Source organism: Bidens hawaiensis, unplaced genomic scaffold, assembly GCF_021521415.1.
Source record: "Bidens hawaiensis isolate Kalapana, Puna unplaced genomic scaffold, B.hawaiensis_p1.1 tig00017943_1, whole genome shotgun sequence".
In the NCBI taxonomy this organism is placed as follows: Eukaryota; Viridiplantae; Streptophyta; class Magnoliopsida; order Asterales; family Asteraceae; genus Bidens; species Bidens hawaiensis.
In genome coordinates this window covers 992-145170 of record NW_027492708.1, presented here as the reverse complement: position 1 = coordinate 145170, position 144179 = coordinate 992, and the positions used below count along the sequence as shown (strand labels likewise).

General features: G+C 34.9%; 9 protein-coding genes and 3 pseudogenes across 11 annotated transcripts; 5 read left to right on the top strand and 7 right to left on the bottom strand.

Annotated features, from left to right (window-relative positions):
• The first annotated feature begins 32411 nt into the window (after window positions 1-32411).
• On the top strand, window positions 32412-32804 carry LOC143555009 (cysteine proteinase inhibitor B-like). The gene has a single exon (XM_077044652.1). It carries the CDS (start codon window positions 32427-32429, stop codon window positions 32796-32798), a length of 372 nt encoding a protein of 123 aa, XP_076900767.1. The 5' UTR covers window positions 32412-32426; the 3' UTR covers window positions 32799-32804.
• Window positions 32805-36809: 4005 nt separating this feature from the next.
• LOC143555019 (protein transport protein SEC23 E-like) lies at window positions 36810-41549 on the top strand. Its single transcript, XM_077044660.1, has 12 exons — window positions 36810-37598; window positions 37684-37857; window positions 37952-38113; window positions 38213-38355; window positions 38451-38526; window positions 38922-39094; window positions 39176-39257; window positions 39339-39416; window positions 39485-39646; window positions 39713-39976; window positions 40057-40161; window positions 41054-41549. The coding sequence occupies exons 1-12, from the start codon at window positions 36810-36812 to the stop codon at window positions 41195-41197; spliced, it is 2352 nt and encodes a 783-aa protein (XP_076900775.1). The 3' UTR covers window positions 41198-41549.
• A 1312-nt stretch (window positions 41550-42861) lies between these two features.
• Window positions 42862-44202, bottom strand: LOC143555030 (hypersensitive-induced response protein 4-like). Its single transcript, XM_077044671.1, has 6 exons — window positions 44125-44202; window positions 43480-43590; window positions 43298-43405; window positions 43122-43218; window positions 43002-43057; window positions 42862-42939 (listed from the first exon to the last, which is right to left on the bottom strand). Exons 1-6 carry the CDS (start codon window positions 44200-44202, stop codon window positions 42862-42864), a joined length of 528 nt encoding a protein of 175 aa, XP_076900786.1.
• Window positions 44203-50032: 5830 nt separating this feature from the next.
• On the bottom strand, window positions 50033-52370 carry LOC143555008 (auxin-induced protein PCNT115-like). Of its 2 annotated transcripts, none has more exons than XM_077044651.1 (5): window positions 52147-52370; window positions 51855-52064; window positions 50641-50813; window positions 50449-50561; window positions 50033-50361 (listed from the first exon to the last, which is right to left on the bottom strand). In XM_077044651.1, exons 1-5 carry the CDS (start codon window positions 52363-52365, stop codon window positions 50033-50035), a joined length of 1044 nt encoding a protein of 347 aa, XP_076900766.1. In that variant the 5' UTR covers window positions 52366-52370. The 2 variants fall into 2 exon arrangements, with proteins under 2 accessions (XP_076900766.1, XP_076900765.1); XM_077044650.1 differs by having other exon boundaries at window positions 50033-50368; window positions 50459-50561.
• A 2636-nt stretch (window positions 52371-55006) lies between these two features.
• Window positions 55007-56156, bottom strand: LOC143555029 (F-box protein CPR1-like). Its single transcript, XM_077044670.1, has 2 exons — window positions 55228-56156; window positions 55007-55073 (listed from the first exon to the last, which is right to left on the bottom strand). Exons 1-2 carry the CDS (start codon window positions 56154-56156, stop codon window positions 55007-55009), a joined length of 996 nt encoding a protein of 331 aa, XP_076900785.1.
• Window positions 56157-57632: 1476 nt separating this feature from the next.
• LOC143555028 (F-box/kelch-repeat protein At3g23880-like) lies at window positions 57633-58487 on the bottom strand (annotated as a pseudogene).
• Window positions 58488-62334: 3847 nt separating this feature from the next.
• Window positions 62335-65426, bottom strand: LOC143555027 (F-box/kelch-repeat protein At3g06240-like). Its single transcript, XM_077044669.1, has 5 exons — window positions 64477-65426; window positions 64310-64364; window positions 64062-64223; window positions 62621-62832; window positions 62335-62461 (listed from the first exon to the last, which is right to left on the bottom strand). The coding sequence occupies exons 1-5, from the start codon at window positions 65424-65426 to the stop codon at window positions 62335-62337; spliced, it is 1506 nt and encodes a 501-aa protein (XP_076900784.1).
• Window positions 65427-67707: 2281 nt separating this feature from the next.
• LOC143555026 (uncharacterized) lies at window positions 67708-71330 on the bottom strand. The gene is made up of 5 exons (XM_077044667.1): window positions 71222-71330; window positions 70893-71087; window positions 70356-70502; window positions 68522-69751; window positions 67708-68159 (listed from the first exon to the last, which is right to left on the bottom strand). The coding sequence occupies exons 1-5, from the start codon at window positions 71250-71252 to the stop codon at window positions 67708-67710; spliced, it is 2055 nt and encodes a 684-aa protein (XP_076900782.1). The 5' UTR covers window positions 71253-71330.
• A 12183-nt stretch (window positions 71331-83513) lies between these two features.
• Window positions 83514-84308, top strand: LOC143555007 (uncharacterized). The gene is made up of 3 exons (XM_077044649.1): window positions 83514-83936; window positions 84010-84108; window positions 84194-84308. The coding sequence occupies exons 1-3, from the start codon at window positions 83541-83543 to the stop codon at window positions 84281-84283; spliced, it is 585 nt and encodes a 194-aa protein (XP_076900764.1). The 5' UTR covers window positions 83514-83540; the 3' UTR covers window positions 84284-84308.
• Window positions 84309-84888: 580 nt separating this feature from the next.
• On the bottom strand, window positions 84889-89329 carry LOC143555018 (selenium-binding protein 1-like; annotated as a pseudogene). Its single transcript, XR_013139130.1, has 7 exons — window positions 89153-89329; window positions 87954-88149; window positions 87622-87848; window positions 86400-86631; window positions 85786-85893; window positions 85436-85708; window positions 84889-85288 (listed from the first exon to the last, which is right to left on the bottom strand). The product of XR_013139130.1 is annotated as a selenium-binding protein 1-like (transcript).
• Window positions 89330-98070: 8741 nt separating this feature from the next.
• On the top strand, window positions 98071-111839 carry LOC143555017 (DNA repair protein RAD50-like). The gene is given in 28 exon segments (XM_077044659.1): window positions 98071-98203; window positions 99030-99116; window positions 99388-99555; window positions 99831-100006; window positions 100222-100336; window positions 101707-101935; window positions 102381-102559; window positions 102643-102813; window positions 103968-104072; window positions 104153-104260; window positions 104344-104527; window positions 104530-104554; window positions 104650-104742; window positions 105212-105339; window positions 105469-105583; window positions 106575-106704; window positions 107207-107416; window positions 107709-107917; window positions 108237-108438; window positions 108966-109135; window positions 109230-109554; window positions 110456-110581; window positions 110679-110731; window positions 110802-110952; window positions 111019-111081; window positions 111158-111291; window positions 111357-111485; window positions 111559-111839. Coding segments are annotated over 28 exon segments (3948 nt in total). The 5' UTR covers window positions 98071-98080; the 3' UTR covers window positions 111599-111839.
• An 11519-nt stretch (window positions 111840-123358) lies between these two features.
• Window positions 123359-125061, top strand: LOC143555016 (UDP-glucuronate 4-epimerase 6 pseudogene; annotated as a pseudogene).
• Window positions 125062-144179: the final 19118 nt, after the last annotated feature.

The following is a 144179-nucleotide window of genomic DNA, read 5'->3' as shown; positions in this document are numbered from 1 at the left end:
TATTATATATTGCCATTTAAATTGTATGATAATGTCTTATGAGTTGTGAACCAATAGTTCGCGCCCCATATTTCCTGTAAGTTGTGGTGTGACAGCTTGATCGTCTTTTTGATTTTGGCTCTAATTCCGATCCAACTTCAAAATTGATATGAACACAAAATGTGAAATTGGGTAACTCCCAAACGCTTTAACCAAGAAAAATTATTCAAAAAACTTATTTACGATGTCTAGCCGTAACTCGCTTTATATATACTAACCCTGTCTTTGTAGCCAATTGCACAACCATGACAATTATAATTTAATTGGGAAAATAAACTAAAGTTTGTCCAACTTGTCATCTTTGGTCCTGAAATCACCGCCAACATTCTAATCCATGAAATACTCAATTGCGCAACTTGTGACAAGATTACCTGTTTAGATTTTCTTTGTTGTTTGATTATTGAATGTACAACTATTTTGGGGGGACACTGGACATTGAACATTTAAGTCCATGTAGTTTTGATTATTGATGTCTACAAACTAGAGGAGTTGGTATTCATTTGAAAACGATTATAAAATGTAAAGTATACATCATTAATGCCTTTTCAGATTTTGATGTTAACTCAAAATATATGGTTTTTGGATCTAACTTACAGTCCAGTCCAGGACTAGAGATTTAAATACTGTAAGGCCCGCATACTTTATTGACTATACATAAAGGTGCACAAATTGGGTTTTTTAAATACCCGATCTCGAGTATGAAACCGGGTTCGGGTATGACCGGGTATTAGAAAATCGGGTATTGGCAATACCCGGGTCAGGTTCGGGTCCGGATATTGCCTTTAAAAGCCATACCCTAGATTGGATATAGAACCGGGTATTCTATTTGACCTAGCCCCGCCGGTTACAAAATAAGAGATAAATCCAGCAATGAGCCATCAACCCAAGCCGCCACCCAAGTACAATTCTTCTTGTAGCTTACATTGATGAATCCGATATACAACTTACAAATATTATATGCAAGCTTTTTATATAAATGTACTAAATGCAAGTGAATTACAATTTGTTAAATATCTATATAAAATACGGTATTGATAGCATTTTGTCTATATGCAATATAATACATGCACATTTGCTCGTATATTGCTTACAATATAAATTCTAGAGGCGAAATAAAAAAAAGAGGAGAAGACGGAAATGTTTTCATTTTTATCATTTTAGTATAAACACCATATACATGCATGGGGCTCTCAACATGATACAACATAAGTTTTAAGTAAGAGTCACGTACAGCGGTGCAAATATAGTCTTAGAAAGAGAAAGCGTGTTGGGAATTTGTTAGGTTCCAACTTATCATTTTGTAAGTGATAAGTTGGAGGAATTGAAGAAATCTAAATGTTAGAGTAGTAGCAGGCTGTCTCGTGGGTAAGCCAAATAAGGCCAAGGCTTTAGGCCTTCGGTTTTATAGGGCCTTAATCTAAAATAGAAGTTTGTATTATGGGTTTTTGAAAGTGGATTTTTTTAGAATTAATAACTCAGTGATAGGCTACAACTTAAGGAGGAATGCCACGTACCCATTATCATTGATTCATTGCATATCATCCATATATGTATGATGAATATGACATGTAGCTTAAACTAGGTTTAAGTACTCGGTCTCAACAATATGAATCCAAATTATAAAACAATCAGTAATTCTTTGTTTTCCAAATCAATTGTTATTTTGAGGTAAGGACTCTGTTTACAATTTTGCAATACCCTGAGATATTGTGTTTCTTCTTGACTGATTTTTATGTTCGGTTTTCTTATATGCAGTATAATTTTTGAATTTCTCATAGAACAATATTTTTCAAGTTTGCTTTTACTTGAATTGTAAATTAAATGAACGATGCCTACGTTTCAATAAATTGTGAAATAAATGATCATAAACATGTACTATTAAGTAAGCTTAGACATTGTACCTAAAAGTTGCTAGCAAATGTAAAGTACATTTCAAGGCAATTTATGGCAATTCATGATGATTGTTAACGAAAACCAAACCAACTATTACAAACCTACCCAATTATCTTCCCATTCAAACACAAAATTTGCTTTGCCATATCTAAATGTTATATTCAAGAACAATGTACAACTTCCATTGCATAACGTATACATCATTAGTGCATTATGGCTTTGGATTTAGTCCTTGGGAAATGTCTTTGGATTTGTTCATTTACTTAGTTTGTAGAGACAAGTTTGAAGTATGGTACAAGGGAATGTAACTGAGGATAAGGGTTCATGCGAATAGTGAAATTGGGGCGGGCCCCTCTTTTGAGTTATCATCCACCAAATTGTGGTTGAGCAAACTTTCTACAACATTGACATTGACTTAACATTATTTTAGAATATAATAATTTGGTTTATAGAGTAAGGATTGCCAAACTTGTCATTAAATTTAAGTCTTTAATCCATTTATTAGCCCAAAATTTTATTTTCTTAAATAGAAAAGGATAGCAAAGTGCAAAATAACATTATGTTTGACACTAATAAGCAATTTTACAAATTAAAAATATATAAGATTATTATTATTATTATTATTATTATTATTATTATTATTATTATTATTATTATTATTATTATTATTATTATAACCAAATGTATAATTTCTCAACCTAAAAAGCAATGCCTAGTTAAAAAGTGGACCTCCCTTTTACCAGAAAGTAAACTAAAGGACTAAACAGTTAATTTGACTTGGCTAAAGGTCAAAGGAAAAGATGAATTATGAAACTTCTATAATCAAATAAAAAACAGAGGAAAACAAATTGTTACTTATTAAAATATGTAGATTAAGTGACATGACATGTCTAAAAACATTAGATGTGGATAATATTATTAATTATTAATAAAAAATAACAAGGGACGGTATTCTATATCGGAAGAGTCTACCTGACATAGATGTAAACAAAATTTGTGTAACCAAATATACGATGATTGTATTAGTAACCGACATTTAGCGTTAGATTAGCGTATATGTAATTTAAACAAGTTCACAAATTTTAAATATCTTAAGATTGTGTCAAGAGATATTTTTTTTAAATAAAAGATATATTACTTTATTTTATGCTATTAACCTTAATAATTTACACAAAAAAAGTTATATAAAAAAACGTGTTGGATCATTGTCACTACTAACCACATAACTTTATCAAATATCATTCAGAATAATTTTTTTAAGTGAATGGTTATTACAATATATAAAATATAATAATATAATTAGTAATGCCTTATACAAGAAATAGTTAAGGGGAGATATTTATTTCTGTGGGGTTCACTTAGCATTTATAATTTGGAAAGATGGACCAATAACTAGCTGTCACCAATTACATATTCATTAACCATACTTTTTGCCTCTCACTTTATGTCTCTCTCTCTCTCCCCTAAAACAAGCTTTTAACTGGGTTGGAATCATGTTTCTATCTAACCATCATTTTGTACCACCATATTCCATCTTCTAATCAATCACACACCGGGGGAAATTTACTTGTTAGTGTGGGGTTCAGTTAGGTCTAAATGGGTCAATGTGGGATGGGTTATCTCAATATTAGCTAAATTTAATTTATATGCACTCCTAAACACGTTTATTCAAATATTCAGATTATTAGTGTAACAAACTAATTAAATTGCTTTTTATGACCCATCAACTCATCAAGTCACCAAGTTCTTACATTGGAGCCTCTCTAAAGCTTTTAGAGCGTAATAATTATTTTACATATAAAAATGAATAAAAAAAAATGTTTGTTGGTCAGCAACCCAACCCGCCAGTCTACCAAGCAAATAATAGTGTTGAAGACAGTTTTTTCACTTGGTAACATGTTATAGAGTTCCTATCCTTTTACAAATATAATAACAAAAGGTAATGGGATTATCTATCTTTATAAGATATGTACGCTTGTATGGCTAGCATTGTTATCTACTTTGTTCTTTACTTCTTTTCTGGCCCAATATACTATTGGTGGTCCCCAGGTAGGATAGAAGAAGACAAGACCAGAAACTACCTGTTTAATGGTCTGAGTGACATGAATTAGACACCACACAACAGGATTCATGGGGGCTACAAAAATGGTACTTGTGACATGAATTAAACTCCCTGTCTATATATACACATATTATTTTAATCTTTTTAAAGGGTGTTTGAAAGAGGGCGTAACATTAGAGAGAAAATTGGTGTTTTCGGAGATGTGTGGGAATCTGATGTGGCAACTGGGGTGACGTATTTGAATGTGTTTGAAAGTTGGAGCACCGGATATGCTCTTAGTGTAGTTCGATAGAGCGCAATACTTAGTAGATCATGTCATTTCTTATTTATATCTACGTACATATTATATATATTATATTGCATATTATTCGTTATTTTAATCTTAATTTTTTTTTTTCAAAATACAAGAAACGGTTGAAACTAAATATGTATAGAGGTCACTACATTTAAGTTATGCAGATAAATAAACATCTTGTTTCAACCATTTTCATATGTTTACAAACTTTTTCATATTTAAAAATGAATGATTAATTTTTTTATGCATGTTCTCACAATACATATATATAGTGTCTTGCATAGATTCCCCCCTACACATATATGTATTATTTGTGTGAGGGGCCCACCACCACTTCATTCCGGTGGAGTTTTGAATTCCGGATGCATCAACATACGAACAAGACTGGACAGGTCCTTCCAATGAAGGCGTCCGAAATCACCACATAAGGTCCGGAATTCACCATTGGAGGTGAAGGCCAACCAAAACAAGAGATCGCAAATTCTGAACTTACATTAATTAGCATTATATACTCAGGGAGTACATAACTACATACCCTATCTATTTTCAAAACCAATTTATAATTATAAATCTGTTTATATATGTAAACAATCAATAAGATTTTTCTATTAGTACAAACAAATCTTGAAACAAAAGTTTGGTACCTAAATATTGCATCTGTCATATCCAGAGAACCATGAAATTGGTTGGTGGTCAACTGAGATGTTTGACTCGGTATCGTATATTGGCATATCATAAACAGGTGTTGAGTTTGATGCCTCAATCTTTTGCCTTTTCTTCAAATTTTCAATCTGTTTGAAACCACTTTTATTGTCTTGTTCAGCTTCTATAGCTCATGCCTGCATATTTTTTAGAATGTATTAGTGTTTCTGAAACAAAATTTGCCAAGGAAAAATCACTAAAAAGATTAAACAAAAAACTCATAAATGATCAAACAAATACAGCAGTGATTTGTAATTAAATGCCCTCTTTCGAAAAACATAATAAAAGCAAGAGTAAATTACACTTTTCGTTTTTTTAGGTATATAGCAATTGTCCTTTATGTTCAAAATTCGTTTACACGGTTCATTTTTTCCACTAACGGCGTTAGATTTTTTCTGTTAACTCCAGTCATGTGCACTGCGCATGAGGATATTTTGATCTTTTTACCTCATTTACGTTAAAATATTTTATTAAACAACAAACATAGTCAAAATCAGTTTACAACAGCAGCCTGAGCAATGCTCATGACTAGCGTTAACAGAAAATCTAACGCCCTTTAGTGGAAAGGTAGAAACGTGTAAACAACTTTGAACAAAAAGGACAATTGTTGTTATTTCCTTAAATTAAGGACGAACCCTCAAAATTGCTATACACCTAACGGAAAAAAAGGTGTAATTTACTCTAGAGGTGTAAACAAGCCAAGCTGGCTCGTGAGATACTCGAGATCGGCTTGTTAAAATGCTCGAATCGGGCTGACTTAGATGAGCTTGAACCCGAGCTTAAGCCTTAAGATAAAGTTTGCTTGACAAACGAGCATGAGCTTCACTTATTGAGCTCAAGCTGGCTCAAGAGCCTAAATGAGCATGTTATTTATATAAATTTTATCTAATGTATTAAATATTTATATAATAATGTTTATTATACATAAAATTATGATAAAATTGACTAAATAATATATTTATGATATATATAATAATTACAATTAAAAAGTATATAAAATGGAATATTAATTAATTAATTAATAAATAATAAATGAGCCACGTTCGAGCTTGAAAAAGCAACTCACTACCCGAGCTTGAGCCTACTCGAGCTAGGGCTCGTCTCATCTTGTTTACACCCTAAATTACTCTAAAGATAAATAACACGAAACTCAGTTGCGCAATAGCAACAACTTCTTCTGCATATTTGAGTCAAGCAACTAACTCACCAGCAGCCTCAACAGCTTCAAAGTATCATTTAACTGTTTTTGAAGACCTTTAACTCCAGCTCTAACAGCTGCTTTCTAATATCTTCAACTGAATCTTGAATCTTGTGTTTACTTGTTAGCATGTTAATATGTTTTTCCTCCAGGTCAGTATACGGTTCAAGCATGCGTGCATACTGCATGTCCTTAAATTAGTCATTTGCATAATTGCATGGCTTCTTTTAACTCTTCTGAAGTCTGAACATTTTCTTTCAGAGGCAAGTTCTTATTTTTAATTTTCAACAAGCAGTTGACTTTCTTCAAGTTTACATTTCAATTCTTCTACAACTGAAATCCGTTTGCTTTCTTCTTAACTAATTTGGATTCTTTATGATTCATGGTTAACTCTAGGCGTGTAAATGAACCCAACGTTCGATGACCAATTCATGAACCAATCAGTGGGAAGTTCATTTTTTCAATAAATGAACAAATATGAACACAAAATTTTGTTCATTTTTTAAACAAACGAACATGAACACATGTCTCATTCGTTCATTTATATCCATTTATGTTTGTTCGTTGACGTTCATTTATTTTCATTAGTTTACGTTTGTTAATTTATTCACTAAAGCTTTTTTTAGCCCATTACAACTTAGTCTAGTTTTAATAACATTTATGCACAACAAATTGTTCTTCACATTATTTTTAACTGGTTTTAGCTCGGTTATGTTCATTCCTCTGTGTTCAATTATGCTCCTTCATTTACGTTTGTGAACTACTTGTTTACACTGTAGCGAACGAACATAAACGAACACGACCGTGTTCATTTTCTTAATCACAAACAAGAAAACCCCATTTGTTTAATTGTTGATGTTCGATCGGTTAAAGTTAAACAGAACATGCTTTGTTCGTGCTCGTTCGGTTCATTTACAAGCATAGGTAACTGAAGTGTTGCAAAACACATACATCTTTTGCATTTGTTTTAATAAGAAATCATGCTAAATTATAGTGTTTATGTGTTGAAATTAGCATGTACTTACATATTTTCATATATCCAGGGTCCCGTTCATGGAAAGAGCGAAAACGAGGCTAAATCATGAAGAAACGAGCACACGGGAGAATGCACGAGAGTGAAAGAAGAAAAGTAGAAAATACAAATGGTTTGGAAATAAAGATATTAGAATAGAATTTGATAGAGGGCTGAAATACGAAGACGTAGGAAAAAACGGGGAAGAAAACTGAGCTAAAACGAAGATTCTACGAGCGAAATAAAGAAAATTATAAAATAATGTGTCAGATTTATCCTCCGCGCGAGCGAAATAAAGAAAATTATAAAATAATGTGTCAGATTTATCCTCCGCGCGAGCGAAATAAAGAAAATTATAAAATAATGTGTCAGATTTATCCTCCGCGCGGCGCGGAGGATGGAGCTTCATGCTACGCGCGGCTCGAGGCGCTCAGAAAGGGAAATCGACTATTTTGTCATTTTGTGACCCCTCGGAGAACAAACATTGGTGCTACGCGCGGCTCAGAGGACCGTATGTCGGCAAAAAGTTTTATAAACCCTATATAAACGATTTCTATAAACCCTAATCGAATTATTCAACCTTTAGCCGTCCCTCAGGGACCCTTGGTGCGATTTTGAAGCAGGAGAGTGTTCGGGATCAAGACATTAAAGGCCGGTGCTCGAGATTGATCATTAAGCGAGTCTTGGTTCGTTTATTCGGTTTTTCTTGTGTTTTCTTCTATTTCCAGAACATGTATGTGCTTAACTCTTATATGTTGCTGCTGTTCTTGATGATTATCAGCTAGATTCCCGTTCTACCTAGGTTTTTGATGATTACTTTGTGATTTACGGATTTTTATCAGTTTTTTGGATCTTATTGTTGGTATAATGCTAAAGTAAAGAACTTGATTACAATTGTTATGATGTGTATGCGTATTTAGGTCTGATTTATTGTCTTTCTTTATTCCACATGTGTCTTGTTGAATGTATTTCGGTTATACATGCATGCTTAGGTCGCTTACTGTGTGTTCGTGATTATTTTATGGTTTTGCTAGACGTAGTAATCCATAGAAACATTGATTGGTGATTGGTTAGAGCTTCATATTCTACCTATCTAGATAGTTGACAGGTGATAGATAGTCGGGTTATCTTTAGGGTTAGGAGTTTAGGTTTAAAAGCTCTGACAGGAGGTTTCCCTAGATTTCCCTAGTTTCGTTGTAATTCTGTGTCTTATTGATTGTTCTTGGGTTACCCCTTGCACTTTAGGGTGTATTGAGATAGTGATACCGATGGGCGATCTGTCTTTTAGGGTACTTTAGTGTTGTTGGAGAGACTGACAGGCAATCCGACCAACCGGTAAGTTTACACGCCCCTTAGAGTTTCCCTTTAGGTCACACTCGGAGAATGATCAAGGATCCACTAGGTTGCTTAAGGGTGTTGTATTTCAAGATCCCGGTTCCATCATAGTTTCCATAGCCGAGAGAGATCCAAGTTTCACAAGTATGATTCTAAACCTAGGTAGTGCTTCTCCCATCTTTGTGTTTGTCTAGATAACCGAGTTTAAGTCTGTTAGTGTCAGTGTCAGTTTTAGTTTAAGTATTATTTAGTTTATAATTAATAAATAAAAAAACACAAAAATCATTTAAATCTATTTAATTAAGTTAATTAGTCAGGGTCTGGTTTAGGTGTCGCTAGTGTCCTTTGGGTTCGATATCCGGACTTCATTAGGCTTTACTGCAGTTGATAGGTACACTTGCCTGTCCAGTGGTCTAGCAGTAGGACAGTCTAGATTTATAAATTTAAAACTAAAGTGTCTAAGTTAGGTTAAGTTTTTATAGACCGCTTTCAGCACATCAGTAACTCACCATTGGTTATTTGCAAAACTAGAGTTTCTTTTGTAGTCAAATTTGGTTTACAATCTGTGTAAGACTGAAGGTGTCTTTTTAACTCGATTTCTTTCCTTCAAATTTGGGATGATCCTCATATTTCTCCTTCAGAATCTGTATTAGATGTAGAAAAAGAAGCATAAAAGATTGACTTATGTATGAGCCAACTTAGATTGAGGTTATCTCAAACGGGTTAATATAAAAAAATCAATAATGATGCAGAATTATCTCCATATTTGAATTTTGATTTTTAATATCTTTTATTATTTACGTTTATCTCGTTTCCTAGTTTATCGTTTCCTTGTTTAGTATAAGTAGGGATCCTGGTTGTTTAGTTCTTTAGTTTTTGATATTGAAGTTTAATATAAAAGAACATTGTTCTTGGAACCTTTGGTTCGATTTTATCGTCTTTATTAATCATGAGTCTCTCGAGCCATTGATCGCTTCCGAAACTTCATCAAATAATCTAAAGCGATTCAAGCGAGTTGAAAGTTACCTGAAGTGTACTTTTACGCATACAACTTTCTAAATCATTGTGTATAAATGTTTCAACTATGTTTATCGTTAGTGTAGATTCCGCATGCATTAATAATTGTTGAAAATGATTGGTATTATGGTATGTTAAAAACATTTCCTTTTGGTTAACTGAAAACACATCAACATATTTCTTATGCGAAAATTCTACCTTAAAAGTACAAAAGATAGCCTCAATGGTTTTATGACACAAGAGTACATAATTAACGAAATTAGAGCAAATAATTGACAAATTCAAATGCATGCCTCATGCTTTGTAGCTAAAGAAGTCAACCCTTCATTTACAAAATCCTCAGTTGACAACACAGCGTCCATCATGTTTTCAAGACAAGTTATTTTATCTTCCTGCAGTTGCCCGATGATCGAATTGCACTCTCTTTCATGTTTGTATTGTTGCATCTATGACGGAATGAAAGTGGTTATAAAGAGTGAATAATACATTTCATTTTTGTGACATTCGTCAATTTTCGATTCATATTCGTATTTGTAAACCCGACTCGTTGGGTCGTTTTGATGTATATTCATTATTATTTATCATTAATAAAGTATTCCCGACATTTACGTTCAACGTTCGTTCATCTATTACTATGTTCAATTTATTTATGAAACCCCGAGCCTTAAACGTTAAGCGAGTTAAAACGCGTAAATAATCCAAAACCGATAACCATTTAATTCGATTATTAAGTTTAGGGTCAAAAGTGTAAAACTTGAAAACTTATTTTAACTTAAAAGAATTTAAATTACATTTAATAAGTTTGTTAAACATAAGGAGTTTAGGGTCAAAAGTGTAAAACTTGAAAACTTATTTTAACTTAAAAGAATTTAAATTACATTTAATAAGTTTGTTAAACATAAGGGGCTGAAACTGTAAATTTTATTTAAATTATAATATTATAACAAAACCCTACCCGCCCCCTTGCATGTTTTCCGGCCGGCCGCCGGTGGCGGCGCCGGCGATGGCCAAACCACCTTAAAACCTATTTTTTTTACAAAATAGTTATATAAAAACGTTTCACCGTCGTCGTAAAACATTAACCAACTCATTAATTTTGTTATAACAACCTGTAGCCGCGTGAATTAAACCCGCAATCCCCGCCGGATTTTTCGTTTATCAAATCCTTGGAATTAACGCGTAGACGCTCCTTTCACTAGTATAAATAGGTGCCTAAACCTTGACACAACTCGCTCACACTTCTCAATCCCCCTCTAATACACTGATTTGTCTGTAATTGGGAGCTCTACTTCTGTTTTTCCGGCAAACTTAATCTCGGCCAAACCAGAACGTATAAAGGTAATTGTTATATGCTTATTATTGTCAATGAACCGATAAACAATAACCTTAAACTAATTTGAACAAACATAGAACAAAAACCTCAATTGATAAAATTAGGGTTTATGTTCTTGATAAAGGAAGAAGATGAATTTTAATTATTATATATATATATATATATATATATATATATATATATATAATATTTTTCAAGTTTAATCTGAATTGTTCTTTAGACCAACTGGTTAACATGATAGGATAACAAACAAGAGACCCGGGTTTGAACCCGGGTCACGCATGCATTTCTTTTTGGTAGCATGTCATTATTATTATTATCTTATTAATCCAAAATCATTAGGAAAATGTAATATATAAACATATTAAAAACCAAACCTAAAATGGATGTCTTCCCCTGGAGCAGTTGGTTAAACACGAAACTTATTACTCCAAGACCCGGGTTCGAAACCCGGGTCAGTCACATTTTTTTTGTATTAATTAAATTCAATTTATTAATATTAATTAACTTTTTTTTAATCAATTAAAAATCAAAATAAATTTATAAAACCCTTTTTAAATTAAATAAAAATTATGTAAATTAGTTATAAAACATATCTCACCATTTCACACTTAAAACCAAGTTTCTCGTTTTCGTAAGCCGTAACCAAAAATCGCGTAATAATCGTAACGTAAACTTTACCTTTCTTAAAAATCGTTTCGTCAAAACAATAAATATATTTGCGACTTATAAATAATAGTTCAAGCATTTCGAATGTTTAAACTTCATTTCCTTACCAATAAAATACTTATGTCCTATTAATAACCGAAGTGCCGTTAAAATATAATTAATAATATAATAATCTAAAAGCTATGGAATTAGTAATAAGTTATAAGAAAATAATAACTAACTTCTAAATTTATTGATACAAATAATCAACCTTAAAATCCCGTTAGCGTAGTCGTTAAATGTCGTGTTTATTCTTATTTATAGTTCGTACGGGTTGTCCACTTCGGTTTCCTTTGATTCAATTTATTAATTAAATTGAATTAATATTAATTAATTAAATTTAATTTTTTTTGTATTAATTAAATTCAATTTATTAATATTAATTAACTTTTTTTTAATCAATTAAAAATTAAAATAAATTTATAAAACCCTTTTTAAATTAAATAAAAATTATGTAAATTAGTTATAAAACATATCTCACCATTTCACACTTAAAACCAAGTTTCTCGTTTTCGTAAGCCGTAACCAAAAATCGCGTAATAATCGTAACGTAAACTTTACCTTTCTTAAAAATCGTTTCGTCAAAACAATAAATATATTTGCGACTTATAAATAATAGTTCAAGCATTTCGACTGTTTAAACTTCATTTCCTTACCAATAAAATACTTATATCCTATTAATAACCGAAGTGCCGTTAAAATATAATTAATAATATAATAATCTAAAAGCTATGGAATTAGTAATAAGTTATAAGAAAATAATAACTAACTTCTAAATTTATTCATACAAATAATCAACCTTAAAATCCCGTTAGCGTAGTCGTTAAATGTCGTGTTTATTCTTATTTATAGTTCGTACGGGTTGTCCACTTCGGTTTCCTTTGATTCAATTTATTAATTAAATTGAATTAATATTAATTAATTAAATTTAATTTTTTTTGTATTAATTAAATTCAATTTATTAATATTAATTAACTTTTTTTTAATCAATTAAAAATCAAAATAAATTTATAAAACCCTTTTTAAATTAAATAAAAATTATGTAAATTAGTTATAAAACATATCTCACCATTTCACACTTAAAACCAAGTTTCTCGTTTTCGTAAGCCGTAACCAAAAATCGCGTAATAATCGTAACGTAAACTTTACCTTTCTTAAAAATCGTTTCGTCAAAACAATAAATATATTTGCGACTTATAATAAATAGTTCAAGCATTTCGAATGTTTAAACTTCATTTCCTTACCAATAAAATACTTATATCCTATTAATAACCGAAGTGCCAATAAAATACTTATATCCTATTAATAACCGAAGTGCCGTTAAAATATAATTAATAATATAATAATCTAAAAGCTATGGAATTAGTAATAAGTTATAAGAAAATAATAACTAACTTCTAAATTTATTCATACAAATAATCAACCTTAAAATCCCGTTAGCGTAGTCGTTAAATGTCGTGTTTATTCTTATTTATAGTTCGTACGGGTTGTCCACTTCGGTTTCCTTTGATTCAATTTATTAATTAAATTGAATTAATATTAATTAATTAAATTTAATTTTTTTTGTATTAATTAAATTCAATTTATTAATATTAATTAACTATTTTTTAATCAATTAAAAATCAAAATAAATTTATAAAACCCTTTTTAAATTAAATAAAAATTATGTAAATTAGTTATAAAACATATCTCACCATTTCACACTTAAAACCAAGTTTCTCGTTTTCGTAAGCCGTAACCAAAAATCGCGTAATAATCGTAACGTAAACTTTACCTTTCTTAAAAATCGTTTCGTCAAAACAATAAATATATTTGCGACTTATAAATAATAGTTCAAGCATTTCGAATGTTTAAACTTCATTTCCTTACCAATAAAATACTTATGTCCTATTAATAACCGAAGTGCCGTTAAAATATAATTAATAATATAATAATCTAAAAGCAATGGAATTAGTAATAAGTTATAAGAAAATAATAACTAACTTCTAAATTTATTGATACAAATAATCAACCTTAAAATCCCGTTAGCGTGGTCGTTAAATGTCGTGTTTATTCTTATTTATAGTTCGTACGGGTTGTCCACTTCGGTTTCCTTTGATTCAATTTATTAATTAAATTGAATTAATATTAATTAATTAAATTTAATTTTTTTTGTATTAATTAAATTCAATTTATTAATATTAATTAACTTTTTTTTAATCAATTAAAAATTAAAATAAATTTATAAAACCCTTTTTAAATTAAATAAAAATTATGTAAATTAGTTATAAAACATATCTCACCATTTCACACTTAAAACCAAGTTTCTCGTTTTCGTAAGCCGTAACCAAAAATCGCGTAATAATCGTAACGTAAACTTTACCTTTCTTAAAAATCGTTTCGTCAAAACAATAAATATATTTGCGACTTATAAATAATAGTTCAAGCATTTCGACTGTTTAAACTTCATTTCCTTACCAATAAAATACTTATATCCTATTAATAACCGAAGTGCCGTTAAAATATAATTAATAATATAATAATCTAAAAGCTATGGAATTAGTAATAAGTTATAAGAAAATAATAACTAACTTCTAAATTTATTCATACAAATAATCAACCTTAAAATCCCGTTAGCGTAGTCGTTAAATGTCGTGTTTATTCTTATTTATAGTTCGTACGGGTTGTCCACTTCGGTTTCCTTTGATTCAATTTATTAATTAAATTGAATTAATATTAATTAATTAAATTTAATTTTTTTTGTATTAATTAAATTCAATTTATTAATATTAATTAACTTTTTTTTAATCAATTAAAAATCAAAATAAATTTATAAAACCCTTTTTAAATTAAATAAAAATTATGTAAATTAGTTATAAAACATATCTCACCATTTCACACTTAAAACCAAGTTTCTCGTTTTCGTAAGCCGTAACCAAAAATCGCGTAATAATCGTAACGTAAACTTTACCTTTCTTAAAAATCGTTTCGTCAAAACAATAAATATATTTGCGACTTATAAATAATAGTTCAAGCATTTCGAATGTTTAAACTTCATTTCCTTACCAATAAAATACTTATATCCTATTAATAACCGAAGTGCCGTTAAAATATAATTAATAATATAATAATCTAAAAGCTATGGAATTAGTAATAAGTTATAAGAAAATAATAACTAACTTCTAAATTTATTCATACAAATAATCAACCTTAAAATCCCGATAGCGTAGTCGTTAAATGTCGTGTTTATTCTTATTTATAGTTCGTACGGGTTGTCCACTTCGGTTTCCTTTGATTCAATTTATTAATTAAATTGAATTAATATTAATTAATTAAATTTAATTTTTTTTGTATTAATTAAATTCAATTTATTAATATTAATTAACTTTTTTTTAATCAATTAAAAATCAAAATAAATTTATAAAACCCTTTTTAAATTAAATAAAAATTATGTAAATTAGTTATAAAACATATCTCACCATTTCACACTTAAAACCAAGTTTCTCGTTTTCGTAAGCCGTAACCAAAAATCGCGTAATAATCGTAACGTAAACTTTACCTTTCTTAAAAATCGTTTCGTCAAAACAATAAATATATCTGCGACTTATAATTAATAGTTCAAGCATTTCGAATGTTTAAACTTCATTTCCTTACCAATAAAATACTTATATCCTATTAATAACCGAAGTGCCGTTAAAATATAATTAATAATATAATAATCTAAAAGCTATGGAATTAGTAATAAGTTATAAGAAAATAATAACTAACTTCTAAATTTATTCATACAAATAATCAACCTTAAAATCCCGTTAGCGTAGTCGTTAAATGTCGTGTTTATTCTTATTTATAGTTCGTACGAGTTGTCCACTTCGGTTTCCTTTGATTCAATTTATTAATTAAATTGAATTAATATTAATTAATTAAATTTAATTTTTTTGTATTAATTAAATTCAATTTATTAATATTAATTAACTTTTTTTTAATCAATTAAAAATCAAAATAAATTTATAAAACCCTTTTTAAATTAAATAAAAATTATGTAAATTAGTTATAAAACATATCTCACCATTTCACACTTAAAACCAAGTTTCTCGTTTTCGTAAGCCGTAACCAAAAATCGCGTAATAATCGTAACGTAAACTTTACCTTTCTTAAAAATCGTTTCGTCAAAACAATAAATATATTTGCGACTTATAATTAATAGTTCAAGCATTTCGAATGTTTAAACTTCATTTCCTTACCAATAAAATACTTATATCCCAAATATAATTAATAATATAATAATCTAAAAGCTATGGAATTAGTAATAAGTTATAAGAAAATAATAACTAACTTCTAAATTTATTCATACAAATAATCAACCTTAAAATCCCGTTAGCGTAGTCGTTAAATGTCGTGTTTATTCTTATTTATAGTTCGTACGGGTTGTCCACTTCGGTTTCCTTTGATTCAATTTATTAATTAAATTGAATTAATATTAATTAATTAAATTTAATTTTTTTTGTATTAATTAAATTCAATTTATTAATATTAATTAACTTTTTTTTAATCAATTAAAAATCAAAATAAATTTATAAAACCCTTTTTAAATTAAATAAAAATTATGTAAATTAGTTATAAAACATATCTCACCATTTCACACTTAAAACCAATTTTCTCGTTTTCGTAAGCCGTAACCAAAAATCGCGTAATAATCGTAACGTAAACTTTACCTTTTCTTAAAAATCGTTTCGTCAAAACAATAAATATATTTGCGACTTATAATTAATAGTTCAAGCATTTCGAATGTTTAAACTTCATTTCCTTACCAATAAAATACTTATATCCTATTAATAACCGAAGTGCCGTTAAAATATAATTAATAATATAATAATCTAAAAGCTATGGAATTAGTAATAAGTTATAAGAAAATAATAACTAACTTCTAAATTTATTCATACAAATAATCAACCTTAAAATCCCGTTAGCGTAGTCGTTAAATGTCGTGTTTATTCTTATTTATAGTTCGTACGGGTTGTCCACTTCGGTTTCCTTTGATTCAATTTATTAATTAAATTGAATTAATATTAATTAATTAAATTTAATTTTTTTTGTATTAATTAAATTCAATTTATTAATATTAATTAACTTTTTTTTAATCAATTAAAAATCAAAATAAATTTATAAAACCCTTTTTAAATTAAATAAAAATTATGTAAATTAGTTATAAAACATATCTCACCATTTCACACTTAAAACCAAGTTTCTCGTTTTCGTAAGCCGTAACCAAAAATCGCGTAATAATCGTAACGTAAACTTTACGTTTCTTAAAAATCGTTTCGTCAAAACAATAAATATATCTGCGACTTATAATTAATAGTTCAAGCATTTCGAATGTTTAAACTTCATTTCCTTACCAATAAAATACTTATATCCTATTAATAACCGAAGTGCCGTTAAAATATAATTAATAATATAATAATCTAAAAGCTATGGAATTAGTAATAAGTTATAAGAAAATAATAACTAACTTCTAAATTTATTCATACAAATAATCAACCTTAAAATCCCGTTAGCGTAGTCGTTAAATGTCGTGTTTATTCTTATTTATAGTTCGTACGAGTTGTCCACTTCGGTTTCCTTTGATTCAATTTATTAATTAAATTGAATTAATATTAATTAATTAAATTTAATTTTTTTGTATTAATTAAATTCAATTTATTAATATTAATTAACTTTTTTTTAATCAATTAAAAATCAAAATAAATTTATAAAACCCTTTTTAAATTAAATAAAAATTATGTAAATTAGTTATAAAACATATCTCACCATTTCACACTTAAAACCAAGTTTCTCGTTTTCGTAAGCCGTAACCAAAAATCGCGTAATAATCGTAACGTAAACTTTACCTTTCTTAAAAATCGTTTCGTCAAAACAATAAATATATTTGCGACTTATAATTAATAGTTCAAGCATTTCGAATGTTTAAACTTCATTTCCTTACCAATAAAATACTTATATCCCAAATATAATTAATAATATAATAATCTAAAAGCTATGGAATTAGTAATAAGTTATAAGAAAATAATAACTAACTTCTAAATTTATTCATACAAATAATCAACCTTAAAATCCCGTTAGCGTAGTCGTTAAATGTCGTGTTTATTCTTATTTATAGTTCGTACGGGTTGTCCACTTCGGTTTCCTTTGATTCAATTTATTAATTAAATTGAATTAATATTAATTAATTAAATTTAATTTTTTTTGTATTAATTAAATTCAATTTATTAATATTAATTAACTTTTTTTTAATCAATTAAAAATCAAAATAAATTTATAAAACCCTTTTTAAATTAAATAAAAATTATGTAAATTAGTTATTAAACATATCTCACCATTTCACACTTAAAACCAAGTTTCTCGTTTTCGTAAGCCGTAACCAAAAATCGCTTAATAATCGTAACGTAAACTTTACCTTTCTTAAAAATCGTTTCGTCAAAACAATAAATATATCTGCGACTTATAATTAATAGTTCAAGCATTTCGAATGTTTAAACTTCATTTCCTTACCAATAAAATACTTATATCCTATTAATAACCGAAGTGCCGTTAAAATATAATTAATAATATAATAATCTAAAAGCTATGGAATTAGTAATAAGTTATAAGAAAATAATAACTAACTTCTAAATTTATTCATACAAATAATCAACCTTAAAATCCCGTTAGCGTAGTCGTTAAATGTCGTGTTTATTCTTATTTATAGTTCGTACGAGTTGTCCACTTCGGTTTCCTTTGATTCAATTTATTAATTAAATTGAATTAATATTAATTAATTAAATTTAATTTTTTTGTATTAATTAAATTCAATTTATTAATATTAATTAACTTTTTTTTAATCAATTAAAAATCAAAATAAATTTATAAAACCCTTTTTAAATTAAATAAAAATTATGTAAATTAGTTATAAAACATATCTCACCATTTCACACTTAAAACCAAGTTTCTCGTTTTCGTAAGCCGTAACCAAAAATCGCGTAATAATCGTAACGTAAACTTTACCTTTCTTAAAAATCGTTTCGTCAAAACAATAAATATCTTTGCGACTTATAATTAATAGTTCAAGCATTTCGAATGTTTAAACTTCATTTCCTTACCAATAAAATACTTATATCCCAAATATAATTAATAATATAATAATCTAAAAGCTATGGAATTAGTAATAAGTTATAAGAAAATAATAACTAACTTCTAAATTTATTCATACAAATAATCAACCTTAAAATCCCGTTAGCGTAGTCGTTAAATGTCGTGTTTATTCTTATTTATAGTTCGTACGGGTTGTCCACTTCGGTTTCCTTTGATTCAATTTATTAATTAAATTGAATTAATATTAATTAATTAAATTTAATTTTTTTTGTATTAATTAAATTCAATTTATTAATATTAATTAACTTTTTTTTAATCAATTAAAAATCAAAATAAATTTATAAAACCCTTTTTAAATTAAATAAAAATTATGTAAATTAGTTATAAAACATATCTCACCATTTCACACTTAAAACCAAGTTTCTCGTTTTCGTAAGCCGTAACCAAAAATCGCGTAATAATCGTAACGTAAACTTTACCTTTCTTAAAAATCGTTTCGTCAAAACAATAAATATATTTGCGACTTATAAATAATAGTTCAAGCATTTCGAATGTTTAAACTTCATTTCCTTACCAATAAAATACTTATATCCTATTAATAACCGAAGTGCCGTTAAAATATAATTAATAATATAATAATCTAAAAGCTATGGAATTAGTAATAAGTTATAAGAAAATAATAACTAACTTCTAAATTTATTCATACAAATAATCAACCTTAAAATCCCGTTAGCGTAGTCGTTAAATGTCGTGTTTATTCTTATTTATAGTTCGTACGGGTTGTCCACTTCGGTTTCCTTTGATTCAATTTATTAATTAAATTGAATTAATATTAATTAATTAAATTTAATTTTTTTTGTATTAATTAAATTCAATTTATTAATATTAATTAACTTTTTTTTAATCAATTAAAAATCAAAATAAATTTATAAAACCCTTTTTAAATCAAATAAAAATTATGTAAATTAGTTATAAAACATATCTCACCATTTCACACTTAAAACCAAGTTTCTCGTTTTCGTAAGCCGTAACCAAAAATCGCGTAATAATCGTAACGTAAACTTTACCTTTCTTAAAAATCGTTTCGTCAAAACAATAAATATATTTGCGACTTATAATTAATAGTTCAAGCATTTCGAATGTTTAAACTTCATTTCCTTACCAATAAAATACTTATATCCTATTAATAACCGAAGTGCCGTTAAAATATAATTAATAATATAATAATCTAAAAGCTATGGAATTAGTAATAAGTTATAAGAAAATAATAACTAACTTCTAAATTTATTCATACAAATAATCAACCTTAAAATCCCGTTAGCGTAGTCGTTAAATGTCGTGTTTATTCTTATTTATAGTTCGTACGGGTTGTCCACTTCGGTTTCCTTTGACGCCTTCGAGTTACACTTATTTCCTTTTACTTCAATTACTAAGGTGAGTTTTCACAACCCCTTTTTAAACGCTTTCATATTTTGGGGTGGCATATGTATTTATTATCAAACTTCAAGATTTACAACTTTGCTTACAAACTACAATTCAATGATGGACTTGTGTGCTTATTTGTTTAATTGTTATATACGTGGAATTCAAGTGGTTGCCTCATTAAGTATGATCATACGCCCCCCTTTGCACTCAGGTCCATTTGTATCGAGTGGAAAAGGGACCTCATTATCCAAGTACGTTGGTAGCCCTAACTGGAAAGGACCTTCGTTTGTTCTTTACACTCAGGTCCATTGCATCGAGTGTAAAGAACCCTTATGTGCTTTTCACAAGTTTTCATGGAATTGTATGGTTTTTACGTAGTATTTAAACTGAGGAAATCTCACAAGCTATATTTATAGCTGACCATACTTTATACATATGTTACAGGTACCGTGATTAGAGGAGGAAGGACTAGAAGACGCTTAGAATACCAAGATTATTTAATAAACGAGACAATTGTTTTGATTATTGTTTATCGTTGAATTAAACTGGTATTGTTTACTTGATTGAGCTTGTGTACTTGGCTATTTAATGAATTAATGTTATTATGGTCACTTAATAGTGCCACGTGTGTTTGAGCAATCTGTACGTCACACTCGGATGTTTCCGCTTCAGCCGGGTGTTACAATTTTGACACTAAGCATTGAGCAATCAAAACTAAAATACCAGACAATTAAGTTGCATGATTTCTGCATTTTGTCTGGTGCAAAACTCTTCCAAAGCCATTTCTCGCCTTATGGCTACTATAAGAACATTTTCTATCGCCAACAAGAATGTGATACCATAATTAAGACCAAACATGAAAGGAAAACGATTAGGCCTGTAAACGAACCTATCGTTCAACGAACCTTACGGCAAGAAGTTCATTTGTTTAATAAACAAATGAACATGAACAAAACTTTTGTTGAGTTAGTTAAACAAACGAGCATGAACGCATGTCTCCTTCGTTCATTTATGTTCATGAATGGTTGTTTACATTCATTTATGTTTGTTAGTTTACATTTGTTTAGGCTTGTCCCTGTATGTATTCATTTAAATTTTAAATTTTTAGGCCCGTCACAATTTAGTCTAGTTAATTTTTTGGGCCCAACCGATTGAGGTAAGCGTTTACTTTTAATTGATGTTTGCTCAATTACACTCGTTTATATTTGTTCATCTATGTCCACTTATATTTGTTCCCTTATGTTCGTGAACTGTTCGTTTATACTATTAATGAACGAACATAAATGAACATGAGCACATTCATTTACTTAACGAACATGCCCCATTCTTGTTCGTTTGGTTCATTTGCATGCCTAAAAACAATATAACCAACTTGAAACTCATACTTTTGGAATAATAGTAACCGACTCAAAAATCATTTGCCTCTTTCACTTCTCCCAAAGGTTTAGGGTATGTTTGGGAAAACTAGCTGGTAGCTGTAGCTGGAAGCTGTTGGCTGGAGGCTTGAAGCTGGTAGCCGGTAGCTGTAGCTAGTAGCTGGTAGCTGTAGCTTTTTAGATATATTTAGATGTTTGGCAGAATAGCTGGAGCTTTTAATAAAATGTATAAAATGACCAAAATGGGCATAACTAAAAAAATAATAATATTAAATATACTTATTTTAGAAGGTTATTTAAGTAATTAAAACACTAAAAGCTTGAAGCTCCTTCTAAACGCTACTAGTTGGAGCTTCAAGCTTTAAGCTTTTTCTCATGACCTAAAAGGTTCAAGCTCCATTCAACCAAACAAGGCTTTTAATTGAGTATGAGCTTTTTCTTAAAAGCTTGAAGCCCCTAAAAGCTCCTAAAAGCTCCTTGCCAAACATACCCTTACACTTGCAACTGTTGCATAAAAATTCTATTTTCCAAAAAAACTGTCTGCACACCGATCTCTTTTTTTAACGAGTGTTGGTACATATGCAACCGTAGGGGTGAGCAGAAAACCGAATTAACCGAATTGAAACCAAATTAACCGCATCGTAAAAACCGAACTGAAGCATTAATCGACGGTTAATTTTTTGTTTTTTTGAAGAACTGAAATTTCGGTTTCGATCCGGATCCATTTTTAAAAAACCGAAAAAACCGAACCGAACCGATTGATGATGATAAAGATTATCAAGATGATGAGGAATGAACTAAACTTTTAAGATAAATAAATAAGATGATTAATGAAAACCGGGCATTATAATCTACTTAACAATGCGCAATTACCCAAAAACAGCATACGATAGGAACCCACGGGCTCTTCCTCTCACCATCCTAAATTAGCGAGTACCAGTGATGGATTTAGAAGAAAAGTGTGAGCTAAATTATTATTATTATTATTATTATTATTATTATTATTATTATTATTATTATTATTTTGTGGGGTCTACCAAGATCTTCTTTTCGGTTTTAAACCAGTGTCGGGGTTCTTTCCTTGCATATACATTCCTTAGCACACAAAACCCATGATTCATTATCAACTGATTTCAATTTCAAAGTGAGTAAAACATCAAGTGTCGTGTCATCATCACGTGGGATTTTTAACAGCTTCGACGACTCTTTGACAATGTAACGGTATCTGTTACAGCTAAGGTTCTTATGAGGTCTAAGGAAACTGTGGCTTGTGATTAAAGAACGCCATGACTTAATTCGCTGATGAGTTTTGAGGTATGGGTTTAAACTTTAAACTTTTAATGTGCTGCGTCTCTGGGCTTATGACACTTACGTTTATGGGCTTCGGTCCAAAAGGTTTTTACACTTGGGTTGCGGAGAATTAGGACGTAAAGGAATTGAATGTTCGCTTAGAGAACACTTCAGTGACAGATTAAATGAATGAACATGAACAGATGTCACTAGGGGTGGTAAATATGACTCATTAGGTTGAATGAGTTATAATAAAATGTATATAATAGGTCGGAATGGGTCAAACTAAAAAAGAAAATGATTGAAACGAGTCAATACGGGTTAACATTTCTCGAGTTCTTTTTTTGTTTTTTTTTTTGAAACGAGAAAATCTGAGGAAACTTTTTAATTTTTTTTTACTTTTTTAGGTTTTTATTTATATTTCGAGTTATGATTTTTTTTAATATTTTTTTTGAATTTTTTAATGAGGGACTTTTGAAATGGGTCAAAATGGGTTGAGATTTTAGAAACCCCTCATTAAAAAATAAAAAAAATAATTAAAAAATCATAACTCAAAATATAAATCAAAAACTAAAAAAGTAAAAAGTTTCCTCTGTTTTTCTCGTTCCATTAAAAAACCCTCAAGAAATGTCAACTCATTTTGATCCGTTTCAATCATTTTCTTTTTTTAATTTGACCTACTATATACATTTTATTACAACCCATTCAACCCAATGGGTCACATTTGCTAGAGTTAAATAATGGGTTTTATATAATAGAAAGTTCAAAACAATATGATTCATAAATCAGTGTTTCCTATAAAAACGATATAATTCATATTACTAGAGTTAAATAATGAATTTTATTTTTACAAACTTATAGAAATGTTTTATGAATCTTTGAGACCATATGAGTTAACGTATATATGTACGTTGTATCTTATTAACTTAGACTTTTATCTTGCTAGGTCACACTCACGGAAGAAAGGTGATTAAAACCATCTCGGAGCATGTCCCCAAGTATGATTCATCTCCCGCCATCTACTATAACTATATACACACCGATCTTAGAGCATCCACAATGCCAAACATATACAAACCGCCACATCATATTTTATACTTTTCTAAAAGAAAACCCTCACATTCTTCCACAACACCAAACCTTTACAAACCTCATTAAAAAAATTACTAGTGTCATTCTCAAATTAGACTTGTACCACACATGCTCATTAAAAAATTACTAGTGTCATTCTCAAATTAGACTTGTACCACACATGCTCTTGACTTTCCCAGCCCAATAATGCTCTTACCAACCTTTAGCCACTCCAAATTTAAAACTGGCCCAAGAACTTAAACCAATCCAATACACCATCATTGGCGATGAAATGAATCGATGTTGAGTTGTAGTTACTGCTCGATCCTTCTCGGCTAAATGTCTAGATTGGTGAAGCCCATTTTCAAGTTTTCTTTCATTTTAATCATGTTGAACTGGTCAAAATAAAGTTTTTGTTTCCTTTTACCATAAACCAATTGGCAAATATAGATATTTGACTTAAGTTTTCAGACTGTTATGTATAACATATATCTTAAGTTGGGCAAACGAGTAACACAGTTCCATCCAAATACAAACCAACCATACCATATCACTTTAAAAGAAACAATATTGATCAATCTTTTGCATATAAATACATAGATATGAAATCAGCAAATTACTATTCAATAGTGTTATTTCACGTGCATTATGTTCTAGTTATAACCTCATACGAAAGGAACCTACGAGCTCTACTTCTCGAACTTAGACGTTCCGAAGCATGCCAAAACCATGATTCATCACCATGATCATCCTGTGTCATATTGCAAACTCAAAAGTGTGTAAAATATAAGATTTCTTTTTCCTCTTACCATCAGGCGGGATTTTTACCTTTTTCCACAACTCTTTTACATCGTAACGATTTTCGTTACAACTAAGGTTCATATGACGTCTAAGGAAACGATGGCTTGAGATTAAAGAAAGCCACGACTTACACACGCACTTGTAACGATTCAGATCCTTAGCATCCAATAGTATCAGAATCTCCTCAAGTAAATCGCCATGAACGACCTCCTCCATTGAAAAATCAAATCGTAACACTAGCTAATTCGCTCATGATTTTTGAGGTCAGGGTTTAAATATCCAAAAGGTTTCTGGGCTTGATTATAAAACTTACGTTTCTGGGCTTCGGTCCAAAAGGTTTTAACATTCGTTTAGTGGACCAAGTTAAATGAACGAACATCAACGGATGTCACGTGTGTCTACACCTGTTCATCAACATTTGTTTATATATTTACTTAGCTAGGTTATAGACCCGTATATTACATGGGTTAGATAAATGTATAAAGTTCAAACGCCACAGCATTGCATAACGTGTCAATCGAACAACATTGCGTGAGGCAATGATGGCGCAACTTGTGAGTCGATCAAACAACATGGCATGAGGGCGATTTTCATCAATCGACATTTGCTGTTAATTGTTACGATTATCTTCAATATTTAGGGACCACCTTTTAGCACTCGATTGGGGCACCCAAAATCTCAAAGATAGGCCTGAATTTGAAACAAAGTTCCAAAACCATCAAAAGCACAATAAAAATAAGATATCTATCTTTGTATCCTTACAACATCGTTATCAAAATGGTAGATGGTATCTTTATTTCACACATCATGTAACAAGGCTAATGACGACGTTCATTCACATCCAAGTGTTTCCCAAATAGATTAGGATACCCATAGGAAGGTTGTATCTACACTTACGATTTAGTATTCCTTTTCTAATTTAAATATGATTTATTTAATTTAGGATATAAAAAGTACGTTTTGGTTTGGTTTTTTACGTGTGTTTCACATGTATACTTTTTAACGTTATGTGTTTGCTATGTGTTGTGGTGGGATGAAATGTGAAAAAACAAAAATATGTCACGTGTTAAGTAGATGGTTTCACATTTCACACCTAAAAACATGTGTTGTGGTAATTAATGTGAAATGTCAGTATGTTTTTATTATTAGTTAATCATTGTTATTAACTATAAGTTATTTATTTTATATTTTATTTTCTTGTTAAATACTAAAAAAAAATAAAAAGTAACAAAAAAGACAAATACTCATTTGATTATCAGAAGCATTAATAAACATAGCAAACAGATACCTAAAAATATTGCGCTCGATATTTTCGACAAATAACTTTTTGTTTTCTCGAATATTTCACGCTCGTCGTATTATTGGTTTTAGTAGAAAGCACGTTCATATCCAAATTTATTATAACTCGACGACTTCTGACATCTTCGCCATTATTTTGCTACACTTTCTTTGTGTTTGGATGATGTTCGTTTCCCTTTGTTCTTCCTATTGGGCACGCAAATCGGGTGTTGGCCGGTCAGCTTCAAATACGTCATCGATATTGATGTATTGTTGAGATTGATTCGTGTACGTGCATCCAAGCTACCTTGGTACATATTATATTTTGTCAGACAATGTTTTGGTCCGTTTTGATGATTGCCTCATCAACGAGATGGTCACCAACTTTGTTGGGTTTCTCAAAACCTCCCGAGCAAGGCCAAGAGAAAACGTAATGTTCATTTTGATTTGATAATGAACAGTAAGGTCATCACTTGAACCACTTTCTAATTAAAAAAGGGGTAGCAGCGCAACTTGTTGCCTACTTGCCTTCTGTTTCGATGTAATAAAAAACTTGAATGTAATCGAAAAGAAAATATAATGATCATGTGAAATTGTGAATCCTGATAAAACAGTAAGGTCACTTGAACCATTTTGTAAGTTGCTCCACTATTTGTTGTAGACTTTACGTAACTTTCCAACCTTTTGATGAATGTTCGTCCATTTTCCCGATATCATGTCATCATAACGGTGTTTTTTCGGTTTTAACCATCCCAATACCGGAATGAGGCTTCTAGAGACGGGTTGTCAACCATGTATGTTGACTTTGATGTGGACCCAACTCACTTAAGAACACCATCAAGGAAGAAATCCACCATTATAGGAAAACTTCATTAAGTCAGGTTTCAAATCGAGACCTTAAAGATCTCAAGTCTTAACCATCCCACACCATGAGACCAGAAAGTTAACGGCTCCATCTTCATTTTGTGATTCTTCATGAGATCATGGCTCGTGGGGTAGTGTACGTAATGATTATGTTTTGCCAAATGTGTTGTCAAGGATTCCCCGTGTTTTCCATAAACATATGAATAATTACACCATTATTGATTTGATATAATTAAAAATTGAAATGACAGATTTATAACCAAAGTAACTTTTATTACGGGGGCTATTTGATAATCTTGTGCTAAATTTTTAAGAGATCTAGTCTAACTGATTAAGAGGTAACCTCTAAATCATTCAACATGTTTCTAAAAGACTAAAACTTACCCAGCAAGACTTAAGATGCTTCATAAACCATTAAAATGTATCTTTTTAGTGATCTAATCAGACCCTGCCTCTAATTGATTCAAAGGTAATCTCTTAATGAAGTCAATAAGATGTTACCAAACAGCCCATAATACGTAAATCTTTTTTGATCTTTTGTAAGTTTATTATATTTCACAAACTCAGCTCAAAACATCTATCTATACTATTAAATCAATAAGGATTTTAGACACTTGTCTTCATTCTATTGGCCAACTCCTATAGATTCCATATATACTATGTATTCTTATATTTTCTTAGAATTTAAATAATTCAAAATTAAATTGTATTTCTTTTATTGGATGGACCCATTTGTATTTTTATTTTGTTTTAAAGATAATAAATAAATGACTTAAATCTTGGTTTAATATTTTCAACTTTCTGTATATATATTTAAGAAATGCATTAAGTTTTCAACGGTTTTAATGTTATGCCTATAATCTCGGACATATATTTAACAAATCACATATCTTTCGCCATTACAATTACATCTATTGATTTGAATTCAACACAATTTATGTATATTAATCATAAAGTTAAAACTTTTAAAGAACTTCTATATTTAAAAAAGTTAACAAAAATATGATGTTTTTTACCACCATATAACACTATTTTCACTATAAGTCCTTTTTTTCATTTTGATTTTTGTTATTGTTGTAATTTATTTGATTTCATTTGATTTTTGTTAGCCTTTTACTCAATCTGAGTACTTATTTATTTTCTTTTATGCATCAATTGTATGATTCTAAAGGGGGAAAAGAAGGCATTTCAAGATCAGGTAACCATTCTTTTAGTTTTTTGCATTTGCTACTATTAATGTACTCTACATCTTAATTAGTTTTACGTTTTCAGCCATCACCTGATTGGTGTAGCAGATTCTTTTGCTATAAAGGCATATGGGCAGATAGTACAAGGTTTACCATTGACGGCTTCCAGTTTGGTGGTTATTATGAGATTAAATTTCTTGAGGTAATTAATCATTTTGTAAGTTTAATCTCTATTATGTCTTGAATGAGATAGGAAGAATTAATGTTGTAGTTCATTTTCAGTGTTTTTATGTTTCATATATGTAAAACGTGTCATGTACAACTGTCATCTTTCTTTTGCAACTTTGATTTACGCGTTGTTGCTGAATGGTTGCATTCTCTAGCAGTCACAAAATAGGTAATTTCTCTAGCAGTCACAAAATAGGTAATAATCAATTTGTGTGAGGAAACTCTAGATTTAGCCAAAAAGAATTTTGCAACTAACTCAAATATTTTGGAAAGATAACAAGATAATAAACTGTACAAGCCAATAAGTACCAATTTTAGTTTTACAAAACACAATAATGGTAAGTTGAGTTCTAGCAAAAATAGATAAATAAGGATACTAAAGGATTGTAGCTTTGTAACATTTGAGATTACGACAAAAAAAAAATTGTGGCAATTTTGACTTTGTTCAGTAAAAGTTGAGTTATGGGGTAGTTTGACTCATTTAGTGGAATTTGACCTAAAAGTCAATGGATTAAATAACGACAATAGATAAAATTAAAGTTTTTTTATTTCATTTCATTATTTTTATTGTGTTATAACAATGCCTATTTTCGTTTTTCTTAATTTTATATCTTTTTTTATGCTTGCAAGCTTCAAGAACGTATGCGGATTCTAATGACAAATCCTCATAGATGAGTTGATATATACAAACGATTTGCCGTTTTGATGTGTTACTTATTATATGAATATTAACAAAAAAATATATGAGTCGTATTGCTGCAATTTGTTATTAATAGTAAATGTTATCTATTTGTTTTTGACAACAATACTATCTTCAACTTATCATAGGTCCTTCAATTCTAAATAACCAAAAAATATTGGCACAAGTTCAAAGGATGATCTCAATTATGATACTGCTACCTTTTTTTATTCCTAACAGCTATATTTGAATGTGTTATCCTTTTGGAACCTAGTAATTCGTACGTGTAAAATTTTAGTTATAACAATTGTGTATGTTATAAATAAATTGTTTGGTTTTTACATTGAAATATTTAGAACTCAAAACTGGTTAACAAAAGTCAAAATCACTTTATAACCGGTTTTGGTTCTGGTTGAAACCGGTTTCTTGACCAGGTCATGATCGGTTTCGGTTCGGGTTTGACCGGTTTTGGCCGATTTCAGTTTGGTTAACCGGTTTTGAACTGCTTTTGTTGGAGAAAATTACAAACCGGTTCTGAGCCTATGGTTTCAATCGGTTCCAAACCCGTTTCTACATAATTGGTTTCAAACCGAACGATTTCTACATATCGATGTTTTCATAGTGGAAAGTTCACTTGATTGAATATGCAAATAAACGGTTGACAAATATTTATGGATATTTTCTTTTTAGAAATCTATTATATGAAGATCCATCTTCTAAAAGTTACACAACTTAATATGCAAATCTGGCATGATTATGTATTATGTAGATGAAGCTTATTTCCATTGTACAAAATCCTTGCACAGTGGAGTACAAACAAAAGATGCTGGCCAATTTTGGTAGCATAATTCTTATGTGGCATGCTAGATGGTTAAATGAACGTTATAGGAATACAAAATCATGTGAAAGGAATTCACCTAAAAAGGAATAGATTAATGTATTCAATTGTAAATTGTTTACATTGCTTTTCTTTTCTTAAAACCAAAGTTAGGATTGGATAAGTTAGAGTAACTTTACAGCCATCCAAATCATATAAAATTACTTTTTGTATTTGATTTTTAATTTGTTTGAAACTTTTAAACTAATGTTATTTGTATTATGTCAAGATTATGCTATCATATTAATTGAAATATATTAGAAATCTAATATTTAATACATAGATGAGGCATTTAAGATATATATGTGTGTGTGTGTTTAGTTGACGATTTTTTTCCCACCTGTGTAGTACACGGGTTAATAATATAGTATAAACACTAATACTGCAAAATGACATGATATATTAACTTACAAACGCAAGTCACGTGGAGATAATTAAAACGACTCGCTCACCTAATTGGTCGTCAACACCAGGAATATTATAAACATTCACGGCTTTAACCTTTCTAATATCAAGACAAATTTTTATAATTAATTAAGTTTGGATTTGAGCTAATTTTGAATTTTGATTGATGACTTACACTTTTACTATTTTTGTTTGCATTATAAAAATGTTAAAATATCAACTACTATTAATTTTATTAATTTGGAATGGTAAATTAATTTTTAATAGATTAAAATTTTATTATTTGATAATAAGAATAATAAATATATTACTCTAATAAGTAATTCATATTAATCTATTTTAACCAATAATGCTCATAACTTTAATTTCATTATCAAGGATAATTTCATTATAATGGATAATTTACCATGTGTGCTCTTAACTTTCATTTAAGTCTTTCAAATAATATAAAATATTCTGATTGAGCTTAGAAAAGAGTTTGAGCAATGTCATAGTAGTGGTGATAAGCAACAGAACGAAGATTAGAGATTTTTTATAGCATCAACCAAAAGGGAGACCGTAAGGTACTAGTCTTAGTTTGGTTGGTTGATGCTTCAACGCATTTGATTCCGACAACAAAGTGTGTTCTTGATCCAGTCAAAATAGATCTTGACAAGTGCGTCCCTCGTTGGGAGTCTGCTAAGGACTGCCCTCTACCTGAAAATTTATATTTTCTTTGGAACCCATCCCGCTCATATGTGACGATACTGGTCATGAGGAAGAGCTTTGTGCTCTATTGCCATCTTAAGGTTCTTGACAATGAAAGATTCGAACTTGTCAAGCGACCATAACCATTTGTCTTTGCCCGACACCACTCCAATACTCAATCTGCCTTTGACATTCTTACAGATCCTTCAATTCAGAGACCAGTTGAGAAGTTCTTTCGTAACTCCATGACCAACAATGTCAACCTAGTTTAACACATGTATTGTATAATCATGACATACGTGAACTTATTTGCGTGTCTAATTTATTTCATGTATAGTAAAAAATGTATTGAACATTATATATAATTGACATATATCAAACTAGAATAGTCCAAAACAAGGTAGTGATCATATTGAAATAGACGGCAAGCGTGCAACAAACTACGCCGCTACCCCTATTTGAATTGACATATTAAGAAGATCAAAGGCCCTTTGGCTTAGTGACACTCAAAGGCATTCCTTTCTAAATTGTTATAGTTCTAAGTCTCATGGTTAACATAAAGGTGTATATCCAAGAATAGAATCAGAGAGTGTGCACAAGTTTGCCTTTCTTAAATAAATGATATGTAAAAAATGAAGTGTATACGCAAATGAATGGTGCATACATCACTGCCATAGACATATGAAAAGCATACACGATACAAATTTATAAAATTATTGTACTTTTTAAATTAAAATTCAAGAAAAGATAATACTTTTGAGGAAAAAGTTTTGAAAAAATTTCATGATACACGAAACTTTTTGTCTTTTTTTTTCTCATGATACATGAAACTAAAGCAAATACAACAATCTTTCACGCATTTCAAGTTTTAGAAATAAAACTTGTCTAAATATAAAAAATTAAAAATACTTAAAAAATGACTATTTTTGTATTCTTTTTAAAATTTTTACATTATAACAATGCATTTTTCTGACATTAACCCTTCTATATGTCTATTTAATATTTATTAAAATTTTTAATGCAATTTAACTGTATGAGAGGGCGGGGGAAGCAAATTTGCGTGACCTTTACTAGTGTATTCCTCACTTCCTTCTTGTCGTGTAAGGGGACAACAAGTTTGTTGCTAAGCAGGCCGTGCTAAGGATAAAATCAGAGAATTTTGTCAAGAATAAGAAAACCTATGTTGAGAATTAACACATCTTCATTTATTTGAATTTGATACATTTTGGTCCCTTACCCTAAAATTGCTACGCTCCTGAACGTGTGCAATAACTCATCGACATCGTAAAACCATAGTTTTATTTTCAGTTGCCCGTTTATGTGTCTCTCTTCCAAAAAACAAAAAAAAGAAAATGGTCGGTCATTCCTTCATTTCCTTGCAAGTTAAGAATAATAATCTCTGCCACCCGGGTTTTGACAACCCGGTCCCGGAAACCCGTGTCGGTTTCAAACCAATCCAAAATCAGCCATCAATTTCGGTGCCCATCGTTTCCAGATTCTTCACGCCGCTTGCATATATAAACACCCACAAAACCCATCTCTTCAATTCAATTCACCATGGCCAGACCAACAATCTTAACCTTCTCCATCTTAATCTCACTCTTCCTCGTATCCACTCACGCAATTCCAGGCGGCAGAACAAAGGTGAAAAACGTCAAAACAAACCAGGAGATTCAGAACCTGGGAAGTTACTCAGTGGACGAGTACAACCAGTCACAGCGTACCAAGCAAGGTGGCGACGGAGATCTGAAGTTTTCGAAGGTGGTTGCTGCGGAGACCCAGGTGGTCGCCGGGACTAAATATTACTTGAAGATTGAGGCGTTTACGAAGTCCGGCGTGTTGAAGGTTTTCGATGCGGAGGTGGTGGTTCAACCGTGGAAGCATTCGAAGAAGTTGCTCGGGTTTAAACCGTCGCCGGTGCACAAGTAAATATTATTTATTATTATTATTATTATTATTATTATTATTATTATTATTATTATTATTATTATTATTATTATTATTATTATTATTATTATTATTATTATGTGTGTGTGTTTGTGTTTGTTGTTTTGGATTGTGGAGGTGTGTTGGCTCATTATGGGTTTTGTAATTTGGGTTTATGAAGTGTAAGGATCTATCTGTGTTTAATTATATGGAATTTTAAGTTCATTTGAAGATTGGGGGATTAGGGCTTCAAATGTTCAAACAATGTCGTTTAGAAATATGTGAGACTGTAATCTGTATGACTGACTGTATCCTCCTCAGTCCTCACACTTGAAATATTATGGGGACAGTAATAGTGCAAAGCCCATTGGGCTGATGGGTTAAGGGTTCGGGAGTTGGGACTTCCGGTTATAAACCGGACTGGTTTAGCCAAAGGCGAATTAGATGATTAATAAATGGTTACGTCCAAACCGCTTTGGGTTATAAGCTGGTTTAGGAGGAAAAATGTCGGAACCCATCAAATCATTTGACCCTGTGCAGGTTGTAAACTAGTTTGGGGTCTTGGGGACTTTTTTTAAACTCGGGTCAGGTCTTTAACCGGTTTGCATCTTCAAAGGTCGAACCGCTATACCAACCTATGGGTTGGGTCGATTTATAAACCGGTTTACCGGTAGGGAGAGCTTCTGTATTCTGTTTGGTTGTAATGTCCTTCTTGATAGATTACTATCATCTTCATTGTTATGTGTTAAACTTTGAGTTGTAAGAAAATGGGGGGTAGTTATGTTCGTTTAGCATGACATGTGAGCATAGCAATGAAGATAAAGTACTAATGACGACAATGAAATGATAGCAAGGAACATGAATAAATCCACTATGCTACAGAACATCCAATTCTATCTCAAAACAAGTTAGGGAATTGGCCAATTGGTCCATGGTTTATGCAATTCAAGCTCAAAACAAGTTAGGGAATTGGTCCTTTAGCGGATGGTCCTTCGACCACTAATCGAGCCAAAACATCAATATTTTTAGGCTAGCAACCACCATAATTGAGGACATCTTTTTTGTATTCTTAACATCGTTTACATATATACCGTGTTTCGCTTTCTTGAGTCTTTTTTAGCTCAGAGCTTTCGTTAATTGGCTCAATAGGATGAGAAGTTGGTGTTGATTGATTACCATCATCTGATGGAGCTTGAGAGTCATTAACACTTATGCTCAAAAGAGTTTCTCCAACCTTAGATCAAAGTATGATAACCATCAATAGAAGCCACACATAGTCACATAATATTCAAATTTCAAAATTTTGTTTTTTTTCCTTTTTCATAATATATTTTTTGGGCATAACAACCATGTGTTTTATATAGGATCTTACTGAAAGTAATTAAAGTACAGTTTATGTTTACCTTTGCAATGTCATGAAGAAATTGAACAACTCTTCCTTGGTACCGGCTTGCGATTTCTGTCGTGGCTTTGTCACTTTGAACTTCACAAAGACGTTCCCTGTCAACGACGAATTACTTGAGCTCATAATACCCACAACATCAATATTCTTCTCTTTATGATCTGCAACTGTTTTGAAAATGTTTTTCCACACTCCTCCCACAGATAATTTCAATTGAAAACCCTTTAATGTTGCTCTACTTTGATGATAGCTATTAATTAGTTTAACCCATAAGCCTGCAGGTTTGGATCTATATATTTACATAACCACTATGATAACAACGCCATATCGGCTGAATGCATGTTGCCAATACCATGCCCTCCTAGTTGTTTTGGTACCAATAATCGATTCCAAAGCAAATTTTAGATGATTGCTTGGTGTCGGCCCATAAAACATTAAGAGGCAGCCTCTTAAGGCTATCCGTAGTATTAACATGCACACTCGTAATAATGCAGGTTTAGTAGTCAGTATGTCACATCAGTTTTTTACTTATTTTACCCATAAAGCAACCATAACTATACTCATTTTCCATATACAGCTTTATGTTTTCCAAGTCATAGTTACTTTTTAAGTTAAAATTAATTAAAAAATGAACGTCTTAATTAATAAATATAGTTAAATTAAATTCTATTTTTATTTTTGTTATTATTATGTATTTTATATATTTAAGTTATTTATAACTGTACTTATTTAATGTTATTTATTACTTATTATTATTAATTATTATCGATATTATTTATTATTGGGTATTTAATAGGTAATATTAATAAAGAAAAAAAAAATATTGATGTGAATGGAATTTGAACCCGCCACTCTTTGCATTTATCTGTTCTTCCTCATGTGCATCTCTTGGGCCTTTACCCTCCATTGCAACATGCCTGACGTGCAGTAGGTCAGCAGCCATGTCATTACGTGCGGCGTGTTTAACCCTGCGACCTGCGTTGTGGGTGCTCGGGGGTCTAATTGAATTATTAAAAGGCTACCAAACAACCAATAAGTTAAAACAACTGGCTAATGATCGCACCCATGAAAAGTGCATCATCGACGTAGAATAAACGCAAGAGAACCGACCTGTTGGTGCTTGTTCCTTGTAAAATGCCCATATTGCAGTTTTGTTCCTTGTAAAAATAATAATATCACAAGCTTTCTAAGACACCGTGTGTAATGTCTCCATTGTGAGAATAAACAAAAACGGTGAAAGCGCAACACCCCCCCCCCCCCCCAAAGAAATGTCCATTGATGATGATCAAAGATTTGGCAGATGACATGCATATTTGAACCCGCATATGCTATCTAGTCTAGAGCCCATTTGTTCTATTTTTTAGTCTAAGAACTCCCAACTTAAAGAGCCAAAAGCCTTTTTCGAAACATGACTTGAATAATGTTGTTTTTTTTTCTTTACTTCTTTAAAGCCAAACGTACACCTCATTAACAATCATCAAGCCTCCATGATGTTTCTACTCGTGGTGAATGCAAATTAGGTCTTACTCACAAGTCGCAACCAAGCTTCTTAAACAAATGTTTTAGCCCGTTTACAATAATCTTTTGCGATCATTTTATATAAGCAACCAATAAGATTAACTGTCGTAGCATCACCCAGAACTAGTAGGTCTTTCGTACATGACACAAAATATTAACTTATTAATCTTATATAAAAATAAAAGAAGAATCTCCTTGGAACATATTTATATGTCCATGCTCATTAAAGTCATTTTAACCAATTCTTATTCACATGGCCACGAAAACTACAAACAACGTTACATACCTACTTTATCCTCACTATATTCGTTAAATACCACATCACACACAACTGATTTTACTTGATGTGATTTGTGACTTTAAATTTAGCTTGCAAGAAAACCATTTACATAAATACACACCAGAAAAATTATATATTTTTGTGATTTCTTTTTCATTGTCTTATTATAACACAATGATCTCCCATCTCAAGTAGACAAGGTGAGACACTTAAAAGACAACTTGGGTTGAAAGGCCCTCTTATCTATTATCTATAATAGGATTTCTCTTAGAGAGTGACCCGTCAATAATCCAAATAACTGTTTAAAAAGAAAAAAACAAAACAAAGACGAAACCTTTTTTTTTATTTGAACGGCAATGAATCCTCCAAATGTGCTACTAGCTAAATTCACCGTATTGGGATATACTCGCCTTTCGATCCGGGAAAACCCTCACCTAAGGCCAACGCCCGTAAACACATGCTCGAAGCTACAACAACGCGATGAGATAAAATCCGTTCAGTTTCAAAGACCCAACTAGTGAAAACCATCTTATCGCCTAGTCTCCTATCATCACTCTGACTCTTCAAAACTAAACGCTATAGACAAGAATCGAACCTTGATACGGATCCTTAAAAAGACAAAAACAAAACAGTCAATGAAAGAAAAACATAAGGATTACCAAAAATGCCGAATAAAAAAATACTAACCCAAAACCAACAATCCAACTGTTTCGTCTAACCTTTGACGCAGGCACATAACCATCATCATCATCATCATCATCATCATCATCATCCTCCTCTAGACTCCATTTCTTCCGTCCAATCCAATCCCATCATGTCGACGGAGATAGCCTCGACGGACCCAGAAGGCCTGGACGGCGTCCGCATGACCTGGAACGCCTGGCCCCGCACCAAAGTCGAAGCCAGCAAATGCGTCGTCCCTTTCGCCGCCTCCATCTCTCCGATCCGACCCCACCCCCACATTCCCACCAACCCTTACGCACCTCTCCGCTGCAAAACCTGCTCCTCCATCCTCAACCCATTTTGCCGTGTTGATTTCCAAGCCTTAATCTGGATCTGCCCATTTTGCTTCCAACGTAACCACTTCCCACATCACTTTTCCGGCATCTCCGAAACCAACGTGCCCGCTGAACTCTACCCGCAATACACAACCATCGAATACACTTTCCCCATTTCGGGTGTTATTGACCCGAACCCGAATGCGAATGCCAACCCGCCTGTGTATTTGTTTGTGCTTGATACGTGTATGATTGAGGAGGAGTTAGGGTTTGCTAGATCGGCCTTGCAACAGGCGCTTGAGTTCTTACCTGAGAATGCCTTGGTGGGGTTTGTGTCCTTTGGGACGCAGGTCCAGGTGCATGAGTTGGGGTATTCCGATATGTCTAAAATTTACGTCTTTCGCGGGTCCAAGGAGATGAGTAAAGATCAGGTTTTGGATCAGTTGGGGTTGGGTGGTGGTGTTGGAGGGGGTGGTGGTAGGAGACCCGGTGGACCGGGTCAAGGGTTTCAGAAAGGCGCGGTGCAGGGTGGACCGGGCGGATTGAATCCTGGGGTTTCGAGGTTTTTCTTGCCGGCTTCGGAAGGTGCTTACATTATTCATTCGGTGAGTTGTAACTTGTATCATATGATCATATGAATTTTGTCCAAAATTGAACGATTTTGTTACTAATCGAGGTTTAAAAATTCAGCTTTTAGAGGAATTAGGCAGGGATCAATGGCCAGTTGCGCCAGGTAACCGATCTTTAAGGTGCACTGGCGTTGCGTTGAGTGTTGCAGCGGGTTTGTTAGGGGCTTGTATGGCTGGTACTGGTGCTAGAATTGTGGCATTGGTTGGTGGTCCGTGCACTGAAGGCCCTGGTTCAGTAAGCTCTGTGAATATAATGTTTATCTTTGTGTAAATAGGTTGATAATAATTATGAATATAAACCTGTGTTGGTTTTTGTTTTTTGTTTTCAGATTGTATCGAAAGATTTATCGGATCCGGTGCGCTCACATAAAGATCTGGATAAGGATGCAGCACCTTATTTTAGGAAGGCGGTTCAGTTTTATGAAGAACTTTCAAATCAAATGGTCAACCAAGGTCATGTGTTGGACCTTTTTGCTTCTGCGCTTGACCAGGTTCATAACTCATTAGTAGATTTTGATCATCATTTTTGAATTTATCCTTTTTTAGTGATGTTGTTATAGTTTGTTAATTTAATGTCGTGTGTGTTATAGGTTGGAGTCGCAGAGATGAAAGTTGTTATAGAAAAAACTGGTGGGCTCGTTGTTTTAGCTGAAAGTTTTGGGCATTCGGTTTTTAAGGACTCGTTTAGGCGGGTATTTGAGAAGGGGGAAGAATCTCTTGGTCTTGCTCACAAGTGAGTATTAATATTTATGTTTAAAAATCTTGACTATACATATCTAAATTAGATATTTGCATTTTATGAAAATGTTCACCGCTTTATACTTTCAGTGGCATGCTTGAGATCAATTGTTCAAAGGATATTAAGATTCAAGGGATCATTGGACCTTGTGCGTCCTTGGAAAAGGTCATCTACTGAACCTTATCTTAAGTTTAACATTATTGACTGTCGGCAGACGGGTTTGGCAACGGGTCAAACCAGATCATTAGTCGAAATGCTTAACGAGTTGCAAGATTTCAGGTTGGGTTGACCTGATACTGTTTAAGGACGATTGCGTGTCAAATATGATTGTAAAAATTCTTTTTTTCCGACTATAGTATAGTTTTGTGTTTTAAAAACATACATTGGTTGCCTTTCTACCCGTTTTTAAGCTAGTGTTTGACCCATTAGAGATCATAAATAACCTGAATTGGCTCATTTGTAAGTAAACGGGCCCAAATTGCTACAACTATCTGCCCACCTGCCCGGATTCGAATAATATGTTTTAAGTAAATATTTTGTTTCTTTTGATTGGTTAACAGAAGGGACCTGCTGTTGCGGGCACAGTGATCGGGCAGGGAAATACCACAGCTTGGAAGTTATGTGGACTAGACAAAAACACTTGTTTGACTGTTTTCTTTGACATATCATCAAGTGACAAGTCAGATGCTTCAGGAAATGTAAATCCACACTTGTTTATACAGACTGTTACAAGGTAACAAATATTATAAATTATATGTATTTTTTTGTTTCTTTATTTTGTGTGATTAAATTTATTACATATCACACGAGACAGTTACCTGAGTATTGATGGAGAATCAAAGATGCGAGTTACCACCATTACTAGAAGATGGTTAGAAACTTCTGTTCTATCAGAGGTAAAATATTAAACGTTTATGATAATTATGTTTAAGTATGGTTTCAAGGGTAGTTTTGTCATTTAATATTATCATTGTCAGGAACTAATACAAGGTTTTGATCAAGAGACTGCTGCTGTTGTAATGGCTAGATTAACTTCTTATAAAATGGAAATGGAGGTACTAAAATACAATATTACCATTTTTTTCGTTTTATATTATCTTTAATGTAATTATAATAATTCCAGGAATCATTTGATGCCACAAGGTGGCTAGATAGAACCCTCATTCGACTCTGTTCTAAATTCGGTGACTACCGAAAAGATGACCCGTCTTCGTTTGCATTGAATCCTAGTTTTTCGTTGTTCCCTCAGTTTATGTTCAATCTCAGAAGATCACAATTTGTTCAGGTAAATATGAATTAAATGCATACATTTAATAAGTCAAGCTCTCATTCTACACTTTTAATATGGTAGGTGTTTAATAATAGTCCAGATGAGACTGCTTATTTCCGCATGATGCTTAATCGTGAGAGTATAACAAATGCAGCTGTTATGATTCAACCGTCATTAATATCATATTCGTTTAATTCATTACCTGCACCTGCGTTGCTTGATGTGGCATCAATTTCAGCTGATAGAATCCTTTTATTAGATGCTTATTTTAGTGTAGTTATTTTTCATGGTATGACAATTGCACAATGGAGGAATATGGGCTACCAGAATCAACCAGAACACCAGGTACGCTTTTATGCATTTCACTTATTATTATTTTGTTAGGTTGTTATTTTTGTTTATGTTTTTGTTTTCATTTTTTGCAGGCATTTGCTCAGTTATTGCAAGCACCACATGATGATGCTGAAATTATTATACGTGACCGGTTTCCGGTTCCAAGATTGGTGGTGTGTGATCAACATGGTTCTCAGGTCATCACTAATCTCATTTGCATTCAAAATTTCAAATATATTTCAAAATATGGTGATTTTTAGATGAGCTAAAATTATTTTGAATGACATGAATATATGATATATCAAAATAAATCATCTCGTGTTTTTAATATGACAATTAAGGAGATTGTTTAACATACACAAATGGTCTTGTTTTCACTAAAAAAAAGATCATATATTAAGTATGATTATAGGCACTATTATTAGAAGTAAACTGTCCCAATTGACAATTGTTAAGAAAACAATTTAGCTAGTTTTTCAGAATTTATTCGTTTGTAGGCCTGTAAACAAACTGAAAGTTCTGTGGGAAGTTCGTTTATGTTAAACAACATGAATGCAAATTTTATTGTTCATTTAGTTAAACGAACGAACATGAACACTTGTGTCATTCCTTCATTTATGTTCGTGAACATTTGTTCATTTAAATTCATCTATATGTGTTCGTTTATGTTTGTTTAAGTTCGTTTGTAATGTTTGTTTATATAATTCTTTTAAGTTTTTTAGGCTCATTACAGTTTAGTCTAGTTTTAATAACGTTTTGCCCAACACAGTGTTGTTTGCGTTAATTTTTAATTGCTTATAGCTCGGTTATGTTCGTTCATCTACGTTCGGTTATGATTGTTTGTTTACTTTCTTGAACCTGTTGTTTATGCTGTTAATGAATTAACATAAACAAACATCTGCATTTTCTTAACAAGCAAACAAGAAAACTCCGTCCGTGTTCGTTCGTTTAAGTTAAACGAACGAACATGCTCCGTTCAGTTCGTTTATAGGCCTATCGTTTGCATGAAAACATCTCGAATAAATAGACTGTTTAAGGTATAATATTGTACATTGTTTCAAATATTGGATTTGGATCATATGTTGTCAGGCTCGTTTCTTGTTGGCCAAGTTAAACCCTTCAGCAACATACAACAACGAAGGGTCACCCGGAATGGATGTTATTTTCACTGATGATGTCAACCTTCAAGTATTCTTTGAGCATCTACAGAAACTTGCGGTTCAATCTTCTTGAAGCTTGATTAGAAATTTTAAAACTTTATAGGTAATCTTTGAGGCCAAAAGAAAGTCTTTTTATACACCCACCCCCTTTTTTTATGTGATTCTTTAAGATGTTGCAGGATGTGAATGTGATTTGTTATCTTGAAAAGAATAAGGAGCATATGGGGTTGTGTTTAATTTTAAAATTTTTAAAAACTTTTAATTGTTGAGAAGAGAGATCAGGCAGCAAGTTAGGTGTTTGTTTTACACTTTACATGCTTCATTTGACGGTTTTGTAAGTGCCTTTAGGGTTTCTGTTTATTGTGAATCGACTTTCTGAGGTTATCCGATGAGTTCGTGCACCCCTTCTAGAAGCTGGAAAGTGCTAGAAACTCGGGTTTTGCTTGTTTTTATGCGTCAAATGTACACTTGAATCTTTGTTTTTACATCGCACCGAATGCGCTTTTGGTTTGAAGTTAGATTTTGTTTGGTAGGGTGTTTTGCCTGTTCATGTGTTTCTGTGTGCGCCATGTGAGGTCTGTTATGAGTTTCCAGATTTTAGGGGTTTTCTATAGGTCACAGTCATCACCTGTCCGCGCATATGACAATCGAGCAAAGAAAGTTAAAACACTAAACTTTTAGGGTTTATATTTTTTCTGCCTTTTATTTTTTTTAATAGTACTAAAGGTAAATTGGACTTTTCAAAGACCAAACATATTATTTGCGGACAAAAAGCTGGACTGATGGTGTGATTTTAGTACTTGGTGGTTAAAACCCTAACGTCTAATTAGTGAAATTAGTCTAATTAGAACTTTAGATGGAAAAACTCAGAATTTTTTGGACAAAATAGTTGTAAAATGATAGATTCGTGATGACCATGGAAGCAGAAATTAGCGTAGTAAAAGAACGTAGCTGGCATGGGTTGGCACCTTAAGCTAAGCTTGTAGTGAGTGATTCTTGAACTCTGGTGCAGTGATTTAGATGTATGTCGTCAAATGCGTCATATAACAAAACCATGTTGCAGTTTAAAGATTAGTCTAATTCACCTTTAGAAGGAAAAATCCCATGATATTAAAGCAGAATGATGGTAAATGATTGATATGTGAGGTACATGCAAGTGGGAATTATTTCTTACACATCTCTACACAAGTACTACTCTAGATTATATCTTGGAGTAGTTTAGTAGTAGGGATATATGAGTGTTGGGTTTGGATCAAATACAAATTAAATTAACGTGCTAATTGTGAGAATCACGTAGTGTAATTATATATACAACATAATGTAATTTTAGTATAGTGTAATTACATAATTACATTACTTTATTCTCACAAATAGCAGCTAATTTATTTTGTACGCTAAGAGCATTCCCATCCCAGCCATCAAAACACCCACTATCTTTATAATTTAAAAAAATCATCCAATTACTCACCTCATCCTATCCCCTATCCATATTCTTCATCTCTAAATAATGAAAATATTGTACAGTAACTTTTCATATATGAAAAGCTACTGAGCACACCTATCTCAATTCTCAACTGCTATCATACTTTCACCCGCCTCATCACTTCTTCTCCCGCTCATCTTTCTAGGGTTCATCGGCCTTTCTAAGCAAACCAAAGGCAATTGATTCTCTCTGAAGCAAAATCGTCAGCCCTCTTTACCATCTCCATTCCCTCTGAAGCAAATCAAACACCAAAATCAAAGAGTCCCGGTTCGAATCGAAGCAATTGGTGCCCTTGTGTTCACCGATACAAGCTGCAATAGGTACACCTCTCTCTATTTATCACTCAATTTCATTATATTTATTATAGGATTCCAACTATCTTCATGTAATTTACCCTCACCCTGTATACACTAGCAAGTGAAGCCTTTATGCTGCTGATATTATTATTTTCTCTCATAAACATTAAATACACAAAATAGATTAATGCCCAAATTAGGTAAGATCAAATAAGTACCTGCATTGATTTCATTCATTGCTATAAGCACAGAGGGGTCATGTATAATGTCCACTATTAGAATGTGCTCTATCATGTATCCATATTCTCCCATCACCTGATATATTAGGGACACAATTGTAATTTCATATGGTTCTAAAACATAAATATATTGCTAATACAATATAGTAATATACCTTCTTAAGTTCCTCCAATACTGTTTTTGCAACTTCATCTTTCTGTTCAAAGAGTTGATCCAAGGTCATTCTTGGAACTTGTGCAAATACAACTGGGACAAAAGCCATCTTTAAAAGAATAAGATTTTTATTAAAGATTTTACAATTTTGGACAAAAAAATGTGATATTTACCATAAAAAACATAAGCTTGAATTTGTTCAGCAAGGTTCTGCAACTCGTAGAATGCATCATCGGCACTTTGCTTGATTACTCGATACTGAATTGATGAAATTATTTGCACAAACACATTGACCTGCAAATAAAAAAATTGTTTAAATCTTTTAAGTTAATAGACTAAAACACATGGTTCATTGTGAATGTATACTACAATCTTCAACATTTATGGAACGAAGATGATAATGAAAAAACGATCATGATAAATGATTACTTTGATTAACTGCGTGTAGGGGTGCAAACGAACCGTACCACCCAAGCTCGAGCTTTAGTAAGTGAAAATGAGCCGAGCTCAAGCTTGGTCGTTTACACCATTGATGTAGCAATAAAAAGGCCTAAAGTTTTAATAATTGACGATCAAGAGTTTAAATTTGCTCATCGCCCTAACCCTAAGAGCATTCCCATTCCATCCATTAAAACCGAACAGTTTATAATAGCTTCCATATTATAAATTACTTGAATACATTATTATATTGTTAATGCTTTTATAATGCTTCTCTATGTAACTGCACATTGTTTGACTGGTTAAAGGTAAACTGTTGTCATTCTGCTGCTCTTATAACTGCGCTTTGTCAGTCTTATGACGGCTGGGTTGTCATTTGTGGCAGTTTACCCATGAATTGGGTATAATTGCAAGGAGAAACAAAAACTGGCATGCAGATAGGTCTAGCAATTGCCAACAATCCAACATTTATAACACCGAGAAAAATTGAAGCGACTCGTGAAATTACTTAATCATTTCATTACAGAATGTGTAGCTTTATTATAATTCCAGTTTCATGGCTAAAACTTGCATGATCAGCAACTTATTTGTTCATTTTTTGTTTGTGAATTACAAATAAAAAGCAATATAGTTGTTGCAACATATTTCATCTTTGGCGTTGATAAAACTCGTATATATTTTGACAGGTTGAGTTAATTGCATATTTGATCACATGCCTCGTACATTCTTTCGCAAATTGTTAACATACATATCTTCTGAAGATGATAGTGATGTTGATCTTAACGAAGATGGCGAAGGACAATGTATTCGCAAGCATCGTAGGTTTATTCGGCGTAATCATATTCAGGGACATCAGCGTCTATATCGCGATTATTTTGCAGAAAATCCCATATATCCTGCAGATCTATTTCGACGAAGATTTCGTATGCGTCGTCCTTTATTTCTCCGTATTCTAAATGAGGTAGTGACTCACGAGCCATACTTTGTCCAAAGAAGAGATCATGTCGGAAGACTCGGTTTATCTTCTATGCAAAAGATAACTGCAGCACCTAGAATGATGGCATATGGGGTTACCGCAGATTTTATGGACGAATACATAAGCATTGGTGAGAGCACCGCAATAGAGAGCCTCAAAAAATTCTATGAGACGATAGTAAATATCTTTTCAACTGAATATCTATGTTCACCAAACACCAATGATATTACTCGGTTGCTTGCTATTGCGGATCAACGAGGATTCCCTGGAATGCTCAGAAGCATCGACTGCATGCATTGGAAGTGGAAAAATTGTCCCACGGCTTGGAAATGTATGTACTCTAGCCACATTCGTGAACCTACTATTATTTTAGAGGCAGTTGCCTCATATGATCTCTGGATATGGCATGCATTTTTTGGCATGCCTGGTTCACATAACGACATTAACGTGCTAGAGAGGTCTTTCATTTTCACGGAACTTGCGCAAGGGCGTGCTCCTCCAGTCAATTACACAGTTAATGGCAACGACTATACTGTGGGGTATTACCTTGCAGATGGCATTTATCCTAAGTGGCAAACTTTTGTAAAGACGATTCCAACACCAAGATGGAACAAGCACAAACATTTCGCAAAAGCACAAGAATCTGTAAGAAAAGATGTCGAGCGAGCGTTTGGAGTACTTCAACAACGATTTGCAATCATTCGAGGACCTTCACGAATGTTCAAAGTGAGTGTGCTAACAAATATAACGAAAGCATGTGTTATTCTTCATAATATGATCATTGAAGATGAACGTGATGATGGTGACGATCTTAATATGGAGTATGATCAACTTGATGATGATCTCCCTGAATTGTCGCGCACTCATACATGTGAGTTTATGGACTTCATTGAACGTCATCTTCGTATTAGAGATAACTCGGCTCATCATCAACTTCAAGAAGATCTAGTTGAACATCAATGGCTACTCTATTCTCAACAATAAACGATATCGCTTTATATTTTATTATTTCGTGAATGTTATTGGTTTGAGTTAGAAGCATGCTATGTGATGATCATTAGAATTATTTATGTAAGAACATAACTTATTAGCTCAACTTTTGTTTTAATTTGCATCTATTTGGGTCATTTGCTTGTAATGTGTTAGGAGTGTGCAACGGATACGACCCGGCCCGACCAACAATTTATTGCTTTTGTTAATCTTTTGTTTGACTGATTAATGCTTTTGTAATGCTTCTCTAGATGTTCAATAGTCAAACTTGTTTTTCCTTTTCTTTATCGTTAAAACATAGTCAGTTGTCATTTTCACTTGTATATAACTTCCTGTTGGGACTTATATTTTAGACCGACGCATCGAATTATTATAATTATGGGTGAAAAATAATTAATATTTTTGGTCTCAACCAAGGGTGGATGGCTTGAAGACCAAGACATGCTAGACTAGTATAAATAGATGTATTTGTTAATTTTTCTAGAAATGAGTGTATTGTGTGAGATCTAGGGTTTATCTCTTTGAGAGAGCCGCCGCCTCCAGGATGAGCTATCCTGGAGGTGGCTGATCTTTATTGTATGTATGTGTGTATGTATGGGTGATTTGTAATGACAATCTTTTGGTTAATAAAATCATACTGCCACCTCTTTATCTTTGTGAATCGATTGCATATGTTTGTTCATCCAGTCTATTGTTCATTGTAATCGATTCAGGCTCTCTCCCGAACACCACTCATCCGTCCAAAACCCCTTTCAAGAGCAAATACGATTCGATCCAAGCTCATATCCGAGCTCCACCGTTAATAATGACCATTATTCACGCTTCCGCACCGGGGCTCAGTTCTTACAATTGGTATCAGAGCAGGTCGCCGAATCGTTCAGACTAACCGCTGAATCTGATTCACCTCGCTCTTGAATCCACCATGGACGTTAAGCCGATGAGGTTTGTTGAAATATTTTTAGGGTTTTGAAATTATTTGATGATTTGGGTAAAATTTATATGGATTGATGTTTGGGTTGATGACTCGTTCGGAGATTCAACATCAATTTCATGTTTATTTGGTCATATCGGTCCAGATCTGATGTAACAGTGTTTTTAGCTCGTTTTGGGGCAAAACTGTTATTGAAGATGCTTTTCAGATCTGTAACGGCTGTTGATAGATTGAAGATAGATGGTTAATATTGAGATGACTAGGATATTGCTACAGCGATTAATTTTAGATGAAGAAGCTTGGTTCTTGATCTGAAAATTAGGGTTTTATGTGCTTGAAATTGTTCTGATATGAGTGTGCTGCTTGAACAGTAAAGGGAATATTGAAGAACATTGTTGCTGGAACAATCTGATATGTAGAAGTCAAGAATGAACAGGTACTAGGAGCAATCTAATCATTGTTTGTAGCAGCAGATGGAAGATGCAAAGGGAATATTCAAGCAGGTTCTGTAATGGAAAATCATTGATTGATGATGCAGAAAAGAAGTCTGGATGTCTCGAGCATGATAAGAATGGTCTCGAGTATGTAAAATGACAAGTGTTACTTCGAGCACAGCTTATCTCGAGCATATCTTATATCGAGCACATCAAGTTTGGATTCGAGCACATGAACCCCGAGCACATACTGGTTTAAATCTATCTTTTGGTCTCGAGCACACTTTGTTCTACTCAAGCAAACCTTCTTCGAGCACACTTTGCTTTTGTGCATGCTTAGGAAAAGATACAAAAAGACAAGTATTTTCGAGCAAGGTCTCAAGCATACTCGATGACAGATAGAACCAGACTAAGTATTTTCGAGCAAGGTCTCGAGCATGGTCTCGAGCATGCTCGAGTAAAGACAGAAGCATGCTCGAGTAACAACAGAAAAATACAAGTGTTTTCTCGAGCAAGCCCTCGAGCATGCTCTCCAGCATGCTCGACACAGAAAAACACTAAGTATTTTCTCGAGCAAGGGCCTCGAGCAAGCCCTCCAACATGCTCGATGTGAGAAAAAGACTAGTATTTTCTCGAGCAAGGTCCATGCTTGAGCAAACAAAAAAAAAATTGAGCACGCTCGATTTAAAAAAAATTAAAAATAAAAAAATAAAAAAAATAAAAAAAATTATTATGAGTGTGCTTGTGAAGGGATTTAAAGGACTTGTGTGCTCGTGAACCGATAATCCATGCTCGTGAATGACTTACACTTGAGATTTTTGGTGCCGTTGACCGTTTGACCAAGCTGAGCTATATGGAAGATATATACCAAGGGTATTTTAGTAAATTTTATCCGATCATCAACAAGCAAAAGGAAATCAAAGCCTTATCAATTTTTCAAAAACTTCATCAAAGAGCTTTACAAGAACAATTGTTGACCAAGCTTACGGATTTTATCCCTTATGAGTGTCAACCAACATAATGTTTTGTTTATCTTTGTTTATTACAGAATCAACAATCTTGATATGGATGGTCAAGGTTGTTTCACCCATACTTGATTTGAAGACACAATTTTCAAAGACAATTGCAACGAAATTAGGGGAGTAAAAATTCTTGAATTTCATTGCAAATTGCTTGCTTCAAATCAAGTGAAAAGACTCAAGTTAAGGAAAAGTTGATCAATATTCCAAGATTCTTTAGAGATGTTTCTTTGTTTGTGAGTATGGTACGATCGAGCATGGTTTTTACTACTTTGAGCAAGGTTCTGAACCTTAAATGGTTGGTTCTTCTAAGTGTTAAAGGCTTCGAGCAAGCTACACTTCAACGAGCAAGAGTATTCTTCTATCAAGCATGGATTGCCAATCGAGCAAACAACTTGATCATACAAGTTCTAACCAAGTGTTACGAGCACAGAATGATCGAGCACATGGGGACGAGCATGGATGCAATAAGAGGATGTCACGTGAATCAAAGCAAAGACTTCGAGCACAGTTCAGTTACCGAGCAAGATTTACATCCGAGCATGCTAAAGATTGCTGAATAAGAAAAGCTGAAGACATCAAGAAGATTGAGCTTGCTCGATGGACTTATTCGAGCAAAGCTTGAACAAGTCAAGAGGAACGAAGCTTACTCAAAGGGAATATGTATTCTTCGAAAGAGAATATATTCCAAGTAAAATCTGCTCGAAGACACTCATCGAGCATACCTAGCAAAGGAAAGGTTTGAAGATGACTTACAAGGAAAGAAACAAGAATGGAAGATTATTTGCTGATCACATAGAGTTGAAATTCGATGGCATCGGTCTAAGGGGGAGATTGTTGGGACTTATATTTTAGACCGACGCATCGAATTATTATAATTATGGGTGAAAAATAATTAATATTTTTGGTCTCAACCAAGAGTGGATGGCTTGAAGACCAAGACATGCTAGACTAGTATAAATAGATGTATTTGTTAATTTTTCTAGAAATGAGTGTATTGTGTATTGTGTGAGATCTAGGGTTTATCTCTTTGAGAGAGCCGCCGCCTTCAGAATGAGCTCTCCTGGAGGTGGTTGATCTTTATTGTATGTATGTGTGTATGTATGAGTGATTTGTAATGACAAATCTTTTGGTTAATAAAATCATACTGCCACCTCTTTATCTTTGTGAATCGATTGCATATGTTTGTTCATCCAGTCTATTGTTCATTGTAATCGATTCAGGCTCTCTCCCGAACACCACTCATCTGTCCAAAACCCCTTTCAAGAGCGAATACGATTCGATCCAAGCTCAGATCCGAGCTCCACCGTTAATAATGACCATTATTCATGCTTCCGCACCGGGGCTCGGTTCTTACACTTCCATATTTTTTTGTCAGTCATATAGTGTATAAATGGAAATTTAGACTACTATAAATTATAAATAGATAGCATATATCATTTTAAACCCATATATTGATTATAATGTTTGGTTAAGAATACTTCACGAGTTTGAGCCGAGCTTTGGTTCGTTTAATGTTTAATTCGATTTTTTTAAATATTTAGAAACTTTTTAAAAGAAGAATATAATATGACAAAATAGCAAGTAGTTAATATTGTAAGTGAGTAGAAAGAGAAAAATTAATAAAAAATAATATAGAGATAGATTTAGAGGATAGGATGTGAGGTGTTTTCTAAAATGAAATGTAAATTTTAAAAAGTAGTGATTTTTTGTTAAATTATAGGGATAAAGATGATGGTGGGGATAACAATGCTCTAACTTTGCCTTATGAGTGTGTGTGTGTAGCCGTTCAAAAATAAAATGGTTAAACAACATCGAAAGGTAACATAAACCCCCAAATTGTCTTCAACAATAGAATTGAAAGTTCTAGCAAATTAAAGATAACAGAGTTCATCATAACAAAATACGAAAACAACATTATTATGCATTATTATTAAGCTCCATGCGATTACTCTGATTTCCACGAGGACAAAGGTGGAGTATCGGCGTTCTTGTAACAATGAGCCAGAATCTGTTCAGGCATTCTAGGTCCCTTGAACGAAGCCAAGGATTCAAGCTCGGCCATGTCTTGAGCCGTGAGCTTAACCGAAAGGGCTCCAAGGTTCTGGTTGAAGTTTTCGATCTTGGTTGTACCAGGGATCGGGCTTACATCTTCCCCTTGGTGTAGGACCCAAGCTAGTGCCAGCTGAGCCAGGGTGCAACCCTTTCTTTCGGTCATTTCACTAACTCGCTCAAATACGCGTTTGTTGTGATCAAAGTTCTCTCCTTGTAGCCTTGGTAGAACCTAAGAAAGACGAAACAAATGTTTTGTTTAATTCAAAAGAAATTATGTTTTATTACAGTTATTAAATCATAGTATGATATATGCACAAACCTTTCTATAGTCATCATCTGCCAAATTGTCCATGACCTTTGGACCCGATGCAAAGAACCCGCTACCCAGTGGAGCGAAAGGAATGATTCTAATTCCCAGCTCTCTGGTAAATGATGCATATTTTATTAACATTACAACAACTTGTTGTTTTCTAACTACTTATGGAGCTAATTATGGGTTACCTGCAAGTAGGAATAACATCTTGTTCAACATCTCTAGTCCACAAAGACCACTCCAGCTGAATGGCTGAGACTGGATGAACAGCATGTGCTCTTCTAATGGTTGATGGACTAGCCTCAGATAAACCAATGTATTTTATTTTACCTTCTTCTACAAGTTTCTTTAGCTCTCCCATCTATCAGAAATATCATTTTGAATAAAGTAATGTCACCTTAAGAGCATATATGTTTGTTAAAATGGTACTTATTATTATGTTATGATGTGCATCCAAATATTTTATATACGGGTTTGGGTCTAGTTTAAACAGGTTCGGGTTAGTTCCAGTCAAACGTGCAAACACGTTTAGCTAACAGGGTCTTTTTCGGGTTGACTTGGCGGGTTTGTGGGCTGACCCGTTTAATATTTATATTGTTAAAATATGCTGTGTTATAACTTAAATCTACCAGCTGAATATTTTTATGCCAGAATTTGAGCATAAAAGAAATACGATGGTATATTGTGTAACATAAAAGATGGGAAAAAGACCAAAATATCCATTTGACTTAGTAAAGGTAACATTTTGTCCATTTGAAATGTGTTTTCCCAAACTATCCACACCCAATCCAGTCTAATCAGCCTGGTTTGACTGGATTTTCCATACATGTGGTATTTTCTGGTTGGATTAAAATCCATTCGGGTGATGATTATAATCTGGGATGATCGATTGGTTTTCGATGGACATTCTTGAAAGTTGACCAGTCAAATGAACAAAATGCGACTGTATTAAAGTAAATTGGACAGTTTGGGAATTTTCCTTAAAAAGAAAAAGAAACATAAAATGTGGAACAAGATAAAATTTACAACATAAAAGTTAACATGTGGATCTATAACATTTGTAACAGTTTACTAGATTACTAACTTACAGCATATATAAACCATCAATATAACCATTTTTGACCAAGTTTTTACAATTCTAACAAACATTTTTCAAATAAAAGAACCTAACTACCAAAATCACAAGAACTTTATAATGATTAATTGATCTATATATAAAAACATAGCAGTACAGCAACTATAAGTCTATAACCATGTCATAAATACTTACAATGTACGACTCCAGATCTTGACATGCACAGGAGTCATGCATTACATACAATATTTTGACACGGAAAAAATGATTATTTTGATGATTTCACTCTATTATAACATATTAAGAGAAGTGAATTAAAAGACATACTGTGATTTCAATGGGAACTTTCGGATCAATGCGGTGAGCATAATACAGATCAATGTAATCAACACCGAGCCTCTTCAAGCTGGCTTCACACGAAGCCCTCACGAACTCCGGTTCCCCATGGATTTGCACTTCACCAAATCCATCCTCCCCAAACCGGAGCCCGAATTTCGTAGCTACTTGAACTTTCTCTCTCGGTATTCCCTTCAATGCCTACACAAACCAAGTCGAATTCAATAAATTCATAACCTTATAAATAACATATAATTATAACATGACAGCATCAATAAACGACCTTGCCGATGAGAATTTCATTGGTGTGAGGTCCGTAGACGTCGGATGTATCGAGGTGAGTGACACCGGAGTTAATGGCGTGGTGGATGAGTTGGATCATATCTGCTTCGGGTTTTGCGGGTCCATATGCGTAAGACATGCCCATGCATCCTAACCCGAGAGCGGACACCTCGAGTCCTTGTGATCCCATTCCCAGCTTAATCCGCTTCACATGTGACATGTTTGCTTTGTACGTCTTTAGAACAATAAGTAGTTTTGATTCAGTCGATCAAAGAGTTTGAAGATTTTATAGGACAAACCCATAATTATATATCCAAAATTTAATGCGAAGATATCATAGGACAAAACGACGTCGTTGATAATTGTGATCATGCAAAAGTGGAAGCCCAGGTGGCATTCACTACTAGCGGTTGAAGGAAGATCGAGGTCACGTGTAACCTGAGTCAAATTATTTTTACGTTTTTTTTTTACTTTTTGATATTGTTTATATTTTCAGCTATTTGAATATTTGAAGAATAAGAGTATATGATGAAATTAAGAAAATAAATAAATAAGAAAAAGTAAGTTAATTATATTATCTTAATTGTATATGAAGTAATTGTCCTTAAATATTAAAAAAAAGCTCTAGTACTTTGCAAATCATCATATATTTTATAAATAGCCATAGGTTTGTATTGTGCAGTGGTTTAATTTTTTTAGTTAACTAGGTTAGAACCCGTGTGATATATAATTGATTAAAAAATTATTAAAAAATGAATTTAATATTATTTTAATAACATACCTTATTTATTTATATTATAATCACCCATTTAACGAGTATCATACAAACTCTGCTGAAATGAAAAAAATGACAACTAATAAAAAACAGTTTAATAACACAAAACACAAATAATAAGATGTATAAACAAATTGGTGTGAAGTATATGTGGAATCGATCGAATTGATGAGGGTGATTATTTTAATTTAATCTTGATTAAATTCTAGAAGTTTAATGAAATTTAATTTAATTTTGAATTATTTTATTAACAAGAAATTATAAGGATGCATGTTATTTATGAAAATAAATATTGTTTTAATAGTATAGTAGATTAAAGAGAAATTCTAGAAGTTTGATGAAATTTAATTTATTTAAATTATTTTATTAACAAAAATAATAAGAATGCATGTTATTTATGAAAAGAAATATTGTTTTAATAGTATAGTAGAAGTAGATAGTATATATGTCTGACAACAAAGGCATGCAACTCTTTTCCTTAAAAACGGGTTTAACTAATTCACTCTTTAACTATAACGTTATCATTTAACTAAGTATTCTTAAAAAAAACCAAAAAAAAAAATATTTGATTGTTTGCAATTGGGCGAACATACCTCGAAATAACCTCTAAGGCTTTAAGAGGGTAACGCTTCCGCAGATGGCGCCCCCCTTTCAGCGGTGCGTTTCGGTATCTAGCAGTGACATGGCGCATGTCACTGCTGGTGGGTGTAACACCGAGCGCCATGTCACTGCTGGTGGGTGTAACACCATAACTCTCGGTCTAAGAGTATAAGGGTCTAAGAGTAAAAGAATCGTAATTTTTAATTAAAGAATATGCGGCATATAGAGACAAATTAAAATTAATGTGAATAATAATGAAAATAATGCATTTAAATAATAGAGTATAAGAGAGAACACACATTTGAAAAATTAATAACAAAACCTAAAATTAAAAAGAAAAAGTGGCATACAAAAAAGAATTCAAAATTAACGAACCGGGACCACACTTACCTTATCGAGTTCAAGTAGGCTCGTCAACTTAACGAGCATGTTATTTTTATAATTTCTATTTTCGTATATTAAATGTTTATATAAAATATTTAGTGTGTGTAAATAGCTATATGGGTATATAAAATTTAATTAATATAATAATAAATAATAAACGTGATGAGCTCGAGTCTGAAAAACTAATGACGAGCCAAGCTCGAGCTCTAAATATAACGCTCGAAATAAACTGAGTCCAGCTCAAGGCTTAATAACTTACTCAAACCATGGCCCAAACTTAAGCGAGTTTAAGCTTGACTCGGCTCGTTTGTATCAGTAGTTGGAAGTGCATTATGAAGCTTGATGCCCACAATAATTCTTTAACCATACCAAGATTCTCATAAAACTTATAGGCCCAAATTCATTATTTCCAACCATCTTTTTTGGTTCAAAACTTTCAAGCCAAAATCCCAAAAACCGAAAAACCCAAACCCATTATAAAGAAATGAAAACCAAAAAGCCTAAACAGAATTTATTTGTTGTTTGATTTAAGCACAAAACCGGCCCATGAGTGTCAGAAACGGGCATTTCCTACTCGTTTTCAACATAACCAAATTAGCAACTATCAGAAAGGCCATAAATGGCTTATGGAAAGTCATTCCACCCAGGGAAGGAACTGAATAACAACACAATATACACCGCACCGCACACTGTTGTATAGTGACTGCAGGCCAGACACCGTAGGTTTGTCACAAAATCAACCAGGAGAATGCTAAATGTAACAAGATATACATGTTGCTAATATATAAGAAGCTTTTTATGCACACTGCTCCATATAAATTTAATAATTATCAAGAAGTCAACATAAACTGAAAATTTACGGTTAAAACTAAAATAAGATAGAAGCATGACAACCAGTACTTTTTTCCTTCATAAAAAACTAGACAATATACCAGAAAATAGCAAAACAGAAGTAGAAAAGTAAAAGCAATCACTTTTTTCATCAAAATGTGGCTGGCACTTGGTCCTGGATCTTCTCCCGTCGCCTGTAACGTTAATAAGGAAGTGAGTAAAAGCCAAACATTATTTACAAGATCTCATATTTCTAAAAAGCGGAACACGTTTAGAAACCATAAATCGCAAAATCCTCAAAATAATCTTTCAAAAGATACAAAAAGATAGATTGGTACCTACCACAACATGACGTAACGGCATCAAACTAAGGCATTTGGTCAAGGAGCTGAAGGGCTTACCAAGAAGATAATCAGTGAATGATAACAAATCAAAAGTCACCTATACTATGTGTTCAAAGAAAAAATAAAATATGAAATAGATTCCACGCACCTTGGCTGAGGCTCTACGCTTGCATTATCATGTGGAGATACAAGACTCTCCACAAATAACGGTGCAGCCACCCATTCCAAATGGAGATGTTCTGAAGCACGGTAAAACCATGATGCATTATCCTCCTTGCGCAACCTAAATCTCAAAAAGTGTACTGTATCATATTTCATCTCATCATGCCAAATCTTCACCGGCTCCCACGACTCTTTTTCATTGTACTTTTTCATCAACCATACGTCGCAAGCATAAGAATATCCAAATATGCACAGGCATTCTTTCATAATTCCCAGGTTGTAACCTATGTATCTACCAGGTAGAGGGATCTCTTTAAATTCCTCTAAAGCTAAGTCGTAAGACGCAATAAAATAACGGCCATCTTGATTTGTTATAATCCAGTGAAGTGCGCCTTTGCATAAAATACCAGCGACATCAGAAAAGCGTGAATACTTCATTTTCTCAATATCTCTCCACACATTTGATTTCAAACTCAACATCCGAAAACGTGTTTGATCGACGCCTTTCCGGGTCCCTACAATAACCTTATAATCATCTCTGGATGAATCATAACCAAAACCCCAACATACGTCTACACCGATGTAAGGGTGATGTGGTAGTTGTCTAACCTCTCTAGTCAATGGATTGCCTACTGTAAGCTTAGTCATGGAAAAACCAATACAAACAAGGCCATTGGAAGAACCAACAAGTTCAGGATTAGCGAAATAAGAATGTTTGAACACACTAACTCTTCTATTACCAAGTTTATTGTTGTGTCGATCTTTGTTATAAGTGAGGTTCAGATGACGTTTAACGAAACGAGGACTTGTGATTAAAGAACGCCATGACTTGCACACTGGCTTGTAAAGATTCAGATCCTTGGCATCCAATTGTATCAGAATCTGCTCCACTACATCGTCACCAACCTTTGCCATTGAAACTTGAAACCCAACAGAAATTGTTGGGGTGATACTAATGGTTCTCAATAATCATCTCCTTAAGTATCAACTAATAACCCTACTAATTTTGCTGATTTTTTGGATCTGGATATGAGCAATAATCATCTCCTAATTCAGTTTCTTTGGTTCGATTTTGTTAGTTTTTTTGGTTATAATTCGGTTAATTATTTTTTTGCTCAGCTTAATTTATTTTTATTAAAGGAACTATGTTATACATTCTTGAGTTAACAAATTTGCGTTTAACCACAAATAAGCGCTTAAAGAAAACTAATAGGATGAGGTTATTGGGAACTTTTCCTTTGTGATTTAAGCAACTTTTGATCTGATTAAATGATTCGAATTCTTTGAATCACACAAATCATGCCGAGAACACATGCCCAAACAGTTGGACGTAATTCCCTCTCGAACACAAGACAATGTCCGGGTTGGGTCGAGTGGGTCGGTTTGGAGCTATGGAATTTGGCTAATTAATTAAATCAACCAGGGATAAATTAAGTGAGTTGTATATAAATTATGAAAACTAATTAGATAGTAGATAAACATTTGAGTTTTATTTTATTATCTGATTAGATATTAAGTAATATTATAATATAAATTATCACATTATCATTTTCATAAATTAATTTCAATTAGCATGTCTACCATGTAAGATATGATCATGTTATCACAAAGATAAGAAATCAAAGTATTTTGGCACTGTCAATCCAGAAATAGAGAAAAAAACGGGGAACTCATCGATTCATCTAGTACTGAGTTAATCTCTAATTGTACAGACTCATAGTCATATAATTCGATAAAAGTTATGATTATAATGTAATCAATTTTAGAATTATATTTTTCTGGCTATAGATCGAGAATTATTCAATCTGAATTTATCTTGTGTTTACGTTTTGGTGTGTCAATCGTGTACTTTTCAGGTTTACTGGGTATTTTGAAAACATTCATGTGTTGCCTGAGATGGGAGAGACGCGCAACCTAACCAATAAAGCTCTAAGCATCCATGGGTCTGGAGTTGACTATACGGTTTGGCTACAGCCTAAACGGCTAGCCCATCAGACGTTCACAGAACCCAAAATTCAAGTTAGCTTTGGCATACAAACATCAAAGAATATCATTTTGTCACGTTCATCAGATTGTTGAATCTTTCAGTTTTTCGTATTCTTTCGTTTGTTCATCTCATATGGTTAAAAAGACACGTTCATCTCGTATGGCTTCCTGAATCTGTTCTATTGAGCTCTTTTCCAATTTGGGTGCCTCAGGAATCTTTCTTTCACTCAAAACTGAAACAAATTCTTTCACAACCTCCTGAATCTGTTCATTTGGTTCTCCAAGATCCACCTTTTTATTTAGAACTGAAACGATGATATCAATTTTAGATTCTTTAGCAACTTCTGGAGCATAGGGAGATACAAGACTTTGCACAAATACAGGAGCAGCCGGATATTTCCAACATCAATGTTCCGAACTACAATAAGGCTCTGGATCATCAATAAAGGGATCATATCCCAATCTCAAAGTGTGTACAATATCATATTTCATTTCATCATAAGGGATTTCTACCAGTTCCCACGACTCTTTTACGTGGTACTTTTTCATCAACCATACACCACAACCATATCCAAATATGCAAAAACATTGTTTCATAATCCCGGGTAGCTACTCCAAGTACAGTTATATCTTGCGTCGTTAAATCAGGTTGCAGGATTTCTTTAAATTCCTCTCTAGATAAAGCATAAGCAACAATTAACGTCTTCTGATTTTGATCTATTACAATCCAGTGAAGTGCACCGTTGTATAAGACACCAGCCTCATTAATAAAGCAAATATAGTCCTCATCTCCAACATCTCTCCACACATTAGATTTCAAACTCAATAACCGAAAACATGTTTGCTTGTCGTCTTTCTGGGCCCCTACAATGACCTTGTAATCATCTCTTGATGAATCATAACCAAAACCCCAACAAAACGGTCGACAAATATACGGTGGATATGGTAGCTGTCGCACCTCTCTAGTCATCGGATTGTGAACTATAAGATTAGACCTTAAAGAGCAGATGCAAACGAGGCCGTTCGAAGAACCAACAAGACGATGATGATTACTGAAAACTGAAACTCTTCTATGTCTAAGTTTATTGTTGTAACAATCTTTGTTATAACTATGGTAAAGCTGACGCTAACGAAACGAGTACTTGTGATTAAAGAAAGCCATGACTTGCACACTCTCTTGTAACTATTCAAATCCTTAGCATCCAATCGTATTAGTATCTGTTCAACTACATCGTCATCAACAACACGAGTAGCTGCCATTGAAATCAATGTTTGATTCAATCGATATCAGGGTTTATCATAATTGCCGTGGATTTTTGAACTCGTAAACCCTAGTTCGTTGATGTTTGAGATGTGGGTTTAAATATCCCGCGTGTTTTTCTTCATCAGGTCGGTGTTGCTGTGGCCCACCTGATGTTTATTATTCAGGCCCAGGATATGTGCTAGACATGGACATCGGTTTCTGGGCCCAAACCGACTAGGGTTAGAAACCGATTTCAAGTATGTATAGTCGAGCCCTACACAAATCGGTTAGAGTTGGGTTGTAAACAGTTCGGGCTCAAACCGGTTTTGTAAAAAGTATATATATTCTTTATTAAACAAAAACTATACAAAAGTAACTGAAGTTCACATTTTCATTTAATATTTTATAACTTAGATAACACTATAAATTGAAACGCATTGAACGAAAATACGACTTGTAATTAGTTTTTTGAGGTTTAATTTTTAATTATGGTGTAATTGAACGATCCGTGCAGCTCGCAAGAATACTGTGATACATGATTAAACTTTCTTTTTCTTTTATAGCTTTTTCAAATATGTTACATGTTGAATTCCATCTTATAGGTATGTCCTAGTTCGGACCAAAGCAAATGGAATTCGCTTCTTTACAAAATTTGTGATATCTACTATATCTTTTATTCGAGCTAGAAATGTCACATAACATTTGTTGGTCCAAACATTTTTAGACCCTTTTGTACGGTCAAGTTTAGGATGTGTCCGTGCACTACGGCGACTATAGAAAAAATACTGTTACAATTAGACTTTTTATTTTAATTGAACTTGTATCGCATTCGTATTATTCAATGTGTTAACAAAAGATAATGGAAGTGTTTTGCTTTCCAATTTAAACGTTTTAATAACTTTGTCAAAAATATTAAATAAATCTTGGCATGTGTGGGGATAATTAAACAATTCAAACGCAACCGTACGTTTCATTATTTTCCACGTATCAGGTTCTGTAACATTTGTTAATTTTTGGACCCGAAAACCCGAAATGTTTAAAATTTTATTGTTATTATAAATAGATTTTTTTCTTTATTATTTGGATCTACGTTATTTAATAACATTGAAGATTAATTATTTTCCGTATTGCTCAAAATTTATTTATTCGTTAAAACGAATAATAAAAACTATTAAACTTGTGCGTTTTAAACCCTCAACTTAGATTTTACAACTTTTAATTACTCGATCAAACTCCAGGGGCCCATGTGCAAATGTTTTAAAAATATTTTTCCTTCTTTCTTCCTTGTTTTCCTCCCGACGACCGTAACACCCCCTCCTCTTGTTCCTTAATCCACGCCGTAATAGATGGAATAGATCATCCTAGATTGTTGTTTGATTGAAAAAGCATTCAATCATCAAGTTAATCTGGTTAATTTACAACGAATTGACAGCTAAATCAATTAAATATGAATCGTACGGCCTAAACGAGCTTGAATCCCTATAAATACAACAAATTCTCGTCAATTGATTGGTCCTACACACCCTCTAGTGTCTTCCGAGCCTTATATATTAAATGAAGTTTTTTTAGAAGTTGAAAGACCCAATTTGCTCGTTTAAATATCTCTATATTTATATGATTTTCTTGCGGGTTGATTTTTATAAGAGTTAACACACAAATTATCATATACAACCTTTGGGATGATGAGGAAGGGCAATTATCTAATTACGGTCATAGAGTTCGATTTTGTTTATTTTGTTGTGGAATCCAATCATAGAGTGTACTCTTTGTAAAATTTCTTTACAACCGAACACACCAAAATGGAATTAAGATTTTAATTCTAACAAAACGAACACGACATGTCATGGGATTTTAATTCCAATTCCTTTCAATTCCCACGAATTCTGTGAAACGAACGCGTCCTAAAGGTGCGTTCAGCTTGTAGAATCTTTGAAAAAAGTGAAATTTGTCAAAGAAATTGGAATCAGAAGGAGTTAGATTTGGAATATAAATTTTACAAAAGAAATGGTAATTTACCAAAAAAAAAACTGAATCTACAACAACCATACCCAATAAACCCATATCGAATATTGGTGGAGTCTAGGAAGGTTGTGATGTAGACAAATCTTATCTTTATCTCCGAGAATAGAAAGACTGCTTTCAAGAAGGCCCTGGGCTCCACGCTGAATAAACAAACAGAACTAAACATATAGAAAATATGAAGCCACCAAAATCTGAATAAAAGGTTAACGGGGTAAGGTAACAACATATATAACATCTACCTATACTAATAAAAGAAAATAATTCTAGACACATGGCATTATAAGGTTAATTCTCCGTATCAAATTCCCTCCAAAATCACTTATCTTCTATTGATGGAAAAGAAAAAAAAAATATTTTGGTTCAACATATAGTATTGATTATAAATTAAACATACCATATTAATTGGTCAATCTCCATTGATTGAATTATTAATGCCATAAATTATATTGTAAACATACTTAATATAAAAAAATATTAATATAATAATTACATGTCATAAAAATATTTTCTTTAAAATTAAAATGTATATAAAAGAGTTTATGTTTAAAAAGTACACTAACATTAAAAAAAATATTTTGGTTCAACATATAGTATTGGTTATAATATTAATTGGTCAATCTCCATTGATTGAATTATTGATGCCATAAATTATATTGTAAACATATTTAATATAAAAAATATTAATATAATAATTACATGTCATAAAAATATTTTCTTTAAAATTAAAATGTATATAAAAGAGTTTATGTTTAAAAAGTACACTAACATTCAATTTTTGAGAGATTTTCAAATTGAAGAAAAGAATAATAATTTTTGTTTTACAAATATTCAATGTTTAGTAAGTCTTAAAAATCTTTTAAAAAAATTCTTTTTTTATATTTAGTTAAGACCATTATGACAACTGAACAACGGTGTATTTATAAGGACATCGTAGAAGCTGTTCAAAAAGAAAAATCTGGTGTCTTTTTTAGTTTTTTATCTATGGCCGGGTATGGAGTGTAAAACATTTTTAAGAAAGACTTTAGCTACATCTTTCATATCCAAATGCCTCATTGTTTTAAATGTTGCTACCAGTGGTATTGCTTTATTATTGTATATCGATGGGAGAGCAACTCATTCTCGATTTAAAATTCAAATACATTTGATGATATAAACCGACTATATTTTTAATACATTTTTTTTGTATAATACAAAGAGACTTGATTATCTTTGTTTTTATTTGTATTAAATTATTCATTATAATTTATACATTAATTTATCCCGTGTAATATACAGGGTTCTAAAACTAGTATATACATAAAAGAAAACTGAATCTATTAAATTGCATAATAATTTTTTTTTTGTATTATATATGCAATTTAATCCCGAACGCATCTCATAAAGTTTTGACGTCGTACCCATAAGTTTAAGTGAAAAGGGAAGACAGAAGCTTCTAGAGTTATTAGAACGAAAAGAGGAGTGAGCATTGATAACAATCACTTGAATACCTATGTGTTTATTGAATGAGTTTAAAATGAAGGCTTGAGCTCGACTCAAATCTCATTTGAGTTCGACCTGATTGTAACTTTTAGTGAATTGTTTTCAAGGTATGAACATCTCACTAGTTTGAAGTTTCATACCGTGGCAAATCCAGGAATTTTTTTCAATAGGTTCACTGTTTTTAAATGTTCTAATTTAATACAACCGGCCATAAAAAATTCTGGTCGATTCAACGGTTCGGGTCGGGTAAGGTTCTTTACATAACATAAATACGATAAATTAACAAAAAAACAAACATCGTCATAGAAAAAATAACATAAATAATAAAGATACGATTGTCTTTTTAAAATAAAATAAACTTACTTATAGTTGTTCTCTACGAGCTTTCATCTTTTGGAAATGTTGCATTACATCTTCGATCGAAACTTGTTGAAGGAACTCTCTTTCAACGTAACAAATGCAAGCATCATTCAAGAATCCATCGCCCATCCTATTACACAATTTCGTCTTCAAATGCTTCATTGAAGAAAAACTTCTTTCAACACTCGCCGTTGCAACCGGTAAAACTAACATAACTTTATTAAATGATAGACTAACGGAAAATCGATGTGTTTCTTATTTCCACCATCTTTTTGGCAAGCTCACTTACCCATTCAAGTTGTCAAACCGTGTATCTTCTTTCACATTAGCAACGTAGTTGCCGAGTTCACTTACCCCATTCAAGATAAGTTTGTCTTTTTCATCAAAATTAAAATCACATGGATACATCTCGGCCAACTTTAGCAAATTTAGTTTATCAAAGGCTCCAAAATTAAGAAACGGGCTCAAAGAACTCATATAAGTAAGCAAGTTAGTGGTTACCTAGTCAAATTTAAACATCACTAATTTTCTAATTCAATTAAAAACTTCATTATTTCTAATTCAATTAAAAATTCGACATAAACATTCTTTCTAATTGTAATTTCAGTAAATAAACAACACAAATTGAAGCAAAACATCAAAATATACCTAATACCTTACCTTGAAGACTGAAGTGAAGGGGAGATTGAGACTAGGAGAGATGGAGAGGAGGACCAGCGGTGTCACGGCTGAAAGAGAGACGGCCGGCGGCGCACGAAGATGGACCGCCGGAGTTCGAGTGCTTGATGGTCAGATGTTGGGCAGTTAGGGTTCGAAAACATAGCTGGATAAAAAAAGGAAAAAAAGCGAAAGAAACAAGTTGGTAGAGAGAATTGAACCCGCATTTGTGGAACAGAAAGGAGGAGTGTTACCACCAGACCAAAGTTCTAGTTTGTATATGGATTCACTCTCAAAATATATGTGGGTTCACTCTCATAATTTATACCTATATTCTATATAAATTCCGAAACCCAGGGGGTTCCCGTAAACCCGTATGTTGGTATATAGATCCGCCCCTGGTTTCATATATATATATAAAGCAGCCTTGTATATATCCTTCTTAGTTTGTGGGTCATACACGCACTCTTAGTTGTCACTTTTTAACATGTATGTTGATTGGGAGTTGATTAAGAGATGCCACATTTTGGCATTCACACATGAACCAACTAAATACATAAAATGTTACATGAGTGTCATTTTTTATATTTTTTTAAATAAAAAGGCTGTGAGAAATAGACTAAAATGTGTCACACACAGGAAGAATATGCAACCTCACAAGAATATACACGGGAAGAATGAAGCATTCACGGTTCTCTAAATTGTGTAACAAGTCATTTAATACTTTCTTCGGTTTGTAACCAACCATTAAACCAACTAAACTGCTGCTCGGAATATCACCAATTTCAGTTTTTAATCAGTTTAACACGAATTTCATGTTTTTTTTTTTACTTTTTTAAAGATCTTGGGAGTAGATATTTGACAAAAGAGTGAATGAAGATATATCTAATTTTAACAAATATTTTAAGTTGATCAAAACAAGTAGCAAAGTTCTAAATACAAACCAACCATTCTATATCACTTGAAGAAAACAATCTTGATCAATATTCTGTATAATAAAATATAGAAATGCAAAGCTTGCAACAATTTCATCACCCAAATTCAGCAAATCAAAGATCAATCAAACTACCCACCTTTTCAATTAGAACTGAAACAGTTTGATCAATCTCGGATTCTTTAGCAACTAGATCTTGAGCATGTCTGTGATCAGATTCAGACTTTTCAATCTTGATTTCTTCAACAGTTTCTGATTCTTTCACAGCTGCATAAACATGTTCGCAGTCATATTTGATCTCCTGCTTGATTCAAATCATAGTTGAACACGTTTAGAAACCATAATCACAAATTCCTCAAATAATCATTCACAAGATAGATTTCATACCATAGCATGTGGTATCGGCTTCAACGGCATCCAGCTAAAGCCTTTGTTCCAGGAGCTAAAGAACAAACCAAAAAGATAAGTGAATTATGATAAGAGATAGATAATAAGTCAAGGCAAACCCTATATATAGTATTTACTATATTTTATAATCAAAGAAAAAAAAATACCTTGGAAGTCCTCTTGCCTTATCATGGCCATGGGGGGATACAAGGCTCTCCACAAATATAGGGGCAGCCATATTCTCCCAGCAAAGATCATGTTCCAAAGCACGGTAAAACCACAATGCGTCACCGTCCAATCTCAAAAGATGTACAATATCATATTTCATCTCACCATCATGCGGGATCTTTACCCGTTCCCACGACTCTTTTACATTGTAATTATTTATCACATATGTGCTGTCATCCGAAGAATTTCCAACTATGCACAAACATTCTTTTATAATTCCCAAGTGGCCATCATAATTAAATCTATAACTTGCATCATCAGGTAGCGGGATTTCTTTAAATTCCTCATTAGATAAATCAAAAGAAATAATTGATGCCTTCATGCTTTCATCCAGGTTGATAATACTCCAGTGAAGTGCACCATTGCATAAGATACCAGCGGCATTAGAAAAGAGTGTATACTTCTTTTCCCCAATATCACTCCACACATTTGATTTTAAACTCAACACCTGAAAACATGTTTGATTCTTGCCTCTCCGGGCCCCTACAATAACCTTGTAATCATCTCTCAATGAATCATAACCGAAACCCCAATACAACGGTGCACCAATACACGGGGGATATGCAAGTTGTCTTACCTCTCTAGTCAACGGATTGCCTACTATAAGCTCAGACATAAAAGAAGAGGTGCAAACCAGACCACCGGAGGAGCCAACAAGAAGATGATGATTAAAGAAACAAGGAGTTGTGTATAAACTAACTCTTCTATGACCAAGTCTATTGTTGTATCGATCTTTGTTATAAGTGAGGTTTAGATGACTTTTAACGAAACAAGGAGTTGCGATTAAAGAACGCCATGACTTACACACACTCTTGTAACGAGTCAGATCCTTGGCGTCCAATCGTATCAGTATCTCCTCAACTACATCGCCATGAACAGCCTCTGCCATTGGCAATCGTGTCAGTATCTTTGCTCCGGAGACATGGGGTGGTTCCTTATATATATATAGGTTATCATTGGCAATGGAATGCATATAGTTATCGCTTGGTTTTTCCAATCTGGGCTAAATGTTTTGATTTGGTGAAGCCCACTTTCAAGTTTAATCATGTGGGGTTGGGTTGGGTTGGGTTGGGTTGGGTTGAACCTATTGGGCCCATGGAATTCATTAATATGTAAATGTAAGGGGTTAGGGGTTTATGAAGTTGCAATTAAGGTTTTATTATATTTGGTAATGTCTTGATTAGCAAGTTAGGTTAGGGGCTGTTTGGCAAGTTATGGTTAGACATTAGAGACAACACGAGATGTAACCGAGTTAGGTTCTTCTAGATGCAACCAAATTATGGTTCATTAAGAGTCAAACCGAGTTAGAGTTTGAGAATTTGTAATTAGTTTTTGAGTTATGTTTTCTGATTAATATAAACACAAGTTATTCGTTTAGTTCATATTTGTTTATTGATCCGGGACTTGAGTTATTCTTAAAAGAACCAAAACAAAAATAGACAACTTAGGTTTTTGTAAAAACTGAATTTAACTCGGTTTTAGTTTTGATATAATAAGAAACCAAAACGGCCGAATCAAATTTATAGATTTTCATTTTACTTTTTTGTTGTAGGTAATTTACACAAATTTAATTCATCTGTAACTCAAATATTTTAATAACAATTATTTGAATAATTAACTAGTTATTAATAGATAACAAAACTGATTTAGGTTCAAATTCGTTATTTTGGGTCAAGTTTAATTTTTCTGACCCAAAATTTCAAGCTCAAATTACATAACTGGAAAAACTGAAACTGAACCTAACCCAATCCAAAAACCTGAAACCGAATGGCTTTTTAAAATTAAAAATCGAACCATGCACACCTAACGAGAGTTGTTTTAATAGTTAATAAAGTTTTATTCTTTTAACTTTAGTAATTAATTTATTTTCACTTTAACTTAGTATTCTAATCATTTATTTACACTCCTTAGTGTAAGAGGTGCACTAACCGGGTTTTTTATTCGGAACCAGAACCAGGTAGGAACTGTTTCCAGGGTTGGTCAATAAAGTCAAGACCTGGTTGGGTAAGAACCGGTTTTGGATATTGTCAGGTTTTTTACCAGTTTTACTGGGTTTCTATCGGTTTTTGGATGGGTTGGGTCAAGGTTTTGGGTGGGTAGAGGTGGAACCGGTTTCAATAGGTCCAATTCAGTTCAGCGTTCGAGTATAACTTATCTGAGAAACTGAAACATGTACCCGCTAGTAAGGAGTTTTATGCCCAAGTCTAGCATGTGGTGTCTATCTAGAATTGGGCCTATGAGTATGGCTCGTGGTCAAACCCATACTTGTTAAACAAGAAGACAACACACACAAAAATCCTTTGCATGAGTCTAGAAGTTCTTTTAAAATGTAATGTTAGATTAAGGGTATGTTTGGTTTACAGAATTTTTAATAAATTGTAACAGAGTTAGATTTGGACTTGAAATTTCTCAAAATGAATTGTAACTTAAAAGGAAATTGGAATCTATGAAAGGATGTAAAACAATCCCCTACAAAACAATCATAAAGAAATAGAAATCTATCACCACGACCACCACCTACGTGTCACCACAATCCCCGGCTCGCCGCCCTGACCTTTGACACAATTACTAAACTGCTGTTAAGAACGTTTAATCTAATTTAATTTTTTTTCATTTAGTTGAGCTAAAGGATATGACATTTTTCAAAAGAGGCTAAAACTAAAGTTTCTACACTAAAAATCGACGAGACTCGCATCAAACAACCAAACATACACAAAAGAAACAATTTCTAGCAGTCAAAAGAGTTATTTTCTACTATACTTTGTCAACAATTAGCTTTAGTTAACCATAGGCAGTTGGTGATCTTTGCATAATCTGCGTAAAGGTCAATTAATCAATATATGTTATGATACCTACATCAAACAGCGAGTTAACTACATGCAAACAAAAGTGCACGTACTTAATTTACATTACATATTAACACTAATTTCAGGTTTTCTTTGAACTTCTTTTAAATTTAACAATTTAACAAGTATCTTAAGTTTGGTGCAGGGGTTTCCAAGTACAAACCAGCCATTCTATATCACTTAAAAGAAACAATCTTGATCAATATTCTGTATAATAAAAATATACAAATACAAAACTAGCAACAATTTCATCACCCAAATTCAACAAATCAAAGATCAATCAAACTATCCAATAGTGTGTTACTGCGTGAGCATTATTATACTCTACTTAACAGCATTTACCGAAGAACAGCATACGAACGGAACCCATGAGCTTCTACCCTTCTTCTTCACTTTCTTGCCATCCTCAATCAGCTTTGGTGGCGACGACGCCTTGTCATTGACCGGAGGGTTGACTGCAGCTTCATCTTTTTGAACCACGGGCTCGGGTTGCTTGCCGCTTGGCGATCTGGCTTCACCAAGCAGGTTCTTAAGAGGTGTAGACTGTTTCCCGGTGCTCAAGTTTGTAATGTCTGACACCACTTCTTCATTTTTCTTTTTTCCTTCAGATTCATCTTGCACTTCAGCAGTTTTGCTTTCCGGTTCCACTGGTGTGACAATTGACTTTTCAGTTGATTTCAAAGTTTCGATCGCGTCAGATGTTGACTTCCCAGAGTTGATTTTTGACTTTTCGGTTGATTGTAAAGTTTCAGCATCAGTTGATGCAGTAGAGAGCACTGTAACATTATTTAAAAAAAAAAAGTGATTTTTCAGGATTGTCATGAAAAATCCATCAACTTTCCTTGAATCTATTAACTTTTAAAAGTTGATATTGCATTAATAAATGCCTTAACTTTCTTTTCGTTAAGTTTAAATGCCTCAGGACTTGTTCATGCAAAAATAAATTGCAAAGACCCGGATTATTTTTTGAAAATATGTATAATTTTCTAAATCAAGATTTAAACTAATTATAGATCCCCAAGTTCAAAATATTCAAGATTATTTTTTAAAAATATGTATAATTTTCTAAATCAAGATTTAAACTAATCAAGATTGACCCTTTTACCTATGAAAACAACAAAATATTCAAGAAATGTACCTGAGACCGATCCCCAAGTTCCCTCCACGCTATTGTGGCTGCTTGAATCAACTGTTACATCAGCTCCAGAATCTTGATTATTCACCAATTTGCCATTACCTTCTACAATAGGTTCAGGAACAACACAAGAAGCATCTTTGATATTGGTAACAGAATCATCAGATGAATCTTTGAGTGTAATTGTTTCAGTGCTGACATCAGCAACAACGATACGATCATTATTGACTTCTTGTTCTATAACTTCATCTTTTGAGCATTTTTCCAACTCCTGTGCGGCACCAAGATCCTCCTTTTCACTCAAAACTGAACCAGGCTTTTCGACAACTTCATGGGCGTGTTCGGTTGATTGTTTTTCCAAGTGGGGTCCACCAAGATCTTTTTCAGTCAAAACCGTGACTGGTTCCTTCACTGCTTCTTTAATCTGTTCTTTGGAGCTTTCCTCCGATTCAGGTATACAAAGATCTTTTTCAGTCACAATAGACTCGGGCTTCTCAACAACATCATGGGTGTGTTCAATCGATTGTTTTTCCAACTGGGGTCCACCAAGATCCTCTTTTTCAATCAAAACTGCAGCGGGCTCACTAACAGCTTCTTGAATCTGTTCTATTGAGCTCTTTTCCAATTCGGGTGCTTCAAGATCCTTACTTTCAGTCAAAACTGCAACAGATTCCTTCACAACTTCCTGAATCTGTTCATTTGGTTCACCAAGATCCACCTTTTCAGTAAGAACTGAAACGGTTTCAGCACTATCGGATTCTTTAGCAACCTCTACAACATGATTATTATCAGATTCAGACTTTTCAATCTTGATTTCTTCAACGGTTTCAGATTCTTTCACAACTTCCGAAACATGTTCACAATCAGATTTGATCTCCTGATTAATTTCATCACTAATTCCCTCAACAATTGCAGATGCTTCAGGGGTCGTTTTGGCAGCCTCCGAGTCTTTAGCTTCTTCAGTAACAGTTTCAGAGGTTTGACTTTCTTGACCCTTTTCCTCTCCTGCCTCTTGTGACTGGGAAACATGAGGTTCGGGAGTGGGTCCCACAACTGCATCTTCGACCACATCACCTGTTACGGACAACTCGAGGTTTGACTCAGACGAGTCCCCTACAGTTTTTATCTCGGTTTCTTCAGTTTTCTCTACATGAGGATCTGTCTTCTCAAAAACTTCAGTAATGGTATCGACTTTGTTAATCTCTATTGGAGCATTTAACACCTCCTTAGCATCTGGAGATTACAAATAAAACTAGCATTAGAGAATCAAAATGTAAAACGGTAAATTTGTAGTTTGAAGTGGCAATGCTTTTTGAAAGTGACTATGTAATAATGAATAATCACAAACATATAATTAATTGTAACAAAGCATACCATGGAAGACAATTATTAAGTGACAATTTTGAATTCCATGTTATTGAAGAAGTTATTAGATGAACAATTACATAATGAGCGTCAGTTTTGTCGTAAAAATTTAACTTCTTGGCCTCTAAATATGCAACTAAAACCGCTTTTCTTGACCTCTATATAATTATACAAACAGAATCAATATTACTACATCCAAGGTCCCAAAAACCACAACTTGAAACCGCAATAAATAGCTAAACACTCCAAAAATTACAAATTCAAGACTTTTAGCATTCTAAAAACCAATACTTCTTGAGTCAATTTATGCACGTGGGCACGTTCAATACACATAACAGATTGAGTATTTATGACTTTACCTAACTGTTCCCAGTGGTGGTATTATATCATATCTATTTAATAATATTAATTACAAACATTCAATTTAATACTATACTTCAACAATAATTAGCAAGCAAAAACAAACTCTCACCAGCATTTTCAGCATCTTTGAATGAGAAAAACAAATCTTTTTCCAGGGTTTTCTTTGCAGATCCAGTGTCTACAAATTCAGTAGCTGCATCAGCAAACTCATCTTCAGATCTAGAGACACTTCCCTTGATCTCACCAGCCTTAGGACCTTAAAGAAACCAGATTTCACAAAATTAACAAAACCCCAACAACAAATTAGGTATTAAAAGGTAAAAAAACAATTCAGGGACCTTAAAGAAAGCAAATTTCACAAAAATAACAAGACCCCACAGCAAATTTAGTATAAAAAAACAATCTTGGGAACTTAAAGAAAGCAAATTTCTCAAATTAAAAAAAAAACAGCAGCAAATTAAGTATAAAAAAACAATCTTGGGACCTTAAAGATAACAAATTTCACAAAATTAAGAAAGCCCAACAACAAATTTACTATAAAAAAACAATCTTGGGACCTTAAAGAAAGAAATTTTGCAAAACTAACAAAACCCCAATAAATCTTGCATAAAAAATAAAAAAAAGAAAAATAAAATAAAAAACTCACTTGGGGTGTGTTCTTTATCATCATCATCAGAGTGATGTTCATCATCTGAAACCACATGTGAACCAATCAAAACAGTGTAACCTTCAATGGTTCCACAGATCTTCTTGTGGGCTCTTCTGTGTTTAGCACTTGGGTGTGGGTTTGGGAAAGGCCACCCACATCTGTGACATAAGTGAACCCCATGACCATCATGTCCTGCAAACCAACAGTTGTGATTTCAAAAACCCATAAAGAAAAGGGTCAACTTTTTAAGTCAAGAACCACAGTTCATGTGTTTGAATGGTGATTATTATTATATGATAAAGATCAAGAAACAAGAAACAAGAAACCTGAGTGGGTGGTGTGATCTTGGGTATCCATGGGTGTTTGAAGATCAAGAAAGATTATTTGGGGAAGAAAATTTGAGAAGAATGAGGAGGCTTTTGGTGTATAAAGTCTTTTAAGTGGTGGCTGGCTTACAGAGACATAAAGGTGCTGAATTTTATACCCTAATAATACTCTGTCCTGTTCTTGGTTTAATCATGGAATGTGTATATCTACATAGAAATAATACTAAACATATCTTCATCTAAAATAGAAATTTAAAATTTTTATATAATTAGATATATTTTAACTTCATGTATTATATTTATACTATGTACTTTTATATTTATGTTTATACTATTTTTATAGAATCTTGTAAAACTATATACATTATATGGTAATAACTATATGATACATGGAGAAGAAGCATATGTTTCGAGTATATAATCAAATACGTTGGTTGGTGGCATACTCAGTTTTAGAAAATACATACTAGGCATATATTCTCGTAAAATTCCATGAGTGTCAAGAAAGAACGATACATTGTAAACAAAGTATAGTTGAACATATGACCGCCAAATTATAAGAAAATGTTTCATGAGCTTAAATTTTCATTCACATGATACATTTGACGACCATGATCGTTGCGCAAGGTGGTATCTTATGATGCGTTGTTCCTTATGATAATCAAAAACATGGTATATGTGTTGGTGAGTTTTTAAGTATTCATCTAATTTCTTACGAGTCAATATTTGTTTAAACCCGCTAAAAGTTTATAAACTAAACTTTTAACACTATATATGTAAAAGATATATTATGCACATGTAATTTAAACAATTTATTATGTATGAAATAGTGAAAGGAAATGTAGAGTTAAGTATTGGTATATCCGGTAAATTTATATAGAAATATGTTTTTTTTTTCTAATAGTTGATGTATTTTATTATCACTGACTTGTGTAAATTATGTGAGTAGTATTTTCTAAAATGTTGTAGAAAGAAAATATCATTTTTTCTATTTTTGTTTTTCATTTGTCAATTTGCCCACGATTAAATGTTACAAACATGTTAATATCTTCCTTTCACATTTAAGATGACTTTTTGAGAGGATTGAGCTGGATGGTGGGGTTTATTAACATTAATGATTGTTTGAGTGGGATGGTTGGTTTTGTGGTGGTTTTGTTGATCAATGATTGGTGGTGGTGGTTTTGGTCATCAATGGTGATCTTATAGAACCATGCTATAAATTATTAGTTTTAACTGATTATGATAGCTGTGGGATTGCTTGTCTTTTATTGCTAGAAATATAAACTATCAAACAACCATTTTTCTATTGATTAGTTGTCTTGTGGGTTGTAAAAGAATATATATAACATAGTTACAACCTTATAACCATTTTTTATTGATTAGCTGTCTGCTTGTCTTGTGGGTTGTAAAAGAATAAAAATGGTATGGGTATGTAAAGTGGTTTGAGTTATTGATAACAATAAAAAGTGATTGTTACATAATGAATAAGTGTCAATAATTCACACTCAAATGGGTAAGGTAAAGTTCTCTAAAGATTTTATTTAAAAACGGAGAGATCTTGGATTCAAACCATACTTGTGATAGAATAGGGGTTCCATGGTGGACAAATGGTTGTTCAAAAAAATGTAATAAATAAGTGTGATCACTTTGTATTTAAACACTTTTTATCATAAAATAAATGAAAATGTCAAATAAGAATCATTTTTTATAATGTGTTTTGCACATATCATGGCATTTGTTTTTCTTGCGTTTTGGTAAACAAAAATATCGAATGTTATCATAAAATAAATGAAAATGTCAAATAAGAATTATTTTTTATAATTTGTGTTTTGCATATATCATCTGGCATTTGTTTTTCTTGCACCTGGCAAACAAAAATATCGAGCATATCAATGGTGGATAACTTATAATTGACACGATAGAGTCATAGACGGTAAGATGAAACAACTCGTTTGATTGTTTAATTGCTTAGTCTGTAAAACACTATTCACAAAACAACTTAAAAAATTACTATAACATTAAAATAACACTGTAGTTAACTTGGAAAGTCATCGTAATTTATTTATTTATTTTCAAACATCTAACTTTAGCTTTTTCAACTTGTCTATAAATATAGTCATATTGAATTCGTCCACTAATTATGCTACAATAGTAATGGTTACACAGCATGAATCATCATGATCAATAAAAGACAACCAAATGCACAACATATACTGTCTTCTTTATCCATGTGACATGACCCTTCATGGTCGTCCTTATGTCTTAAAACAAGGGTTGTAACCCAATGCGTCCAATGAAAGCAGGGTAGACCGTTACCAGACTCGCTTGTATCAAGATTATGACACCCAAGGTCCCCATGAGTGCACATGGTCTATTATGGGCTTATTGCACATACCAAGCAATCATCCGTGTGATAATTTTACTTCTAATTTCGAATAACACGTTTTGATTGATTCAAATGATAAATCACAAAACCAATATAAATGATTGTTTATTGGATTACATCGAAACAGAAGGCAAGCGGGCAACAAGCTGCGCCGCTACCCCAATATAAATTCTATCTTAGCACATTGCACGAATAATCTAAATATTATTGATAGCCAATTTGTTCCTCTCTACATAAAATGGCTCTGCTTCCATGTGTGCGTATATTTTTGTACACGTTATGGTTTGTTTTGTTGTTTTTAAGTATAAAAACTAAAAACGATACACATGATGTGTATGATTAGGGCAATAACTAAACGGCACATGTGATGTGTATGATTGGGAGAATAACTGTATTGTGCACGTAACATATTTAGATAAAAAAAAATACATCCTAGGAGAGTTATATCATATATGGGTTGTGTTTAACTGTTTATGGGTTGACAAATCAAATCCGACATTGGTCTTGGAATTTTTACACGAACAAAAGCACAACTCGCTTAGTAATGGGTATACGTGTTCCACGACCCTTTTAATTAAGTTTTGACCCTATTTTTATTTCATTATCTTACATGTTACTATTTTGGAAATATAAATTTACACTAATATTGCTTTAAAACTATATATTAAACATGATGCACTTCTGTTCAAGCAATTTTTACGATATACCTCTAGAAAATACTTATAATATTAATATTATAATGCTTTTGTATAAACAATTGTGATGTTTCATGGAAAATGAGAGACAAGCGTGGCCGAATTTCATGATGATGACAATAATTAAGGGAAGTAGGTATGACATTTTCCAATGCATTTTTATAACTGGAAATTATAGATCTTACGTTGTTACGGTTTAAGATAATTAAACATTTGATTGATGTCTACGATGTCGTTTAGCAAAACATTTGATTATTTTGTATTTCTTATTTGGCATTGACTTTGGAGATGGTGGCTGTGGTTGTGGTGGGCGGTTGTTTAAATTAATATCAATGATGATTGGATAGTTGGTGGTGTTAATTGGTGGAGTTGATGATGGTTGGTCTTTGATGGTGGTAGGGTGATGGGTTGTAGACACTAGTCTAGGTGTTTTAGATGGTGATATAAATTGGAAGATACAGTATTAATTCAGTTTAAAGTGATCAACATACAAAACAGGATCAATCTAATTACAAAGAGTTTATTTAGATGGTAGAATTGCTAATCAACATTCAAAATCGCGGTTAATCGCTATCAGATAATTCAACTGGATAGTCAAAAATGCATATGCGCTTGTCTATCATGAAAACAATGGAGTTAAGACATGTCAATACTTTCGTTTTGTAGGTGGTTTTAGTTGAAAACGTGCAATGCCTCACCAAATAATATTTCATTTAGAACAGTTGATAGTTAATTTGGTTATCATTGACAGTATTTCAGTAATGCTGATGAGTGACTTCTGTCAATAGCAACTTAGTTTCTACTGATTGCCCATACTATCGATAGCAGTAGTTGGTCAATGATTGACTGTCGTTGATCGCATGATTGTTTGTTGCAAAATTAGTGTTGATCACGCACAAATGATGCTCGCTCGGTTGTTGCTCTTCACACTGTAGGATGGGTTGATCAGTCCACCCTAGAGGTGCACAAATCGGTTTTTTTTAAAAAACCGGTTCGGTTATTAACCGGACCGGTTTTTTTTTGCCCGGAAAAAAACCGGTTCGGTTAATAACCGGACCGGTTAATAACCGGTTTTTGTTTCTGAAAACCCTAACCGGTCTAACCTGTTAGGACCGGTTTAGAAACCGGTTAGAACCGGTTAATAAACCGGTTTTTTTATTAACCGGTTTTCTAATAACCGGTCTAACCGGTTAACCGTTTTTTTTTTTTTGGGTTTAGGGTTTGGGGTTTAGGGTTTAGGGTTTAGGGTTTAGTTTGGAAGACCGAAGTCATTCTTTGCTTTCGTTGTTAGGGTTCTTTGCTTGGAAGATTAAAAACACATAACTTTCATTTATAGCTTTTACATTAAAAATACAAACATTAAATCGTTATCGCATATTCGTAACTCAAAAATACAAACATTAAATAATGCTTAGACACGATTACATTAACAACTTGCTGTTTCTTACTCATTATTTGCCTCCATGTTTGCTGTTTCTTTAACTAATTTTCTTCGCTACCCGATCCCGAGCTATTCCTTAGGTAATCGTCGTACGCGGCTTCTTCATCGGTCATTGGTTGAGTGTGTCCTTGATTGACCTCGTCTTCATACAAGCCCGCCTCATAGTCCATTTCCCCTCGAGTGAGCGTTGATGTTGTGCCCTATCTAAAGAGTCCAAGTAATCCTTGTAGCAAATCGACATCTCTACAGCTGGTGGAGTGAGTCGAGTCCTCCTAATCGATATAACCCTGCCAGAAACAGAAAAAGCAGACTCCGAAGCTACCGTAGAAGCTTGGACCGTTAGTAAATCTTTGGCCATGGCGGCGAGGATCGGAAACTCATCCTCCTTACCTCTCCACCAAGCCAGCAAATCAAGACTTCTAAATTCATCCGGAGTCATGTGTTTCACAAAGTTGGTACCACCATACCTTCCAAGTTCACTGCTTGGGGTGTTTACCTTTTGACGTTTACCAGCGTCTTCCCAAATCATGTAGTACATCCCCATTTCAAGGTCGGTTTGGGATTGGGATTGGGCAACAGCTCTTAACGAGTCATGAATTTGGGAAGACGACCCGTATTTTGTAAGGTAAACATCATACATGTTTGACAAGGTGGTGTTGAAAGCATTCTTTAAAGTTTGGTTATAATAGGGGTTTTGATCGTCGTTTAACTCTAGCTCATCACAAATTTTTTCTATTAAAGCTTCAACACCACCAACATTGATGCAAGGGTTTAACGCAGCAGCACATGTCAAAACAGCGGGTAGTTCTTGAAAATATTTTCTAAATTTTTCTTTCATTTTTACACCCATATCAAAATAAGGTGCACCCCTACAATGAAGTTCACTCAACTTTGTGCACATGACAGCAATTTTTGGTAAAGCAATGGGGCTTGTTGGGTAAACCCCGGATAAACTAGTTGTGCAAGATTTAAAAATTTGAAGGACCTCCGTAACGATCTCAATCAATAACCAGTTTCTAGGATCGTACGGTGCACATTTACCCCTATTTGACAAAATTTGATGAAACGCAATTAATGATTCTTTTTGTTGGATGGCTTTCTCAAACATATCACAAGTCGAGTTCCATCTTGTTGGACAATCCCAATTTGGCCCCAACCATTGACAATTAGCATCTACACAAAATTTTTTGTATCTTGAAAATGTTGTATTGTTGCTAAAAACATCTCGTAACATTCTTTTAAAATTGTTTCTTTGCGTTTCGATCACGTTTAACCCATCTTGCACGGCCAAGTTGATAATATGTGCAATGCATCGGCTATGAAAAAACGCTCCATCACAAATAGGTTTATACTTTAATTTTAAATGGCCAACCGCGACCGTATTGTTGGACGCGTTATCAAACGAAATTGAAAAGATTTTATGTTCAATCTTGTATTGTCGAATGACTTTATCCAAGAGTTTAAAAATATTTCTACCCGTGTGCGGGTAATCAAACAATTGAAACGCAACGGTTCGTTTCATCATTTGCCACGACTCGGGGTCAACCCAATGAGCCATCACACAAATGTATGAGTCGGGCGAACCATTAGGTACCGACCACACATCCGTTGTTAAGTTTACACCAGTTTGTAAGTTTGAAAAGTATGAAATTAGTTCGGATTTAGCGTTTTTCCATGCTTTAAGACAATCTCTTCTAAGGGTCGAACGACTTACGTGTTGGTAGCGTGGTTGAACATACTTTTGCATCATCTCCGTGAATTGAGGGTTGTCGAAGTGGTTGAAAGGAAGTGTTTGTTGAATCACAAAGTTTGAAAACTGTTGACGTACCGCTTCAAGGTCGTACGTAAACACCGTTCCTTGATTCGTCATCTCCGGCTGCGAACTACTTCCCGATTCGTCCTTCAAGGCCTTGCAAAAGGGCCTTTGTACATGCGCTTTTAAAGTGGAGTTTGCATCTTTGCCATAAAACTTCAAACAATGTTTGCATCGAGCTTTTTGGCTACCGTTAGACATTTCGCATAGGTCGAAATGTTGCCAAACATCTTGGTTTCGTTTCGTGGGGATGACCCGAACGACCGTTTCTCCCGTGTTCGAGGCACCCATGTTGACGGATGAAGCAGCACTTTGGGAGGCCATGATAATCGACTACGAAATAAGAGCGTATGGAGTGGTAATGTGGTATAATTGAGCGTGAGATAACAAAATAATCGCGTATGAAATAAACGTTTAGAGCGTTTGGAGTTGTATAATCGAGTGTGATCTAACCAATACCCAACCTAAACTATATATAGATGTTTGTGGGGGTAAAATGGGAAAAAAAAAACGGTCAAAAAAAAAAAACGGCTATATAGCCGTTATACAACGGAAAAAAAACCGGTTTTTGACCGGTTAACCGGTTATAAAAAAACCGGTTAACCGGTTTTTTTATAACGGTCAAAAACCGGTTTATAAAAAAACCGGTTAACCGGTTTTTTTATAACCGGTTATTAAAAAAAAACGGTTTTTTTTATAACCGGTTATAAAACCGGTTTTGGCTCTAAAACGAGTAACCGATATACAAACCGGCGGTTTGTAAACCGGTCAAACCGGTTTTCTTAAAAACCGGTTTCCGGTTTAAACCGGCAAACCGGTTCGAGGACCGGTTTTTTTGACCACCTCTAGTCCACCCCATAAAGAGGGTGTTGCCCCTTGAACTCCTTACATCTGTTGGTGCTATACATCATATCAGTCTTAAACTATCATTGTAACATTCGTTAAATTTCAAACCCGAAACCTGACCCATTTTAAACTTTTGGATTTTCGCATTTAGTAAACTTTGTTTTTAACTTATAATAATATTATCCCATCTTTATGATTTTAATCCTAAATTCCATTTAACATATTTTATACGCTAATTGCATTTTATTCAAGTTTACGGCTATGTTACATGTTTTTCATTTTTCATTTTCCATTATCTCGTTTTAACACCATTTTAAATGATTTCAAATGTGTTTCAACTCATTTTTATGATAATAAACTTATTTGAATATGTTATTATGTTTTAACTCAACTTTTTTGATCATTTTAAAGGTTTTGAATTTTATTCATGTCCATTAACAAGTCTTGACCAAATTTAATTATTTGTTATTATCTCTGGCCATGTTTACCTATAAATAGAGCTCATTTGCTTCCCACTTCACTTTGTCGCAACTCAATTTACAAAGTATTGTTATTATTATCTAATTTTGGTGTATTTTGTTTACTTGACTTTCAAATGTCAAACTGATTAAGTTTCAAGTTTCTTCTTTTTTTATGCTTGTGTTCATTCCTCGGATATGTTTGTGCTATTTCCTTCATGTTTTAATAGTTTAATACATGATGTTATGATTAATTTAACATTAGTATTAGTTCATCAAAAACGAACTACTCGCTTATGCATGTATTCGGTTTTGGTTTAGTTAATTTTCATTTATTATTCCAGAAATATTATTCTACCAAGCCGGAAACGAACCCGACGTAAAAAGTTGAGTTCGAGTCAGACAAAAAACGAACCGCTTGCTTAAACTCATTTTTGGCCAGTTTAGAATTTTCCTTGAAACGAGCCTGACCTAATAACGTGACTAAGAAATATTATAATCCAACAATTTATAAATAATTAAAATTAACCAACTTATAAGCTTTACAACGGAAACTCTAAAAATATACAATTATAGAGTAAATATATATTTTTTGCTTTCAATTGTTTAAAACACTAAACCATGAACCAAATCTTCTAACTCTTCCATTTCCGTTTATTTTCTTGAATTTTATTTTGAACCTAGAAATATTTTCTAGGGCCGCTCTTCGAACCAAACTTGTCCGGTTCAACTCGCTTAAACGCATAGTTCGCTTTCACTCGCTTACGTTAACAAGTGAGTTTTTTTTATAACCCCTTTTTACCGCTTTAAAATATTTTTTTGGGTGTAGCGCATCTCAAATTTTAATTCGTTGGTTATGCATTTGTTTTCAAACCGATTCACGATATATCATTTGTGTTGTTATTGTCCATACGTATTGTTTATGATGTATACGTGTATTATGTGCAATGTGTTTGCTGGTTTATGGTGAGACGCAATCACAAACGCAAAGTGGGAGGGTCCGACGGAATGTACCTGCGCTACCTATCATTCAACTTCGGTTGTAAAAAATGGTGGTATCATTATCATTCCCCAAAGTTGGGGCGCTGTTTTTCGTTGCATTCTATTTACTTTAAATATATATCGCATAACGATTGTTGAATCACGCTTTTTATGTAGATACATACACAAACTTATGAAAGCTTACCAACATTTTTTGTTGACAAAATCATTATTATTTTAAACGTGCTGCAAGCTGATATGATAAAGTGCAAGGACAAGAAAACTAGATCGACCTTAGAATTTATTTAAATGAATAATAACTGTTTCTTTGCAATGTAATGTTATTTGTCTCATTGTCGAATTATTTGGGTACTTGCAAAATTTTGAGATAAAATAAATATATTTTCACTATTAATAGTGTTACGAGCTTATTAATGATATGTACTTACACCCGAACGATTCCACTTAAAACTGAGATGTTACAGTTACAACTACTAGCTCGTATTGATGTTGTCCCGGATTTCTCATTAGTCTTAAGTATTGTTCACAACATTTAGATGATTTCATAACCACAAAACACCAACATTTATATGTGTATGTTCACAACTAATAAAATAGCTATTAACCATCATGGCTGAAGGTTCATGTTTGTTTCTTGAAAAACAATTAAGATTTGAGATGACTGCGATTAAAACTTGTTATCTGGGTGTTGAACTGATGATGTTCATGACTGGTTTGAACATAAAAATAAAATGACAAAACCTACAAACTTGTATAGAAATATGGTATCAGTCTTTTCGATTCATAAAACCAAAACATGATGGGTTTATATACAAAAGGTTTAACTTGTTTAATCTCAAAAGACATGAATAATTAATCTAATATAGAGATGAAAATCAAACATAATCATAATCAAAGCTTTATTAAGAACATGCTAACGTGCTTAATAAACTCAAAAACCGATTGTTTGTTATTACTAATTTACCAAAAGCGTTAAAATTAAGGGCGCTACACCATGTCGGTTCATCAGATTTCTCAGGTTAGCCCGAGAGACAATAACCCCTGTATAATTACCAAAATACCCCCCAAATTAAAATACCATTTAATCAAATTTGGTAACGTATGTTCCCTCATAATGCTTTTTAATACTTATATATATTTTCTAATTCTAATTTTCAAACTTTAATATTTTGTATGAAAAAAATTTGAAGCACCTAGGCGCCTAAACGAAACACTCTTTAGGATAAGAGGGTAAATCGGTCATAGTGCAAAAATATTTCAGCGGGAGTATATTTCCCGCCATCTAATAGTAAGACCCTTTTCCCGCCAGGTTATCAAGACCACTACATAATATTCTGCACTCAATCATCATCTTCAATTTCAATTGAGAACATCAACACAATGGACCCATTAATCAGATCCAGGAAACGCAAGAACCGGCCGTCGGAATCCGACCCGTTTGGCGGCATATTCACCCGGAGCAGGACCCAGATCTACTTCCACCGGCACCGATCTGGGTACTCCCGATCTGATTCCAATCGAAGCCGTCATAATAATAATAATAATATGAAGTTGGTCAAAGGTACTACAGCTGAATCATTAACTATTCAAAAGAAATCGGAAGCTGTGTCATCAGTCAAGGATCTTCGCGCCAGGAGAGTGTTTTCTCCCGCCACGGCTGACGTGGAAGCTGACGTGGATGCTTGTAACAAGAGTGACGGAAACCCTGCTGGTGATTTGGGGGTTTCTAGATCGGAAAAGAGTGTGGATGACGTCATCAACTGTGGATTGGAAGATGATGCTGATGCGGCGGATGCTGGTGGTGATGTTAAGGTGACGTCATCAGTTGTAGAGGTTGAAGAGAATAATAAGACGCATGTTGCAGATGAAGCTGTTGATACCAGAGGGCTTATGAATAAGAGTCAGTCTTCGGTAAGTGATGGTTAATTTTTACTTTAATTACATGAGATTTGCAGTGCTTTTTATTATATATTTGCTAATTTTTTATGTTATGATCTTATTGATTTTAGTTAGTTGATATTTGAAGTATTGAATGTGTACTTAGTTAATAGTTATATATTTATATATGTATGTATATATGTTATGACTGAATTGACTAATATATAATATATATTATCTGTTATTTCTAATGTTGTAGAAATTGCTAGTCACTGTAGGGTATCTGCTAGGGACAATTGAGATAAATAGGGTTTAATCGGCTTTGAATTTTATATGTAATGATTATATATTTTATTTGTGTCTGTGTATTTATGCAAAAGTTATACACTTTTTCGTTTTTGACCGATTTTAACGGAGAGGTTTACCAGTTTGACCTAAATTTGATGGATTTTGACTTTTTTGACTACTGATTAAATGGTGCATAGGCAGGATTTTTAGAACCCTTTTTTTGCTAATGTATTATGATGATCAACTTGAATATGTTACACTGAAAGTTGTACTTAATGGAACTGAATGACAGGTAGCAAGTTTGCGTGGTGGTCGAAAGAAGGTGTTTGTAAGCCCAACTTCTTTTAATTATAGAAGGTTGCTTCCTTATCTAATGGATTCTGAGAATGATGGTAAATGCATAACTCTGTTGCATTCTATTATTTGTTAAATTACTGGATTTTGTTAACTTGGTTAGTTTTAAATTTTTAATAGCGGATTCTTTGAGTTTTGAGATAGTCGAGGCAGCATTGCCCAAAAATTTGAAATCAAGTAATCTGGTTCCTAACGTGGTTGCCCAAAAAGAAGTGGAAACTGATTCAGTATCTAATTCTAGTTCTAGCAAATTAGCAGATGGTTTATTGAATAATTCAAACACTGTGAATGCTGGCTTAGTTAGTACCGTTGAGAGTTCTGATGTGGTGCAGAACAACCGGGAAGATGCCCTAAAAGACACGTTAGAGTGTGAGCAGATGACACCGCCTGATTCAAACATTTATAGTAAATCCAAGAGTGATAACGTCTCCGGTGCACTTGTAAAGCCGGCATCGAAGCTGGTAATGCTCAGTCTTTATAATTGGTTAATATTGTTTTAACCATCAATATTCATGTTTCCTATAAAATTATGATTTGGGTGTTAAAACTTTGATGGCTAATGTCTTCCATTTTCGGGGTTTTGATGAATTTTAAGGGGCTTAAATCGTGCTCAAGATTGAAAGTACTTCAAACTCCAACTTCTTTTAGTCATAGAAGATTGCTTCCATTCTTGATGAGTGTTGCTGAAGATTATTCAGGTAATAATTTATTTTTCAAATAAAAAAATGTGATGTTACAGGTTTTTATTTAACGTTCTGTTTATGCTTTTTGATAGGTCCCTTGAAAGACGATCAATCTTTAAAACCCGAGAAGGCTATCGAGCAAAACCAACAACCGCCAACACAATCTTTAGTTTCCACTACTGCAGACGAAGCGCCAAATTCTGAGAAGGCTATCGAGCAAAACCAACAGCTGCCAACACAGTCTTTAGTTTCCACTACTGCAGACGAGGCGTCAAATTCTCCTACATCTACATTGGTTCCAGTTGGCACACCAATAGATAGAACAAAGTTGGTTACTTTAGCTTCAAATGAGTCAAATGACAATATTTTGGATGTTAATGGGTCAAATAAGGAAATCAGGGGGTCAATCTTACCGTTGGGAGTGAATTTAGTCAATTTACAAGATGAAGCTGTTAAATCTGACAGTTGTATAAAGATGGAACAATCACCACCCAAACTTAAATTAACATGTGTTGAAGAAGAGCCTATTGAAGCCACACCTCTTTGTATTGTGCAAAGTCAAAGTGAAGACCATCAGATAAAAGTCAAAGAAAGTCCACAACAATATCTGATGCCAATTCCTGAAACCCAAGTGGAAAATATTAAAAATGGAATCTTGAAGAGAACTCCAAGAGGGTGCAGAGGGATCTGCAACTGTCTGAACTGCACATCTTTTCGTTTACACGCTGAAAGATCATTTGAGTTTTCAAAGAATCAGATGCATGATGCTGAGGAGGTTGCATTGGAGCTGATTAACGATCTGACGTATCTTCGAAACATTCTAGAAGCTTCTAGTACTTCCAGTTCTTCTGATACCGTTAAACAAAAACAGGTATTTATTCCTCTTTCTGTTATTTATCACTTTTCTAAGAACTTTACCATTTTAACCTTGATGTGTGCTTCAGGTGAAAGAAGCGTGCGCAAAAGCTTTATACAAGGAACAAGAAGCTAGAGCACGTTTGGCACAAATGAACGAGGATTTAAGCATTCACTGCAGAAGCATGGTATAATTAACTCAAGAAAAAAAGATTGATTTCAAAAGATGAGATTTGTGGAAAGATTAATTAATTGATTTTTATGACGTGGCAGAATCTGTTACGACCGAAGGTGACATTTGCCAACAAGATTGAAGAAAAAGTAATTTCAAAAGATGGGCTTCGTGGAAAGAAGAGTTTTTAGTTATTGTGTTCAATGTTCATTGCTAGTTTGGTCAAATGTGTTGAATGTGTAGATCTTGTGAGATGAGATTTATACTCATGAGACTTGTGTTTTATATTTTTGAGATGGGATATACAAAAGGTGATGAATCTTTTCCAAGTCAGTGTTTGATTTATAGTCACTACATACAGTCAAATATGTCTTCTGTTTTGAGATATATGCAATGTTCTGCTCTATACATTAATATAACGAAGTGTACCATGTGATATTGTACAAAATACACTAAAAATAATTTAAAATATGTTTTACCTTTTAATGACTTTTAATATTTTTGTTGATATAAACAAGTATGCATTACTGCATTATGCCTAAAAATAAAAATAAAAGAGTCTAACCTTTAATACCAAGTCTTCTTGTTTTTTTTAAACAAAATAAATGTGATAATGCAGTATACATATAATTTTTTCTGATGGTTATGTGTTGAACACGCACGCCCAAATCAAATAGGCAAAAGCTCGAATCAAAGTTGAGCTCATATTCATCTCTAAAAGATCTATTAGCTTGTGGCACTACATGACTCCTGAAGATCATGTGCATCATGACTTGCAGCATATTCAGTTGTTCATCATCAATATATAAAACAAAAATAGTAAAATGAAACTGTATTTCAAATACATAGTACAGAAACCAAAGTTTTATTACAAATAGCTTTATTATTCTCATTGTTGTGACCAAACTTATGGTTTAAACTCATATATCTGAGGTGCAGTCACCACCTGGATATCTCATTTCATGAGCCAAACAAGGTCCATCTGGTTCAGCTCCAAAGTCAACATAGAAATTGGGGTTTATAGAAAGTCCACCTTCTTCATTATTCACATCAATTTGCAACATGTGAGATCCTTTTTCCACAAGTTCCGGATAAAACTGTTTGTCCCATTTGCTGAATAACGAGTTTGTAACGTACAAACGTTTCCCGTCTAAGCTCAGTTGAATCATCTGTGGCCCACCTATCAACCGGTGTCCCTAAATGAAACAATCATGAAACCGATTAATGATGTTTGGATAAACTAATTGTGTTTCTAGTTATATAAAAAAACTAGTTATTTAAAAACTGATCGTTTTTGAAATTTACTACTCATGACACAAATCCAAAAAGACGAAAACGTGTACCTTAACTTGTGGAACGTCAACTTGATAAGCTGTACCATCTTCGTTCTCAGCAACTATCGGGCTTCCTTTCTGAAACAGCCCACCAACCCAAAACTGGCCCACCAAAACCGGGCTTGTGGGGTCCACAATATTATACTGTCTGATATCCCCATGCAACCAGTTCACAAAGTAAAGAAACCGATCATCAAGAGAAATGAGGAAGTCCGTAATAAGCCTGGGCATTTCGGGTAGAATCCATTTTTGGACCTTAACTGGTTTAACTACCATTGCCACCTGTGTTATCAAATTTATTCAATTTATTAGTTATCAGATGTTTATGATCTGAATGAATTAAAAGATAAAATCTGTACCTCATGGCTCCATGATCCATCAGAGTTCTTGAAAAACCGAACCATGTTGCTGCTTAATGCACATCCAACAAACCCTGTATCTTTAGTCGGGTCATGCAAAAACCTTATCTGTCAAAAAACCATGACTTGTTCGTAAGTTTGACCGTGTGGACTTTTTTTGTCATGTTTTTGAGACTTGAGAGAATTAAATTTTTTTCCCAGAAAAAAAAACCAAAAAAGTCAAAAACCAAAAAAAGTAACAATTTTTTTACAAAACTCACAATCTTAAATTTTTATTTAAGCTGATTTGTAAAGGAAATCAGGTCATAATAATGACTTGTTAGTACATTTGACCATGTTGACTTTTTGACTAGGCGCTGAGATAACCATGTTTTTTTGTTAAAACCCGATAAATACTTAACATTTTTTATAGAATACACAACCTTAACATTTCTTTATTTAAAAAGGATACCAGGTCAAGCACAATGATTTGTCGGTAACTTTGACCATGTTGACTTTTTCTACATGGCGCTAAAACAGGGGTTACGTGCTTTCAAGGGTGTTCAAAATGATTAGTTTAAACATGCATCCAAACACTCCCTTATGCATTCATTTGGAATTTTTCAAGCACTGACCTCTAATGGTAGAAGCCCATTTGGGCCTAAATCAATAGTTTGCTTCAGTTCTCCATCGGGCCAGTTGTACACGTGCAAATGGCGGCCATATAAACCGTTTGAAACATCCTGGAGGTTGAATCCTTGCGTAAAAGCTGATGGGGCACCCCATGATGTACTAATCATGGTTTAGTGTCGAGGCTGGTACCAATAATCATATCCAAACAGTGGACTATGCCCAGGTTTCTCCCACCTAAAATACAAGAATATCAAAATGTATTTCCCTCTACGAAATTAGCGGGATAAACAGGTTTGGGTATTTTAAAAGAGAACCCAAGAACACATTTAGCTAATCAGGTCGTGTTTGAGTCACCCGATGGGTTCGTGGGCTGACTCGTTTACTTCTGTACTTATTTTTTAAAACTGATGAGTTTCACAGTTTTAACATAAGTATTTTACTTGCATTTATATTTGTGGTTGTAAATTTGTAACTATGGAGTATTGATATGAAAACTAATAAAAATGCCATAAAGTAAAATTTTCGGGTTAAACGGGTCATTTTCCTGTCAGTCCATGAAAACTCGTGTCATGTCCAGGTTCACGTGTCTTGAAACGACTTTCGGCCTCGTGTTAGGTTAGGCCTCTCACCCTGCGAACCGGGCCCATTTAACACCCCTAAATTAGTGTATGATATGCTTGAATTTTGGGGTGTGCATGAGCCGGTTTGGGTTTTTGAAAACCGCCCAGTTTTAATTTTTTTCATTTTTGCATTTTAGGTTGAAAAGAATGCCCAATATAATAAATTTGAGTCGCCTAAATTTTTTGTTAACTAATAATTAATTGATTATTAAACATTCGGGCCTAAAACTTTCAGGCTACGATATTTACTTTTTTTTATAAATTATTTAACATTCTAAAATATAAATTATAATCCATAAATTCAACAACAAAAGTCGGTTTTTCGGTTATTAAAGGTTCAGTTTGGTTTTTTCAGTTTTCGGTACATGCAAAACTGAAACCAAATCATAAATCAGCTTTTGCAAAAACTTAAAACCAAGCTATCGGTATTGGGTTCGGTTTGATTATTTCAGTTGCGGATTGATTATTACGATTTCATGCACACCTCCCCCGAAACTAGTAAAATAGTATCAGTTTTGACCCATTACCCAGCCCGTCTAACCACCTCATTTAACCACTTTTAAACATACAAATTAAATCATATTATATGTAACTAGCTAATTACCTTCCTTTCACATTAAAATTCGAGTCAAGAAGAAGAAACCCGTTCCCTTCCGCCTTCCCTTCTTTGTCCCCGAGGCACGAGACCATTATGTCACCTGAAGCAAGACAATGAGCTGTGTGGGGATACGCAAGCCCAGTTTTGCTAGCAATGTCAGCGGGCTCAACCACCTTATGAAAGGCGGGGGCCGTGGATCCTTTTGTGTATCAACAACATATATTCGACCCGACCTGAAAAACACGAAACAGAAACAAAGGAATATGAGACAGGCCTAAAACTAGCTTGTTGACCACCGAAAGTCAACTATTTTCTCGTTGCTGGTTAAGGATACGTACACGAGAGCCGGGAGAACAAGGAACCGACGCGAGGCGGCTGAATCATTGTAACAAGAACTGCAGGCATTCCAACCAGAATGATGTAACTCATCACCTATGTTTGGCATAGGCAGCCTGTGGATGACTTGTGAATACGTTTTCGAGGCGGGGTCCACGTCAACTGTTCCTAGGAAATCTGGTTTGTCCTTCCCTGTTCCTTAAATATACCAAAAACAAAGAAATGTGTTCTTAATTTATAAAAGAAACCACTACTCGTATCAGACTGTAACATATTATGATAAACATTTTAATTAAATCTATATTCTATAAAAAAAGAATATCAAAAATCTGATGTGGCACCAATTGGTTAGTCACCCAACTCGTTTAATCTGATAATCTTTAATGTTATTACTCGATCGGCAAGTTAATCCAATATACCAAAATACATGTTGATAACACTAAAATTACCAACAGATACTATTCAATGGCACGCGCCATAATTCAGGATTTATAAGCAATTTTCAGTTTATTAAATGATTTACAGATGGATGGTTTAGGTAAACATGCTTGCTGCTAATTTTCAATTTATTAATCAATCGCATACAGCATACTTGCTGCTAGGGCTGTAAACGAACCGCACGTTCGTGAACCGTTCTGCGAGAAGTTCGTTTATGTTCGTCCGTTTAATAAATGAACGAACATGAACAAAATTGTGTTTGGTAAGCTTAACAAACGAACACGGGCAAAAGTCATGTCCGTTCAATTGTGTTCGTGAACATTCCGTAATGTGTTCTTTTGTTCGCTAATGTTCGTTTGCGTTCATCCGGTTACTTCTAGCATACCATTTTAGCACATTTTCAACCAGATGATTTAAATTTTAACTTGTTGACTTTTTTTTTTTTTACTGAAATTATGGTCAAAAGTCAAATAGTTGAATGGATTCTAAAATTTTGGTTTAATCAATCTTGATAATGATGATATTAATAAATCAGACTCCTGATAAAAGCGATGTGGTGTATGTTGCATTTATTATAGGGTTTATTGACTGTTTATATTATATTAAAAATTAAAATATTAAATTCCGAATCTCGTTAAAAAACAATAAATAAATAACATACTCCTAAATACTCTACTCAACAAAATAAAAAGTGGTAACGTAATTAACATCATAACATGATCGAAAAAAACTTAACCAGATCGGAGAAGATGAAGATGTATACCAGTGTAGACACAAGTGACGTAGATCAGAGACTCTTTGGGCCCACCCATGGCCTCGATCGGGGTAGCATAACCTGGTCCCGTATTGCAGCAACTGTGGTTGCCGTTGATCGGAGCATGTTCGACTGCTGTAGCCATCGTCTTCCTCTGTAATTAATCAATTGCAGACGTACAGTAGATGATGATTGATGAAGGCGTTATATATACACAGAGAGGTGACGTGGCAGATGCATATTCGTCATTCCACGTGGGTTAAAGGATAACTTTGTTTCACATCCTCCTCATACTTTATGTGAATTGCATTATCTACCCTCTACAATCCAAATGTTTTCTAACCTATATTCTTAGGATCACGAAGATGATTTTATTGTGAATAATGAGGTCTGATTGGTTCGGGTCTCGTGAGTCTTGTGAATATTACCCGGTTTATGCTAATCCACAATAAAATATGGACAAATTCATAGATTGTGAAATTACGATCATGCTTCAGCCCAATTTTATAATGTATTTTTGATCATGTTAAACAAAGCCTTTTGATCAACACGAAACTAAAGACTTATTTGAAATGATTTAACCAAAATAGACCATAGATGTTTGATGAGAGAGTAATGAAATAGACGTATAAACTTTGACGTATGGCCGTCTTCATCTCTATGTATGAACCATGAATCTCTCTTTGAAACATGTTAAAACTTGAAACTTAGGGTGTACTGGTTTGGTACTTACTAATTAGTTTATGTCTTTAGAGTTGGTATAACTTATAATTTGTCATGATAGCTGTCTTTGATACAGTAACACTGCAAACTGGATTAGTGAGGGTGTTGGTATGTGATCCGGTTTTCAAAAACGTAGATGATCGTCGATCGGAGGTAACATATTGTCAAGTTACCCACATTGTGTTTTAACAATGAACTGAATTGCAAAAGTTGTGTGACCCGCTTAATCTTCTAACATAACTACTTTTCTTCTTAATGTAACATGTTTTTTCTTATGTAACATATTTTAGGTTATTCTATATGTTGTAAAACAAAATAGATATGTTGAGAAAAAAAAAAGTCGTATAAACATATATATGCAATGTGGACTACTTTTAAATGAAAAGATTAAAGTTGGATTAAGCCAAAAGTCGAGGGGTAAAATACTTAAATGATAGAAACGTCTATGCACGAGGTCGTATTTGCGGGTAAAATACAACGTTAAAGAACCAAAGTCCATAATGAGCTTGACTTGAAGATATTAAATGGACGGATATGATGCTTGACACGTGTTACCAATTATAAGTTACATAAAAAAACAACTAATAAGAAGGTTGGTCTATGTGATTTAGATGTATACAAGTTTGAAGATAATAACGGCCGGATCTGATGCTTCACACCGATCGGATCTGATGCTTCACGCCGGCTTGATATGGGACGGCCACGGCAAGATAGAGACGTAAATATGCCCGGATGTGGTTGTACATCGTACGCATTAATGGTCGTGAGATGTGTGCAACTCACATGATGAGTTCATGACATAACGAAACTAGTAACCCTAATCATAAACGAAACGCAATGACTCACTATCAGGCAACCAAGCGCGCCACGTGGGGGCCTTGAAAGACGACCGGATGACATCTTAGAGTTATGCAAGGTAGTGATTTGTGTATAACAATAAAATTCCTTTTAGCTAATTTTAAAAATTGAAGGATGAAAGAAAATGATATAAATGTAGCGTTGTGTCCATTTTTCTGAAATTAAACCAAAAAACAAAGAAATATTTGTTTACTGTTCATTTATGTATATTGGATGTTTCCCTGACGTTTTCTTTTTATTTGGCTTGTTCATTTGTATTTTTTTGTAGGGCATTGTGTTTAGCTAAGCAATAGTATGGCATATGTATAACCATTATGTATGGTACATGTTTACAAAAGATTTTCCTATTGATATCTTAATTACTAGTTTTTTAGTTACCCATAGACAGTGAAGGAGTCAGAAATTTTTTTCTGCGGGTTTGACATTTTTCAGTGCTCGGTTTTTTCTGGCGTTAAAGATTTTTGGACCCCAACGGGTCGGGCCCAAAGTCATATTTAATAAAAAATATATTACATATTATAATTGTTTCCTGCGTATATTCATGCTTTGGAAACGATTAATAACATATTCAATCGCGACTCAGAAAAATAATTCTTTTCAATATAACAAATGCACACATCATATATATATATATATATAGTCGTTACCCATCTAATTACGCAAAATCAAAGAAAGATTCGTCGTGAGGTCTGGATCGATTGAAAGCTCATCAAAGAAAGAGTCAGCTCGACCGTTGTTGTTATCTGGTTGAAGTGCGGCATGTAAGGCGATGATTGAAGCCTTGAGGCGAACTGACAAAGGTGACAAGGTGATGGTCATTTGGTCAATAGAAACATAATTTATCAGTCACTAAGGCGATGGATGTTGTTTTTGTTTTTGTATTTAATTTTCACTTAGGTATTATGTTTAAAAATGCTAATTAAGCCGAGTTTATTGGACGATTATATGAGTAATTTGGACATTTTTTTTATAATCTATATATGGATTATTATTTGTCAATTTATAATGTTTGTTAGCAATTTTTAAGTTTCTTATATTTTATAGAAAAATTATTCATTACTAAAAAATTTTAACGAAAAATTTCATAATTAATGGTTTCGAATACTTTTTTTAGAATAACTAGGGGTGTTCAGGGTCCGGTTTGAACGGTTTTTGGGTTAAACCGTGACCAAACCGTTAATACTGGTTTTTGGAAATTGAAAACCAAAACCGAACCGTCAACAATCAAAACCGAACCAAACCGAACCGTTACTAACGGTTTGGTCCGTTTCGGTTTCACGGGTTAAAGTTTTAAACTTGTTATGTCTTTATAATAAAAACCCACAAAAGATAAAATAAAATATTATCCAAAATGCATAGAACAATCTTGTTATAAGAGCATACTACCAATTTATAATTATATGAATCTCATCATTCAAATAAAATAAATAAACTATAAAAACAACTATCTCATGAAATAAATTAAAAACATATGTCTTAAGTTTGTAACTACAGATTGTTGTCAGCTACTACACTTTGAAGCTAAAAATAGATTTAGCATATATTCATATTAATTAATCGAATCAAATATTAAATATAGATAACTAAATATATGCATTATAAAATATATAACAAAAACTAAAATATATTATTCAATCTTACGGTCCGGTCCGGTTTTATTCGAACAGTTTTTTGTATAAACCGTAAACCAAACCGTTCATTACGGTTTGAAAATTTTCAAACCGACCGACCGAAAGTTAAAGACAAAAACCAACAGCGAAACCAAACCGATGACCGGTTTGAGCGGTTTCACGGTTTAAAACCGAACCGTGAACACACTAAGAATAACACTGGGTTCCGCTCGTAAAAAAAATAGGTTCTCTCAATGACTCTATACTATAGGTTATATAAAACCAAAAAAAAAACCGGATTCGACCGAACCCGATGACCATAAAGTGGCTCCGCCACTGCACATAGAGTTATATGAATCCAAATCCTCTTTGTCTTTGTGTTATGATCATGCACAACCACAACATTTGCATGTGTCTGAAATTATTTTCAGTTCCCATTGATGCTAGACCACCCAAAAACATCTTTCGTGTCTGATTCGAACAAGGATAATTTTGAATGTTGCTATTTTTTCAGATGATTGTGTCGTGGTCTTCTCCAGGAACACCTTTTTTCCCTCAACCTACCATTTTAAAAATCTTTAATAACTTTATAATATTATCAAGAGCTTAACTAAAAGACTTACAATTGATAAATTTACCATTCTGCCATCGATCTTGTGTTGACTCTCAGCCACAATGGGATCTACAAAGACAACAAAACCAAAACTAGGGTCGGGCCATTACGTTACGTTTGTACATGGGAACCCCTAATCAACAGCTTGACAATCAATAACTAAGTACAGATAATTTAAAGAATCCTAATTTTTATACATGAAAACCCACATAAAAAAAACCTAAGAAAAATACTAATGCAAAGAAGGAACCACTGCAACCGCAGCAGCGCCACCGTCGACCTTCCCTGTGTCAGTGCAAAGCAGCATCAATGATAGCCTCAACCATCACAACCACCTCTTTGCTGTCACCTCTTGTCATCGACCTGAACCACCATCGTTTCTCCGTTCCTGTCTGACGTAGTTGTAGCCTATAGCATCGCCTAATAACTTGTGCACAACAGCTAATCACCCATATATTCTAAGTCTCCAGCCCTAATCGGGTCTAAGAGAAAGCAACAAGGTGAAATTAATGAGTGTTCAAAGCATGTGGAAAAAGCCTTTAGGCCACACATACGCCCAAAAATGCCTAGCAAAAAAACAAATGAAATTACAAATATGTCCGGGTATTGTGGCAATTTGTTTAATTGTGTACGCACATATGCTTAATTGTGTACATAAACACCTAAAGATTAAACTATCTTATGTTTTTAAGAGCATCCACAAATAAGGTAAAAAAAAAACACGCCTAGTCATATGGTCATAAAAATATTAATTTTTAAAAACACAAAAAAGAATTCTAATAATGAATTCCAAAAACATTGTCATATCGTCACCGTCTTTTACACCCCCACCCATCCACTCCTACCACCCGCAAAACCCCCACCTCCATCTCATTTTTTCTAGGTTTTACCCAACAACTTCGTCTAAAAATGGGTTATAAAAATGATGTTCACAATATGACAATGCGTAAAAACTGATGACATGTAAAAACACCCAAAAACAACCGTTAAAAACTCCTAATTGTGGATGCTCTTAATTCATACACCGTTTTTTCTTTACTAAGACCCTTTCCAATTGAAGATTTTTAGATGTTTCTAAAAGGTGAGAGAAGATGAGGTGGAGAAGAAAGATGGTGAGATGAAGGAGAGAAGGCATGGTTGAATTCTTGTGGAAGAATCCTCAAAAACAAGTATGTAAGAGGAGATGGGTGTGGGGGAGAGGAGAGAGTTAGCAACACGCATATAATTTACATATGTATATACTATTAACCTATATATAAAAGGAAAGAAAATTGGAAATAAATAATTCCACCTTTTGTGTATTGGCCGATAATAATCCCACCTTTAAAAATCACTAGCAATGGTCCCACATTTTAACTATTTTTCTCTCATTGGTCCTCCGTTAAAAAATACTTAACATCGTTATGTTTTTTCCCTAGTTTCCAACCGATGTTTTAGGGCTTTTGATTGGAAGAACGATACGAGTCGATCGATGTAAAACTTATCTCAAAATGGTGATCCAAACGACGAAACAATGTTTCAATTCGGGTGCTTGAATTTCCAATTAACAAAAATCAAGCCATTTGAATCACCATTTCAAAATAAGTTTTACATCAGTCGGCTCATATCGTTCTTCCGATCAAAAGCCCTAAAACATTGATTTGAAACTAGGGAAAAAACATAACGACGTTAAGTATTTTTTAACGGAGGACCAGTGAGAGAAAAATAGTTAAAAGGTGGGACAATTACTAGTGTTTTTTAAATATGGGGTTATTATAGGCAATACACAAAAGGTGAGATTATTTATTTTCAATTTTCTTTCCTTTTATATATAGGTTAATAGTATACACATATGTAAATTATATGCGTGTTGCTGACTCTCTCCTCTCCCCCACACCCATCTTCTCTTACATACTCGTTTTTGAGGATTCTTCCACAAGAATTCAACCATGCCTTCTCTCCCATCTCACCATCTTTCTTCTCCACCTCATCTTCTCTCACCTTTTAGAAACATCTAAAAATCTCCAATTGGAAATGGTCTTAGTAAAGAAAAAACGGTGTATGAATTAAGAGCATCCACAATTAGGAGTTTTTAACAATTGTTTTTGGGTGTTTTTACATGTCATCAGTTTTTATGCATTGTCATATTGTGAACATCATTTTTATAACCCATTTTTAGACGAAGTTGTTGGGTAAAACCTAGAAAAAATGAGATGGAGGTGGGGGTTTTGCGGGTGGTAGGAGTGGATGGGTGGGGGTGTAAAAGACGGTGACGATATGACAATGTTTTTGGAATTCATTATTAGAATTCTTTTTTGTGTTTTTAAAAATTAATATTTTTATGACCATATGACTAGACGTGTTTTTTTTACCTTATTTGTGGATGCTCTTAAAAACATAAGACAGTTTAATCTTTAGGTGTTTATGTACACAATTAAGCATATGTGCGTAAGACATGAAAAATATATAAAAAAAATAATTGATTGAAAAATTAAATGCTATTGAACTTGTGATTCTTTTGTTTTTATAGGAAGAAATTATAAAGTTCTAGAAAAGGATGATGACTTTGGTGATTACATTATTGTGACAGTAAGATTATTACATATTAACTTTTTTGGTGACCAAAAATGTTGTAATGTGGGACACATAAGTTATAGATTTCTCATTCTATTTGCAGGTGAGATGCCATAACCTTCACTCAATCTGCCAACCTCTCATTTATTGCACCACCATCAAACAAAAAACCAATCACACACCACTTCAACTCAACTCAACTCAACTCAACAACACCCAAATGAAATCCATCATCTTTCTACTATTTTCTTCAATCTTTTTTCACACCCATGTCAAATTCTCATATGGGGTTTCAGTTTTAGACACTAATTCAGTGAAAAAAGATGATCTTTATACAATTGAGAATAAGGTTTGGGCAGAAGATGAGATGATGGAGTCTGAAACCAGTAGGAGAGTGTTGTTGATGAGGAAAAGGTATATAAGTTATGAGACTTTAAGGAGGGATGTTGTGCCTTGTGGTACACCTGGTTCTTCATATTATAATTGCAGAAGGAATGGGGTTGCAAACCCTTACAATAGAGGATGCGAAACTATTACATTTTGTGCTAGAGATGCTATCAACTCATGATCTTGAATTGTGCCATTGGTCATGAATATATCTTATTTACTTCATGGTATTTTTTTTGGAATTATAAACCATTGTATCATCTTTTGCTTGTATATCCAATAAAGTTTGTTGTTAGCCTGTCTTGATCATGCTACTGTTAGAAATGTGATTTATTTTGTTGTGTTCACTTTTTTAATGATTTGAATGTATGGTACAGTGATGATTAAATGAAAGTAGCTATCTAATGAGCTATGATGGAAATGTGTAAGATGTCTATTTATCTACCGTTAAAAAGTCTTAGAACGTATAAACTAATCCACTTTTTAGAATATATAGGAGATGAAAAAGTGAGTTATGTTTGTACATTTTAAAACATTTTTTTAATGTTTTTATAGTACGTAAATATATATACGTAAACAAAATAATTTGCCGCATTTTATGGCTATACTAAGTAAAAACTTGTCTTAGACATTTATATTGTGATGCAAATGATGAAAAAACATGGAATTATGAGGATGCTTGGCAGCATCTGATGTACACACACTGGGTTTGGAGAATTTGTTTGATCCGTTTGCAAGCTTTGAGTGGTAGTTTCAAATAATTTGTGTATCCATCGATCATGCCTGGTGATGTGAGAGACGATCACTAATAGCTACATATGTATAATTGAATACAGCGAATAATCCTAACGATCCCGCTTTGTGTAGCCATATGTAATGCCTCCATAGTAGTAATGGGAAAATAACAATGAGAGTGGGTTGGCTTGTCTCACCCCTAAATGGGTCTGGAATTTATTTTCAGGAGTTTCATTTACCATAACTGAAGGCATTGTCATCGATAAACATTCTTTGAACATAATCACACCATAGGCTCAAAAAGCCTATTTGACCTAACATTGAATCCAAAAGTTCGAAGACTTTCTCAAAGCCCACCTTGATATCATTTCCCATCATTTTGTCCTTTTTATTAGGGATGTTCAAACTCAAATATCTAAAAATTTTGGATAGTGAATTTCAATACCTGAATTTGAAATTTCATATTCGGATTTAGATATACAAAATATGAATTTTGAACTATGAAAAAAAATATTAATATTTGATAATTCTGTTAAAAATTTTTAAAAATTTATTTTTAATACTCAAAATTTATTCTTAAATTATGATTAATATTTGTTTTTGTTATAATTTATAAAAAAGTATACCATATAATTAGGATATTTAAGATTCAAAATTTTTATAAAATGTATGTCGAATTTAAAAAGTCAGATATCCAAAATTTGGATATTCGAATTTTGTATATTATGGGTTCAAAATTCCAGATATTTCGGGTTAGGTTTCGGATTTATTTACATACCTCTACCATTCATCCACGAGTATAACTCAATGACCATTAACATACCGTCTAAAATATTTCAACTTTTTTGAAAGCATATCCAACTTCACTTGTAACCAACCTTATCACCTTGCTAGTTGCTAAGCCTCTCAGCTAGTACATAAGGTAATTTATCCAATTCTGCTAAGTGAAGCGGGTGTTTGGGATTTACCCAAATTCAAACAACCACTCATACAAACCCACCTCACTTATACCCGATTTCACCTAAAAGTACCGGATTCAATTTCGACAACGTTCTCAAACTACACAATTCAATCTCCAAGAAAAGAATAAATCAGCGCGCTCCTTTCTCTCTTCATGATTCGGGTTCAAGAGTCCTCGCTTCTCTCTGTCGAATGATCTGCGGCCGTGTTTTAGAAGCACCCGATAAACCCGACAAGGCTTCCCGAATACGCCCGCTACTATTTGGTGTCATTTCCCGCGATCAAACACCCACCCCCTAAATAATAATATAAATATAAAACCCAGCACCAGCAAACAGTAAAGCCCCGCTTCTTCCACTCTGCAGAAACCCTCGTTCAACCACCGTCACTCACCGCCGGCGTAATCGAACTCAAGCACGCGTCATCATATCGTATGCCGATTTCAGTACCGTCGTCAAGCCATAAGTAATTAAACCAAACGGACGGAAGGCTTGCAAAATGAGTACGGTAGATAAGATGTTAATAAAAGGTATCCGGAGCTTCGATCCGGAGAACCGTAACGTCATCACTTTCTACAAGCCGTTAACGCTCATCGTCGGTGCTAACGGTGCCGGCAAAACTGTAATGCATTTTCTTCTGATTATTATTGTTGTTTACTTATTTAGGTTTAGGTTTTCTCTGATTATTATTGATTAATACGGTTATATGTTATACTGTTTCTATTCAGTTTCATGATGCAGAGTGTATTGGCTAGTTATTTCCTAGGGTTTATGGAAGGAGAATTGGATTTTATTAATTCGAAATATGCTGCCACCGGTCCCACCTCCGTTAAAAAGAACTTAACTCTGTTACGCTTATGCTTTAGGGCTTTTGATCGGAAGGAGGATACGAGTCAAATGATGTGAAACTTACCTCGAAACGGTGCTCCAAATGACGAAACAGTGCATTAATTTGGGTGTTTAAACTTTGAATTAACAAAAGTCAGGTCGTTTGGAGCACTGTTTCGAGGTAAGTTTCACATCAATCGACTTGTTAGTCATTCCGATCAAAAGCTCTAAAACATCAGTTTGAAATTCGAAAAAAATAACGGATTTAATTTTCTTTTTAAATGGAGGTCCAACGGAAGCAAATAGTGTGAAAGGTGGGATCGATGGAAACAATTTTTTAAGGTGGGATTATTATCGGTGAACCTCAAAAAGTTGGGATTGATAAATCCAGTTTTACTTCATGGAATGCGATGCTAATCATGATTGTTATGCTTAGATTTTTTTGATTATTGTTTCATACGGCTAGATGTTATACTATTTCTACTCCATTTCACGAGGCAAAATGCTTTGGCTAGTTACTTGAATTCTTGTTAGGGTTTATGGAATGTGATACTGATCATGATTATTGTGTTATGCTGATTTTACATTTTTAGCTGATTATGATTTGGTTTGGTTCACAGACTATTATTGAGTGCTTGAAGCTATCGTGTACTGGTGAATTGCCACCGAATGCTAGGTCTGGTCAGAGTTTTATCCATGATCCTAAGGTCTGTTCCTCTCTATTTATGTGTGTATACACACGCTATTTATCACTGGATTTCTTTGTGGTTTTTTGTAAGTTTGTTTTCAAATGTTTCTGTTGATTTGTGAGGTGTCTAGCATTACAAAGGAATCATATAAAACAGCTTTTTGAAAGCTTGCTTTGTCTGAAAAAAGAAATTGTGAAGAAGCTGGGCCGATTGGGGCTTCAAATGTGTATTAGCTTTTTATGGTTATGATTTATGCAATGATATTAAATGGATGGAATGTGTGGTGTAGGTTGCAGGGGAAACAGAAACAAAGGCTCAAATAAAGCTGCGTTTCAAGACAGCAGCGGGTAAAGATGTGGTGTGTATAAGATCATTCCAGTTGACTCAGAAGGCTTCCAAGATGGAATACAAGGCAATTGAGAGTGTGTTGCAGACTATAAATCCTCACACCGGAGAGGTTTGTTAATGGTTCAACATGAATTTAAACTTTGCACAAACAACTTTCTGTCTCATTTAATTGATCTTAATTGCATGTAGTTTTGAGCACTTCCTATCCGCTACTCATCACTCATGATTGAATCTATCTATGTCCAGTTGTATAAGTTCTTGTTAATGTTTTCAGTACGACTGAAGTACTCCAGCTTCATAAAATAAGTGAATTTGTGTGGTTCTGGTACGTATAGATTAGTAATTATGTGTTCAATCTAACATTCAATAATTTTATAAATGCAGAAAGTGTGCCTTAGCTATCGGTGTGCTGACATGGACCGTGAAATCCCTGCTCTAATGGGTGTCTCTAAAGCTATTCTTGAAAATGTTATATTTGTACACCAAGATGAAGCCAATTGGCCTCTACAAGATTCTTCAACTTTGAAAAAGAAATTTGATGACATTTTCTCGGCTACAAAGTACTCCCTTGATCTTTGTTTATAACCTTAGTTATTTTGAAACTGTAATAACTTATATACGTTTCTAGAACGGCTGCCTTTTTGAATGTTTTAACACACGAAACTATACTACATGTTGCATTTTACACGCTGCCTTTCAGTTGACCTTTTAAAGGCTTAATTGTTTTCTTGGGCCTGGTTTCTCACCCTTTCTTGTTTCAAATTTGGACATAAAGATATACAAAGGCCTTGGAGGTTATCAAAAAGCTTCACAAGGATCAGGCTCAGGAGATAAGACTTTCTCAAAAGGATTTAGAGAAGGTTCAACTCTTGAAAGATGCTGCATACAAGGTTTATACTTTTCATTCCGAATTTCAGTATAATAGCATTAGATGAACTGTTATTTGAATTTATTAGATGAACTATGTGAATTTCAGTACTATCATTTATGTTTGGCTCAGAACGCTATTGCAATGCTAGTTTGTTACTTTCAATTTAAAAGCAAGTTCCAAATTAGAGTAGCTAATAATGTATATCATAGTTGTATAAATAGCTTGATGAAAATCATACATGGGCTTCAGATCGCGAACTGTATAATAGCATTAGATGAACTGTTATGTGAATTTATTAGATGAACTATGTGAATTTCAGTACTATCTATGTTTGGCTCAGAACGCTACTGTATTGTTAGTTTGTTACTTTCAATTTTAAAGCAAGTTTCAAATTAGAGTAGCGAATAATGTATATCATAGTTGTATAAATAGCTTGATGAAAATCATACATGGGCTTCAGATTGTGAAGTGAATAACATCAGTCATTTGCATAATTTGCTCTTGTTGCTAAGTAGTTATTGAAAGGATAAGCCGGTAAGGTATTACATGGATGCATATTAAGTGTATTCATATCACCATTCTTTAAGAATCATAGAAATTTGCATGGTCTTTCTAATAAGTTGGTTACATCAGATGGGTTTTTTAAGCAGTATATAAGTGTCATTGTTTAAAACATTTATAGGAATCACATGCTTTTTTCAAACTGTTTATACATACATACACACGCCAATATATATATATATATAGGTTCAAAAGGGAACTCCAAAAAGGTGGGGAACTGGGGAACCCTCTTCCCAGCCCTTGATCATCTCCCTTCATCTTATGGTGCACCTTCGATCATCTACATCACAACATTTTTGTAAGAAAAAAAACCCCTAAAAAAACTATAAAAAATTATAAAACAAAAAAGAAAAAAAAATAGAAAAGTAAAAAGAACCAAAATGTTTTAGCATCCCTTGTTCCCAAAAAATAAAAAAAAATCTTGGTTTAGCCTTCGGGTTTAGTTTAGTTTTTAGGGTTAGGCTTTCTAGGGTTGGGGTTAGGTTTTTTTTGGCGGGGGGGGGGGTTAGTTTTCGAGGGTTTTTTAGTTTGATAAGCTCATGTGGGATGTAGAGGATAAACACAAAAGGTGCACCATAAGATTAGATGGATGGTATAAGATTGAGTTTCCCAGTTCCCCACTTTTTTGGAGTTTTCTATTGAACTCACCCCTATATATAGTACTTCACATGACCGTTACACATGTAATGACAATAATTGCACACTCTTTACAGGTAGTCTGCTTGGTTATACAATCACCAGAAATGTATCAGTGTGTCTGAAATTTGGATTGTCTTAAACTTTTTGTTGGGTTTGTTTTCATTGATTTTAGACTTTTTGGTCTTATAGCTTCGACAAAGTATTACCCAAGATCAAGAAGAATCAGAAAGATTAGGCAGTAAAATGCTGGATTTAGAACAAAATATCCAAAATGTGGATACCAAAATTCGTCAAACGGAAGCTACACTGAAGGAATTGCGTAAGCTTCAAGATCAGGTTGCCACAAAGACAGCTGAAAGAAACACTTTATTCCAGGAGAAAGAGAGCCGTTATAGAGATTTAGAAGAAGAGAATGATGGTTTGTAACTTATGCACTTACTCTGGTTTGAGGTGGTGATTTTGACCCATTTGCTTAAAAATAGGCCGATTTGGGTTTTATTGTATCTTCTCTAACGGTTTAAATGCTTGACTAAGTTAGAAACAGGTCTAGTGGGTTGACTGGGTCAAAAGGGTCAAAAGCCACTGAAAATGTTATCAAGTGCTTAGAACCTCTTTCATCGTTTTATCCAAAATATCTGATTATATTTTGAATAATTTAGGTTTATAATCTTAATTGATATGTTAATTATTTACCGGATCATTTAGACCTGCAATAAAATTACTCATTCTAACCCGTTGTGCATCATGCTCAACATGCCTAATTTGCCACCTCTAGTCTTAATTTATTAGCAGTCCCTAATTGTCTCTTTTGGGAGTTCTGTATATTTTCTATGGCTGTTATACGTTGTTGTGATTCTGAATAGATACCGATGAAGAATTAAGGGAATGGAACGCCAAGTTCAGTGAAAGGATAGCAGTTCTACAAGATAAAATCAACAAATTAAAGAGAGAAGTCAAGGACATAGATACGAAAAGCTCTATGTCTCAGAATCAAATCAATGATTACATTGCTAAAGTCAGCAAGCTTCAGACTGAAGTTGAAGTATTTATACTACTTAACACTGATTTTATTTTTTTTATATTTTGTATTTTGTTAGTAACTAGCACTTCTTTTTTGGTCTTAAGAGTTATATGGACTTGAAGAAGGAGAGAGATTTGACAATACAGGAGCTTTACAAGCAACACAATTTGGGGTATCTTCCAAAAGCTCCTTATAGCAATGAAATTGCGTCAAATCATATAAGTCGAATAAAATCAAGATTGAATGATATTGATCGTGATCTAGAGGAGAAAAAGGTAATTTCTTTTTATTTTCTTTGATGAATATAATTTTAAGTAGAAGCAGAATTTTTATCTAACGACACCCCTGCAACATGCATGTTTTACAGCAGATCTGAGTTTTTAACTAAAAGGCCTCAGTGCCATTTCTTGTGGCACCTGTCTGCTTTTATGCATAAAAATTGATGTTTCATTCTGAAAACTTGAGGTGGCAACATGAGTCAGCCTTGTTAGGATTAAGACAAGTAACTTCTTTTCTAGAGGTTGAAATGATGAGTTGGGCCTAGTTGACCCAAAACACATGTCCAAAGTTATTTTATATAAATGACTAGCGTGACTTCAACAGTTCTATTTTTCAATAACAATTCACTTATTTGAGTAAAATGATTTAAGAAATTTATAGAATTTAAAATACACTTTGGGCGATGCTAGTCCCGTTTCTTTTTACTCCTTTTTTTTAAACTTAAACCAGCTTGCCTCATAAGAATTAAAACATAACCCGTATCAACTATCAACCTATACATAAGTAACCTGATCAAAGTTCCCACCTCTACTTGAAACATTGTGGATCTCCATTTTCTACAACCAGTTAAATTGCTAGGTGTGTGGCTATCACTATATAGTTTTATACTTTACTAATTAATATAAAACTAGGTGTTTTTGCTTTTAAATGTTAAGAATTGATTTGAAATCGGCCGGAAAAGACGGTGTCTTGTGTTGCAGTGGCAGACCTACACGAATTTGGTTGGTATCGGGTCATGGAACCGAAAAAAGAAAAAAAAAGCGTCCACACCAAATTGCAAGAAATGACGCGAATTCTTCCGAAATAGTCGGACAAAAATAAAACTAGCTACGAACAAAAAAGCCCGCTTTGCGGCTACGAGTTAACGCGAATTTGGCCGAAATCATTGGATGATATCGACGATAACAAAAACCCGCGCTTTGCGGCGGCGAACCGACACGAATTTGGTTGGTATCGACGGCATCGGCACTTAATCGTAAAAATAGAATTTGGTTGTTATCGACGATTAATTGTAGGCTAAAAAGAATTTAACATAAAAAAAAACTGAAGTGCCAACATAGGATTGGTGCCATGTGAACCAATCAAAACCACCGTGGCACCAACCTATGGCTTTTAATTATATATAGTAATGGATCTAATCATTTCTCAGAGATCCATGGATGGAGAGCTTAAGGTAGCATGGGATCTCTACACTGAGTCAAGCGACCGATGCAAAATTGTAGAGGCTCAAAAGAGTGCTAAATCAGAAATAAAGGTTTGCGTGCAGAGATTTACTCTTAAAGTGTTATTTATTCACCAGTATCTGAATTGCACTAAGTTTGTAACTTTATGCAGGTTGGCATAATAAGTCGGAGAAAAGAAAAAGAAATTGAGCGTGATAATTTGGAGCTTGAAATTTCTGAGCATGATGCACGCCAGATTGATCAGAAAGAAAGGAAGTTGGTAATGGTCCTTATACCATGCAGTATCGCTGTTCTTATTATAAGCGACTTAATCTGAATCCGATCTTTTTCTGGACTTGGTAGGGTAGTGAAGTTGAAAGATTGAGTAAGCTGCTTGTCGAAGGAGAATTTGATCCTAAAATACAGAAAAAGTCTGCTGAAGTAGATGTTCTTGCAAGAAAAATTAAAGATCTTGGTCGTGAGAAAGATATCATAAATGCAGACTCCGAAGAGAGATTTACACTAAATTATAAGAAAGACGAGCTGGAAAGCTCAAGAAAAAACACAAAAAAATGCAAGTTGAAAATCTTATGTTCTTTATCTCTAGTACAAACTTTTAGCTTTCTCTAATCCTTGGTCGTTGCTAACGTCTTTATTTAAACATTTTAGAATGGATGAACACAAGAATAAAATAAGAGGTGTCTTGAAAGGGAGGCTGCCTCTTGACAAAGATCTGAAGAAAGAAGTCACTCAAGCTTTAAGGTTATCTCTCTTCTACGCATGTTTTATTATAAACATCTGCATATTATAAAACTTTAACATGCATACATTTTTGTGATCCAATTTTGGACACAATTATACAGCAAGCCCTCTTACAACTCTGGCCATATTTGATTTCTGATAAATTTGTCTTGTCTTCTCTCTTTCTCTCCTTACAATAATCTAAGTGGGTAGTGATTATAAGTATGACATCATGGATTTGTAAAATAACGGGTTTTGTTATTTGAAGTAACCAAACGACAGTATAATAGTTGATGTAAAGTAGTGAGGATAGGATTCCCTCAAGTGAGTAGTCTTTATTAAGCCTTGAGTTTTTTCATATGATGTGTGGCTATGGTTAATACTTTAGTTATCAACTGATTTATGATGCTTTAATAAGTTCGGTAGTTACATTTATTTACCTCGTTAAACGATGGTAGATTTATATTCTGATCATCACTTTTTAGTGCAGTGCGATTACAATGGAGTTTGAGGATTTGAATTCAAAGTCCCGTGAAGCTGACAAAGATGTCAATGCAGTGCAACTAAAATTACAAGAAGTTAATAATAATTTGGCCAAACTTCAAAGGGATAAAGACTGTAAGCCTTTTTATGAGCTTCTAAATTTTCTTCTGTTGAGTTGTGTTAAAAGACGAACTGTTAAAATTAACAAATAAGTACTTTAATATTCTTATTCTATCACCTTAAATGTTTCCAATTATATTGCAGCTAGGAGGAGGGTTATTGAATCAAAGCTTCAAACTCTAGATCCGCAGTCTGCCAACATCGACTGTTATATTAAAGTCTTCGATGCGGCTAAAGAAAAAAGAGATGTCCACAAAAGGTTAGATTATCTTACCTTACTCATTCGTTTCAACGTGCCAAAGGAAGTTGTGTAACATGTCAAAATGGGTCGGGTTGGCTTGACTCATCAATACTTTCATGTTTGCTTTTTTTCTTTCTATAGATGATTAATGTATTGAAATATGACTACACGAACTTACTTTCTAAACAGTATCTGATTTTCAGTAAATGGATTTTGAAAGTTAAAAACATTCGAAGAACTCTTTGGGTAAACACTTTTGGTAACTAAATTTTTGCAAATAATCTGTTGGATATAAAATATAACCTGAATCGATGTATTTTAAGTATATATGCTGAAAACTTGTTAGGTTGGGTTGACTTGACCATCAATACCTTTTGTCTCATTTTTTTTCCCGGATTTTATAGGTGATTAATGAATTAAATATGACTATAGAAACTGTACTATCAAAACAGTATTTAATCTGGTTCAACCTCAGTAACTAGTTTTGAAGATTGAAACCATCTGTAGTAACACACTTTGGTTTGACTGCAAAAATACCATTAAAAACATGTCTAACTTCTTCACTAATTTGAAATAGATGGTTGAAAACAATTCAAATAACACTTTGGTCGCTACCAACCCACTTTGATATTGGTGAACTTTTCGCCTTTGACTTGCAGATAACTTGAATTAACCCATGTTTAGTGAATCAGCTGTAAATGTAACCTGAACCCATTTGACCAGTTTTTGTTTTCCCCTAACTTTTTACATTTGGCCTGTCAGAGATAAAATGTGACCTGAACTGACCATATTCAAGCATGCCAGTTGTAACTCTCCAGGCTGGCTGTTGACTTGACCCTTAAATGCTTTTTGTTTTTGTTTTTATAGATTATTAATGTGTATACATGATTACAAGTTCTATATTATCAAAGCAATATCTAGGTTGTTTCGTTAAGGGTGATTTTCAATTTGTTTCATAGAGCTTTTTTGTATTATGTTGCTAACTGAATTTACTTAACATTTGTGACAGCAAGTACAACATTGCTGATGGCATGCGGCAGATGTTTGATCCTTTTGAAAGAGTTGCTCGTGCACACCATATATGCCCTTGTTGTGAACGTTCTTTTTCTGCTGAAGAAGAAGACGAATTTGTTAAAAAGGTTAATTTCATTACTTACATTGTCGACTATGTTAAATATAAAGGATAACTTAGAAATTTGCCACTCAAGTATTATTAGTTTCTTTAAGGTCACCTAGCTATCAAAACAATATCTTCATTTATGCAGATTTTGGTGAAAAACTTGCTGAATAGCTGTAAAATGACAAAATGCCTTCAACTTTAAAGCTTATGACATGTTGGGTAGTAAAAATGACAAAGCATGCTTCTGATTTTACTCAAAAGAATCAACTCCGGATGGGTTGTCAAACATATTTGAGTAGATCTAAGGGCATTTTTGTCATAGAGTCAATTATTATTAGTAGATTTAGTGTAACCTCTAAAGTTGCTTTAGTATTAGGGTGCTTTAATGAAAACTTTTGAATACTTGTGTGACCTAATGTATAATGCATTAATACATTATCTCTAAAGTTAAATCCTTGAATGAGGTGTTGTTTATGTTGTTCTTTTACCAAAACAGCCCTTCAATTACATTTTATTTTCAGCAAAGGGTCAAGTCTGCAACTTCTACTGAGCGTATGAAATCATTAGCGGTGGAATCTTCAGAAGCAGAATCTAACTTTCAACAGCTGGAAAAACTTCGTCTATTGTATGAAGAATACAATAAAATATGCAAAGAATCTATTCCCACTGCAGAGAAGAATAAGAATGAGCTGAAAGAGGAGTTGGAACAAAAGACTCAAGCCCTTGATGATGTAATTCTTGATGACTGAATTCCATACGAAATTTTGTTTCATGCATGCAGAGGTGTGTAAAAGTCAGACCCTCCCATTGAAACCACCAAATGAAACTGGAAATGGTTAAGCTCGGTCTGGTTATTTTGTTTAAAATCTTAGATTCTGGTTAATGTCCAGTAATCTGTCTGTTGCACACCCCTGCATATATGTTTCCTTCACTTGTATTTTTATCATGTATTTTTATTGCTTGTATTTCTAGACATTTCCACATGGTCAACTTGTTCTTAACAGAGTTTAATAAATTATCTAGGTATTGGGTGTTTTAGCTCAAATAAGTTCAGATAAAGACGCAGTTGAATCCTTAATGCAACCTGTAGACACGTGTGACAGACTTCTTGGTGAAATAGAAAAGCTGCAGAGGTCAGTTGATGATCTCGAGCATAAACTTGAAATCAGCGGGGTAGGTGTGAATTCACTGGAAGATTTGCAACGTGAGCTTAATGCTGCAGAAAATGCGAAGTAAGAATCTTTAATTAGTTTTGGGATAATATTGACATAGAACATTAAAGTATTCAAAAGTTTTCACTAAGCCCACCATAATATTAAAGCAACTTTATAGGCTACATTCAAGTATCAATTTGGTTTTGCTCATACAAAATATGGGCGAAGGGTTATGATTTGACAAAAACATGTCGCGAAATCTTTAAATGTTTAAAAAGCAGGTTAGGGGACCTCAGTTTGAATACTTGGTGGCCTATGCATGCATTTTTCCATTAATCCGTTAATGAGTTTTGGATTCACATTCTTTTCTAATGAATTATAAATTGGTTGAATACAGGGAAGATCTGGAAAGGGAATTGAGAAAATTAAGAGAAGAAAGAAGGGAAGTGGAGCTTGATTTACGAAGAGTATCTTTAAGGTGGAATCATGAGAGGGAACAAAAGTTGAAAGTGGATAATGCTTTGAAGAATCTTGAGAAGGTTGAAGATGAGCTTAAACAAATGGAAGAAGAAACAAATCAAGTTGACATTGAGATCAAGGTAATTCGTTAGAGGTCAAAAGGTGAACGGGTTGGATAACAGGTCAAATTTAGATCTTTTGCATCGGCCTGGTGGGTTGGCCCATTTACTGTTTTATTATGAACATATCAACTTGACATCAAGACCAAGATTGTCTGATAACGGGTCAAAATTAAATCAGGGAAATGGGCCGGGCCAGATTAGCCCATTTACAACTTTTAGTTTGCTTTAAGGACGATTCAATTTGAAAATGATGGGTAATATTCTCTCAAATCATGATTACAGAACCATTATTTTTACAATAATAAACTGAATCTTTGAATAATATAATTTAAGAGGCTGTATGCATTAAATATAGACTTTGAGCGGCTTTCAATCTGTTTGCACTGTTCATCTTCAAGTTTTTTTTTTTAACTACTACATAACCAAGTTGATCTATTTTTTTTAGTAAACCGGCCATATTGTCAACCTCTTTTTAAGTTTTTTATACTTTTTTTTATCAAAAAACTATGCATTTCTCCAATTTACGTTTTTTTTTTAAATTTCAGCATTTAGAAGAAGCTGTGGGTCCTTTAACTAAGGAGGTGGAGAAATACAGAGTCACTTACGAAAACTTGAAAAATAAAATCCGTGAAGAATACGAGGAACGATCTGAGTTGAGGAGACAGTATCTTCAGGGTGTTGACACACTTGATAAATTGGTCTTCAAAATTGAAAGGCAATTTCTTGGTCTCAACTCTCTAGGGCTAATTTTGTCATTTTATCATAATAAACTAATGGTCTTTGCTAACTTCCACTGTTATTGATAACAGGTATGAAAAAGAGTGCATCCCTGAGAAACTAAAGGACCTGGAAGAAAAACAGGCTCTAGAACATTCTAAGTTTCAAAGCTACAATAATAATAAAAAGGAACTCTTGGCTGAAATAACGAAAACTGAGGATCTGGTGCGCGACCAAGATAAGCTAAGACGTAATATTGATGATAATTTGAAATATCGGGAAGTACTAGCAAAAGTTGACGGGTGCACTGTTGAGATTGAATCTTTGGAAGAAAGAATGCTTGCTATGGGTGGTAGTGCTGCAATTGAAGCAGATCTTGGTAAACTTAATAAAGAAAGAGAGAGACTTCTTTCTGAGGTATGTGGGACCCTAGGTAGCAATGCGTGGCTCGGGTAAGGGGTAAATGAGTAATTTGTGTTCAGGTTGACTCGAATCATCGATTCTCTAAAATACTTAAATGTTGTGTAAATATTGATCATCTTACAGCAGTAATAAGTTTCTGTATTTAAAATGATTTAGAGGGGGTTTTTTCGTTAAAAGTACACAATTTGATATGTTTCTTTGAATCTTTTTTTGTCCGTTTGGAACGTTAAAGGCCTTGACATAACCCCGGGCGACCTGTTTGGCTGTTGCAGCAAACTGAATCGAATTCAGTAAGGTTCGAACCGAATTCGCTTTGGTTTTTCTGCCTTGAACAAATCAACCGAATATATGTGTGTGTGTGTGTATTAGTTTTTATGAATTCAATTATATGTTTTTGTATATATCTTTTACCTTTGTTTGTTATTGAATTGGGTTGGGCTAAAATCGTAACTATATTTTTTTTTGACAAAATTTAAAAAACTATTATTTGTTATTTGTTTATTCGGGTTAATTCAGTTTGAACCGACTCTAGATTTTGTTCAACCAAAAATCAAATATTCGAATTACTAATTTGGTTTTTGTTTAATATCGATCCAAAAACTGTGTATAATTCGGTTTTGGTTTGATTTTTGGTAATAAACGGTTTCAAATCAAATACTTAAGTTATGTGACTTTTTATTAGTACTATGGCGGCATTATGGATCTATCTTGTGGTCAATGTTATTATCATCATGACTTCCATTAAATATGTCAATACTATGACTGTGGTATCATTATTGAATACTGCTATTTTGTTACTATTATTATTATTATTATCATCGTCATCCTCCATGCTTTAAATGGTGTGAAAATCATGTTATATCACCTATTAGTGAAATTCTGCTGTATTTTGCAGCTAAACAAGTACCGTGGTACCGTGGCTGTATATCAGAAGGCTATATCAAAGAACAAAATTGATCTTAAAAATCCTGAATATAAAGACATCGACAAACGGTATTTTGATCAGCTACTTAAACTCAAGGTAATTCCAACTTGTTATTTTGATTTCCCTTTAATAAAGTTAATTTCTCTTTAGTTTTTAGCTCTTGCAATCCCATTAACCTGATGCTTTTTTACAGACCACTGAAATGGCTAACAAGGATCTTAATAAATATTACAGTGCGCTTGATAAGTGAGTTCTTTTTATTCCTCATTGTCATATTTTTTTTAGCTTCTTACTTCTTGTTTTTTCTTCCTATTAGGGCACTCATGCGGTTTCACAGCATGAAAATGGAAGAAATAAATAAAATAATAAGAGAATTATGGCAGCAAACATATAGAGGGCAAGATATAGATTACATAAGTATTCATTCAGATGCTGAAGGTGGCGGTACACGTTCTTACAGTTACAAGGTAAAAGATCCCTAAACCGCAGAGTTTTTGTTTCTCAAGATTAAATAATCGTTTGTGTTACCTTAGGTCGTTATGCAAACCGGTGATGCTGAGCTGGAAATGCGTGGAAGATGCAGCGCTGGTCAAAAGGTTTGTCATATCTTTAAACGTTAATGTGTTATTGAATGATAATAAGTTATATTTTTGAATAATTGCTGGTCAAAAGGTACTCGCTTCGCTTATAATACGGCTGGCGTTAGCTGAAACGTTTTGTCTCAACTGTGGGATACTAGCACTTGATGAACCAACTACCAACCTAGATGTTCCAAATGCTGAAAGTCTTGCTGCAGCTCTTTTAAGGTAACCGTTTTTAATGTCTTGCTTTGACTTTATAACTTCATGTGTTGACTTGCTTTGATTGTCAGAATAATGGAAGATAGAAAAGGACAGGAGAATTTTCAACTGATAGTTATCACCCATGATGAACGGTTTGCTCAGCTTATCGGTCAGCGGCAACATGCTGAAAAATATTATCGCGTTGCAAAAGATGACCAGTAAGCCTATATCAAGTTATAATATTCTCAATTAACATATTAAGATTTTAATATAAATTTGTTGTCTTTTCAGCCAGCACAGCATCATTGAAGCCCAGGAGATCTTTGATTGAATTGCAAGACGATGTGAGCTGTTTATATTTATGGTTAACCTTGCTGTGTTGACTCAGTGTGCCACTCTGGACTGGTTATCTCATGTGATCTATTTTTGCTGTCTTGATTTTGGGCATTTGGTTAGGTTATGAAAATGATCTTTATTCCAAATTTAACATAGATGTGCATCTTGGTTTAATTTGCCAGCTTTAATGTAGTTTGATGTTTGATGTTTTATCGTTGGTACCTAGGCATGTGGAAACGGAACCTACCTGTATTTGTATGACCACCATGTTTTAATGTCGCATGTCTCTAACCTTTACGGGCAAATGAACAATTGCCTCATGGTTGTTTTTTCTTGCTAGTTTAGAAATGGTTTAAGTTTTTAATATGTGAGCGGTTTTATGTAAATGTAGTTTGATCCTAACATTTAATTTTCTTTTCCGAAAATGGGTGCGTGACACTGACTGATAGGCATACCATTATTGGGTACTAAAAGTTACGTAAAAGTAAATAAATGATCTGAGATGAAAACAACTGCAATTACGTGACACTCCTTTTTCGATCTCTACCTGTTGCCGGAGCTGGTAAAATGTCATTGTCGTGTTTAGTGCGACTGTTCAATCCAAACACGGCACGTTTAATTAAACATGTAATTTACGATTTTACTCGACCACTAGCACACATATAATAAGTCGATTGTGATATGTTTAATCATGTTAGTTATAATCAATTTATAATACAAATGAAAGATGGTTAATAATTAAAAATATATAACTAGCAACATCAAATTTAATTTATTCAAAACTAAAATCCATAAATTGCTTAACAAACTCTTGGGACTTTAGTAATGATGTAGTTAATTGGTTTATAAACTTGTATATACGCAATTATGGTAAACGAGTGTCAACATGTTACTTCATTTAACATGATTAGTTAAAACATGTTATTGATCTCATAAATGAGTCAGGTGGGTTGGACTTGTTTATACGCGTTCTTAATCATCATTAGCGTGCTAAGCCGAACTCCTAAGTCGTTTTAACTTGGTGTTGAGTCATTTCGTGCCATTCCCGTATTAGACCTTTGGACTTTATTTAACCAATGTCCAAGGTAACTTGCAGAATTGGCACTATAGCATAAGTGGACAATCCAGAGCCGGCCCAACAAGTTAAGCAAGTAAGGCTAGGGCTTTAGGCCCTCGAAATTTTGAGGCCTCATTTTTAAAAACAAAAAAATAAAAAAAAATGATTAGACATTTAATATTGTTTCTACTTCAAATGTATTTGCATTCCTTTGTTGTGTTGTATTGGTAACGCTCCCATCTTGCAGCCTGTAGCACCTGTGTTCGATACTCATTGCTAGCGTTTTATTTTTTGTTTTTTACGAGATTTTACCTAGGTGGTGGGAAAGGCCCTTTAGGCCCCCAAAAAAATTGTCCTAACTTCACTATATTTTTTTTATGATAATTATATTTGTTTTCCAATTACCTACTCATGCAAATTTTCTAATGTTTAATTTTCTTATTAGCATATGTGTACGAGGATTTTTTTTTTCTGTTACACAATTGTGTATGAGGCAATTTTGTATCCAAATTACCAAACAAAACTTAAGTTGAATTATTTTTATAGGCAAATTACTTATATATTGTAGTTGGACACAAAAAGATAGGTTTGGATTATGTTTTATAGTTAACGGATCAAATTTTGTTAAATGGTCAAATAATTAAATAATTTTAAAATTGTTAATCGAATAAAGACAATGCAAAAGGACCTCATATATTTACTCAGCTTTAAAACTCCTAAATGGTTGGACCGCCACTAGGACAATCTACTGGTTGCACCATCCAAAAGCCATCTAGCCATGTTAAGGTAGGCAACTTTCTTTGTTATCTTTCTATTCTTCTCTCTCATATAAGATTCTTCTTTAATACTATTCACATTTCCTTGAGTATGAACACAACTACTAAAAAAGTAGCTTTGAAATTTATAATATTTTTAAGGTATATTGGTTTTTATTAATCTCAACTATTATCTTATAGTAACTGTTGGTCCCACCTTTAACGAATTGGTTGCTTACGATCTCAGCTTTTATCATATTTGTTTCCAAAGTTCTGCGACTAATAGAATTCTAATGCCGTTAGTTGCAGGTCGTTGGAAAAACTATTTTTGACTGGAAAACTCAACATTTTCGTCCCAAACATCTTTGTAATCTTGGATCGGACCTTTAGTAACATTTTTCTAATAAAAGCCCCAATTATTGAGGTTGCTGGAACCCTAGAACCATTGTCAGCATAAGTTGGTGGTGAGTCAGTTGATCTAGAACCATTGGTTGGTGGTGGTGGCAGTATTCAGGTTGATTTTTCTGGCAAAACATGTGATTTTTCTGGTACCCTACAAATATATTAAAAAATGAGGTCGTCAACATCTAATACGATAGTTGGTACCGATAATGACATAAATGATAGCTGAGATTAATAAAAGCCAATCCACCTATTCCAATACAGTATAACATATATTCATATTCAGTGAATGAAAAAGAGACATTGTTATTGCTTGACACTCATTTATCTACAATTGATGCTTGTTTAACCCAATGAGGGAATTTGGACATGTGACATATAAATAATCACAAGCAAGCTACCAATTAAATTGATTAATGGTAACATGTGAATATGCATATATAGGCCCACCTTCTCTCTCTAATAATGGTAAGCATGTGGCGGTGGTGGGGACCGGTGGTGGTATGGGATTCATGTCTCTCCATTGCTTTAAATCAGACGATCATGTCTTTTGTATTTATTCTACGAATCATCCTCTACTTATATTTTCTCATGCAACACCAATACAAATGCTTCAAATCATGCTTCTCATTTTTTTTCCGTCCATTTCTTTTGAATTTATTCTCACTTAAATCGGTTTTGGATTTGCATCATTCCGCTTAGGGTGTAGAATAGAATCGGTTTTGGATTTGCATCATTCCGCTTAGGGTGTAGAATAGAATGTCAAGCGCTCAATTACTATGTAGTTGTGGAATGTAACATTTAGCCGATTAAAAAAGTTAAGCTGAACTAGAGATAAAAACAGATGATACAATGTTACTTTTATATGCTAATTGTATTAAGTATACATTTATATAACTCAGTTTGAATATATTCAATCCGTTTCGATGTGAAGACTAGAAATTTTGCTTTTTCGAGTTTGGTTAACTACATGAATATACTCTTTTGACTCTTTTTTTCTGAATGACTCAACTCGTTTAAACTCTATAAGGCAACAATACAATACGGCAACCATAACTTGTCATCCGTAATCACATTTTTTTGACACATTTTTGTATTGTTGCATCTCTCTTTTTTAAATGAAATGCGGCATAAAATTAAAATAAACCCTAATTACACCATATATGTGCACCTAAATAGGATTATTTTCAGGTTTGAAGATAACAAAATTTGTAATATCTGTAAATGAGGCCAATTTCATAATGGAATGAAGAGATTTGCCCCTTAATTAATTTGCTGACAAGAAGTTATAAGAGGCATTATATTATATAGGTTTATTGGATTTTAATAATCCTTGTCGAATGGTATTGATCGATAATAATTCTTAGGTAGTGTTTGGTATTAAGTAATGATAGGTGGAATGGAATGAATCATTCCAAAGGAATGAAATAAAACAAATTTGATTGTCATTCATCAATGGAATAAATTATTTCTAAGGAATACAATTCCTTTCATATATAACATTTTTTATTCCTTAGTAAAAGGTGATTTTTCTTTCATTTCTTCAAGGAATGAAATGAAAAATGATTAACAATTATTATTATTATCATTATTTTATCATCATTATTATTATTATTTTATTATAGTATAGCTATTATTAAATTATAATATATTTTTATTATTATATCGTATCATGCTATTACCGTTCCATTAATGATAAACATATTATGTGTGTATAGTTTACTATTAATAAAAAAATAATAACAAAGTTATGATTTATTTCATTCCTACGTGGTAACCAACCAAGACAATGAAATGGTAATGATTCATTTCATTTCTTTGTCCATTCCATTCTCTTGTTCATTCCATTCCTCCGTTCATTCCATTACTCTATACCAAACAGACTTTTATTTATTTTATAGCCATTGGCGATTCCAAATTTAAAAAAGTTGGTCTCCAATGGTCCCCTATTAAAAAGGACTTAACGGCGTTATACTTTTATCCGAATTTCAAACTAATGTTTTAGGGTTTTTGATTGTAAAAAGGATACGAGTCGATTGGTGTAAAACTTAAATCGAAACGTTGATCTAAACGGCTTAGTTTTTGTTAATTGTAAGATCAAAGACCCCAATCGAAGCATTGTTTCGTCATTTTGGAGCGTTGTTTCAAACTAAGTTTTACATTAGTCGACTCGCATTCTCATTCCAATCAAAATCTCTAAAATATTAGCTTGAAATTAGAAATAAAGTATAACGACGTTAAGTCCTTTTTAACGGGGGACCATTGGGGGCCAACTTTTTAAATTTTGGACCGTTGGTGGCGATAAAATGAATAGGGATTATTATCGACTAATATCATAAAATAGGGATTATTAAAATCCAATAAACCTATTGTAGGGTCAAGTTATTCTACAAAGAGAGACAAAAATGAGAAGGATTTATAGCCACACAAAAAAAACCCTTTAAAAAAAATTAAAAATAAATAAATAAAAAACCATAACTCAAAATTTAATAAAAAACAAAAAAAGTAAAAACACAAAAATGTTTTCACCGTCTTTCTCGTTCTTAAAAAAAACTCGAAAAAGACACAATATTGAGTGAAAAAGATCATTGTGTTTTTTTGTTTATCATTGTATTTTGTGTTTATTTTCGTCATTGATTGTGTCTTTTTTCCTTGACTCTGTGTCTTTTTTTTTCTTGATATTGTGTTATATTAGTCAACATTGTGCTATATTTTGTTCGGCATTGTGTTATATTTGCGTTTTATTGTGCCTTTTTTTAGTTATAATTGGGTCTTTTATCTCTGCATTGTGTCTTTTCGGGGTTTTTTTTTAAACGAGAATGATGAGGGAAACATTTTTGTTTTTTTAATTTTTTTATTTATATTTTGAGTTATGATTTCTTTATTAGTTTTTTGGAAATTTTTTTGAAAGGTTTTTTGTGTGGCCACAAATCTTTCTCACCCTTTTCATTTTTATCTGCATTTGTATTTTAACTTTTCCCACCTATTGTATATCCTTGTTAAATTCTAAACATCATATCATCAACGCAACTTCAAATGTGTTTATATTTTTTAAGGTTGCGTGTCTCCCATTTAATGATATGTATAACAAGAAAAAAAAAACAAAAAACAAAGTTTAAAAATGTGATGATGCATTTTAACCACGTACACAGCTCTAAATTCAACAAATTTCCATTTTGTGGGACTTGAAATGCACCAATTTAATGGGAATAAACAAGATGTAAAACTAGACCAACAGACAAGACAATAATGGTCTGATCTTCACAAGTACAATCTTCTACGTCTGTAAAATAAAATAGCATGAGCTCGTTATAAGAAAAGGAATTGTGTGTGTGTGTGTTGGGGGGGGGGGGGGGGGGGTTGGTCATCTCGTAACCATCCTCCGGCGTGTCAATTAGTGCGAGTATTGAGACAATGGTAACGAGATTGAGAAGTGAGGATCCTAAACCGTTGGTCAAAGTGAGGTATTTATAGCCGGAGAGGTAGAGAAGGATTGGTCGAGCTGCCATTATTAGTGAAACCTTCTATTCTTGTGGGGGAACACGTACGAGGTTTCTGATTGGACGTGACAACTGGTTGATTGGCCCATCATGTAGTCCCAATTCCTTCTGTCATTGCTTTCGCCATCGACGAATCTTGGGCTGTGATTGGCTCTAAGACTAGCCGTTATGCGTTACGTTTCCTTTATGGGTGACAGGCCTTTATCTTCACCGTGGGGGGGGGGGGGGGTGGAGGAGCCTTCTTTTAATATAACAATTCCACCCGCGGGTATGTTCCAAGACCTTGTGTTTTGCTTGGTTCTGTGGATGGACCTATGGCTGCTAGTAAGCTAGTGTGGCTAGACCCGCGGGTGTGACCTGAGACCAGTTTGTGGTCCACCTAGGTTTGCGGGTGTCTTTGGGACCCTATCTCTTCAGTCAGCAAGAGAAAATAGAAAAAAAGGAATCTGTCTTCTTGTGTTGACGTTTTTAATTAGATACCAGCTTTGCTAATTTTTTGAAACTCAAATAAGCTTATATGCTTACTTTTTTTTTAAGAAACAAAATTGTATAAAAAAAATTAAGCATTTTTATATCGTTTTAGTATAAATATAATGAAAAAAAATACCTTTAGCAACTATACCACAGTACCAAAGGAGCAATGCTCTGGCGGTCCTCAATGGCTTTCTCTAGGAGAGGTCGTCAGGCCGAATCCCTTTCGTAACAAACGTGTCATGTGCAAGCCAAAGCCCTTCAGGAGGTGGGCTTCACTGAAATTGATGGCGGGCCAGGTAACCAATGCTACATGTGACTGCGGTCATTAGTGGTCTTTTGCCAATGAATGTACACAAGGCTTTGTTGGTCGTTCAAGAAAACAAAACACAAGTGTAGCACAATTTATGATATAAAGTTAACTTGAAATATTGCAAAGTGGTTGTATATCTAATAATGACTAAAAATAATTCAAACAGACAAGAAAAACAACATATTCTATCATTGACATCATGGCGATCAATTTCACATTCATATATATGTAGGAGAACAATAATTACAGATATCACAAAATAAAATATTTATATGATGATAATTATAGTTACTATATGTCTCTATATGGTCATCGCCATGCTAACATTGCAATTATTAGTTTACTATTTCAGTAACGGTAACATGCAATATCTCCAAATAACGAGAACAATATCATGAAACACAATGATCACAAGATTAATGCAGCAAGCCAATACCGCTCATCCATCCAGAAGCTTACGAATTTGTTTTTTAGTTGTGGAAGTCACCCTATTTAGCACACTTATACTACTAGCTCCCACCTAAATACACTTAACTATGGAGTTTTCATTTGTTTCATAGCCAACTAAGTCTAAAACGCATTAATAAGGACATAAACCAAGAATCTTCAATGTCCATGGCCGATGTAAGATTTTTCTAAAGTGTTACAATGGGTCATGTTAATCTTCTGTGTCATTACAATATTTAAGATAAAATTGCTTTTTGTATAAAACATTATGGGGTAAGAGAAAGTCAAAATGGACATTAAAATTATACTGACATAAACAAATTAAGGTGAAGTTAATTTATATTTATAGATTGTTACATAATTGACATGGCATTTGCTATGTATTATGATGCTTCAAGTTACCACAAACAAAAACATTCTCTTTCCCACCTACTTTTTATTGCCCATTGATTACATGATCGAATATCATGTTAAGGAACTCCCCTATATCCTTATCTTTATGTCCTTTTATATTTACTTTTAGATTTATGTTATGAATCCTATGAGAAAACCAATACTTAGTCTCTTAATACGACCCGGCACGACATGACTCTCTTGCAAGTTCCAAACTATGTACTTCGTGAGCCGTACATAATCATTGTTGATTCTTGATGTCGATCTTTATTAATGTCATTTTAGTTCTTAAATTTAAACCCGAATGTCGTCTAGAACACTCCTGACATAGGCCATTGAATCTTCGTTTTGTACTTTGAACTAATATCCAACTATAAAGATTTACCGGTGCGGTGATTTTCTAGGATCATAAATCTTTCAAAATTGAGATGAAAAATATAGAAATATATATTTTATGTCCTTGAATAATTTGCAAGATCCTCTAGCATCCATAGAAGTTCTAATTCCCACGTCAAATGTATATCTTTAAAAAACTAAACTAAGCAAGAAAATATATAACAACATAAAAACATATAAAGAAAATTATACTTTTATTAAATAAATAAATTGATCAGTTAATTATAAATAAAAGTTAAAAAGTATAAAACAAAAAAAAAAGAAAAGGAAAGAAATGATAAATAATTATTATACCTACGCATTTTATCGTTTAATAGTAATGGTTAAATAGCCATTTTGTAAATCATAACAAAATTTAACATTAGTCACAATACAATCCATGACAAATTGTAAACGTAATGAATGAAAAATTAAAAACGAGATTGTTATACTTAACAAAAAAGCGAATAGTATTTAGTTATGTATTGAAACGAATCATATCCGGCCGATGAAATTAAGAACGCTCGATGTTGCCTCTAGTTATGGTACAAACACAAATAAACCAATCGATTTTTATAAGTAAAAGAAAATGGTGAAATCAAGTGGCAAACCACCAATGCTTGTCTCCTTCCTGAATTAGTGAATCATTAGAATCATCAATTCGACAGCAGGTCTAGTTTAAGAATATTTATTAAAGTTGATGGTTGTGTAAAGTTAAAGGTACAAAGTAATAATATAGTCCAATAGCTTTTAATTCAATTAAAAACATAAAAGACGAGGTACAGACAATAACTTTTTTGCATCTACTATAGTCTATACACGAGCTATAAAAGACAAGAAGGTTCAAGATTATAGCTCGTGTATGGACATAGAAGATGTAATATTAATAGTGAAGTATTAATAATACATAGAATAGATCGAGTGTATACTAAGTAATTCACATGTCATAAGATATTCTAAACACAATCATAATTCGCTGGCATGCAGTTGAGTGGGAAGGGGTGACTAGTCAAAACATTTTTCATTTTTATAATTGTTCTGAAATCAAATTTTTTTTTTCATAAAAATAGATACATACAGAAATAAATATTTCATCTATAAAAAATATATGTATAAATGTATAATCCTTTTATAGAAAGAGTCCATAATAATAATAATAATATGAAATTAACACAATAATATATACGACTAATTAGTCTAATGATGTTTAAAGATCTTGTTGGAAAATCACTTAGATGCGAGATCGAGTTTTTAAATTGTGAATAGTATGAGGAATATCTACACATTTTAGTAACATTGATTTAAATAGTTAAATCAAATATAGGTGTAGAACTGTAAACATTCTATTTCTGTAACTTCGATCCTCTTCATCTTTCAAAATCTATAATACCATAAGAAATATATTTAAACATATTTGATAAGGTATATGATATCATCAATTTCCGGTATTATATCCCGTCTCAAATATGTTTTAATTACTGGTTTTTAGTATTAAGCACATTCGAGATGATCAACATTATCAAATGCATATATGTATCGTCATAGCTCATTGATTTAGTATAACTCTTTTAGACATCATGATAATTCTTTTCATATTTTTATTAATAATTTTGTAACACAGGTCGCATTTTATAATCTTAGAATAAACCATGAATAACATACACAAGAGCTAGATTTGATCAATAGCCTCTTACACCAAGTTTGATGTCTCCAATTTATAATTAGAATGTGCTCAACTCCCGACTCATATCACGTCACATCGGTGAGAATCAATTACCATTATGTACAAATTGATCTGAAAAAACACTTTTGAGAATTATAAAATTACACAAACACTATAGCTTTTACTATATGAAAGGTATAAAAACTATCAAATTAAGATACTTTGCTTAAAGAACACTCGAATGAATTTTGGTTAAGAGTATTAAACTCTTAATGTTCTTAAAGAACAAAGTTGCATCTCAAATATTTGTATATGCATGTACATTCTTATTCTTAGTTAACAATAAACATCACTTAAAGAACACGATAGGCCCAGGCGGTCGACCGCCCACGGCCCGACAACCCGATAGGCCCAAATTTCTTTTAAACACGAGAAAGCTTGTTTGGAGAATCAACACGTGTTTATTCCATTTGCCTTTTACACTTTTAGTTACTTAGCTCCAGATGTCGTGGACCTTCTAAACGGAGTTCAGAAAGTCATGCATAGTAATTTATCGGCCCATAAGAATCAAAACTTTGTTTTTAGCAGGGTTGGGTTTGCTATCCAAAAGGGGGTTGCGGCGCAGCTTGTTACCCGCTTACCTGCCACTTCATCATAAATCGTTTGGTTGTTTTTGATTATTATGGTAATGAGAATATACATAAAAATTATATATATATACACACACACACATACTAGTTTTAGAGCTCGTGTCACACACGGGATAATTCAAATTATAAAATTATAAGTAAAACAAATAATTATATATATATATATTACATCTATACTTATATCTATACAATGTGTACATAAATTGATTTTTTATATATCACATAATGATTTTTTTAAATATACTTAATAAAAAAAATGTCCGTGCAAAATCGTACTCGAGAATGCTTCTTTCTATTGAAAAATTCATTCTCGGTGTTATATATGTATAATTGAAAGAATTTTGGTTATGAACCAATTTCGAAAATAAGACTTCTAATACGATTGTAGTTCTAACCACTCAGCCTAAATACAAAAGAGGCGTTACCTTTATTGATATATTTATCAATTTAACCAAAATTGTAGCAATGGATGTTCTTCAAAAACTATGTTTTTCCAAGTTTTAAAGAGCTTCTTGACAACCTAAAAAATAGTATGTTAACCAATTCAATTTTGTGAATATTTTGTTTCATTTGAGCATAGTTTTGCATGACATGCTTCCGATACAACGTTTTGATCACCATTAAAGGAAAAGTTAATGTTGACATATATATTTCAAATTTGATAAAAGTTAGAAGAATTGATAGGCATGGGGTGGCATGTCGAAAGTGTTCGCAACCTTTTCTTAAATTTTAATAGTTGAGGGAAAAACAGTCAATTTGCCAAATCCCAAACCTTTTGATTATTTCAAAAATTACCCTTAAAAATAAATTTGAAACCCGAATCATGTTTAAAATTTTAACTTTCGTATTTTTGACATTTTAAAGTCAACACTTTGAACTCATAACAGATTTAACGATAAATCTATTTTGCATTCTCAAACTTTTAAAAATACTCAAAATTTTCATTTTTGACCTGCAACAAATTTTGACATAAATGTAGTTAACTTGTACCAAACAATCTATTAACCAACTTTTGACCCATAAAATGAAATTTAACTTCCACAAAAAACCCGAAACAATTTTCATTTGAGAAACATAATTTGTTGTTGATTTTTGGAATTCACCAAGTATTTTGAAATATATAGTAAAATAATATGTTAATATTTATATTTATAAAAAAATATAGATATTATATAAATATATTGTAAAGAAAAGTGAATAATTACTGATTTATTACATATATTAAGGTATATTAGTTTTGGAGAGAAAAAATTTGTGAGAATTAACCAAAACATAACAAGTGTTCCCATTTATTTTACTTTATTAGAATAGGTAGATATATTTTAAAAAACTATGTAATCTTAATGTTTAAACCCAATTATTAAACTAATTTAGGGTTCAAATTTTTTTCGCCTTCGCCTTTGAATCCATCTGAGCATTAATTTTAATAAGTTTAATGTATCAAAAACAGCTTTTGATAGTTGATACTTCCATTCGATACACGAGTAGTTCTGTACTTTCTATTAATCCTTTCAAAACGTTCTCATTATTTTTTGTTGTTTCTCAGAAACAGACCTACCTAAATAATTGAACAACTAATAAATACCCAAATTCAACCAAAAAAAAAAAAAAAAGAATAGACCGTGTACACGTCAGCATAAATAAAAACAAATAACCATTTACTCTTTCATTCTCCCACCCTTTATATTATCATCTCCTCCATTTCTCAGTCTCAAGCTTCACCCAATCCATGGCTTCACCACCAAACACCAGCAGCAAAGCCACAAGCTACAATTCCTACGTCCGCAAACTCAACACCTCCAAACTCCTCTCCGCCTCCTCCAAACTCCTCTTCCGCCTCACCCTCTTATTCGCCCTCCTCTTAATATTCTTCACCTTCAACAACCACCCCCCGCCCGCTGACGTCACCTCCACCAACCACCGCCTCCTCACCTCCAACATCCTCTCCTCCGCCTTCTACGGCTCCGGCGCCGCCTGGGAGAAACAAGTCCGCCGCTCCTCAACGCCACGTAGACCCAACGGCTTCTCCGTCCTCGTCACCGGTGCCGCTGGCTTCGTCGGCACTCACTGCTCGTTAGCCTTGAAAAAACGCGGTGACGGTGTGTTGGGTTTGGATAATTTTAACTCTTATTATGACCCTTCACTGAAACGTGCACGACAAGAGTTAATGAAATTACACCAGATTTTTATAGTCGAAGGCGACTTAAACGACGCCGAATTGTTGTCAAAGCTTTTCAGTATAGTACCTTTTAGCCATGTGCTTCATTTAGCCGCGCAAGCTGGCGTACGCTACGCGATGCAAAACCCGCAATCCTACATTAAATCCAACATTGCTGGATTGGTTAACCTCCTCGAAACCTCAAAAAACGCGGACCCCCAGCCGTCAATTGTCTGGGCGTCATCCAGCTCTGTGTACGGTCTCAACTCCGAAAACCCGTTTTCAGAGTCTGACCGTACGGACCAACCCGCGAGTCTCTACGCGGCTACTAAAAAAGCCGGTGAAGAAATTGCCCATACTTATAACCATATTTACGGGCTTTCCATTACGGGCCTACGTTTTTTTACCGTATACGGCCCGTGGGGAAGGCCTGATATGGCTTACTTTTTTTTCACTAAAGATATTCTTCAAGGGAAGACAATTAACATATACCAAACACAAGATGAGAAAGAGGTGGCGCGTGACTTCACGTTTATCGATGATGTTGTGAAAGGGTGTTTGGGGGCGTTGGATACCGCGGAGAAGAGTACGGGGAAAGGCGGGAAGAAGCGGGGGCCGGCGCAGTTACGGATATATAATTTGGGGAACACGTCGCCAGTGTCAGTGGGGAAGTTGGTGTCGATTTTGGAAAGTTTGTTAAATGTGAGGGCTAAAAAGAAAATAATTAAGATGCCTCGAAACGGTGATGTTCCGTTTACTCATGCGAATGTGAGCTTGGCTTATAGGGATTTCGGGTATAAGCCGACTACCGACTTGGCGACCGGGTTAAGGAAGTTTGTTAAGTGGTATGTTAGTTATTATGGGATCAAGCCACGGGTAAAAAAGGGAGTTAGCGATTCGAATTAATCGGGTTAATTAATCTTTCACGGTTTCTGATTTTGCCCCTGAACTTTTCTTCTATCGAGTTTGCCCCTAAGTTATAATTCTTAGTATAATTCCGATCCGTTGATGTTTTGTCGTTGGGTGAAGACGATGAAGCAACTATGGCGTCGTATCGAAGGGCGATTTGGTTACAATGTTTGCTTGGATGGAAATTGATTCCAAAGCAATGGAAGATATATAGATATATGCATGCATAGTTACATTACTACATACAATGTCATAATAAGGGTGTGAAGGGGGAGAAGTGTAGATCTAAGAAATGAAGGGGTGAGAGTTTGTAATAATGTGTTGTTAGATGTAAATCTAAAGATAAAATTATTTTGTGCCTAAAAGAGAAAGGGTGCAATTCAAGGGTGTATGTTGTAATTTCAACAAAATTATGATAAGTCACTTTCATTATTTTGATTATTGTGATATTTGTATATTTTTGGGATATTTTGAAATGGCCTATACACGACACATGAACAAAATCCATATTAGTTTTCTCTCTTTTCTAAATAATATGACTATGTAGGCTTAAGTTTAAGGATTAATAATATTAACTTTTAATACACTTTTGTCTAAAAAGTATGTACCCTAAGCTATTTTAAACACACCCCTTATATCTATTTTATTAAAAAATGATGTCTTAGCCACTAAATTGGTTAAAACTTGATAAAAAGTTGTTTTATGCGTATAAATATGTTTATGTGAGATATGATCTTATACGTTAAGAGTTATTTGAAAAGATTAACAAGACAGCGTTCAGTATCAATAATCGATCAAAGTCTAACTAGTAGCATTGTGAGTTCTAAGTGTAGAAACTTGTTACGTGAGTCCGTGAGGGTGACATGAGTGAGTATATATGCAATGAAAATAAATTGATGGTCGGGTGTTTAATGCCTGTAAAATATTAAATATAAATAACTAGTTGGATAATGATTTTATTTAATAATTTTATATTATAAACATAAAGTTTTGTATTAAATAAATTCACATTTTAAAAGGATGGTAATGACTGTATGGCCTTTTTCTCCTTTTCAACGTTCATTTTGGCTTTAATACATGCATGATTGCATGCCTCTCATTGATTAAGGGCTGAGTTGTCCTTTTACACCAGGTTTTTCTTTCCTGTAAGACAAAAGGCAACGGTTAAAAATAAAATAAAATAAAATAAAATAAAATATTATTTGATATTTTTGAAGAGTTTCATTTTGGGCTCCACCTGATAAAAACGTCCTTACGCGCAGTACGCAAGCTGGTCCCGCAGGAAATGCCTCCCAATGGTGAAGGACTCCGCCTGTCCCCGCAGCCTCGGATACAAGCCATCAGGGAATGCCACCCGCGCAGCAAGGCTACACGCACAAGGCACTTAGCTCTCAATCACTCAGTGTCACCTGAAGGAATGAGCAAAGCCGGGAACAATCCCGCACAAGGGCGGGAGGGGGAATACTCCCGCCCAAATAAGCCAGTCCGTACGATACAGGAAGATCTTCTGTACTGTACCTGACGAGGTATGGGAAAAAGATCTGACTAAAGAGACGACAGCTTACTGACACAGTATGGCGAGCAGCATGCTCCTGTACTGTGTCACTATTAGCCGATGCCTACTCACCAACTACCGCCATACCACGTGCGTAGCCGGCAGTTGGTGGAAAAGGAATAGTACACAGCAGGCCTGGTCACTATCAGCCGCTGCCTACCCACCAACTACCAGCAGGGCACGTGCGTAGGCCACTGTTGGTGGAACAGGAACACTGTTGCAGCCGGCCATACCTCCTTGGAAACCTACCTTCGGCTATAAATACCCCAAATGGTATGACCATCTCATCTTATCATATCTTATCTTGTATCATCATATTATACCTGATATCTGCTCTAGCAATCTCTTAATATACACTTATATTTAAAGAGCAATCTAGTCTGATTCTCACGCCGGAGGGTGGTCACAAGGAGGAACCCCCCCCCCCTTTCTCAGTGACAAGCTCACGGTGTCTGTTTTGCAGGTTATCAGAAGAACCATCTTCTCAGGGTCTAACCCCTCGTGGGAAACATCTATCTACCCCCCAGGTTACCAGTAATCTGCCCGGGGTTCGGTTAGTGTTTCTTCATTGGCGCCATCCGTGCATAAAGCTAGAACTTTATTCCTCTCCAGTTTTTTCAAACTTCTAAGATGGTTAAAGAAACTCCGGTAACCACAACCCCAGCTACTGGGGGGAATACCGGCAACACAGTTTTTACAAACACTACCCCGGCTACCCAAGCCGGGGCAAGTGAAGTAAATTTTACGAACACTACCCCAGTTACCCAAGCTGGGGCAAGTGCAGTAAATAATCGCTCACTGGGAATCACCGATACCCAGTTAGAGAAACGAACAAGACTCCCCCGCCAAACACTCGATGAAGTTAAGGCATGGGCGGAGGCACGTCAGAGGGAATTCCAAGCTGAGTTGGACGAACGCTTGCGTTCCGTCCAACAGGCTGACGAATTCGAAGATTACTTCGATGACTCGGAGGAATCCGACTCCGACGCGAACCCTCGCCATAGGGCAAAAGGGAAGCGTAAGGAAACGGATTCCCAACCGAGAAGGCATTTTGGACAAGCCTTCAAACCAAAAAGCACAGGTGGAAGTCCACGAGAGTTCTCCAAAACATTCAGACCAAACGTTGCAAATGCGGGAACGTCCAAATTTGCAAGGGACATTGCGGAAGCAATCGCCCCTAAAAGTGCCAAACAAATGTCCAGCATAGGCACATATGATGGTATATCCGACCCAGATGATCATTTGAACAGATTCATAGCGGGGGCAACCGTCAGTAGTTGGACGGAACCTACATGGTGTTACATGTTCCAAATGACACTGGTCGGGGGCTGCTAGAGCGTGGTTCGATCGTCTACCGGTCAACCACATCTACGACTGGGCTGACTTCCAACAGAAGTTTAGCCAACACTTCAGCCAGCAAAGAAAGTATACCGAGGAGCAATGGACAATCCTCAAATGCATTCGGGAGAAAGATGAATCTTTGCTGGACTTCATAACTCGCTTCAACTCGAAGAAGCTAAGTCTGGGTAACATTAGCGAAGATCTTGTCCGCGCTGCTTTTATTCAGGGCGCAAACGACCCAGAGCTCATCCGCACCTTAACAGGTAAAGATGGCATGCCATCCACATGGGATGCCATCATGACAGCAGCTAAACGCTTTGCGGAAACGGAGAAGCAACTGGGTAGAGATCTCCCACAGAGCACAAACCTCTACACCCAGAAAACAAGAGAAGACAACGTTCTCACCGCCCGATTAAACAAAAAGCGGAAGCTAGGCATTTGGCAGTCAAGGGTAAACTTTGACACCTCATCCGGCTTGCAGCATCGGTTAGGCGGAAGGGATAACGTACAGTCAAATAAGAACTCCAGATGGACGCCGCTCACTAAAAGCGTCACCGAGATATTCGCCACTGAGGAGCTCCCATGGCCAAAGCCTCAAATAATCCGACATCGCCACAATGCTGATCGGAGCAAATACTGTGAATTTCACAGGACAAAAGGCCACAACACCGAAGAATGCATAGACGTGAAGGACATGGTCGAGGCATTCGTCAGAGATGGGACGCTCGCACACCTCGTGGCGCAATGAACGCTGAGCAGGCTGATGCGTGTAGAACCCCAGCTGGGGAAAACACGAATAAAATTACAGCTTCAATATGGAGACTACATGCTGCGTAAAGAACGAGATCCCGAACCAGGTGCGTATCGGCTCGATGGCACTCCCATCCCAACAACATGGAAGGGAGCTCATTTACACAGTTTGCATGTAAATCAATTCCAAATTTGTAAAGAAAAGGCCAAGAGCCACTTCTAATGGAAACGATTCTCCTTAAAACATTGACGCTGATGATTTTACATTTTTATGAACTGATTTTACATCTTTACGCTGATGGGACGCTCGCACACCTCGTGGCGCAATGAACGCTGAGCAGGCTGATGCGTGTAGAACCCCAGCTGGGGGAAAACACGAATAAAATTACAGCTTCAATATGGAGACTACATGCTGCGTAAAGAACGAGATCCCGAACCAGGTGCGTATCGGCTCGATGGCACTCCCATCCCAACAACATGGAAGGGAGCTCATTTACACAGTTTGCATGTAAATCAATTCCAAATTTGTAAAGAAAAGGCCAAGAGCCACTTCTAATGGAAACGATTCTCCTTAAAACATTGACGCTGATGATTTTACATTTTTATGAACTATCAACACTAATGCCGGTTTTCACCGCATACATAAGTGTGAGTCGTTGCGTGGGGAAGGCGGCAAAACCCGCATAAACCCAAAAAACGACAAACCTTCACGCAGGTCAGTCGAAGGGGAAAAGTTCAGTCCTCCCATTAAATGAAAGTGCCGGTCTATCCGCATGAATCATGAAAAAGGGAACTGAACACTAACCCATTGACAACCACGCGTCGAACGGTTCAAAACAGAATTTCTAAACAAAAGGATGAGGAAAACCTACACGCAGGTCAGGTGGTAAAGTTTAGCCATCCTACTACGTGCAAGTGACGGTCCTACCCGCACAATCACGGAAGAGGAAGCAAAACTTCACACCTACCTACCACGTTCAGAGGTTAACTTATCCTCAAAAGATAAGGAAAACCTACACGCAGGTCAGATGGTAAAGTTTAGCCATCCTACTACGTGCAAGTGACGGTCCTACCCGCACAATCACGGAAGATGAAGCAAAACTTCACACCTATCTACCACGTTCAAAGGTTAACTTATTCTAAACACTTGGAAAATTGCTAATTTAAACTAAAGTATGCAATGTGACATCTGCCCCGATCCGACCCGACCCAGGTACCCGTTTCTCTTATCCGATCTCTTTCTTTTATGATTTAATATCTATTTATACTTATATTTTACCTTTAATAATAATATATATTTTCCTTCCCGCCTCTTTCTCTCTCTTTCTTTCCGCCGTCCCGTCCCTCTCCTTCTCTCTTTCCGCCTTCTTTTCCCTCTTGTCGCCGTCCCGCCCTTACGCCTTGTTTCCCTCTTTTTCTTCTAACTCTTTGCTTGTCCTTTGTTCCTTCCCGCCTAAGGTTGTCTGCGCAGCTCCACGCGCCAGACCCCTTACAAGGAATCCTGCGTGAAGACCACCTGTTTCAGCGTTACGCGAGACGAACTCTTCTCGCAGCGCGCTAAGGATTTTGTAGTTCTTCTCGCAGCGCGCTAAGAATTATAGTTCCTCCCGCGGCGCGCTAAGAAATGTGATTCTTCCCGCGGCGCGCTTAGAAATGTAGTTCTTTCCGCGACGCGTTAAGGTTGGTTCTGTCTACCTTCGCGCTCGCGCTCTCTTGACCTTTTGTGTCAGCCTTCTCGCGCTAAACCCTTTGAGTTTTCTTCTGATTAATCTAGCCGTTTGCTTTTGTGTTGTCTTATCTTTTGTGCTGTTGACCTAATCTGCTTTATGTCTGAAAAGTTACTTTCGGCGCAGCATGCGCACCAACCCCATTGGTTGGCAGAAAAAGTGACTGACATTATCTTTGGAGATCTGCTTTTTCCATGCCTGACCTGCACCTTTATCTGAACCGCCCATGCCTTTTCTTACTGTTCCCTGACAGCTTTATCTTGCCTCTGCAGCTGCCATATCTTTCCATATCTTTTGCTTTTGGATTCTTATGCTTTTTGATATCTTTTGCTTGATCCTGTTAAAGATCTTTTCCCCTTTTCTAGGGATTATGTCTCCTAGGGTTTTCCTATAAATAATAATAATATTTTCATAACACTACACACACAAAACACTTAATCTCTCCTGTTCTCTTGCTCCTTGCTCTCTCTGCCGCCTTCCTCTCTGCCTCCGTCTTCCTTTCTATTCTGCCCTGCTTTTCCGGTAATATATATAATAATTCACTTATTAATTATGCTAACTTGTAATCAAGACTTAAAACAAATCATTAAAACAATAATCTTATTTATAGGTTAACTTGTGCTTGTTTAAAGTTGGTTCTTGCTTTATCTTACACCGCATCGTTTATCAAGTGAGTAATCTCGTACCTAATCCCTTTTTGCTTTTAATGTTTTGGGATGTTCATGTGTTCATACAAACTTAGAGTCTTAAACTGTTTATGAACTTTAGTCGCGCAGTATCCCATGTGTTGAGGACGTAGACTTGGCTGTTTATTTGTATGTGTGGATCATTAACCGTCTTGTCGGTCTATTCCGCAGTTCTCATGGTACCATTAGATGAACACGGGAGAACTATCGTTTATGATTTTCTCTTTTGTTTACACATGCACAGTTAGTCTTGTTTGTGAGCTCAATTGTGAGCACTGGCAGTCTTATGAATCTTAGAGTTGGTCCCGATCAGATTACACCCTTGTTGAAAACCAGACATACACATGTTGCGCGCAGATTTATTGTTATCTATGTATTGTATTAAACTTGATTTCTCACCAACACGCAAGTGTTTGACGTTTATTTTAACACATGTTCAGGTTTGCTGTAGCTGTTTGGAGCTTGTGGACACGTAGGACGTTTTTACTTTTGGACCTAGATTAAAATGTATCAAGACAAGTTATTACTGTTCGAATATTATGATTTATAATATATTGATTTTTAATGATCTATGTTATCTTGTGTTTACCCTGCGCGTGCGCGAATGAATGTATTTATTAAATATTGACACCCAATAGTGTCACGAGTAATGAAACAATATGTGGCGCCCCGATGTATAATCCGCTTTTGGTCGGGGTGTTACAGATTGGTATCAGAGCTCGTTGACTTTAGGATAGGTGGTTAGACGTAACGGCCTAGAATACCTAAGAGTCCCTTCTCGCGCGTGAGAGAAATCTCATGTTTGCGCGCTTATTGTTAATTACTCGTTATTTATGAATATGCTCGCGCTTGCGCAGTATATGATTTTATGTTTTATTTCGCGATATTTCGATTTTTATTGATTTTTCTTACATATTCGTTTGTTGGATTTGAAAATCCGAAAAGTCATGGTGATACATGAATAGTTGATTTTCAATTTCCATTTACGATTATGTTCTGAGGTTGGAGACTTGAAAAGTCATGGTGATACATGAATTGTCAACCTCCAATACTCATTTTCTTATATATTTTATATTGAAGATTGAAAAGTCATGGTGATACATGAATCGTCAATCTCCAATACTCGTTTGCTCGTTTATTTTAAATTGGGAATTCGGAAAGTCATGGTGATACATGAATTGTCGATTCTTGATTCGAATTTGTTACCTTTATTAAGTCTGCATTTAGGGTCATTTAATCTACTTTAACTTTTGATAGTATCTAACTCTGCGAAACCAAGCTTTTCGAGGTTATACTTTGCGATAAAACCAAGATATTAACTAAAATTAAAACTTTTATAGAATGCCTCCGCTATCTCGCCGATTTCAGAGAAGAGAAGCCTCGCGCATGCGTAGACAGCAACGTTCCCAGGAAATGGCCGCCGCAATAGCCCAAGCCTTGAGCCAAAACAATACCAACACCTCTGGTTACAACATTAAATCCTTCAACGCGGGTAACCCTCCAAAGTTCACAGGTCTTGAAGGAGCCACCGTGATGCTCCAGTGGCTTGAGAAAATAGAAAACACTTTCCTCCACACCCAATGCCCCTCAGACAGACGAACCCTATATGCTTCCAGTGTCCTGGAATCCAGAGCGCTTACATGGTGGAATGGAGTAGCTCATGCGCGTGGCGCAGAGGCTGCTTCTAGCATGACATGGGAGGAATTCAAGGAAATTCTTACGCGAGAATTCTGCCCTCCCAACGAAGTTAAGCGCCTGGAGGAAGAATTCTGGAACTTGAAGCAATACAGCGGTGAAGCGCGCGAGTACGCGACGCGCTTCCACGAGCTAAGCTTACTGGTCCCTCACCTTGTTACCCCTTCACGCCGAGCAATCGAGAAATTCCTTGGGGGTCTCCCCATGGAAATTCAAGATTCTGTATGGGCCAGAAACCCAGTTACCCTCTCTGACGCCATCGAGTTGGCCGCTGTGCTCAGCGACAACCATGTCAGAGCAGGAACCCTGTTCCTGCGGGGAGCTGAGAAGACCAAACTCACCAAGACTGCCCCTGAACCAACAGAAACCAAACCTGAACCCTCGAACCGTAACAACCTCAAGCGCAGGCGCAAGGCCTATGCGCTTACCAACCCGCCCATTGTCCAGCAACCCATCTACCAACCCCCAGTTTACGCGCCTAACCCTCTGTCAGCTTACCCAACACCTCCTGTAGCCCACAACTATGCCTTAACCAATCCAACACTCCCTGCCCCGCCACTTAAGAAACCTTACACAGGAAACCATCCCTTTTGCCCAACCTGTAGATTTCACCACCCAACCCAAACCCCGTGTCGACTTTGTAACCGATGTGGCCGTACTGGTCACACTGCTGAGAACTGTAGAGTCCTTCCCGCCAATCCAATTGCGCCAACACCACCAGTCTACCCGCAGAACCCACAACCAACATACCCTAATCCACGACCCAGGTCGTGCTATAACTGCGGTGATCCCAGTCATTTCCGGAACGCGTGCCCAAGACTACAAGTGCAAATCACACAAGCGAATCCGGTGAACCAGATTTCGAACCAAGTGACGCGTGGACGAGCTTTTAACATAACCGCGCACCAAGCGCAAGCGAATAATGACGTAGTTAATGGTACATTTTTGCTTAACGGATTTTATGCTTCTGTACTTTTTGATACTGGCGCCGATCGAAGTTTTATCTCTCGCGCCTTCGAGCAGAAGCTTGCGCGACCGCGCAACGATTTAAAAGAAGATTTTTCAGTTGAATTGGCTAACGGCGAAACTGTTTTAATTAACTCGGTGATTAAGGATTGTACGCTTAACCTTAACGAAAACGATTTTCTAATCGACCTCATCCCCATGCCTCTTGGAAGTTTCGATGTCATTATTGGTATGGACTGGCTCTCGAATAATCGCGCCGAAGTTATTTGCGCCAAGAAGATGATTCGCATACCTCGAGAAAATGGTGATCTTCATATCTACGGCGAGAAACCCTCCCGCGGTCTTAAGCTTATGTCTTGCGCCGAAGCCCAAAGACTCATGCGGAAGAAGTGTATTGCATTCTTAGCCCATGTGGTTAAACCTGCTGAAGAGAAGAAGCTTCGCGATATCCCTGTTGTGCGTGATTTTCCTGAAGTTTTTCCTGATGATCTTCTGTAAGGCCCCGTTACCGGTAACCCTACTTTCGTGTTGGATTTACTCATAAACACAGTTCTAAATATCAGAGTTAATTAAAAACTTTACGCGGAATATAAAACTTTCATAAAACATTACATATCAATTCATAATCATGTCTTAAAACATTCCTCTTGTCTTTCAAAATCAAAACATAACTTATAAAACATATCAGATCTTCAGATGCCAGGCTTTAGTCTTCAGTCATGTGTCCTCCACTCAAGCCAGCCGTCTCATCCTACTCACCTGCGTGCATACTAAAAGTCAGCTACGCTGAGTGAGTTCTAGTTAATCATACAATACCATACAATACCTTATTACATACATACGTACTTAACCTCATAACTTTCTTTAATACACACATAAGTACTCATACCTTCACTCTTACTTATATACTTTCTTTCTTACTTACATACTTTCTTTACATTCATGATCATACGTTTTAAAGAGCCTTTCGCCCTATAATCTCACATATATTATAAGGGTCTGGTCCCTAACATCACAGATATTATAAGGGTCTGGTCCCTATCCTCACAGATATTGTAAGGGTCTGGTCCCTAACATCACAGATATTATAAGGGTCTGGTCCCTAACATCACAGATATTATAAGGGTCTGGTCCCTAACATCACAGATATTATAAGGGTCTGGTCCCTAACATCACAGATATTATAAGGGTCTGGTCCCTTGCTTTCGAATATTAGTAGGGTTCAGTTCCCTCTTCGTTACCATACAACCATGCATCATACCTCGAGTATCATTAGGGCTCGGTACCCTTTTCGTAACCATACAACCATACAACCGTCATTTCCTTCTTTTATTAACTTTATTACGTTCATACACATAAACATTCATATCATACTTGCCATATTTATAACGTTACAACCTGACAGTACGTGCAATATCCGAAGATCGTTCACGAACCATCAAGCAATCATTCATACATATCACATATATCACATATGGCTTTATAACGTTACAACCTGACAGTACGTGCAATATCCGAAGATCGTTCACGAACCATCAAGCAATCATTCATACATATCACATATATCACATTGGCATACACTTATCACTTAGGATAAATGTATTAACAACACATCAAGTTTGCACACAGCCCCGAAAACATAACAAGGAATGGGGCTAGAAACTCACCTGGATCCTGTTACGCTCGCCGTTGATCGTAATTCCTTTCTTTAACTGGGCTCAGCTAACTGTATAATATTTACACATATCAATTAACTACTACTACTCTTTTTGTATTTCTATCTATATATGACCCACAACGAACGGGGGTCCGGGGGCAGCGCCCCTGGCAGCGGGGTTCTAGGGGCGGCAGCCCCTAGCGGGGTCCAAGGGGCAGAGCCCCTGGCTGGGGTTAAGCTGCCAGGTCAGCTTGGAAAAATTTTATTTTCGATAACTGCCTTAACACATTTTCCATTAGGTTTTTAATTTATTTTATAAACGAACTTCACTTGAGGCGAAGTTAAACCTTAGGCGAACTTGGCTTCAGGCGAAGTTAAACCTTAGGCGAACTTGGCTTCAGGCGAAGTTAAACCTTAGGCGAACTTGGCTTCAGGCGAAGTTAAACCTTAGGCGAACTTGGCTTCAGGCGAAGTTACACCTTAGGCGAACTTGGCCGTAGGCGAAGTTATACCTTAGGCGAACTTGGCGTCAGGCGAAGTTATACCTTAGGCGAACTTGGCCGTAGGCGAAGTTATACCTTAGGCGAACTTGGCCGTAGGTGAAGTTACGCTTGAAGGCGAAGTTACGCTTGAAGGCGAAGTTCATCAGGCGAACTTAATCTTGCAGGCGAAGTTATCGCGCTGCAGATCTGTTTGCCCATAACTCCTTCGTTTCTTAGCCAAATAACTCGATTTTGGTACCCACGGAATCGTATGATCGGCGCCTACAAATCCCAACCATCAAATCGGCCTAAAATCGACATTTAGGGGTCCGATTTGGGCAGTTTGGGTTTCGGGTCCGGTTAACCCATCCAATCCTAACCATTTTCAGTAATATTAACTTTGTTGGATTTGTTCTTACCTTACCAACTCAGATCTATCACGAAATCTCGGGTCTCGGCTTCGAATCTTGATCGGTTAGAAAGCGGTGTTTTGAGGAGTGTGTGGAGTGTGTGTGGAGTTTGGTGAGAAATGAGATATTTTGGGATTTTGGGGGTATTTATATCCCTGAAATCCCATTCTCATTTATCCTATCTCAATTAATCCAAGTCCATGACCCGCTCCTACCCGATATTAATAATTAAAAACGCGAAATCACTAACATAACTTTCTTTATTCAACATTATAAATTTTAGGATGTTACATCTTCCTGGTATCCCTCCCGCTCGTGAAGTCGAGTTTCGTATTGATCTTGTCCCTGGTGCTTCCCCCGTAGCTAAATCTCCTTACCGTCTTGCACCCGCTGAGATGCAAGAATTGGCCAGCCAACTTCAAGAGTTGACTGCTAAAGGATTCATTCGCCCTAGCTCTTCGCCCTGGGGTGCTCCGGTGTTGTTCGTTAAAAAGAAAGATGGATCGTTTCGCATGTGTATCGATTACCGCGAGTTGAACAAACTCACCATTAAAAACCGGTATCCTTTACCGCGTATTGACGACCTCTTTGATCAACTCCAAGGTGCCTCTTGTTTCTCGAAGATCGATCTCCGCTCTGGCTATCACCAGTTGCGCATCCGCGATGAAGATGTTCCGAAGACTGCTTTTCGAACTCGTTATGGCCATTTTGAATTCTTGGTCATGTCCTTCGGTTTAACCAACGCACCCGCCGTTTTCATGGATCTAATGAATCGGGTGTGTAGGCCTTTCTTGGATAAATTCGTGATCGTGTTTATCGATGATGTTCTGGTGTATTCTAAGACCAAGGCCGAGCATGAGCAACATCTCTGGTTGGTGTTGCAAAAGTTTCGAACCGAGCAGCTCTATGCTAAGCTTTCCAAGTGTGAATTCTGGTCTGATGAAGTACAGTTTCTTGGTCATGTTGTAAACAAGATGGGTATTCATGTCGACCCATCCAAGATTGAAGCAATCAAGAACTGGATTACGCCATCTACTCCTTCTGAGATCCGTTCCTTTCTGGGCTTAGCTGGTTACTACCGGCGATTCATTTCGAACTTCTCGAAGATCGCTTTGCCTTTAACAGCTCTAACGCACAAAGGTAAACCGTATATTTGGGGCTCGAAGCAAGAAGAAGCCTTTCTATCGCTCAAGCGATTGTTGTGTGAAGCTCCTGTTCTTGCGCTACCTGAGGGTAATGATGATTTTGTCGTGTATTGCGATGCATCCAACCAAGGTCTCGGTTGTGTTCTTATGCAACGAGGCAAGGTTATCGCTTACGCATCAAGGCAACTCAAGGTTCATGAAAAGAATTATACAACTCACGATCTCGAACTTGGTGCAGTTGTTTTTGCCTTGAAGATCTGGAGACACTACCTTTATGGTACTAAGTGTATCCTCTACACTGACCATAAAAGCCTTCAGCATATCTTTGATCAAAAGGAACTTAACATGAGGCAACGCCGATGGAACGAACTCATCAGCGATTACGATTGTGAGATCCGGTATCATCCTGGTAAGGCTAATGTGGTAGCCGATGCGCTCAGCCGAAAACCCTGCCAGCTTAACTGTATCTTGCCGCGCACGCATCTTCACTTTGCGCCGATCCAAAGCAACCTTGAATCGCGTATTCGTGACGCGCAGCGCGCATCCATCAGTAATGGTAATCTTCGCGCCGAGTTAGCGTGTGGCGCGGAAGCGCACTTTGTCCCTAATCGGAGTGGAATTCTCTGCTATCTTAATCGCATCTGGATTCCCTTTGATGAGAATCTTCGCGCTGATATCCTGAGTGAAGCACACAAATCTCGGTATTCTATTCATCCTGGCACTGATAAGATGTACAAGGATTTGCGCATTACTTATTGGTGGCCCGGTATGAAAAAGGATATTGCTGTGTTCGTAGCTAAATGTCTGACTTGTTCTAAAGTGAAAGCTGAACACCAACGCCCATCTGGTTTGCTCGAACAACCAGAAATTCCTACGTGGAAATGGGAATGTGTAGCGATGGACTTTATTACCAAGTTATCTTTGACAGCAAGCAAACATGATAGCATTTGGGTAATAGTGGATCGATTGACTAAGTCTGCTCACTTTCTGCCCATTCGTGAAAACTACCGTGTTGAGCAACTCGCGCAGCTTTATGTCAAGGAAATTGTCTGCCGCCATGGTACTCCTTTGAGCATCATATCCGATCGCGATGGCCGTTTTATATCTCGCTTTTGGAAATCTCTCCAATTTGCGCTAGGAACTCGCTTGGACATGAGTACGGCATATCATCCTCAGACTGACGGACAGTCTGAGCGAACTATTCAAACTCTTGAGGATATGCTCCGATCTTGTGTTCTTGATTTTGGAGGTAATTGGGATTCACACCTGCCTTTGATCGAGTTCTCTTATAATAACAGCTATCATTCCAGTATTGGTATGGCCCCATTTGAAGCACTTTACGGTCGTAAGTGCCGCTCCCCGATTTGTTGGAACGAAGTGGGTGAAACTCAAATCACAGGACCCGAACTTGTTCAAGAGACAACCGATAAAATCGCCAAGATCCGTGATCATCTGCTGACTGCTAGAAGCCGACAGAAGAGTTACGCAGATCGTAGGCGGAAGCCTCTCGAATTTCAAGTTGGTGATCTTGTTCTCCTCAAAGTGTCGCCCTGGAAGGGTGTTGTCCGCTTTGGGAAGAAAGGTAAGCTTGCTCCTCGTTATGTTGGTCCATTCAAGATTCTCGCGCGTGTGGGAAAAGTTGCCTACAGACTTGACCTGCCGCCCGCGCTCAGTAATGTGCATCCAACGTTCCATGTATCAAATCTCAAGAAGTGTTTAGCTGACGAGAACCTTCACATTCCACTTGATGAAGTTCAAGTTGATGAAACTATGCATTTCGTTGAGAAGCCTGTTGAGATTATGGATCGCGAGGTAAAGCAAACCAAGCGCAGTCGTATCCCTATCGTGAAAGTTCGCTGGGAGTCCAAGCGCGGAGCCGAGTTTACATGGGAAAGGGAAGATCAAATGAAGATCAAGTACCCGCACCTGTTCTCTGCGCAACCTACTTCGAGATAAATTTCGGGACGAAATTTCTTAAAGTAGGGGAGACTGTGACATCTGCCCCGATCCGACCCGACCCAGGTACCCGTTTCTCTTATCCGATCTCTTTCTTTTATGATTTAATATCTATTTATACTTATATTTTACCTTTAATAATAATATATATTTTCCTTCCCGCCTCTTTCTCTCTCTTTCTTTCCGCCGTCCCGTCCCTCTCCTTCTCTCTTTCCGCCTTCTTTTCCCTCTTGTCGCCGTCCCGCCCTTACGCCTTGTTTCCCTCTTTTTCTTCTAACTCTTTGCTTGTCCTTTGTTCCTTCCCGCCTAAGGTTGTCTGCGCAGCTCCACGCGCCAGACCCCTTACAAGGAATCCTGCGTGAAGACCACCTGTTTCAGCGTTACGCGAGACGAACTCTTCTCGCAGCGCGCTAAGGATTTTGTAGTTCTTCTCGCAGCGCGCTAAGAATTATAGTTCCTCCCGCGGCGCGCTAAGAAATGTGATTCTTCCCGCGGCGCGCTTAGAAATGTAGTTCTTTCCGCGACGCGTTAAGGTTGGTTCTGTCTGCCTTCGCGCTCGCGCTCTCTTGACCTTTTGTGTCAGCCTTCTCGCGCTAAACCCTTTGAGTTTTCTTCTGATTAATCTAGCCGTTTGCTTTTGTGTTGTCTTATCTTTTGTGCTGTTGACCTAATCTGCTTTATGTCTGAAAAGTTACTTTCGGCGCAGCATGCGCACCAACCCCATTGGTTGGCAGAAAAAGTGACTGACATTATCTTTGGAGATCTGCTTTTTCCATGCCTGACCTGCACCTTTATCTGAACCGCCCATGCCTTTTCTTACTGTTCCCTGACAGCTTTATCTTGCCTCTGCAGCTGCCATATCTTTCCATATCTTTTGCTTTTGGATTCTTATGCTTTTTGATATCTTTTGCTTGATCCTGTTAAAGATCTTTTCCCCTTTTCTAGGGATTATGTCTCCTAGGGTTTTCCTATAAATAATAATAATATTTTCATAACACTACACACACAAAACACTTAATCTCTCCTGTTCTCTTGCTCCTTGCTCTCTCTGCCGCCTTCCTCTCTGCCTCCGTCTTCCTTTCTATTCTGCCCTGCTTTTCCGGTAATATATATAATAATTCACTTATTAATTATGCTAACTTGTAATCAAGACTTAAAACAAATCATTAAAACAATAATCTTATTTATAGGTTAACTTGTGCTTGTTTAAAGTTGGTTCTTGCTTTATCTTACACCGCATCGTTTATCAAGTGAGTAATCTCGTACCTAATCCCTTTTTGCTTTTAATGTTTTGGGATGTTCATGTGTTCATACAAACTTAGAGTCTTAAACTGTTTATGAACTTTAGTCGCGCAGTATCCCATGTGTTGAGGACGTAGACTTGGCTGTTTATTTGTATGTGTGGATCATTAACCGTCTTGTCGGTCTATTCCGCAGTTCTCATGGTACCATTAGATGAACACGGGAGAACTATCGTTTATGATTTTCTCTTTTGTTTACACATGCACAGTTAGTCTTGTTTGTGAGCTCAATTGTGAGCACTGGCAGTCTTATGAATCTTAGAGTTGGTCCCGATCAGATTACACCCTTGTTGAAAACCAGACATACACATGTTGCGCGCAGATTTATTGTTATCTATGTATTGTATTAAACTTGATTTCTCACCAACACGCAAGTGTTTGACGTTTATTTTAACACATGTTCAGGTTTGCTGTAGCTGTTTGGAGCTTGTGGACACGTAGGACGTTTTTACTTTTGGACCTAGATTAAAATGTATCAAGACAAGTTATTACTGTTCGAATATTATGATTTATAATATATTGATTTTTAATGATCTATGTTATCTTGTGTTTATCCTGCGCGTGCGCGAATGAATGTATTTATTAAATATTGACACCCAATAGTGTCACGAGTAATGAAACAATATGTGGCGCCCCGATGTATAATCCGCCTTTGGTCGGGGTGTTACATGCAAGTCATACAACGTTTACAAAGCAAGGAACCCAACGAAAGTAGCGGTCTTACCCGCACAAAGATTTATATTTCATAAGTATTCATTACAAGAATGGCCGGGTAACTACCCGCCTACAAGAAAATAAATCTATACAAGCTAAATCTATCCTAGCAGCGGGAAGGGATCTTCAGGATCAGGCTTCAGGGCCACTTCCACTTGGACCAGCCCCATCAGTAGAGCGTGGCAGTTCAAGGAAAGCCTTAAGGATAGCTAGCCCATCATCAGCAGCAGCAACTTCATTCACCTTCTCCACCACCGGATGCGGGAAGGCGGCGTACTGATTCACTGCTTGGTCGTAAACAGCTTCAGTATCAACATTGTACAAAGGGAAGTTGGATGGCGGGACGCCTTTCTCAACGAACCCTAGACCAAGCAGGAAGCCGACCTTTTCCCCATCCTCGTGAGAAGCGTTGAGGGCTGCGCTCATAGCATCGTCGTAAGATGTCTCTGAGAAGACCCGATGCACAACCTACAAAGAAAAATACAAGTGTCAGAACCTTTTCTATTTATAAGGAAAAGCGTGAAGACATGAAGTTAGACTTACCTGAGACAACGTTTCTCGAAGAAGCCATTCCTTGGCAACCAGAGCTTCTTGGAGGGCGGCTTGAGCTTGGGTACAGGCGCGTTCGGCTTCACTTTTATTAAGGTTGGCAGGCAACACTTCCTTTGCAGCAGCCTCTTCGACGCCCTTTAGCTTCCGCTCAGTGTGGTCTAGCACGCCCCTCTGGTCCGGGATCTCTTGAAGCTTCTTCGCGTCCTCCATCGCCAAGGCATCATGAGCCTGCTGGAGAGCCTCTAATTTGGCTTTAAGTTCTTCATTCTCCACGCGCAGAGGCTCAGCAACAGCTTCAGCCTTGGTGGCCCTCTCGGTTGCGTTCCTCGCAGTTTCCTTAGCCAGCCGAAGCTGTTCATTAACAGCTTGGGCAGCCTTGGAACGGGCCTCAAGTCGAGCCTGAACTTCAACCTCGAGGGCCTTGAAGGCCTTCTCCTTTTCCGCAGCCAATGCGGAAAGCCTTTGGTTGTCCTCCCGGACAGCCCGCGCCTGAGCTACTTCTTTAGCGCGAGCCGCTTTCAACTTGTCGTTTTCACGACAAAGCAGCTCGACGCGCGGCTGCATCCGGGCCAGGAGAACCCGAAGCTCATTGCTAAGCCTACCCTCCTGGTAGCTAGCCATGGCTTCCCCCAACGCACCCATGGGAGCAGCGTGACGAGCCCACTCCACGCACTCCACAGGGGTGCGAAGGGTTGTTCCTCGGCGAATGTTCCAGCGTGGAACATACACTTCATTGGAATCCGACACTGCAAAAAACACAAAGCAGTTATGAAAAGATGATAAAGAAAATATATATATATAAAATGGGCCAAAAGAACCCTACGCACCTGTAGGGTCAATTACAGGCCGATAGCCGCCGAACCCATCACCTGAACCCAAGGGAAATCCATCCAAGAGGTCAGGCAGATGGGAAGGTAGCAGAGATTGGCGAGAAGTCCCATGCGTACCTGATGGATCGGCCGTTGTTGCCGATGGCGGGGGCATGGTAGCAGCCGCCGCGGTCGCCGCCCGCGGTATCCGCAGCAAAAGTTACCGCCGGCTCGGTGAAGGATGCTGTAAAAATCGCACTCACAGCCGGCGGTGACGTCATCTCAGCTGGAACAGTCGGCTCAAAGGAGTGAGCAACTGGACCAGCGGAAGCAGGCGCAGGCGCCTGGGTCGTCGCCTCAGGTAGGCTGACCAAGCCTACCGTCATTGGCGGAGAAGTACTACTCTGCACTCCACCCTGGAATGCGTCAACATCCACGCATGCACAAAGAAGATAAGTGTTAAAACGATATTAAACTATAAAGATAAAAGCTAAAGGAAAGTTGTACTTACGGGTTTTCTTGAACCTAAAGGTACGGAGAGGCGGGGACGGACCCGATGGAGCCGGCCTCTTTGCGCCGGTCACCGTCGTCTTCTTTGGCTCTCCGGAGGTGACAGTCGTAACCTCTGGAGCGGTGGTCTTATCACCACCGGGATTCCCCGCCACCTCTTCGCTCTCGGTCTCCGAGTCAGACCGAGGCGCTGGATCGGCTGTGGAGGCCACCTTCTCCTTCCCCTTCCCGCCGGCAGCCTTCTTCTTCCGCACCAACGGAGGACCATCTGCGGATTCTTCATCAGAACATACGATTAGAGGAATTCCAGCAGAGGTTTCAGCATTGAGGGGTACAGGGTCGAATAGCGCCTTACCTGGCCAACGGGCGCTAAGGATCTCATGGCCTAGCGGATAGACCTCCACGAACCGATCCGCCGTTTGTTCCAGGATGGGCAACTCGTTCTCGTCCAGAGCGCGAGTACCCATCCGAGCGGGACCGTCAGTCTCCCGCGGGTTTAGGAGCGACTGCAAGTCGTTCCCCTCTGAAATAAACAGGAAAAAAGTTAGAAGAAATTCTAAATCAACAAAAAGAAAGAAAGCATACCGTAAGGAACAGAGTTCGAACCGTATTCGAGGACGATTGGGATCTTTTGCGCATCGGCAGCCTTCCACACCCGGCTCATCCCCAACATCACCATCACGGACTCCGCAAACCGGTAAACCGGAGATTGGACCCGAGATATCTTCGAGAACCATTCCGCCTCCTGGTAGCTGGAGGCGTGAAGGCTTGGGAGAGCTTGCCCATTCTTAAACTTCATGGCAATGGGGATGGCGCGAGCGGATATGAAGAAGAACTCCCGCTTCCACGAGCGAAGACTGCGCTCGGTCGCACAGATCTTTAAACCCTTAATCCGGGTTGTCAATGTGTACCACCCCTGGATGCACCTCCAAGTATAGAAGGTCATCAGGCGGTCAACATAGGGCTCAACACCCAGTATCCGGCACACCCACTCAAAGTGGCGAATCTTGGCGATCGCCATGGGGTGCAACTCGGTCAAATGAACACCATGCCTCTCAAGGACACGGTAAACAAACTTTGTTAATGGGAACCTAAGATTCCCATAGACAAAGAATGCAGCATAAACCCCGATCTTGCCTCTGGGGGCATCGTACACGGTCTGATGGGGTTCAGGAAACTCAGGCTCGAGAGACTCGAGCATGAACTTCCTGACAACATACCGGTACA

Coding starts and splice junctions, on each gene's coding strand:
- LOC143555009 (XM_077044652.1), top strand. CDS start 32,427: ATGGCCAGACCAACAATCTTAACCTTCTCCATCTTAATCTCACTCTTC.
- LOC143555019 (XM_077044660.1), top strand. CDS start 36,810: ATGTCGACGGAGATAGCCTCGACGGACCCAGAAGGCCTGGACGGCGTC. Junction 38,114..38,212: donor TTGCTTCTGCGCTTGACCAG/GTTCATAACTCA, acceptor TGTGTGTTATAG/GTTGGAGTCGCAGAGATGAA. Junction 38,527..38,921: donor CTTGTGCGTCCTTGGAAAAG/GTCATCTACTGA, acceptor ATTGGTTAACAG/AAGGGACCTGCTGTTGCGGG.
- LOC143555030 (XM_077044671.1), bottom strand. CDS start 44,202: ATGTTGGATTGTTGGCAATTGCTAGACCTATCTGCATGCCAGTTTTTG. Junction 43,406..43,479: donor CTGAACAAATTCAAGCTTAT/GTTTTTTATGGT, acceptor ATTCTTTTAAAG/ATGGCTTTTGTCCCAGTTGT. Junction 43,058..43,121: donor AATGAATGAAATCAATGCAG/GTACTTATTTGA, acceptor TGTTTATGAGAG/AAAATAATAATATCAGCAGC.
- LOC143555008 (XM_077044651.1), bottom strand. CDS start 52,365: ATGTCACATGTGAAGCGGATTAAGCTGGGAATGGGATCACAAGGACTC. Junction 50,562..50,640: donor GATGTTATTCCTACTTGCAG/GTAACCCATAAT, acceptor ATCATTTACCAG/AGAGCTGGGAATTAGAATCA. Junction 50,362..50,448: donor CTATAGAAAGGTTTGTGCAT/ATATCATACTAT, acceptor CTTAGGTTCTAC/CAAGGCTACAAGGAGAGAAC.
- LOC143555029 (XM_077044670.1), bottom strand. CDS start 56,156: ATGGCAAAGGTTGGTGACGATGTAGTGGAGCAGATTCTGATACAATTG. Junction 55,074..55,227: donor AGCGTAGAGCCTCAGCCAAG/GTGCGTGGAATC, acceptor ATGTTGTGGTAG/GTACCAATCTATCTTTTTGT.
- LOC143555027 (XM_077044669.1), bottom strand. CDS start 65,426: ATGGCAGAGGCTGTTCATGGCGATGTAGTTGAGGAGATACTGATACGA. Junction 64,365..64,476: donor AAGGCAAGAGGACTTCCAAG/GTATTTTTTTTT, acceptor TTTGTTCTTTAG/CTCCTGGAACAAAGGCTTTA. Junction 62,833..64,061: donor TTTCAGTTCTAATTGAAAAG/GTGGGTAGTTTG, acceptor AAATTTGACTAG/GTAACCACTAACTTGCTTAC.
- LOC143555026 (XM_077044667.1), bottom strand. CDS start 71,252: ATGGATACCCAAGATCACACCACCCACTCAG. Junction 71,088..71,221: donor AGATCACACCACCCACTCAG/GTTTCTTGTTTC, acceptor GTTGGTTTGCAG/GACATGATGGTCATGGGGTT. Junction 70,503..70,892: donor TGATAAAGAACACACCCCAA/GTGAGTTTTTTA, acceptor GGTTTCTTTAAG/GTCCTAAGGCTGGTGAGATC.
- LOC143555007 (XM_077044649.1), top strand. CDS start 83,541: ATGGAACAATCACCACCCAAACTTAAATTAACATGTGTTGAAGAAGAG. Junction 83,937..84,009: donor ATACCGTTAAACAAAAACAG/GTATTTATTCCT, acceptor TGTGTGCTTCAG/GTGAAAGAAGCGTGCGCAAA. Junction 84,109..84,193: donor GCATTCACTGCAGAAGCATG/GTATAATTAACT, acceptor ATGACGTGGCAG/AATCTGTTACGACCGAAGGT.